General features: G+C 39.7%; 6 protein-coding genes and 2 long non-coding RNA genes across 11 annotated transcripts in view; 3 read left to right on the top strand and 5 right to left on the bottom strand.

Annotated features, from left to right (window-relative positions):
* The first annotated feature begins 4,145 nt into the window (after positions 1 to 4,145).
* On the top strand, positions 4,146 to 25,522 carry LOC123985504 (solute carrier organic anion transporter family member 1C1-like). The gene is made up of 14 exons (XM_046073061.1): positions 4,146 to 4,173; positions 6,176 to 6,319; positions 10,416 to 10,548; positions 11,052 to 11,173; positions 11,252 to 11,398; positions 13,109 to 13,207; positions 14,379 to 14,627; positions 15,416 to 15,580; positions 16,403 to 16,598; positions 17,472 to 17,637; positions 19,158 to 19,330; positions 21,511 to 21,575; positions 21,750 to 21,867; positions 23,078 to 25,522. The coding sequence occupies exons 1-14, from the start codon at positions 4,152 to 4,154 to the stop codon at positions 23,313 to 23,315; spliced, it is 2,037 nt and encodes a 678-aa protein (XP_045929017.1). The 5' UTR covers positions 4,146 to 4,151; the 3' UTR covers positions 23,316 to 25,522.
* LOC123985505 lies at positions 16,978 to 17,817 on the bottom strand. The gene is made up of 2 exons (XR_006828689.1): positions 17,732 to 17,817; positions 16,978 to 17,617 (listed from the first exon to the last, which is right to left on the bottom strand). It is a non-coding gene; the product is annotated as an uncharacterized LOC123985505 (long non-coding RNA).
* Positions 25,523 to 25,576: 54 nt separating the features above from the next.
* Positions 25,577 to 32,697, bottom strand: bcap29 (B cell receptor associated protein 29). Its single transcript, XM_046073059.1, has 8 exons — positions 32,566 to 32,697; positions 29,320 to 29,437; positions 28,977 to 29,077; positions 28,705 to 28,852; positions 28,426 to 28,561; positions 27,869 to 27,971; positions 27,577 to 27,677; positions 25,577 to 26,910 (listed from the first exon to the last, which is right to left on the bottom strand). Exons 2-8 carry the CDS (start codon positions 29,409 to 29,411, stop codon positions 26,875 to 26,877), a joined length of 717 nt encoding a protein of 238 aa, XP_045929015.1. The 5' UTR covers positions 29,412 to 29,437; positions 32,566 to 32,697; the 3' UTR covers positions 25,577 to 26,874.
* A 985-nt stretch (positions 32,698 to 33,682) lies between these two features.
* dus4l (dihydrouridine synthase 4-like (S. cerevisiae)) lies at positions 33,683 to 36,417 on the bottom strand. Of its 4 annotated transcripts, none has more exons than XM_046073056.1 (7): positions 36,151 to 36,417; positions 35,646 to 35,843; positions 35,279 to 35,400; positions 35,018 to 35,135; positions 34,602 to 34,724; positions 34,142 to 34,368; positions 33,683 to 34,031 (listed from the first exon to the last, which is right to left on the bottom strand). In XM_046073056.1, the coding sequence occupies exons 2-7, from the start codon at positions 35,735 to 35,737 to the stop codon at positions 33,766 to 33,768; spliced, it is 948 nt and encodes a 315-aa protein (XP_045929012.1). In that variant the 5' UTR covers positions 35,738 to 35,843; positions 36,151 to 36,417; the 3' UTR covers positions 33,683 to 33,765. The 4 variants fall into 4 exon arrangements, with proteins under 4 accessions (XP_045929012.1, XP_045929013.1, XP_045929014.1 ...); XM_046073057.1 differs by having other exon boundaries at positions 35,646 to 35,794; XM_046073058.1 differs by lacking the exon at positions 36,151 to 36,417 and having other exon boundaries at positions 35,279 to 35,338; positions 35,646 to 35,987.
* Positions 36,418 to 37,357: 940 nt separating this feature from the next.
* Positions 37,358 to 41,400, bottom strand: rflnb (refilin B). The gene is made up of 3 exons (XM_046073060.1): positions 40,795 to 41,400; positions 40,188 to 40,282; positions 37,358 to 39,897 (listed from the first exon to the last, which is right to left on the bottom strand). Exons 1-3 carry the CDS (start codon positions 40,990 to 40,992, stop codon positions 39,579 to 39,581), a joined length of 612 nt encoding a protein of 203 aa, XP_045929016.1. The 5' UTR covers positions 40,993 to 41,400; the 3' UTR covers positions 37,358 to 39,578.
* A 236-nt stretch (positions 41,401 to 41,636) lies between these two features.
* vps53 (VPS53 subunit of GARP complex) lies at positions 41,637 to 74,481 on the bottom strand. The gene is made up of 22 exons (XM_046074338.1): positions 74,325 to 74,481; positions 73,735 to 73,815; positions 72,647 to 72,696; positions 72,487 to 72,553; positions 66,853 to 66,939; positions 66,472 to 66,587; positions 64,700 to 64,819; positions 61,081 to 61,159; positions 60,810 to 60,953; positions 60,564 to 60,706; positions 59,818 to 59,959; positions 58,948 to 59,043; positions 53,829 to 53,923; positions 52,581 to 52,823; positions 49,475 to 49,622; positions 49,031 to 49,113; positions 48,854 to 48,932; positions 48,557 to 48,705; positions 48,391 to 48,460; positions 48,039 to 48,176; positions 43,775 to 43,879; positions 41,637 to 42,541 (listed from the first exon to the last, which is right to left on the bottom strand). Exons 1-22 carry the CDS (start codon positions 74,409 to 74,411, stop codon positions 42,371 to 42,373), a joined length of 2,493 nt encoding a protein of 830 aa, XP_045930294.1. The 5' UTR covers positions 74,412 to 74,481; the 3' UTR covers positions 41,637 to 42,370.
* On the top strand, positions 73,959 to 79,239 carry LOC123986205. Its single transcript, XR_006828817.1, has 3 exons — positions 73,959 to 74,060; positions 75,265 to 75,357; positions 77,966 to 79,239. It is a non-coding gene; the product is annotated as an uncharacterized LOC123986205 (long non-coding RNA).
* A 17,230-nt stretch (positions 79,240 to 96,469) lies between these two features.
* The window catches only part of LOC123986100 (tenascin-R-like), a 113,256-nt gene continuing 85,314 nt past the window's right edge, over positions 96,470 to 124,411 (top strand). The window contains exons 1-6 of the mRNA XM_046074182.1: positions 96,470 to 96,506; positions 115,274 to 115,394; positions 116,983 to 117,199; positions 118,035 to 118,135; positions 119,028 to 119,190; positions 121,187 to 121,663. Coding sequence (XP_045930138.1) covers positions 115,311 to 115,394; positions 116,983 to 117,199; positions 118,035 to 118,135; positions 119,028 to 119,190; positions 121,187 to 121,663 — 1,042 coding nt within the window. The 5' untranslated portion in view covers positions 96,470 to 96,506; positions 115,274 to 115,310. The remainder of the gene's footprint in view (positions 96,507 to 115,273; positions 115,395 to 116,982; positions 117,200 to 118,034; positions 118,136 to 119,027; positions 119,191 to 121,186; positions 121,664 to 124,411) is intronic.

The raw sequence follows: 124,411 nt of genomic DNA, 5'->3' as shown, positions 1-124,411 counted from the left end.
CGCATTCCTTGTGTCAAGCCACTCTTGAACAAGACACAGCGTCAGAAGCGTCTCGCAAAGACAAAAAGGACTGGACTGCTGCTGAGTGGTCCAAAGTTATGTTCTCTGATGAAAGTAAATTTTGCATTTCCTTTGGAAATCAAGGTCGCAGAGTCTGGAGGAAGAGAGGAGAGGCACAGAATCCACATTGCTTGAAGTCCAGTGTAGTTTCCACAGTCAGTGATGGTTTGGGGTGCCATGTCATCTGCTGGTGTGGGTCCACTGTGTTTTCTGAGGTCCAAAGTCAACGCAGCCATCTACCAGGACGTTTTAGAGCACTTCATGCTTCCTGCTGTTGACCAACTTTATGAAGATGCAGATTTCATTTTCCAACAGGACTTGGCACCTGCACACAGTGCCAAAGCTACCAGTACCTGGTTTAAGGACCATGGTATCCCTGTTCTTAATTGGCCAGCAAACTCGCCTGACCTTAACCCTATAGAAAATCTTTGGGGTATTGTGAAGAGGACGATGCAATACGCCAGACCCAACAATGCAGAAGAGCTGAAGGCCACTATCAGAGCAACCTGGGCTCTCATAACACCTGAGCAGTGCCACAGACTGATCGACTCCATGCTACGCCGCATTGCTGCAGTAATTCAGGCAAAAGGAGCCCCAACTAAGTATTGAGTGCTGTACATGCTCATACTTTTCATGTTCATACTTTTCAGTTGGCCAACATTTCTAAAAATCTACTTTTATATAGGTAATAAGTAATATTCCAATTTTCGGAGATACTGAATTTGAGATTTTCATTAGTTGTCAGTGTTAATTATCACAATTAAATGAAATAAACATTTGAAATATATCAGTCTGTGTGTAATGAATGAATATAATATCCAAGTTTCACATTTTGAATGGAATTACTGTAATAAATTAACTTTTTGATGATATTCTATTTATATGACCAGCACCTGTATATTTAGTAGCTGTTCTGGAGCTGTGGATCAAATCACATAATCTTCATCAGCAGAACTTCATGAAATCTGTTGGGTCATTGCAATGTCTCAAATAATTTTCCTGATATATACTGCTGGAAAATCTTTAAATCTATGTTTAGAGCTTCTTTGTAACTAAGCTACAGCAACAGTTGATACTGCATAGATGGTGCATGTGGGACTGTAAAGCATATTCACCTAAAAAACTCAATTAAGGTCAACATTTTCTAAAACAACCATTTTGAAGTGGATCTTTACAATTAATACACGATGTCTCTGCAGGTGTTTTTAAACAGCCTTTGTGTCATGTACTGTATAACTGTGAAAATTGAAGATAATAAAAAACAAGTTTGATTTCCTTGTGTTCTTGAAGAGTAAAAGGCGTGTAGAGATAAAGACTCTCAAGTCGAGCACACTTAGGCTTTATTGTTCAATAATGTTACTCCTGTGTCCTCTTGTTGCCATAGTGAAAATGTCACAATGGTTATCAGCGTTTCATTCTGAAGAAAAATAAGGCAGAACTTGATGTGAATAGACTACTTCAGACTTCTTTCTCTTCTTTCTCTTCTCTCTGCCACCTCAAACAACCTTTTAATAAGTCCAATTGCCTGAATGCTTGTCTTCTGCCAACAACATAAGAGTTAGTAAAGCCCTAAATGAGATCTGACACTCTTGTTTTCTTTTTTCCCACATGAAAGTGATGTGAGACAATGGTGTTTGAGCAGCTTATCATAATACAGACTTTTATTTATTCTCAGAATTGTTTGGTTCCCTGACTGGCTGGGTGGGACATGGCTCAGCCCGTTTCGACTTTAATCCTGTACTCAATGTTATTCTCTGCTCCTTGTTAATTCTACCAATGAGATTAGAACTTTAGTGCTGCAAATATCCCAGTGTTTTTTTTTCTTATTTCTCATTCATTTCTTACTTCAAATAACATTCATTTCTTACTTCAAATAACATCTCAGAACACTCAAAACATGTTCTAATGATCTTATGTATCATTTAATAAATTCATTTCTATACTTTTGGACATCACTCTTACAAATAATAGAAAACTGTTTGTTTGTTTGTGTGTGTCTGTGTGTGTGTGTGTTTGTGTGTGTGTGTGTGTGTGTGTGTGTGTGTGTGTGTGTAGTAGACTCCTGTGTTAGTCTAAGCACATTAGGCTGGTGACACCAGCGAGCTAAAATCAAAAGCAGGTCGCAGGTCAGGAGATGGCTTTGTTTAAATTTTCAAATAGTCTTAGTGTGAAACTCATTTCAGTTCAGCTCAGTTCAGCATGCTTTATTGGCATGAATGTTTTATCTTTATAATGTTGCCAAAGCAGTTTGCCACAAAATCAAAAAAGTTTACATTTAAATATGACATAACAAGATTAATCCAATGAAAACCCTTTAATTTAGCAGTAATACATTACAAAAATAACAAACACAGACCAACATAAACTTAAACCTGCCATGCGTGAACATTAAGTGCAATAGAGTCATTCACTGTCCCCCAGGTTGTGATACAGGGACACATACTTGGCGGCAAGGTTTGCTGTATGTCCCTCCTCTCTCTTTAGGGATCAGTCTCCGCTGGATGCCTGTCAACCTCGTAGTGATGACAACACAAAATTGTTGCTTACATTCAAGACAGACAATTCAGTAATATAATAATATTGCATTAAAATTAAAAGAGGTTTGTTTATCTTATGTCTATCACTGGAGGCACATTGGCAACAAAGGAGCGAGCAGTTAAATGAAGTGGATAAGAGAGTCTTTGAGGAGGAGTGAGAGAAATAAAGAAGCACAAGGAAAAGACAGAGAGGTTGCTCTCACCTGTGCACACAGAACACATAAGCCTGTACAGGCTGAAGTAAAAAAAATCCTATTACGATTCTTGTTATACATGAGTAGCCTTTAATGTAGCCTACTTTTTAAGTAAATATTGAAGTAGTAATTTTTCATTTACAATGTTAATTTTTCAGGGTTCCCCAGAAACTTGCCCATTTTATACTTTTTTAAAAATAAAAAGGAGTTGTTCTTCAGCCTACAAACTATTCATGCAGCTATGGTGTAATTGGTCTCTACAGTTTGTTAGCCTTACAAGTTCAATAGGGGCAAAAAAAACATAAACATAATTGATTTATTTGGATTGGCATGTCCCAACTCTTATGATGTTATGCCAGGATTGTTATGGTAGCCCTTGTGTGTCTCTGTGTGTGTTGTTAGAGCACCTTGTTGCAAACAGTAAATAAGCATGTTGATAAATATTTCTTTAGACTCAAATACCTTTATGCTTATACAGATTACCTTTTCCGACATTGTTAGAAATTAAATACCTAAATAAAAAAATGGAAGCTTGGAGTAAAATGATTGGACAGCACACTCTGCAGATTTAATTTTCTTTCTTTCATCGGACCAGTGAAATGGTCACAAAAGACATAGAATAAATACCTTTTGGTGATTTGCTCCTATAGGCAAGCAAAGGGAAACATGTGACTCTAAATTAGATTAGACTATTCAATCACTCCTGGGCCCCGTTCTTTGTACGTGGATAACTGAGTTATCCAGATTAAAATGTAGACTATTTTTGAAGTGACGTCTAGATTTCTGGGGTCTTTGAAGCTGTTGTTGCTGAAGTTGTCAGATCAACAAGTCCTTACACCCTAACCTGCAAAGGTGCTGGCTTATTGACAGATACCACATACACAATTTCATTTTCATAACAAAGAGTCACCTTTACTTATACATGATAAAATACAACACCAAATAAAAGTTTTATAAACTAATAAAGAAGCAAACCAAATATAGTCTTAGATACAGTGAGTAAAAAGAAAACATAAACTCAACTAAAATATTCTGAATGTTAAAAGACCAGTTGACCAGAACTTATGGCATTGTACTTGACATTAAAATCTTAATTTGAACACTAAAATGTAAAAAATGATTTACTGCATAACTAACTTTGCTGAAGAGTGTAATTAAAGCTGCTCATTAAGAGATTTTAGAAAGTATGAATTTTCATGGCAGGCTTATGGTTATCACTTAAAAGTCTCTTGCATTTTCACTGGGGAGAACCCCACAACTTGCAACTCGTAATCTCACCACATTCACTTGTAATATCTAGCTATTTAACAGTGTGGAAACATTTTAGATCACAATGGAGAACAACGCAGAAACACATAAAATGAGACTTATGAATGACTTGAATTAATCAATTGCCCTAGTGCATGCTGGGAGGCTTCCCAACACACGTACCTCATGCAACTGAAATCATATGATCAGCACTCAGCCAATCAGATGAATGCTGATCATGGTTTCAACTCTTCACTCATTTTACCTTTATTTTAAAATAAGAGTGCACTGTTACCTTGTTTTATACAGTCTGTGACTGTTACCCAGGATAACTTCATCAAGATTTAACAAATCAAGCCTCAAACTGCTTTAAAAAAAACCCCAAAACAAATTAGCTGGATCGGGAAAAAAAATTGATTTCATTTCTGACATATTTTACAGGAAACTGGGTTTAACACACAGACATACAGCGACTAGTATACTTCAGTCTAATCAGTTCCTTGACCTGACTGCTCAGTACAGTAGTTTCTTTCACAGAGGTAAACAACATTTCAAGTAGAAAGTTTATTTAATGATACATTGGGTTTCTTTGGCTCAGTAAATACTACGTACCAAAACATTAACATCCCAATACAACATAGTCATAAATTATTCAGCAGATATAGACGGGAAATTAACTATTTTATTTCCTTATGTAATCCAGAGGGGTCCACTGTATTTTATTCTTGAATCCAAAATGATTTATATATTTACAAGATCACCACCTCAAGGCAATAACTTTCTTTATTCCACAAAATCTGAAGGAAGCATGGGAACTGTGGCTGGCTCTGGCATTGTGCCCAGCAATCACAAAGTACTTATTATTGTTGCGTCCTGTTGGTACTTGAATTGTTTGCAATGCTTTAGATAATTGTGAACTGCTCTAAGAATCTTTGTCTACTGTGTACGTTTATGGTCCCAGTTCGGGAACCACTGATCTATGCAACAGAATGAGCAGATCACTGTAATTTAAAGTACAACTGAAAACAATTGACTGACAATGATTGCATTATGTTTGTTCAAGTACGTCACAAGAGCCAAATGTTGATCTTAATAAGCTAATGGCCTTAAAAATATTAAGTTAAGTTTGAAAGAATTTAAGTTGTGGGGCAAAAAGCAATACTTTGGAACACTTCCACTCAAATATATCTCAATTATTTACTGTTTCACCTGTGTTGGATGTGGTGTGGAGAGTAACTGTGGCGGCTGTATCCATCTTATCATGTTACAAGTCAACCCATTTTGTCATTTTATTTGTTTTTTGTCTAATTTCATTTTATATGAGGAATTGACATTTCTGAAACAAAATAGCCATGCTCTTGACTACTTTGATGATAATAAGATTTGTCTGGGATTTTGGACCTCTGCCATCAATGAATCTGTTATATGTAATAAATTGCCTTTAGTGAGAATTGTTGATCTGAGCTCAGTCACTGTTAGAGGTGGGTCGCCACTCTTCTCATTATAGCACAAATGAAAATAATCAAGATGAAAACATTATCCATGGTGATTCTCTGCAGGTTTGAACTGCCTTTCACTTTTCCTATTTTCTTTCATGCATGGTTTAGACTTTATTATAAAGAACTTCTTCCAGCTCTGTGCTAGTCCTTCTTACATGATTTACTTTCTCTCTTTTATCCATAAAAGCATCCATTTGTCTAGCTGGCTCTCTATTTGTCTCTCATTCCTATGTAAGACAATTATTCCCTAATTGTTGTTGACAGTTCGAGCTATCTGACATACACTTTGTGTTAATTTTCTGCCCTCTCCTCCCACGCTCCTCCCATTCTATCCCCCTTCACTCATCTAAACAATATTATTCCTGTGATGTTGGCACTGTTGTTAATTAGTGAACATCGGACCCGTGAAAGTAGGTTAATGAGGGGAGTTCATGCATCGTAGCATAGTGATATCACACGGGTGCTTCTTTTTTTGTCCATTCTCGGAGGAGTTCATCACACAATTAAGTAGATTACTATTGGTGGTAATTAGGTTAAAGCACTGTATTTGCTTATTTTCATGGTCCTGCGCATATTCATGTAAAATCACTTTCTTTGTTTCTTTCTTTCCCCTTTTTTTATCTCATTCTCTTTTCCCAGATGTTTCTGGCGGCTTTGTCCTTTGCCTATTTTGCGAAAGCTCTGTCGGGGAGCTACATGAAGAGCACAATAACTCAGATGGAGAGGCGCTTTGACATCCCCAGTTACCTAATAGGTGTCATTGACGGGAGCTTCGAGATAGGTGAGTAGGCTTGCCAGTCACTGCTGTTATTTTGTTGTTCTGTTAGCAGCCTCCTTGTCCTGGACTCCACTCCCTTCTCTTTTTCTGTCTTTGGGACGGAAATATGAATGGGTCACTGAGGTATTCAAGCTGCAGATAAAGGATTCATCAGGTTTCCAGTGTGTGCGTGTGTGGTGAGTCATGATGTCGAGCAGGGACATAACACGCTCCAAGCTTTATTTTTGCTGTGGACAGCTGGACTCTACAATTTGCAAGATTTCGTTATGCAATAACTTATACTGCTAATTTAACCCCGCCCCTGATGGGAATCAGCTGGCATTTACCAGCTTTTAATTGACATGTGAGGCAGCTGAAAGCAAGCAATACCAAAATAATTATCTCCGCCAGTAAGCTTGAAGTCGTGCTTTCTGTCGTGTGTGTGTGTGTGTGTGAATCTGTCCCCACTTAATCTCACATACTACTGGACCCAACAGTCTAATACTTTTTGTGCACATGTATGACTTTATGATTTATGACCTGGTTGCTGTGATTCACAGTTCTCTTAACTCTCTTAACCGGCCAACAGGCATGTATGCTAAGTTACATACAAGCGTAATTTAAGTTACATTTTATATGTAAATTAAGTGACTTTGCATACATGTGATACATTATGTAAGTTAAATTATGTACGCAAATCAATATAAGCCAATGTTGACACATCAATTCACCCCACCCTTGTCCCCGCATGGATTTTGTTGCTCCTTATCCTATGTCACTTGACATTTTTTCATGTACGATATTCGCACTTAAAATGATACGCATAGAGACTACATGATGTGAAATGACACTCGAAATCACAATTACAATTTGATCCATTTGGTCCGATAACATTTGAAAAGTCTAGAAGAGCCGCGTGATTAAATCATTTTATCTCCATTCAAGTTACGGGAGAGCTAAACCAGAAGTTATTCAGCTCGGTGGCTCTGATGCGCTTACTGACTGAATGAACTGCCATCATGGTAGACGCAGATGGAGTTAAAGGACATGCTAGTGTGCTTGATCCTGTGGGGCCACACAATGCGGAAGCTCTGCAGAAGATCCTGGTATTTTATACACGGAAGTTAAACTTTGTTGGCTTCATGTGCCACTGAGCAATTTTCATTGGAATGAACGGAGCCCTGTCTCAGTATATAGATCTCTTTATACATCCATGAGTAGTGTGCTATGTTTTGCACTCAAAAACAAAGAAAGTGAAAAACATGCGGATGAAGTCTGTACAGATCAGCTATCAACTATCACCAACCCAGTTGTAGGGAAGGGTGAATCCGACCTAAAATCTGTCCAACTATCACCTATTATGGTTTCAAATTGACAATCAGCCTATTTGGACTTATGACAGATTCTACATCTGTATCCGTGTATATGTTTGCTCTTGAGTATCAAGAAATTGCTGCTCGGAAAGATGTGATGTGATTTTGACACAGTGTCAAACAATCCCTGTCCATCTGGTAATTGGCTGATCCTTCAAGAACCCTCTAACAGGACAGAATTATGAAACAACTGATTTTAGGGGGAAACTCTAATGTAGGTTCCAGGTATTGACATTGTCGAACAATTTGTTGAATAAAAAAAGATGTTTTCAGGTACTACGTGTCCTGTTGGGTTGTACTATCAAGTACAGTATGTTGAAATACCGGATTCACAACGCGCGTAGTCTGATGTCACAAAGATTAAAAGCTGGATTTAAGTTATTCGAACAAAAAACAATATTTCATTTGTGAAAATATAGAGCTTGTTGTTAGAGTTGGCTTCCAATACTCGCATTCTTACCGCAACTAATGTACATACTGTATGTAACCTGTGGTTCCTCACACAGAACAATTATTGATGGCATTCGCCAAAATGTGTTCCTAGGTTGTTCCCTGACAAGTTTCTGGGCCTGTTCTGTAAGGCGAGTGTCTCTTGTAGGTTATAAATCATACATAGCTTGCAAAGCAGGATGAAACTCAAAGAGACAGGATTCACACAAGATAAAAGTCATCATCCACTATCAGTCAAGCTACTTCTGGTCTTTTGCTGTCAGGGAGGCAGTTTGAGCCAATGGTGACACATGTCAATAGTGAAGAATAATTAACATTTTAACCTTTTTCAATTCATGTCAACCTTCAAGAACATTATGGCCGAGTGTGCTGATGCTCTGATGGAGCTGGGGTGTATCTGCTGGAGGGAAAGGTGAGGATGTAACCTCCAGTCAGAGCTGAATACCCTGGATCTCTCTCCCTCCATTTCTCCATCTCTCCGTCTCCTGTGAAAGCTGTTTCTCTCATGTGGCCTAGGCAACAAGCTTTTTCTATAGGGCCGTTGCCAGGGTAACGTAGAGGCAGAGCAGGGCAGCGTGAAGAGGAAAGAAAAAAGAAAAGGAAAGTGCAAGAAACAAGAGGGTAGAACGGAGCAGAGGGAAGACAAAGAGAGAGAAGAGAAGGGGGAAGCAGAGGAATAAAGAAGAGAAAGGAGAGTAGAGAGTGCTATTGATGGATGGTGATTTACGGTGATCACATCAGCCTTACGAGCTTAGCTGATTGTCCCCAGCTGATGTATACGTGCATGTCCTTGTACGGGAGCTGCATGAATCATTGCATGTATCCACTGTTAATGTATATCAAAAACAAAAAAGTTTAAACAATTAACGACACATATAGAATTATCTAAATGTAGGGCTGTAACGGTTCTGAAACGGAGACACAAAAGTCCACAGTCTTGTGTCGCAATTCCAAGGGACAGAACCGTGGTAGTGGTGTATAGCGTATTAAGTCTATGTGTGAAACACTGTATTTAAAGTAAGGACAAGCCGTAGGTTTATATTTTGTAAATATTACTCCATAAACCTATTTTATTGTCTCCCAACCGCATGTGTCAAGTGACTATTTTGGTCCAGTCACGAGTGAGTGATCATGCCTGCAAGTTAGACTACCTTAATTCACCCAAGATGGAAAAAAATAATAATGATGAAGATAATAATAATAAAGATAATAATAATAATGACCCCCCCCCCCCAAAAAAAAAAAAAAAAACCCAAAACAAAACAACAAAAAAAAAAACCCATGGAAACTGAAATGTGATTCAAAAGTTGAGGTCTGAACTGAATTGTGGACTCATTACACCCCAATCAAAAACAGAACAGAGTAAATTAAGTTTTAATGGAAACAAGGATCTCCTGTTTCACTATGGGAAAATACACAAAACCGCTGTGCTTACTTGTAGAATACTATGTAAGATACAAGCATTTCTAAGAATTTCTTATAACTACACATAAAGGATACATACATACATACATAAGTTCATAATTACTTTTGATTGATTTGATTTCTCAAAGTCTCTCTCTCTCTCTCTCTCTCTCTCTCTCACACACACACACACACACACACACACACACACACACACACACACACAGATAAAGGATTGTTAGAGGGTTTGATGTCATCCCGTCAAATTAACCTTTACAATTAAAAAAGGTCAGGCAGCATGGCAGAAGCTTATCTTTCTAGGCCAGTTTTCCACCTTGTTTACAATTTCCCTGCCACTAATCATAGACAAAATGCACTAATATGTGACAGCAGAGAAATTACCATGTTCCCATCCAGCAGTGTTTAATGTTTATGCCACCTAACGTGTTTTGCTGCTACATCCTGTAGATATTAAAAAAATTTTGGAAAATAATGCCTCACGTGTGAGAATACAACCTCATCTGCTTCCAAGCTTCGGATGAACACAACAGTCTAGCATTCATCTTTTCACATGAATCGAATGCAGAAGTCATCTTATATGGGCAGATCAAAATGTTTGGGTATACTAATTGATGATATGCATCTATATACGGTATATAATGCATATTATAATGGCTAAGGCATATAGGGAAAGTAACAGTTTTGGATTATTTTATTATTTATTATTTTATTTTTAGCTTTTCTATTGCTGAGCCTATCTGATTTGCCGATATTGTCACATAAAAGCTGCATAAAACATTCCTTCTCAAACTCCTATTCTTTCTCCATCCTGTGGGAGTGTACAGTAGCATTCATTCTCTCTCGGTTATTTCTGGCTGCCTCCATCCTCCCAGGTAACCTGTTGGTGATAGCTTTCGTCAGCTACTTTGGGGCTAAGCTCCATCGGCCAAAGATCATTGCAGGCGGTTGTGTACTGATGTCCATTGGCACCTTCATCATTGCTCTGCCTCATTTCATCATTGGACGGTAAGTACAAAGGACAGGAACTGTGTAGTTGAGCTCTTGGTTCCATGTGCATCTCAGTCCTTTACAAGCTGTGCCAAATTACATCCACAAGAAGAACATACACACTATCACTAACCAATTAGATTACGTCTCAGTGACACAACATAAACATCCAATACATATGATGCAAAACAACAATAGTTCATGGGGATTTGTATCAATACAATAGGAAAACCATTTTTCCATAATATCTACAGTATATAGTTTGTATAAGGTACCACCATTATTTATGACATATTACTGTATAGCACTGTTGGGTCAGCCTATGCCAGGTCAAACATGTTGCTGTTATAATGAGTCTTGACCATAGGTCTTGAACTAACTGAAGATTCCACAGGATGGCTTCACTTTTTCCAACAGGACCTTCCTTAATTACTTAAAAAAAAAAACAGATTGTATCCTGTAACCAAGTAAAATGATTATTTAATCTGTGTGCCCTGTTTTGTGTTGTGTGTGATGTACAGCTATGAATATGAAACGTCTGTGCGGTGGCTAGTGAACTCAACCCTTAACCCCTCTCCTTGTCCGATGGGCTCACCGGCAGACCTGACCAAGGACGGTAAACTGCCTGACGGACCAGCCACAAGTGAGCATTTACTGTCGCAAGCACAAACACTAGTATAGACAAGTAAAGAAATCTGACCACGTTCATCTTTAACTCCAGGTTGTGAAGGTGAGTCCAACCTGTCGATGTGGATCTATGTGCTCCTGGGAAATGTCTTGCGGGGCATTGGAGAGACGCCTGTTCAGCCACTTGGGATCTCTTATATAGATGATTTTGCTACTGAGGAGAACGCTGCGCTATATGTTGGTAAGAAAAACATCAGCCAGTGGTAGAGATGCACTTAAAACTCAAACACACTTTGATGTCAATGATATTCCATGCAAATCATCTGCAAAATGATATTTCTAAAATGTGCAACTAGACTCCTGCATCAGCGCATCAGTTCTACTCTTCTCAACCTCATCCAATGTGTCCAAATTCTTCAGAATAAGGTTTCTTATCACTGACCTGCCATGCCTGCCTGGGGTACATTTTTGCATATACATACTTTGTGACTAATAGTATTAGATTGGGGCACATAACTTCCTCAAGGCATCTTCTCTGCATGCTTCTCTGCTCATTCCTACCATAAGTGTACAATTTACAACACTGTATAACTTTAATAAGATCAAAATATTAGTACAAGTACAAGTTATTTTTTTTTTTTACAGTTTATATTATTTCTATAAGAAGTTATTACTCCTAATATGGAAGTTCAAATTGCACACCTGTTTCAGATGTACAAACACAGTAATCAAACACTTCCTCTTATAACACCTCTAACTCCTAATCTCTAAAATGCACTTCCTGTTCTCTTCTTCTTCTGTCCCCTTACAATTATCTTGTATTGATTGCACTTTTTTTGTTAACTCTTACTTCCTTCCCTAGGTATTTACCCCATTGATGTGATATGAACTATGAGCTCTTACTAGTATTTATTGCTGCTCTTACTAGTATGTATTGTCAGTTGTAGATCTGCATTTGATGCTCTATTGATGCTTGTATGTTGTTCCTCAAATGTAAGTTGCTTTGGATAAAAGTGTCTGCCAAATGAGTAAATGTAAATGTATGTTGCCATTTGTAGTTCTAAAAAAAAGTTTTGTCTGGTTTGGTAAAAGCTGCGCCTGCCATTTGGGCTGTCAATCCCCATGTGGCACTGAGCCACGGCCAGCAGGCAGCTCAGCCGGTCCCCAGCTCTCATTGCTGGTCAGTTGGCACCACGGGCACATTGCTAAAACACCCTAGTTAAAATTTATTTTAATTTATGCCAGACTAAGGAAATGTGTTTTATTATTGACACATGAACTGTTTTATTAGTAAGAGACAAAGGTCACAATACTACAAAAGTAAGTAAGACTTCATATTCCATTTATCATTTACCAACTTAATAATTTCTCCACCTCATTATGCCAGGAAACAAATGCTCAAAGCAAGGTTATTGCTGCCATTCATGGACTAATAAGCTTTAAAAAGGCAGAATAATGTCTGGAGAGCTTGGCAGTCTACAGAACTGGCCGCAATGGTGCTCTTTGGTAGTGAACATCCAAGTCTTTAATGTACTCTGCAGTCAAAACTGTAGAAAAGATGATAATTTCATGGATGCATGTGGCATGATTACTGCCTGAAACAATCATTCAAACACGGCTGCAGCCCACACATGAAACAGCAGCCTCCTTCAGAACACATTACAGTATCTCACAGTAATACCATGCTTGCTCAAAGCGCTGCATGCTCAACAGGGGTGTTTCGCTTAAATATGAGCAATAGCAGATTATGAGTATTGCTGAAAAAGAACATGCTTACTCAGTAGTCTTAAACAAATGAGGGTTTAAAACAGGTTTAACCTTTTTTATACAGTAGATGGGTTTAACCAATATGTATGCGCGAATAAGAATTGTGTCTCCGTTGTTAAAACAGATAGCTAATATCCTGAACAGTTTGTGTGTGGTCTCTTTGGGTGTGTTTATCATATCCTAGGCTGTGTGCAGACCATTTCAGTGGTTGGCCCTGTATTTGGCTACCTATTGGGCTCCCTTTGTGCCAAGATCTACGTGGACATTGGATTTGTAAAAATGGGTGAGTATATTTCTGCGTATTTTAAGAACAGACCATTATGTAAACAGGCAGGCTGTCTAGACACATTTGATGTCACTAACCCTCCTTGGAAAACATTTGTTTATTCTTACATCATTGTACATAATATTGAAGCCTACCCATCTTGTTGCATAAAGCAGAGGTTTTGTTTGTTCTGTCAGTTTGTAGCATATTTACCTATTTACTTATTATTATTATTATTACTTGTTCTGGTTCAATCTTTAATTTTACAATGTGTTCAGAATGTCGTAATAAATTATTATGCTACTGGTGTAGCAGTAAAGCAACCAATGGCATGGCAGTTGGCAATAGATATTTATTTATTGGTGACCCTTTGGCGACTCTCCATGGTCTCTGACCTATAAGTAGGTCAGAGATATCAGATTTGACTGCGTGTGGCTCACAGGCAGTATATGTACAGACTTGGAACAGGTGTACAGGATTAGTATCAATTAGCTAATGAACAATGCATGGTGAGGGAGAGGAAGGACAAAGCCCTGTGATAGGCTACAATCAAATAGAGTGCAGCAAAGGGAGACGAACAATAAAAAGGTAGAAGAAGAATGAACTGAAGAGAGAAAAAATACAGGGAAGGCAAGAAAGGTAACCAGCAAAAAAAACATTGGAGAGAAACCTAAATGAGGGTAACAACTGACCTATAAAAAACATAAGGTGCTGCTCTGCTTCAAAAAGAGAATATTAATATGTAATTAATATTCTGTTTTGATAATTTCATTTTAAACCAATGAAAACAAGTCATGTCAGAAGACCAGTTTAAAAAAAACTAAGAAAATAGGTTCTTTTAAAATAGCTAACCCAAGCCATAAAGTCAGGCATAAAACACGAGTGTCTTCACTTACTGACCGCTCAAATGAAACAGCCGAGTACCTATCTCAAACCTCCATGACCTGGCTTTTCGTTTGGGAAATTGTAGCGATGAAAAGGCAGACTAAGAGTAATTAGGGCTCTTCTGATGACCCCTGTTGTGCCTTAATGGCCCTCAGCTTTCATCTGGCTATCCAGTAAAGATAGTAGGCTATAAAAAGTATTTAAAAACTGCACAGTTGTGTTTAACCATAAGCCACAAAATGTGCACCCTATTTTAATCAACCTGAGCACTGATTACGTCTCACTGTCTGTACCCCTAACACAGAAACTATCACCATCACCCCAGCAGATGCCCGCTGGGTGGGGGCCTGGTGGCTGGGCTACCTCATAGCTGGGGTCATCACCCTGCTCTCTGCCATCCCATTCTGGTTTCTGCCCCGCTCCCTACCCATAACGGGACCCCAGGGCCCAGAAAAGTGCACACCAGAGCAGACAAGTTTCATTAAACACTCTTCTCTTCTGAAGCACAAGTATTCTGCAGACGATAATACTAGTTTCATAGAGATGGCCAAAGGTAAGGATGGACTTTCAAAGTAATTTTCATACTTGCCAGAGCTGGAAAAAGATGTTATTTGGAGGGCTATCTGAAGTTCAGATTTTATGAATGGTTGCTGTAGTTGTTGGTGTTAATAAATATTTATGGATTGAATACTTCATAAGTGTAAAGCCCCTATATGTGTAATCAAATGGCTGAAAACAACCACCATTTTTCACCAGGACTGTCATTTTTTTCTACAAATAAAAATGTAAATAATTATAATAAAATTATTCACAATATTGCTGTAACTACATAGTGGCTTTAAAATTGAGATTGTGACAGGTCAGACTGTGGAAACTGCAGTCTTCTGACACTGGACACATGAACCAACCTAAATTTGCCCTGTGGAGTTTTTCAGCACACAAACAAAAGTTATGTTTGCATTTAGTGTTTCTCCCCAAAGCCATCATTTTAAAAATATTTGAAATTGTTTAAATCCATGTTTGCTTGCTAGAAGTCTTCTTCACTTTCTCTGTTGGCGCATGACTGCTACCAACTGTCAATCAGCTGAATAGTGTGGAACCAACGACAGGATGCGAGTTGATACTAACAAAATGGGGACCCACATGTAAAAACATTGCTTTATAGTGCACCTAGTGGCATAACACTCCACAGGCTACCTTTAGTTTTAAAATCACTACAAAACTGTACCTGGGATAGTGTTGTAGGGGGAGGGGGGAGGAGTCAGTAGTCACTATCACATAGAGATATTTAACATTCTCAGACAGGTGTGTTTTTATATAAGATTTTTGATCCCTCTACAGACTTTATTCCAACCCTGCGAACTCTGCTGGGAAACCCTGTATATCTGATCTACCTGTGCGTGACAATCATCCAGCTGAACTCTCTCATTGGCATGGTCACTTACAAGCCCAAGTACATTGAGCAGCACTTCAGGCAGTCTGCCTCAAAGGCCAACTTCCTGATGGGTATGGAACATGCGCCATGAATACTGCTCTGTGTCACATAAATGATGTGTATTACAACCTGGAAAGCAGAAAACAGACCCAGGGAGGGCTTTTGTACATTGTTCAAGTGTGTACACAACACGCTGTAAAGATTACAAAATGAACATGTTTATATGGTTATATGTCCAAATTCATGGGTTTCCTCTTTATAAACCATCTCAGAGGATCTAAAGGTCAGCATTTTCCCCCCAGTTAATTTATGGTGTTTTGCATTTCATGAATGAAGCAGAGTGGAAGGAGAACTGGGTTAGTTATGTTCTAACTCAGCCTACTAACCTCCACAGCTGCAGAGATGGGAGCTCTGTGAATATGAAAAAAAGCTTTGCATATGAAATGGAATATGTAACGAAGGAACGAACATAAGATGAAAGGATCTACGTACATGTGGTCTCATCTAGGGAGATGCATGCGGCACTGACCAGACTGGCTGCATATGAAAAAGAATGCATTAGTAGTGACCAGAGCTAATAGCATGGGTGTAGATAAAAGATCATGTCTTCATATTTATGTTAATGTGATTTATGTGAAGGTATAAGAGAAGAGACAAAAAAATAAAAAGCAGGGCTCTATTGATCAAGGCAAGTCTTTTCTCATTTCCTCTGAATGTGTCTCTGTAGTTTACTTGCATGTGATATTATCAAGTGTCAGACGGATGATAGTCAAGCTTTTATGCAATATTAAATTGTATAGTTTGTCTTTCTTCAAATCCAGATATAGCCTTTAAAGCAACATCTAATTTCAGTTAGTATTGATCCTGTGTTATGCTGTTTCTCTGAACCTCAGGTATGATCAATATCCCAGCTGTAGCACTGGGGATGTTTTCTGGAGGTCTACTGATGAAGAGGCTGAAGCTGAACATCATGGGGGCTGCCAGGTTTGCCTTTGGCACATCTCTGATCGGTTACTTCCTGTCACTTTTCTTCTTTGCAATGAGCTGCGAGAACGCTAAGGTAGCCGGTGTAACACTTTCATACAACAGGTAAGTCATAGACGATCCCATCATTATTCTAAATTCAGCACAACACAGTGCAATTATTGATCTGACAGACAAGTCATTACTTCTAGGGTCGGTACATTCCAGTACATCTGGGTGGGAATAATAACAAAATGCTACTCAACTTTCTGATTGTTAATATTTCATATCATGAATCATGTGTGCAAAAAGTTAAAGTGTGAGAATATGGACTAGGATCTTGGCAGAATTTGCACCAAATGGGCAAAGGTTTCTACAGGAGAACTGATAACAGAACAAGCAGGAACATGTAGACTGCTGTTATCACATGCTTAAACCCAGCCAGGAATACGATTACAGACCAACAAAGCAATCATCCCGTGTGTGCCCAGTGCACTGCTGAGTCTTAATTATTATTTTTATTTATTTATTTTTATTAAACCTTTATTTAACCAGGCAAGACTCTTAAGAACAACTTCTTATTTAGGAGGACGGCTTGGCAAGAGTTGAGTAGCCTCTTGAGGGTAGGGGGGAGTGGATACAGGTTTAGACAGACAACATTTAGTAGACAGACAACATTTAGTTAAAACTCAGGTTCAGCAGCAGACACAACCGAAGTGACACTGCTGACAAAACAGATTAAAAGCAGCGCCGATAGGTGCACACACAATTAAAACCCAGCAAGGAATACATTATAACATTATTTTCTCTCAAAGGTAATTTTTTCCCCCATAGTTTCTTCTGGTAATGTTGCTTCAACCCACAGCATTTATTTTACTAATGCATTACAACTATAGGAAGCATTTAAACGTAAACTTATGTGTGCGATGACAAATTGAATATCCAGTGTAATGGCATAATAAGTAATTGCGTCTCATTTATGCTTTCTCATCATTCTAGCATGGATACGATATCATATGATAAGCACTCAGTGTTCACAGCCTGCAACTCCGACTGTTTTTGTTCAGCGGGTGACTGGGACCCAGTCTGTGGAGAGAACGGCATCACATACGTTTCTCCCTGTCTTGCTGGCTGCACCGGCTCTACTGGCTCAGGAAAAAACACAGTAAGTTGACAAGTTGCTCAAACATAAAAAAAAAATATGTATAGTGTAAGACAGTCCATAATAGCTAAGTTTTACCTTCTTTCCCACACCTTACCTAAGATGTTGCTTGTTGCTAAGTGTAGCATGTTGATTGGTCAGGAATGTGACATAATCACGCAGGAAGAACATAACGCGATCTCGCGAGAGTTTTGACGTTGTTGACTTGTGGCTCATCGCACGGACATCGCTAGCCTGATGTTCTGTGCCCGAGTTTAGCCACACCCCAGCATAACTGCCTTCTCTGGAGTAAACAGCTGTATCTCTGTACTCACCTGCTGAAGTTCAGTAAAGTTCATTAACGGAGATTCCTTGTCGTGTGAAGTGATTTCCACCCACGCACATCCAGAAGAAGTAGGCTGAGTTAGTCTAGCTCACTTCGAGGTCAGAACACGACAATAGTATTAAATGTCACAGTAGTACGCAGGAACCGTCTCCACTAGCCTGTAGCACAGCTTTGTCAGGTTCACATCAGTCAAATACGCCTTGATGAGATGTTAATGTTATTGTGCAGTCATATCAAAAGGAAACAGTGGCCATTTATTCGGCTTGTGCATTTATTTATCTTCCACAGAATACAATTGATGTTGTGATATTTGCCGTCAAAATAAACACGTTGTCATAATTTAATTCACCTTTCTGAGTTACTTAACTTTCTAATTACTAAGATCGTTTTTTAGGCTTTTATTTTTTAATTCATTATTAAAGATAGCAATGATTCTGGGGATCCACAGCCACATTTTTTCTTTAAACTGAATTGATGAAAACGATAACAATACTGATGTAATGGTAGCAACTTCAACTTTGGCCTAACTGTTAACAGGAACACTTGCTACTGAACATAGACTGTTTATGCTGCTCCCTGATAAAAGAAAAATGTTTCTGCTGATACCTGTTCAGAAAAAACAACAACAAGGAAACAGATTTATATATGTTAACCTGTTGCTTAGAATGTGCCTGTTATGATCGTGGCTCTGGACACTAACAAGCTAGATGAAAAGGTAATGCCCTGGCAATGGCAAATAGCTTTGGTTTTATATTTGATTTGATTACATTAATGTTTAAGTTGAGACTTACAAGAAATATTTTATTACTACTGTGTAAAGGGAATACTGCTGGTTAAAAGCACCTTATTTGTGTTGCCAGTGTTTGCAAACCACATGTTATTGCATTTTTGTGTATGTAGCAGTACATTTAAATTAAAAGTGGCAGTACACTACTTTAGAATTCATTTTTCAATTTTGCGCATAACTGTGCGATCAATTGCAGAAAATCATATGATTAATCACAATTAAAAATTTTAATCCTTGCTCAACACTAATCCTTAATCTTATTACACTTTTCAGTATGTGCACCTCTCTGACAGGAACAAAGATGCTCCAGCATCCTTGAATATACAGTACACTTTATGTATTGCTGTGTTGATATGTGTTTATGTCCTGCTGTACATGGTCACATATGTGTGGCTTCATGTGTCTCTCCAGGTCTTCTATAACTGTAGCTGTGTTGGTGTGGCTGGTAACTTTACAGCCAATACAGGTCAGTGCCTTCACAAGGACGACTGTGACAGAATGTTCCCGTACTTCCTGGCTCTCTCTGTCATCACTTCCTTTATCATCTCCCTTGGGGGGACACCAGGCTACATGTTTCTAATCAGGTCAGATTTAAATTTAAAAAATATAATGAAAAATGACTTTGAAGTAACTACGTTGTGCATATAATGTTATGATTCTTCCAAGATTCTTTCCCTCAATATATTAAATCATTTTACATTTGATATACTAATGCACCTTAAATTTGGGTGTAGATTGTAGCCAGCAAATGATGCTAACTGGCATTCAACTTAACAGGTACTGTATTTGCAGCAGTGGTTATTGAGTCCTTCAGTGACATATTCAGATTCAATGATTTGTTACTTTGAAAAGAAAAAAACCCTAACCTAACTACATTTATTTACTTCTAAGAAATTTTTCCAGACCTTATGTCTACCTGATTTGGGAAGTGGATATTTTTATTGTGCTTTCTTCAGGATCAAAGAATTCAGAGACAATGATTTGGGCCATTTATAGCTGACTTACGTGTGTCTTTGTGTCACACAAATAAACAGTGGGTTTGTCAAACAAAATAGTCTGTTTCCAATCATATGATTTCTGTTGATATTATGTGGGATGAATATCATTTCAAAAGTGAAAAGAAAGCTCTGAAAGGTTTACATGGGTTCAAACCTTGAAAACAAACTAATAAACTGGGGAATAGTCAAACTGAAAATGTGTTGGAGAAACACTCTAAAAAATGGCTGCAGTTGAAGGAGGAAAACTCAGATATCAAAAAAATGTTTGCAGAGATTTCTTTTTCAACCTACCAAAACATTATGCAGGCCTTCAAAGCTTATTTTAAATCAATTATTTATGAGATTTCAAGCTTTCAAACACTGAGTTTCAACCTTTTGAACCTTTTTATATTCAGTTTTGAAATATGACAGGATATTCGTCCCATAATATGATGGTACTGGGTAGGGTGACATGGTTAACTGAGAATCACTTAAATCCTTGAAGGCCAATCTACTTCAATAAATAAGGTCAGGGAAAAGCTACTATTGTCTTGTTGACTTGCGCGTTTCCTAACAGTAATTGACAACCATGATATGCTCCTGAGAGCATTATCAGCTGTGAAAATAGCCATCCATTTCTAAAAACATAGGTGAGTTGAACAAAAAGTTAGAATTCATTTAGCAGCAGGTATTTTAGAAATCTCCTGTATTGCCTTGTAAGTTATAGAATATGACGCTGTGAGAAGCTGCTGCAGAATGCTAAGTTCCTCTAAACGGAATCAGCAATGTTGTGTGTGGCCCTTCTGATATAAAAGAAATGGGGTTGTGACAATCAGTGCAAGTCCCACTTATTTCTCCCAAAGAGGATTGCGAGACAATTGGTTGATATCCTGTGATTGCACTGAAAAAAGGGCCAAGTGAAAGAAAATGCCAAATTAGCATGACAGAGATGCGGCTTTTTGTGCACAGCATGTGTGACACGTTGTGTGTTGGTCAGATGGAGAAAAATCTTGGCTAGCTGGCCAGAAACTGGCTGTTCTGCATTGTTGTGATTCTAATTATGCTGTTAGTCATCAATGGAATTAATTTCTGAAAAGGAACGTTTTCAATCAGAGCAGCAATATTAGTAAATGAAAGTCTAATCTGTGTGACTTACAGTTTGGAGTAACTCTTTCTGGTTTACTAGTTCAATTAGCTGCTAATGCATTTCAAGTCCTCTTGGATTCATTGTTTCATACAGATGAATAAGTAGAGAATACAGTTCATGGCAAATAGGCTATTAGGGGGTGTTCACTCTGATGCCTCCACTGATAATACAAAGGGCCCCTGTAGAACATGCATAGATTTTTTTTCCCCTGCCAGCTGCTGCACACCAATGTTTTTTTTAATTGGCAGGTGGGCCCAGGCCCAACCAGTCTGACTCATGTACACACAACAGCTATGTTTTAAATAATGTAAATGAAAAAAATAGACATAATCTTGTTAACAAAATACAAACATTTTAGGATTTTACTATAGGTATCACACTGGAGTACATAGTATACATGTTGTCCAGCCCAAAAATCATGTGTTGTGTACAAGATTGCTTCCTCTGTATCACAGCACCCTCTGCTGGCTGACACGCCACTTAACACAGAGACACACCTTCCACAGACACGAGGTAGCACTGCTTCATTCTCCCTAAGTCTCTTTCTATAGAACCTGTATAGAACCTGACTGATCTTGAACAAGTTGTTTTGTGCTGTAGACATTTTGTAATCAGTTTCTAATAATATTTCTTCATGCAGGTGCATCAAGCCACAGCTGAAATCTTTGGCCTTGGGTTTCCATGCTCTGGCAACACGTACTCTTGGTATGTCTCTTTCAAAATATATCCCCATTTCGAGCATGTTCAAGTGGCTCATGGCTCAGATGGAAACTTTCCTGTCACTTGAACAATCTAAAACACTCCAAAATGCCAAAATGTCACTGTTTGAGCCTGTTGTGTGTAAGTTCTGGGGGATGTGGTATGTTTTTGGTCCTACAGCAGGGATCCCGGCACCCATCTACTTTGGAGCAATCATTGACACCACATGTCTAAAATGGGGTCAGAAGAGGTGTGGAGGCATAGGAGCCTGCAGAATCTACAACACCACTGCCTACAGGTAGTACTCACCTTCAGAACAAGCCAATCGGAGTTATGTGGAGCTTTCATTTTTAGTATCTGTCTACTTCTGGCTCAGACGTTGTTATATTTTATGTGGCAATGACTTTCAAGAATTTGCACATTGTGAAATTTGAGCGCTTTGAGGTTGCTATATATTTGAGACAAAGGATAAATTTAAGCCTGACCTCTTTTTATGTCTATTAAATGTGGTCCTAATTAGCATTCAAGCCAATATGAGCCATCCTCTTGTATAGTTTACAACAGTAATTTATGTTTCTTTGTTGCAAACAGTAACCAACAAATGCTTCTTATTCTGTTTTAAGAAGTATAAGAAATTGATGCTAAATTAATCTTTGTTATATCAATTAGAAATAGGCAGGGAAAAGAATTTGTACTTTCCTCTATCACCAGATTGCAGCAATGTGCTGAGAATTTATATTCCTCAGTCATAACTTGGTTCAATCTGAATTCGCAGACATGATACAATGAATTTAAAAAACATGTATGTAGCTTAAACTTCCCGAGATCATCGTCCTCAATCTCCGATGCAAATAAACGCCCATATATCTGCTTAGAAATCTCATTTTTAAAAAAAGAGTCTCCTTATAATTTCAGAGCCAGAATCATCATATTTTTAAGTTTCAAAGTAATTCAGTGACAGACGTCATTACATCCATGCATTGCAAACAAGAACTGCTAATATGACATTTTGGATACTTTACATTTTGGCAAAGTGGCACCATTAAACAATTATAGATTTTAAAAAAACAAAAATGACTCTATGGTAAGATTGTACTTGTTCACATCCTCAATGCCCCTAAATTATGTGACCTGTCTTCTGCCTCTCTGATATCTCATGTGAAACGCCATTCAAGAGGCCACCAAGTCAAATTATGCTGCTTGTAGCTTTAAAAGATGTGTTACAGTGCCAATATTTATTTTCATGTATTCTAGCAATTTAACAAACCAGTCATTATTTACTGTTTTTCTGACATGGTTCAGTAACATGTTGAACAATGTTGAATGGTGAATTGCAGCATCAATCACTCTATTTGTACACTACTACTTATTTTCCTCTCTGACCCCCAAAATGGAAGTTTGTTTTCCCATCTCGTTTGTATTTGTCGTATTATACAAGACTGAGGAGTCTTGTATAATTACCAATTTGCCAAATCAATTGTACCTTTTTTTACATCTTCATTTCTCAGGATAGCATACCTGGGTCTGACTCTGAGCCTGAGGACTATCTCGTTCATTATTTGCATCCCGGGCTTCATTCTGCTCAGCCGACAGCTGAAGGAGGAGGAAATAAATGCCATCCACGGAGCTCTGGCCAATGGCGGAACAGAGCTGGAGGCGCTCAGGAAGGAGGAGTTTGTGATTTCTAATTCTGACCAATCTCAACAAACGTCAGACAACTGCGCTTACAGGGAGACACGGCTGTGACAGATCCAGCAGAGCTCCCCCCGACCCCTTTCTCCTTCACACACCTACAGATACACCCAGTGTGTACAGAGTGATACTGTATACATGCATGCACGCATGCAAACACACACACACACACACACAAATGAGATTTGCAGGGAATCACATGTTGTATCCAATCATCTCGAAGCATAAATTCTATATTTGTACTACTGGACCTGTGAAGGCTTTACGAATTTGACATAAATTTGATATCACTGAAATATTTCTTGAATGTACATGCTGTTAATCCTTTATAAAGAAAAGTATAACAATATTTTTCTGTTTTCATGGTGGGGAAAGAGATTAGATGGGAAATGTGATTGTACAGGCTACTGCAAAAAACAGCATTATTCTTTAAAAAAAAAAAAAATTAAACACCTGTAAAGCGGCCTCTTTGGATTTTTATTTTTACATTTTTTTCTTCCTGACATCACTGTTCCTGAACAGAAGATGATAAGTGGCCTTATGAACCAGAGGCACGTCACTACATTTAAACAAAAAATGAATAAAGACCAGGAAAATTGGCCCTTCAAAGAGACAGGAAGTGAGAATTTTTTTTCTAAATGTTAAGGGTTCAGTGTGTAAGTTTTATTGGTATCTAGCGGCAAGGGTTGCAAATTACAACTGATATCTCTCTCACCGCTCACCCCTCCCTTTGCAAGCGCATAGGAGAAGCTACGGTGGCTGACACTCTGTCGGCTCTTGTGCTAAATAATACGTGTGGTCCAAATTTCTCTTATTTTCTTACTTGTAACAAACCAAACGACTGCTACTTCTTTATTTTCTTCTTCATGTGTGTTCAAAGTAGTGACGAAAACATGGCTCATTCTAAGGTAATAAAAACATAAGGGTTCATTATGTAAGGTCTTTATAAATCACTGAAAACATTATGTATAAAATATTGCATTTCTGTCAATAGATCCTCTCAAATATTACACACTGAACCTTAAAACAGAAAAGACAAACTGGTTGTTCAGTGACTTTTGAGGGCTTGGCGTTTGTTGATTTGACATATGTGCCTCATTCACTCAACAGTTACCTCTAAATCTCGTGTGTCAGCAGAGAGAAATTTTGTCACGATTTTCAACAGTTATCTGAATACTATTTCATTTTACTTTTAAATTTCAGACTTAATGTAAGTCTTAACACTAATTTTGACTAAAACTTTTTTACGTTAAGCCCTAAGTCAGGTCTGATTATATAGAAGTTTGTGTTGTGTACTTTCTCGATGTGAATTTAGTGAGACTGTACCCGTTTTTCTACCTGAGGCTGCTCTGATTTCAATTTTATTAAGGAAAAATGTGTTTTATCAATAATACCCAACATAATAGACTGTGTCATGACACTGGTAATTAGGATTACACTGAATATTATTAAGATTATCTCAATGCACCTCACCTGGTATTGTGACAGTCATTTTTGTTTGTAACAGATGGCTGAGGGGAATGCTTGCTCTTGTGTTGTGCCTTTGGAAGAGGCAGAATTTGTACTGTTGCAACACTGATAAAAGATATACTGTATGTTGTCCCAGTCTTTAGGCAAACGGTCACGCTGTCTGTGAAGTATCGCCACAGGAAATGTGCATTTACGTTATTGATGTGTATTTGTTCCATGTCTCCAGACATTGCACTGGTCAGTCTGTTATGTTTGAGGGGTTTTTTTTGTATTTCTGCACACACATGAGCTCCTGTGCCAAAACTTACGAACAGAAACATTCTATTCTCAGGTTTTTTCCTATCAATTTTATTCTAATGAACAGCTTGATCCTAAAATCAGAACCTTGAATTGAGATCTGTCAAAATGATTTCTCAAAGTAAAATAAATCAACAACTGTATCACAAGAAAGTTTAAAGAATTTATACTTTGTCCTTGTAAATGTATAGCATATTATCATTTTGTAAGACTTTAATTCTAAAATGGATATATACCATTTTGGCAACAAAGTATGTGGTGAGTGTATTGTGTTTTGAATTCAGGTTCAGTTTCAGGCACATCTGGCCAAAAGTACAGACTCAGAGGAGCAGCGAGAGGTATAGAGGAAGGAAGTCATTATCTCAGTAAGGTAACGCATTTACTTGCATTAAATAAATCAGAATGTAAATAATTTTCTTGGGATTATTTTTGTAACATTTCAAAGGATATCTTAAATGTAATACTAAAATAAAACTTTTAATATTCAATCACAATATGTGTTGGTGTTATTTATTCAAGGTGCTAATTATTCAAAACAAGGCACAGCATAAAGAATGGTATCTTTATTAAACAAAATGTACTATATCCACTTAAAGGCACTTTAAGGGACTTTTTAATGTCCGACCATAACTTGAAGGTATTTTTACAATTTTATAACCTGGAAAGTATCTGGTAAACCCAATAAGCCATTTATTTATCATAAAATAAATTGGGGAAATTTGACACATCTGATGATTACAATCTAAGCTGCTCTTTCACACTGACAAGGCTCTGTCTGGATACCGGAAATATAAGAAAAAACATACAGGCCCTTTTCATGATGAGTACAGTCCAACTCTCACACTAACCCAAAATGAATGAATACTTGAAATATACAACAATCTGGACCTCCTATGGCTCAGAAACATACACTATATATTTTAACTTCTGTTTTTGACCCAGATTGAATATTTTTCATTTTAAAGCTTAAGTAAGATCATAAGTGGTTAAATCCATTTTTCTATCCCTACAGATATTGTGTGTTATTTATATCCACAGATACATTATATCAGATTTGCATATACATTTTCTTGTTCAAAGTAAGGTGGAAAACAAAAGAAAAGCGCTGGATGGTGGAAACCTTCAACCACTATCATTCACCACTACATCCTAAGTTTAAAAAACTCATCAGCTGGAATACAAAAAAAAACCTGTTAGGAAGATTTGTCTAACTGTAACTGTACATGCAAACTGTATTTGCACAGTCATGCAAGCACAGAGTGAATTTACATACCGCTGACAAGCTCAAAGTGGGTGAAGCAGGTATTCCTGCTACATACAGCAATAAAGAAACAAACCCTTTGTATCAAAATACATTCAAAGTTGTGCACACCACAGAGAGTGCTCTAAGAGTCTTGCGCTCTACGCTGTGCACCTGGCAAAAACAAATGACGCAAAATCATTAAACACCTGTCCTTGTTGTATATTTCTTTAACATATTAAGTGCACTGTGATCCGACCTGGGTTGATTACTGACTGAATTCTCTCCAATTACCTTGCACAATTCATCTGCCTGATAGAGTGTGCACTTAAAAAAGCAATCCTCTTTGTCATACTGTGCTAGGCAGAAGCAGAAAAATGTTTAATATTACTTGCTCCATTTAAACCAGTCTGGTGCCCTAATAAAAATTCACCTGCATGCATTAAAACCATGACTGATATCACTCAAACTCTGTACCTCCTGGTTTTGTGACATGCGCTGTGATGCAAGGCGTTATGTGAAGGTAAAGCATGTGTTCCAGTGGCTTTCTAATGATGGGGCCAGGTTGCTGTGTAAACACTTCGACCTTTCAGGATTTTACGACAACTAGTCCTTCTTTTTGTTTCCACTGTCTTGAAGATTCTGGAAAGACAACAAAAATGAAAAGAAAGTGTCAGTTGCTATGTTATTTCATTGTTTCTTTATTTGAGACCCTGGAAATTAATGGGATTTGCTGTTCTTCACTAGTACTTATAACCTCTGTGTTCAGTGTCTCAACAACAAATAGGGGTGCAACAGATCAGAAACCTCGTGGTTCGGATAATACCGTGGTTTTGAGTCACAAATCGGATAATTTTTTTGGATCAGCAGGGAAAAAAAATTAGGGTTAAATTAGTTTTATTGGTCTGTAGTCTCTCAATGTCCCACCCACAGCACTATTTGATTGGTTACACATCATGAGTATTAGCCTATCAACACTGAAAGCTGCTGTGCCACAGAGGGGCAAAGAGTTTTTCACTCTACAATGGTTTAACTTTGCAATAAATCCATGGTTCACCTGCGTGTCAAATCGTGGGCTGGTGGTGGGGGATCACGAACCAACTACGATTCATTACACAACTAACAACAAAACATATTGCAATATTGTAATAGCACAATAGGCCTTTAGCTGATGATGAAATGAACAGACTTCTTAAAATGTGAATTATGGAAGAGCTGTGCCTCCAACCTGCCGGATTAGTCACTCCGAAAATGGTAAAGAATGACCCAACAAGTCATTATCCTGCTGCAATTAGGACCTAACATCACCTGGAGCTCTTGATGTTCTTTCAACAGTCTGTCGTACTCCCTTGCAAGGCCCTCCATCTGCTTCTTCATTACATCTGCCTCTAACTGGGAGTTCTTCAGGGCTGGAGAGGAAACAGGCACACATCATCAGCACAGGGCATCCTCACTGTCTTTAGCTACTAGAGGTCACAAGTTTTAAAGTCTGCAGTTCATCTAACTTTCCTGGGATGAGGATATAAAAATAGCTCTAACACGTGTATAAAAGCAACACAAACATAACAGTGGGCATGTGTAAATGTACTTGAAAGCTAACCATCTGCTGAGGTCTTCAGTTCTTCTTTCAGTTTCCTCACTTCTTTCCTCAACAGCTCCATGCCCTCTGCTGTAGCTTTTTCACCCTTCCCTTCCATTAAAGTCTGAAATAAATCAAATGACATGTACTTCAACTACATGAAATACAGCTCTTCATTAGCTATGTGTAACTCTGATGTAAAATGTTCAGAGTGTGTATTCACATCTAGAGGTGGTTGAGGTTGAGGGGAAACAAATCAAGTGTGAGGGCTTGGTAGATAAGGGTCACAAACACAAGTATTATAGATGGTGTCTGCCTTTAAAAGGTGCACTGGAATTACCTGAAGATGTGATCAACTGCCTATCCGAGTTTAAATGCAATCTTGATAAACCAGTGAGCGGATTTAAAATGATTAGCAAGAAATGCAACAAAAAAATCTGACATTAAAATTTGAACTTTTATTTGTGAGCTACATACAAATCAGTGTAATCATTTAATAGTAGAGTCTGAGGCCATTAGTTTGTCAGATTTATTAAGTGTCTTATGTTGAGTCTTGACCCAACCAACGTGGAGCCTACCTGTTTCAGCATCTCATTGTTTTCCATGTATTTCTTGGCGGCCTGGTTAGCACTGTCAGCCTGCGCCTGAAGAGCAGCCGTAATGCCAGACACTGATGCCAGTTGGTTAATCAAGGTGACCACTCGCTTCATAACCCTGCAAAGAGATAATGAAATAACAAGGGTTGGAGAAAGGCCTAATGCAAGATAGATCTAACTTATTTTCATTAATTAGTAATCTCCTGATTTCTTTTTTGATAAGTCATCCGTATATCAGCATAATAAAGAGCAAACACTTACAACCAGAGGAAGACAGCGAAGCCAGAAATGTAGAGGTTCCTCTGGGCTCTGAAAAGCTTCATGTGCAGGTGATCAAACATGTTCGGCTGCAGCTTGGCATCTGTGCCAAGTTCTTTAGCTGAATATTTTCTCACCTCACGCACAGCATCTAAAAAAAATTATGTAAACAATGAGTAATAACCAAAAGGTTACACTTTTTCTAATGCCCCCAGTCATACGGCCCTCTAGCTCACAATCTCAAGTAAGCGGGTGTGCAACTCTGTTTTACTTACCAAGGAAGAGAACAATAAGTACAATGATCATAGTGAGAAACATTTTGTTCCAGAACCTCGCCAGACAGCTCCAGATCCTCAATTGGAAAATACTCTGCCACCTGCAACCACACACACAGACACACACATAATCGCATTCATTTAAAAACAATCAGTGTGTAACAGAGTGTCAGTAACTCACTCATTACATAACATACAATCACCAAACAAGATCCCCAAAATTTACAGTGTATTTGTCACAGCAACGCACAGCCTTTGCTCTGTTGTTCTTGTATTGATTATACAACCATGTTGTGGCAGTACAAACCTGACACACACATGATTCTAAGCAACTGTTACTTACCTCCTGGCTGAGATGAAGGGTAAACAGAGAATGACAAGAATGCCGATCTCCACATAGAGAAAGAGGGCTACAGCAGTCCATTGGAGCGTCATCTCAAGTGAGGGCCTCTGAAGATAACCTGACAAAGGTAGAAATGAAAGCTTGCAGAATAACAGGTAAAACTGGCCAGCCTCTCTGACATACAAAGAAAACAAAAACCATAAGGAACATAAAGCTCATCAATATAGTCGGAAGGTTTAGCTAAAGTGTATGAAAAATATTTAGCCTCTGCTAAGATAAAAATGATTAAGTTAACGTTACTTAAACCATTCGGCCACTCCTTTCACAGTTCACATGCCTTAACGAAAGATTGCAAAGGTTAGCTCAGCAAAGGTTAAAAGTTAACGTTAACTTGGTCAAAATCGCGTTATTGTAACCTAATTAGTTACAGAGCCACCACAAGCAATAACGTTATGTGACATCCTGTCTATAATGACAACAAATAACTTAGAAGAGGGATTCATGCTTATAAGTAGTGTTGTTACGTCTGACACGGAAGCTCCGATGCGTGCTTCAAACATGTGAAGTCCTTTCAACAAACCACTGCTTCAGAGCTTGTGTCATTGCATCACTAGTGATGTTAAAATGACGTCTGAAGCAAACACACTGGTTCACTCAGGTAGTGAAAAAAATGACTGCTTTGACAGGCCACTCTGGGTTTGACAGATATGAATCTTGGAGGGCGTTATTTTCATAAAACTGAAGCCAAACCATGGAGAAACCGTAGTATTTGTTGTTGTGTGCGAGAGACTATTCTTCAAAGCTGGTTTTTAAGTTGTTTTTTAAGAAATCGAATGTCACCAAAGACTGTGGAGAAAATTCGATTCTTGAATAAAAACTCAACACTTATTCATTAAGGACTGAATGCAACCAAGAACTTTGATACAACAATGTCATCCAGAATTTTGATACAGTATCTCACAAAAGTGAGAATACCCCTCATATTTTTGTAAATATTTGATTATATCTTTTCATATGACCACACTGAAGAAATGACACTTTGCTATAATGTGAAGTAGTGAGAGTACAGCTTGTATAACAGTGTAAATTTGCTGTCCCCTCAAAATAACACTTCACACAGCCATTAATGTCTAAACTGCTGGCAACAAAACGGAGTACACCCCTCAGTGAAAATTTCCAAATTGGGCCCAATTAGCTCCAATTTTCCCTCCCCAGTGTCATGTGACTCATTAGTGTTACAAGGTCTCAGGTGTGAATGGGTGTGAATGGGTGCAGGTGTGTTAAATTTGGTGTTATCGCTCTCACACTCCCTCATACTGGTCACTGGGAGTTCAACATGGAACCTCATGGTAAAGAAGTCTTTGAGAATCTGGAAAAACAAATTGTTACTCTACATCAAGATGGCCTAGCCTATAAGAAGATTGCCAAGACCCTGAAAGTGGTGGCCAAGAACATACAGCGGTTCAACAGGATCCGTTCCACTCAGAACAGGCCTCGTCATGGTCGACCAAAGAAGTTGAGTGCATGTGCTCAGCGTCATATCCAGAGCTTGTCTTTGGAAAATAGATGTAAGGGCTGCCAGCATTTCTGCAGAGGTTAAAGGGGTGGGGGGTCAGCCTGTCAGTGTTCAGACCATATGCTGCACACTGCATCAAATTGGTCTGCATGGCTGTCAACCCAGAAGGAAGCATCTTCTAAAGATGATGAGTGGCGGGAACCAGGTGAGGAGTACAAAGACAAGTTTGTCGTGCCTACAGTCAAGCATGGTGGTGGGAGTGTCATGGCCTGGGGCTGCATGAGTGCTGCCGGCACTGGGGAGCTACAGTTCATTGAGGGAACCATGAATGCCAAAATGTACTGTGACATACTGTTGCAGAGTGGATCCCCTCCCTTCGAAGACTGGGCCGCAGGGCAGTATTCTAACATGATAACGACCCCAAATACACCAAGATGACCACTACCTTGCTTAAGAAGCTGGGGGTAAAGGCGATGGACTGACCAAGCATGGCTTCAGACCTAAACCCTATTGAGCATCTGTGGGGCATCCTCAAACGGAAGCTGGAGGACCACATGGTCTCTACCTTCCACCAGCTATGTGATTTCGTCATGGAGGAGTGGAAGAGCACTCCGGTGGCAACCTGTGAAGCTCTGTTGAATTCAATGCTTAAGAGGGTTAAGGCAGTACTGGAAAATAATGGTGGCCACAAAAAATATTGACACTTTGGGCCCACTGGACATTTTCACTTAGGGATGTACTCACTTTTGTTGCCAGCGGTTTAGACATTAATGGCTGTGTGATGTATTATTGAGGAGACAGCAAATTTACGCTGTCATACAAGCTGTACACTCACTACTTTACATTGTAGCAGTGTCATTTCTTCAGTGTTGTCACATGAAAATATGTGAGGGGTGTACTCACTTGTGATATACTGTAAGTACATTCACTATGGAATACTTTTGTACCTTCACTTGAGTAGAATTTTGACGACCTATGATAAATATAATATTTCTACCTTTCTGAAGTGAAGGAAAATTGTACTATATTTAAAGCCAATCGTTCATCAAACATGCAGGTAGATGGTGAAGTGGCAGAGTTGCAGTCCCTTGAGTGAAAGCATCAGGGTTCCATTCCTGCTGCTAATTGCTTTGCTTCACCTATTTCTCCTAGTGAATTTTAGGGCCAAAATATGAGAGACAGGTGGTAGATTCAACACTAAAATTAACGCTGAAATCGCAATGTTGTGCATCTCATGCTGTAAAAGAGCAACCAATCAGTGCAATATATTTTCTTCTGAGTTTGGCATTAACATATTTGCAGAATAGCATTTTGTGGTTGTCAGCTTTGTTGCATTAACGTTATGCATTTTCTGAATAAAGCTTCGAGGACTAAAACCAATTTCGACACAACTGTATCGGAAAGCAATAACGTTAATGCTTCGGGACCTTCATTTCGCCATCAACACTTACAAGAGGCCAATATCCATAACACATACTTATGCTTTTAAACATTTCGCTTTTTTCATCGTCTGTCCGCGTTCAAAATCATAAATACAATGCTCCGATGACACAACTGAACAAACGTTAACGTAACGTTACCTTAAAGCTAACGTTTTCCTAACGTGAGCGATTTTGAAATGGCTAACGTTAAGCTAAGGTTAACTAGTTACTGTAAACGTAATAAAAACAGCAACGTCACGAAGTATCTAAGCTCGTGTCACAATTCAGGGATAAAGACTCAAAACTTACCAACAAACTGCCTAAATACTGCCTGAAAGAGACTTTAGTTAACTTGTGAAATCAACCAGAGCAAAGTTTGCCAGTCTGCCTCTCTCTTCCTGTTGCAACGTTGTTGGTTCCAGCAGCTCGTGTAAAGCTTCCGGTCTTACCTGTCAAAATTAAACTAATTCCAAGATTATGTTGATGTTTAATATAAGTTCATTTCATCGTTTTTCGTTAGTATGTTGTATCAAACGTTAATATGCCATTTCTATTCATATGGAAATACATGGTTGTTTGTAAACTGGTCTAGTAGTAACAATGTAAGTTCTTCGGTATTAACTAGAACAAATTTCGACTTTACTTTGCAGGCACAATGGCAGTGCTTCCGGTCTATTTATTCGAAGCTCTTTGTTATAGGTTATTGTTAAAATTATTGTGATATGTTTGGGTGTGCAACTACTACACTATGTATACAATAGTATGATCGAAATGATTTAGATCTCTGTGTGTGTGCAGCTACAGTCCCATGTTTTTTATTTTACCTTTATTTATTCAGGGAGCCTCACTGAGAGATACTTCTCATTTGCAGGTAGGCCCTGATCACAATCACACCGTTACATATTCACACCTGGAAGCTGCCCAGTTCAACCGCAGCCTGGTCTGCTGGCCACTGAGCAGCTCCACTGTAGCGGTTGGGGTTATGGGCCTTGCTCAAGGGCACCTCAGTGGTGGTAAATGAAGGACAGCAAAGAAGCAAAAAAATATATAAATACTAACTAGCTCAATCCTCAGTATACTTACTGTTTAAGACAATAATTCAGAGAAAGGATACTCAGAGAGTGCAGACTTCTGACCATCCAGCATTATTAGTGAAAGTGAAACTTATTTTGTGTATCCACCCTGTGATTGGTATCCACTCCAAAATTCTATGAGTTGGCCTATGATACACCCATACACCAAGGTTCATGAAAATCAGGCCAGTACTTTCTGTAATTCTACTGACAGACAAATAAACCAAAAACACAACCTCTTTGGTTGAGGTAACCAAATATATGTATTATAATAGTCTAAATTGTTCCACAATTGTTTTTTGTCAAGGCTTTACTGGAGAGGATATAGCAATAAAGAAGACATACATCAGCAATACAATTAGAGTTTGGTAGTTTTATTTGGCATAAAAATTTAATTTTAAAAAGCTAAAATCAAATGTATCACATTTCAATATGCTTATGTTCCTAGATCATGCACTGACCCATATGTGTTCTGGAGGTAATCTATTACAGCTGAGGTACTAGATAGAGAATTGAACACTTTTCTCTCAGGCTGGGAGCTAACCCTCTCCAGCATGTAGATAAGATGGTGGTGGAAGCAGGTGAATGGAGTGCCCTGTTCTACAGAGATGTCCACCCAGTCCCATATACACTCCAAAGGAGTATCCTCGTAGCCGGTGAACATGGCCGGGTTAGCAAGCAAACCCCGTGCAGCCATCACACCTAATAAGCAAATCCAAACAAACAAGAAATTTACAAATTTAAAAGGAATACTGCCATTCATGCATAAGTCATACATGTGTACTTGTTCAATTTCATGAAAACAAACGTACCATCAACACCAGTAAGCCGGTGAGTGGACTCCACATCTCGGAGGTACTTTATGTCTCCATTGGCAATAACAGGGACGGATACACTGTCTTTGATTGTCTTTATGGCGTCATAATGGACTGGCTGATGCCGTTCTTCTGATGTTCGGCCGTGGACTGTTATCCATGATACACCGGCTGATTCAGCCTTCTGGCACAGATCCACTGTTCGCCTCAGGTCCTTGTGAATTCTGTGGGTGAAGCAAATTTCTTTATTATTGTTACATATTGCCAATACTATTATTTTTATTGCATGAGTGCTCTCTGGTGGACAAACTCTTTTGGCATTTCTGTCCTGCAATGTGTTATTTATTAGCCGACATTAGCACAAGTACTGACTGATATATCTGCAATAAGCTAATGTTGGCCTCACAGATTATCGGTCTAGCTCTAGTAAAATGTCCGACTGGTTCAGATTTTGTACCTTATCTTGATAGATGCTGTATAGTTTGGATTGTCCACTTGGTTTCTGACGTGTCTGACCATGTCTTTCACAAGTTCAGGCTTGTTGATGAGGCATGCACCATACCCAGCTGACATAGCCCATCTGAAAACACAACAACAAAACTAATCAAATAACCTAGATAAAAAAAAATCTTAAAGATTTGCAAGCATGGTCAGGGGACACAGGGTTTAATAGATTTTTGTCTAATGATCCATCACTTATGTATATTCAAAATAACAATGAAAACAGAAACATATGATTTTTCATTATAAATTAATTAAAGTCAAACAAACTGTGGGCTTTAGACTATAAAAAAATCAAGATGCTGAAATAACAAAGCAATAAAAAGTGACCTGAGGCCAACATGTATCAGGGCCTACTGTCAGTAGTTGCACCTTTGGGGACAGCCACAGTTAAGGTCAACTCCATCTGAGAAAGGTGCTACCACACAAGCCGCATCAGCCAGAGTCTGGGCATCATGGGAAGCAAACTGCACTATCAGGGGCCGGTCACCTGAGGAGGAGAAGGACAAATAAACAATGGTAATCAAAACTTGTAACCCTTTTGTGTAAAGATGTTGTGCATTAGAAGTGGTGGTGCAGCAAGACATACTGGGATTACACTGTTACAGTTCATATTGCAATGTTGCTACTCACACTCATTGGTGGTGAATTCACTGTCTCTGGCTTTGACAGATCGCATGAAGTCAGCAGCAACTATCATTGGGGTGAAGCAGATATCACAGTTGTATTTCCTCACCAGGGACCTGAATGCAAGCCTATAGGGGAAATACTATGAGCACAGTGTGCAACAGACACACAATACAGGTAGTTGTACCTACAGTACGTCTCATGTTTCAGGCAAAAGATAAGTGCACTTAATTAAAACACTTCATGCTTAACCGTAACGTTATATGTATATAACCTAGTGCTTTCCCATTGAATTTCATGCACTTCAGTACTGTCAAATAATTAAAGTAATAGCTACCAATATAATTATAGAAATGGCATAGATTCCGCTTACTTTGAATATCGAACCATCGGGGCACATATTTTCAGGACTCTTCCATTTTCAAACATGTCCATGATACTGGTGTTACCGTTAGAAGTCTTCATTCTTCGCAAGTAGCACTGCTAGCTAACGTTAGTTAGCACAACAAGCCAACGAGCTTTCTGTCCAAGAGTAGAGTTTCGTTTAAGGATATCTTCCGGCGTCTGACATCTATTTCATTGTTTCAAAGACGAGAAAAAAACGACATATACATAGACAGGTATGGCTGTGTTTACTTCGGAACAAAATGAACAACAACGTCGCACCAGTCCACCATGCGGGAAGTAAATGTGGGCGTGTATTTCAGACCTTTGAACCCATACGTCATACAACGCAATACGTGTTTATTAAATTTTTGATTTCTAATAAAAAATCATAAACATCCATCCACTAATGTAATTAGTTTAGGCTGTACAAGGCAATGAAATTTGTTAATAAAATTAATGAAAAACGCAGAAAATTGTGTTTACGTCATTACCATGCACTGAATGCTGCCTTCAGGTTCTGTGGGGAAAATGTATTTCTCGAGCTTTTAAATCACTAAAGAAAATGCTACTGTCACAACCTGGCTCAGTGAATGTAACAAAGATGGTAGTCCACGCAAGGTACTTCCTTAAATCAAACTCATTTGTTTTAATTAATTTATTAATATTATAATATTATTTTATTATATTTTTATTAAACTAAAATAAACAGAAGTGCAAAACAAGGCACCACAGCATAGATGTAGCCTAAACTGCAGGGAACGGAGAAAGAGAGTTGAATACATGGGCCAGCTTTTATGGCCCACGGGCCCAGGTGAGCGCAATCAGCTGACGACCCTTCAGAGTCAGCCAATTGCTTGCTTATGTTGGCCAGGACAACCTCCAAGAAATGGGGAGGGGCATCACACTACTGCGTTCAGTTTGTGGCATTGGACTTGATGGAAAAGGGCTCATTACACACATGTAGGGTCATAAACAATTTCAGTGTCCTCAAAAAGGGCATTGCTCGTTTGATTTCAACAGTAGGCCTACATGTATACAGCGACCAAATTACATATATTTTCAGACATTTATCCTACAGGTATGACAATAACTATAAAATATGAAGGCAACATGTAAATAAAATACATGGGTAAAAGATACCAGAGATACCAGTGCAAAGTTAATTAATCGTCAATATTAAGCTGCCATATGTTAGGATGTTGGGAAAATCATCTCCAACATTGCAACTGCACAGGGCTGCAATACCAAAAGGACAAGCAAAGGACAAGCTATAGTACTATCCCTCTCTGGCCACAAGAGGGCACTGAAGCAGCACAAATCTAAAACTATCTGTCCTCGCGAGGAGTCTTTAAAAGGAACAATTCACCCAAAACCAACGTATATATTATTTTCTTACCTTAACAGATCGAAAGCACATCCATTTATCCAGATTCTGCTGAGGTCTGGATATATTAGATGCACAGTAGGTCACAAACACACTCAGTGACATTTTATTTATAGCATCAAAAATATCTTTTCTGAAGTGGAATGTAAGCATTAATTTGTCATTTACAAACCACATGAAGGGCTTCTATTTTGTGCAGATGTACCTGCCTTTCCCTGGGGTGATGGAGGGTGTGTTGAAATACCAAATACTTACCTTTGTTTGCCGTCTACTTTTGAAAAGGACACACTACCTCCTGATAAAATACAAAATTGTTGAACTAATGAACACTTTATTTCAAATTGGCACTGAATAGGTGACTAATATCAAAAGGAAGCATCAACAGATACATCAATAAGGCACAAATGGTAATTACAAAAATATCCCTTTCCATGACTGTAGAGAGAACCGTTATTCAGGCGATAAAATCTCAGAACCTAAAAGTTGTTGTCAACTGATTAATTGGGCCAATTATCAGACATTTTGAGACAGTGACCGACTGATGCCTGCGGTCATGAGGCCGATTACACAAAAAAGTCTGCAGGAAGCTGTCAGTGTGGTTGCTATGGAGTCTATGCTGTGGACCGATGTTAGCGCTCCCCCTGGTGTCAATTTCACCATTCAACCAGACATCAGTGAGTACTGTGAAACAGCGGGAAACCTGCAAATGCTGGATGTAATGTTACCTGAGGGAAAACGCTAAGACTTAAAAATCCCTAGCTTTCAAAGCTCATTATTTTAGTGGTCACTCTTAATAATGTATAAGTTTATCGTCTGTATAATTAGATTGGCTCTGGCCTTTTAGTTAGAAAATGTGAATAACTTCCAACAGCTAAACTTCCTTACAGGGCTCCAAAAACCATTGTATATTAGCTTTGGGAAGGTGGTGAAAATGTTAGTTTCGACTCCTGTACTATAACTCATGCACCCACCATAGTCTTCTCTAAATGTTAACACATTTCTCTCATCCGAAATGAAAGCAAATCTAATCTAAAACCATCATATATATATATATATATATATATATATATATATTTTTTTTTATTACATTACAATGGATAGAATAATGTAGTTGAATGATGTTGCTTCTGACATACAGTACCCCGCTCTCCCTTAAATTCCAGTCATGTTCTGAAATCTACAGTAGCCCCATGTACTTCCCTAGGTCATAATTTAATAAAAATTCCATATAAGACAGTATGTCACTGGCTAAAATAACTATGTATATTAGACTGTAACGTTCATGGAATTATAGGTGACTTTTCTTTGTTTTATTTTTAACCCAAATACTTACCATGTATTTTTAAAGTGTTAAATAAATTTCAGTATAGTAAAAGTACATACATTTTATGTCTAAATTGTTGTCATTTCATTTTTGTATTTTATCAGATGCAAAAAAAATAAAATAATAACCACCCCAAAACATTATGATGTCAACATTACTTTGCCATTGGCAGTGGTGCTCTCGAAATGTCGGCATTGGCCATTGAAAATCCATATCGTTCAACCACTACGTTTAAAAAACTTCAACAGAATAAATACAATTTCAATCCAAGTCAAGCCAAAAGAAAGTGATAGCAGTGGAATACAGCTTCTTATTTTCACTAGTTAGCCAGTGAGTGATATCAAATCTCTCCACTTCTCAGTAAACTCCACACTCATGATCCATCTATACTACCTACTTTATCAGATTGTTGAAGCTTACAGATCACAATGAACAGAAAATAAATCGCAGCCATAACACTGGCCAGAGAGAAGGCTTAGGGAAGAGCTTGTGCTAATGTTGTGCAGAAACACAGAACACCCTGTGAAGAAACAAAACATGTGTTAAGTATTTTCACCACATCCTTTGTACAGTGTGGACAAGTAAGTGATTTCTTAGCATGCATCCAAACTCCAGCACCACATTTAATTGCCTTTCCTCTCCCTTGCACACTAGTCACTTTGAACCATATTATATATTAGCAGTTCTAAAAGCACTCATCTTTATCATTATAAACAATGAAGCAGACCTCGACATTCAAAGTTTAAACCAATCGCGCTGAATACTTGACTAACTTGATGTGACATGAGAAGAGTGACTTTGCTGGGGGCAAATAACTATTCTACTCGTCTCGGTCCATATGAGTCAATCCTACAGTCAATAAAAACAAATCAAATATGAGCATGTCTCTGGAAACCAACCAGCTGGAAAGTGAAGCATTTAATGGCATATCCATTCCAACTGATTTAACATCTTTAAACATATCAAGACATAGACTGAATGGATATTTCATCCGCTTTGTCCATGTCTAGTCTCCCTGATATCTGTAACATCGCAGCACAGATGCTTCCTGTCCACAGCTTGGGAAGGGCACTTAAAAGGATAACAGGCTATAGAACTGTAAAAAGACAACACAGCAGGTCAATGGCCCCCAGCCTTGGGGGGAGCTACAGTATAAGGGCCATGGGAATCACCACCCTTGCATATCCCTAGCCACCTGCCCCCCCGCCCCCTCACTGAGGTAGCTTTCTGTGGCCAGCCGCCTCCAACTCCACACTGGAGAGGAAACGTCTGGATAGTCGGTGGCAGTCGTAGCTCAGCTCTGTGGTGTAGATGGCACTGGTTTTCTTAGGGTAGACGATGGTGGTGGTCTTGAAGAGCTGCGGCCGATGGCGAGGCTGGAACTCCAGCTGTGTCTTGTAGTGGCGCCAGGTGCTGTGGGGCACGGCCATGATGGTCTGCCTGCAGTGTTCAAGGCCCTGGCCCCATGGCTGCAGGGCCACGCCCTGGATGAAGTGGCGGTCTGAGTCGTAGTGCACGGATGAGGTGTATCTGTGGAGGAGGTAAAGTGTAGTGGTTATATTTGGAGCAAAACTGTGGAGTGAAACTATAGTTTGCATCCCAACTGCACCAATGACACTACAACCCAAAGTCTGTCCAAGTCCGCTGTTCTCTTGTTTGCTTATGTACACACTTTGTAGTTGTTGGCCATCTTAGTATACATTAAAATAAAAATACCACAGCCTGCAAATCCTCATGGTGTGTGATTTAGAAAAAAAAGCATATTCTCACTCCTCCAGCAGGTCTAATGCTGCACAGAGGTCACATCAAAGCCAACCCACCTTATTTCCTTTGGTGGTAATGGATCAAGTGCTATGCCTTCCCCAAAGGACAATGGGTGTAGCTGCTGGATAGATCTGGTGCGTAAAACAGGAACCTGCAATATAAAAATCAGCCCCACAGTCAACACAAGGAGCCAATACTTTTAAGTTCTCATAGGGCCAGTCGAGTGCTGAAGTGACCCACTTTCTTCAGCTAGCCAGAACATGCAACAATTTCTAGCAGCAAAATAACATATTTTTTACTAATTGCTTATGCTTTTTATGCTTGCTTAGGCGGGCTTATTGGCAGTCAGCAAAACATTAGGCATGGATCCTGATTGGCAGAAACAATTCCAGAGCGAACTGGCAAAAGTGGCAACATCTAACGTTATTCCAATGCAAATCAACCTGGAATTTGCAGGACAAACTACCCTATAACACTAATTTATGCATCCGTGGAAGCTACCAGTCTTTAATGCGTGCTAAATTCATAGTAACGTTAGTATGCCAAGTCTTTCAAATTGCAAGTTATGGAATGCGTAAGGGGTTGAAACGACTAAATGTCAGCTGCAATTTGTGGTCGTCTGTCTTGCTCCAAAGACTTAATTTATTTCTTAGGGTTACCTACCAGGGAGCCTCTTCCCTCGTCTTCAGACACCGGGCTCACGCCCCCAGCTTTCTCCGCACACACAGGCAGCAGCCAGGCGCTGGGGCTCGGGCTCGGGGGTAGCCCAGAGTCCGGGCTGTCAAGTCCTCTATCAGCCCTGCAGCTCATCTCCAGTGGATCTCCTTCACATGCATTTGGCAAGTTCAACCTGCCAACCATTTCTGGTTAAAAGTTGCAAGACTCCAGAGAGTACAACGCAGGTTACGAAAGAGAAATATTTCCAAATTGCACTTCCGTAAGAGTTTTTGTTGTTGTTGTTGCAAAGTCCCACGGTGTTACAGCTAAACTTGTTCCGGACAGGATGCAACGTCTGCCCGGTGGAAATATCATCAACCAGGCAGTAACGTTAATTCAGATCCCACCAACCAAAAAAACCAAAACACTTAAAAATAAAACCCGTCCTTTACTTTGACATTCAAAAATATCAAAGCATGACCCAACTCCAAGATGAATGTGTATAAAGACATAAGGAAGTTTGACCACTTTTTGTCTGAGCAGGGAAAAGGATGTGAGGACGTAGCTACCCGCGGCCCGACTTCAAACTTCTTTCCCCTCAGGGAGGCCTTCAGATCCACAAACAGGCGAAAGGAAACGCCTTTTGGAGCATTTACAGCCTCCTGATTGGATGGAGAACAAGTGGCAACCAGAGACGGAGCTGGTCATGGGAACTTGTCCAGCCCCTCATTCAAAATTGGACCCTGGTTAAAAAAAAAAAAAAAACAACAAAAAACCCAGGTTGATATTTTTTCCTGGTATTGTGCAAATTGAAGCAGTATACGCCCGTTTGATGAAGCACAAGGGAAAACTGTGGCAATGTTTTAATAGTGTTCAACAATTTCCCGTGTAGCATACAATACACACATTAACATCTTGTACCTGAAGGCAGGAATGTGTACACTAATTTACATTTAATCTAAGGTTACAAGGACTTGCTAATGTGAGAGGCACTGGCATCAAAGTCAGTGATCATAACCAGAGCGCTGACTTCAAACAAGTAGTCGTTTTTTTGTTTTCTTCCAGAGACTGTGATGTGCTGTTTTTCAAGTTAAAATCCTTTAAGTTTAACTGGTTCTAACTTCCAAGTCAACCCAGAGGAGTTTTAAATGCCAAGGCAAAGCAGTTTAGGGAAACCATGGCTATCCTTCAAATAAAGTTTTGTTCTAATATGAATTTAAATGATCATGCTGCCTGCAATGATCCTGTATTAGACATGTCCCAGAGAGACAGCCAGAGGGCTTTTTGAGCAGAATTTACAGCACTACATTTAGTCTTCTGAGTGCAATAATGTACTAATGTTACAAAGATCAAACATTAGTGTCATGGGGGAAAAAGTGGGAAATTACAGAAGTAGATGATGTGTAACAACAGCAAGTAGCAGCTGAGGAAGTTTCTTCATAATCCAGCATGGTCAGCTTGGGTTCATTCATACTACTGTCAGAAAATGTAGTCTTTGAGATGAATAACTGCAACAGAGGTGAAGACCATCCCATCATTCAGTTCTTTTAATTCTCAGGATGCAATTTCAGTGTGTGTCTGTTCACAGTCTCTTCTTGATGAGTTTCTCTAGTTTACGGATGCGGGAGGACTCCTGCTCAGGGGTGGGTGTACTGAAGGACAGAGAGTGGCCGCCGTCACCCCCGGAGGGTGGAGTGGGTAGCCTCTGCCTGAAGAGCTCCAGCATGCTGCTCTGTTCACTGCGCTTCAGACCCTACACAAACACACAAAGTAAACACACACAGTGGAAATCACAGAGTATTAAAAAATCTCTCTTAAACACAGAACAAGAGGAAAATACAAAAATAAAAGTGTGTTGGTTCACTATAACAGGTGAGCTGTTTTAGAATTACGGGGAAAACATTAAAACAGACTTTTATGTTTACCCATAATACAAACAAGGTTTCAAACAGAAGCTAAATGAGAGAAATGCAGAGTTACATGTTAAAGCAATAGTTTGACATTTTGGGGAAAAAAAACATAAAACACCTAAATGTTCAGTATGAGGCTGGAACTAGCAGCTGGTTAGCTTAGCTTAGCATAAATACTGGAAAAGGTGTGAAACCATAGACAGTATATTACTGGCCAAAGCTATCCCGCTGGTTTGAATGGAGAGCAGTGAAGCCAGTTTTGGACCTATAAAATACTACTACATGGCTACTTCCTGTTGGCACCAGTGTCTACTGCGCATGATGGTGCAACATAACCGTGGTTTAATGACGTAGAGCAACGGCAGAAACACCATAATTCTGGTAGCTGCACAAACAAAAAGTTTCTTGCCTCAGTTTGTCTGACTCAGACCGTCACTGTTTAATCAGCCCACCACCAAGGCTCACCTGCCAAACACCAATGTAGTGTCACTGATAGCCGAATAGTTGTTTTAGATTCTCTGAGAATTTATAGTCTAAGCAATATGGTTACATCTCTCATGTGCGAAGGGATGTCACAGGTTTTTTACGTAATTTTTGGGCCTACATGGGACCATCCATGCAGGCTTTGGTCGGCTTCACTGTTTCAACTGTGGCTTACCCCCTTGTGTGAAACAGAAGACCTGACTCCATTCAAAAGGTAATAAAATCTGCCTACCAGCACCTTCACTAATGTCACTAATACATATAATCACATCATATGCCTTGTTTAATCAATGGAAAAACAACGACAACTTGTGGTTTTACAGGAGGGTATATGCAGATATTAGTGAGCTTTAGGTGTGCTGGTAGGCTGATTTACCTACCACCAAACAGTGCCAGGCTAGTTGTTTCCCCCGAGAAGCTAAACTAAGCTAACCTAATCTAAACTAAGCTAAGCTAACCAGCTGCTTCAGCTTATCCAGCTCCATATGGTATAGTATTGAGTGGTATCGATCTTCCCATCTTTCAACAGGAACACAAGCTTCCCAAAATTTAAACTATTCCTTTAAATTATTAGCAGAGTCAAACCAACTGACCTTCATGTCCAGAATCTTCTGGAAGGTCTCAGGGTTGCCATCAGCCAGGAGCTTGATGTAGTTATCAACAAACACCACTGCTGGTTCATGTGGGGCCATCACCACCTGTGGAAAAGTAGAGTTTAATGTTGGTTTCGCCCCTCCCTCCTTTCCTGTGGACATGGGACAGCCCAAGAGATCTTTAAATGATCCCACATGGGGCAGCTATGGTCCAAATGAGGGAAAGGGGGGCTACAACTGACAAAACCAAGTAGCTGTAGCTGCAAACAAACTCGAGACTATGGTTCTATATTTAGGAGCCCACTCCTTATTCTTTTTTCCTTTTACACACCAATTACTCCATGCATGAGTGGGCAAGAATTAGTTTCAATGGTAATTATTTTTGGGGTATAATGAGTCTGGGCAAAAATCAGCATTAGTCAAGAGCAGGCTGAAAAAGTTTAATGGGGCACAAGTCTTGGAATCTTTTTTTTTTTTTCCTCAACAATAGAGCCTGGGTGGAAAACGTGGATCGGATAGCATTTCTTGCAGCCGCTACAAAGCAGGCAGAGCAACACATGGCTGACAGACCCCCACCTCCCGTCTCATGCATACACATGCACACAGGGATGATCCCAAATGTTTCTCCTTTCCTTCACTTCAAAAAACGACCCAATATGTCCTTTTCAAGCTTTAATCCTCTCTTTTTACTCAAGGTATAATATATGAGAAGGTGCACTGCACAGGGAGGTAGAGGAATCAGAAGCAGGAGAGAAAGAGAGGGAAGAGCAGGCATGAAAGGCCCAGGATCGTGTGGAATTCTTTGCTTTCTTACTAGCCCTGCTGACTGAGTGATTTACTTAGCAACTGTCCTGGAGCCAGGCCAAGGGAAAGGTCTGTAGGGACCTTGTAAAAAAAGGGAAAGGGGAGAGGGAGTTTAAGAATGAAAACAGGCATAAAAAGGGAGAGCGAGAGAAAGAGATTAGGTGGGGTGGGGGGTGGTTCAGGCTGGACAAGCATGGGGAAGGGGGGGTTGCCTTTTAAATACTCCCCAGAAGAGAACTTTGGAGGTGGGAGATGGAGCTGTAGCTATGGTGGGCTTGGCTGGAAAGAGCATGGAAAACAGCCACGTCTCACAGGCACTGAAACCAGCCAGGAGAGGCCGTCTCAGACAGACAGAAAGGATCCGATGTACTTTGAACATAACTGCACACTGGCTCACAAAACAGACAACCCAAATGTAGTCATCTTTATCCTTCAAAGCAGATACTTTGACAGCTACACAAAGGTTTGAGGGCTGGGATCTTAAGCGATTACTCTTTTCTGCGAACTGAAGCGCCAGTTAATATTGCACCAGCTTAAAGGTGCACTACTGTATATTCCTATATTGACAATGGCTCAAATAATGTAATGTGAAAGGGGTCACTAGTAGTAGTGTTGAACCCACAGATTATCACCCGACATGACAGTTCCCAGACCGTTTTAGCATGTTTCAGCTCATTGTCTTGGTTTACGACACAGAACTTCTTTGTTTATGTTCAGCATTACCACTCTCTTCAGCGTGGTTTTGAACAAATAAGATCTCATGAACAGGATAGTTTTGATTAATGGGAGTTCATTAAATTAACTCTACCACTGTTACACACAATAAAAAGTGTGCAGCTTTGTACATGGCAAACAGTTCAATGCCAAAACCTAACCTTTATTTGGTGAATAATAATTACTGTTTTGCTCAATTGTACATCATGAAAGAAAACAGCCAGCTCTTTCATTAGATCATTTTCAGTTTTAAGAACAGCTAATTAAAGATTAATGTAACACATTAATGTGTGTTCAATGTAACCCTCTAGACTATCTATACATGTTCTCCAGGGTATACATCTTGCAAAAACAATACTGTTACAGTTCGGAGGACTTATCCTTTGCTCAGTTATTTGATATCTGTTTAAATCTCAGAGTAAGCTTTGAAATCTTAAAGTGCTCATTTAATTGTCCCAATGAACTGCAGTTTCTCGGTGGAGGTAGGACAGATTTAATGTCATGTCACAGCATCAAGGAGTGTAATTTAAAACTATTGTTGAGGCTACACAGGGGAATTCTTGTATTGACCTTTTTTTTTTTCTCCGTCTTTCAGAAACTTCAGTCTCAGCGAAGGGTAGAAGCAATAACCTATGAGGAACCTTGCTGTTGCACAAAGTCGATAGCTAAAATACTAGCCATAGTACAAAAATGTATATTTACTCATATGAGCTTTTCTAGTTCACAGAGGAAATATTTGTATGGCTCTTTCAAAATAGTTTTCTTTAGAGGGATGCAATCCTGGAAATATATCTTTTTATGTCTTCTTGCTACCAGGGACGAAAGGTCATGTTTGATTATTTCTTATGTATATTATCTTGTGCAGCATTGTTACTCTTCTAAAATGTGTAAGGCCTGTATTATTTGTCTATAATTATAATTACTAAAACAAATAGTCTTCTATAGGATATTTGTTATCAGGGTTTTTCTTTTGAAATGTCTTGTAGTATCAGATTTCTAGCCTCCACAATGATTATTTTATCCTCTGCTGTCACAGAAATGCATGTGAATCACTCAAAGGCCTTCATGCAGAGTCAGCTACGTCTGTGAGAGTTCTTCATATATATATATATAAAAAACATTCCAGCTGAAGGGGCCCGCTGGCAGTCAATTTCAGAAAACAGCAGACAGTAGTGAATGCATTCTATAATTCCATAATGTGAAAGCCCCTTTAATGTGTGGCAGATGAGTGGAAATTCATGTATATACATTCAGAGCATTTTTCCAGGAACAAAGATGGGCCTTACCCAGGCCATATGGAACAGCATGCATCCCAGTAGAAAACAGTCAGACGAGGCAATCAAATATGAAATGATGAGAGGGCTTGCTAGCCAGTCAATGTCTGAGATAAAACAAAGTTAGTGTGCCTAGAGGCACCACTAAGACTGGTTCTAATATAATACCATAAATTCTGCCATTGATCCACCACAAAGGCAAGGCTGTCGAAGCACGATTAGAGCAGGTCACACAGTTATAAATATCAGGACAGTCCAACCACGATCGCTTCAGGAAGGAAAGAAGGCCTCCCGGGAGTCAAAGGGAAATCAAGGGACAGGCAGGCGTGCACTCTCATTTCACATTTCTGTACACTCCAGGGACAGTTAATTAGGGTGGGGTTAATCTATGGCAGTCACATACCAGTGTCCTCCAGGGTTTCATAAGGTAATTCTGAGGAAAGGCCTACTGGCTGCATCCTGTTTGCTCTCCTCACTGAAAACAACATCCACCATGTTATGCTGCATGTATTTTGTGAGTAGACGCATGGCTGCATGCATTTACTTATTTACTCACACACCTTTCCACTGGCTCAACCCACATGCTGTGTTTAACAATATGTGCATGTGTGTGTCTTGTGTGGCCCGTCTCTCGCTCATTAAACCAGCAGTGCATGAGCTCCAATTCTATTCCCTCCCTTCCTCATGTGAGGTGGGTTATTTCATGAAAACATGCTCATAAAGTCCTATTGTGAGTGGGGTTAAAGACACAATTAAAGGGTTATTCTGCCCCAAAATAAGCTCTAAGTAGATAATCTGTTTGAGCGACTCAAAACAAACATAACAGTGGCTCGCCAGTCAAACCACAAACACTTGAGGATAAATGTTTGTTCAGTCTATTGTTGCTGCTAACGATGGAACCTCAATCAGTGGAAAAAGCTGCAGGTTGTGCCAGACTATTCTAGGTCAAGCGTCAACACCAAAGCTAATGTTTAACTGGATATGTCAGAGTTTCAACATTAAATCTGTACAATGGCAAACAAGAGATAAAGAAAACTCATTCAGACCGCACTTACACAAAAGGGTCTATCTAGAGTTCTGAGCCTTTAAAAGGTCAGAAACTAAAGCTTTTGGTTGTAAAAATGACCAGCATGAATTTAGCCACCCAAGTTAAATGTCATAAAATCTCAAGTGTCCATAAAGATTAAGCGGCCCTCTGAATGTGTTTAAGTTTTAACTATGTTGTATTTAGAGTTGAACTCAGGTTCCCATTAAAATGCATCAGTTAAAGCTCATTCAGAGTTTACATGTGAAAGGTAAACTCTGTAAATTTATCTCTGCTAGGCTCAGGAGCAAGGTTGAGTGTTTTCCAATATTCATCTAAGGAAGGTTAGGCTCTGCGCTTTTCCGCACAAATTTGCACCTGAAAGCTGCACAGCCAAAAGAATCCAAATAGGACTGCTGTAGTGGAGTCTAGTTTGCACCCTCCTCACCTTAAGGATCATCTCTGCACGGGTCATGCCTTTCACCACTATCTTGGTGTAGCTGGCAGGTGCCTTGCGGAGCACCTGGGAGCCTATGGAGGGCAGATCCAGCAAGACCGTCTTCAGGGAGTGAGTGTCAAGGAGGAGCTGGTGGAGTAGGATACACAAGACAAAACTCAGCCATAGAAGAACAGTTAGCGATTCAAGGAGAAACATGTATACATGCACACATAATGGGTACTAACATGACCTTTCTCATGTAATTATCATGTCTTGGCGCACAGACATGTACGGCTTAATATGTGTTTAAGATGGTGACTCAAATTAAGTTTTAGAACAGATTGGTATAAATTTAACTTACTTGTTCTGCTCCCACCATGCTGATAGGCTTACATCTGAACAGATGGTTGATAAATTTGGGAATAAAAGAACTAAGGAAAGAAAGAAGTGGGAAATATTTAGGAATCTTTAACTATGGCTTATGGATAGAACAATGATGTGAGAATGAATGTGTGTGTGTATTGTACTTTGTGAACTTGATGCAGAATTGTGTGAAGTATTTGCGCGTGGAGGCCAGATTGTCTCTCATGATCGGCACATTTTGCTTAATGTGCATGATGATTGATGTCACGTAAGGACTCTGGTCACCCACGTGCTCCACACTCTGCCATGGCATCTGAGAGAGAGAGAGAGAGAGAGAGAGAGAGAGAGAGAGAGAGAGAGAGAGAGAGAGAGAGAGAGAGAGAGAGAGAGAGAGAGAAAACATCATGTTCAATATATATCTTATGCGCTATATGAACTGAATGTGTGAGTGTGCGTCCAACCTTGCTCATAGCACTGAGAGCAGGGTCACAGGCAGCATCGAGGTCTTGAACCAGTAGCTGGATGCTGTTTGAGATCACCCTGAGAAAACACGAAAGTAAACAGCTGACACCATTAAAACACACTCTTAGAGGAGGTGGACTTTTATATAAAAGAAGAATTCTGCAGTTGTCACTTACGTGCTAAATGTATCCATCTCCCCAGTCAAATTAATTCTCTCCACCAGGATTTTATCTACTTTCTCCTTTAGTTTCTCTTCCAACTGGAACACATACAAACAAAAAAGTGAATACACACACATAAAACATACACAAAGCTTAATTACTTAACAAGCATCCTTTGAAATGTGTGTTGGTTTATTTAAAAAAATACTGACTTTAAATTGCTGTATGTGTGTTGCAAACAAACTGAATGGATGAAACCTTTCAGGCTGTGTGGTAATCATAACTGCCACGGTGAGTTTGTTAAAAACACTGATGAAACGCAGGTCAGATATTCTGTAACTGCTACATGACAAGCTTAGGTTCTGCTCCCTAGCGTTACATTGTCACTGCAGATACACCTCTAGCTCAATTTAAGGCATTCATTCATATATACAGATATGTGCAATTGTATGTGCATGCCTGTTGTGTGGTAGCCAGGCAGTACTCTGCAGTGCTAAGGATGCTGCAGATCAGGCAGAGCTCGTCCACGGTGAACTTTGCTGCTTCTGAGCCTTCTTTCTCCTTCAGCAGACTGCTGATGGTTAAACCCCCACTGTTACTGCTGGATCTGGGTAGAGATAGATGTAACCAGAGAGAGTGAGAGATAAAAAGCAGTAAAACAGAGAAAGAGAAAAAATAGTCTTCTAATCGCTAAGATTTAACTGCTGTACAGTGTTTGTACTTGTTTTCAGACATCTATCAGTTTTTGAGTGCTCATCTTTTGTGTTTTAAATTTTGTGGATGCGACTTCAATTTGTTTACATTTGGATCATAAATTACTGTGTGCAGTTACATTATAGGGTGAATTACACGGATTAGGGGTTGAGAACCCCAAGATGCTCCTAAAGACTGGCTGATGTGGACCCCCATTGCTACCGAGCTTTAAGAGAAACTCTTTTTGTGGTGCAAATCTTTTTAAACCACAGGTGAAGAAGGCCATTTTTAGTAACTGAGACACAACAGGCATAACTAAAAGCAGACGCAAGTGTCAGGACGCTGCGCCAATGAGCCTTCTACGGCGACCCAGTCATTAATAAACGTCATAACAGAGACATGTGGGTAAAACCACAACATAGTTCGAGCTCCTTTCGAGGGCCCCTTTCAAAAAACCTCGCACACCCCACTCTGCGACCGTGTCTGCATGTGTCTGTTAGTGTACGCACTTGCAAAGCGCATGAGTGCATCTTTGTACAGTGTTTGTATACGGCTCAGAATATGGTATACATTACTCAGTGGGCGCAAGTGTGTAATTAGCATGCATGCAAATCTGAGATGGAAACAGAGCATGCCTCTGTGTGTATGTGTGTACACCACAGCCAGAGATGAGTTCTAATGTGGCCAATGAGCCAGAGATGTTTTTGCTGGTAGCATATTAGGCTTTGCCACAACATAACCAGCTCCAGATCCCTCATAGCATGCCATCTCAATCTATCAAACACAGCGAGTGCTGAAGACATTAACCCAACAGCCCCATCACCATGCCGATAGAATGAACAAATATGGGCATGGCATGCTTGTTTGTGAAAAGTTAATCCCAAATAAAGCCGTGTTTGTGTTGCTGCCCAGAAAATGTAACGATTCTCATGGATGGAAATTGTTGAAATACTAGATTTTAAGTGAATGCTAGTGAGCTAGTGAGTATGTGGGATTGACTCAAAATATACAGTAACAATGTTCATTGTAATAAACGTGCAACGATGTGGCTTAGTCATGTGTTCTACTTAGTAGGATCAAATTATTGGCTTTGGCCGTTTCATGTAATTTGCTTACTATAAGAAACAGTATAATAATGCCAGACTTATGCTTTCCTAGCTTCTTCTGTTACATTAATATCTAGATAAGCCTCCAGGTCACAGATTAGAGGGAAGATCAATTTTCTACTTTTCCAGAGAAAAAATGTAGGGATGCACCGAAATGAAAATTCTTGGCCAAAGCCGAAACCGAATATAATGAAAGTTTGCTGAATGCCGAACAAGGTTTTTCACATTTTTTCAATTTATTTAGCCTATTGCATAAATTAAATATTAGACACCTTATTTTGAAAACCGGATGTTGTCACATAGGGCTAGGCAATAAAACAATAATGATAATTATCGCAATATAATTTTCCTCAGCACAATACAATAAATGTTCAATATATCGTCAATCAATATTTGCTTTAATTCATTTGAATCACAAACAAAAAAGCACCTAATTTTTCTATTAAAATATTTATTTTGTTGAAAAAAAGAGGCCTGAAAAAAGTTTAACTAATCATTTTTGTTGAAAAAGATTATATAGTATAGATAGATAATAGTTTTAAATGTTCTAACTCAGACTTTTGAAGGGATCCACTGTTTGGCATCAAGTGTTTGTCACATTCTGACCATAAAGAAAAGTTTAACCACATAATTAACCATCTGGTTTCTTCAATTTTCACTCAGGAGCAAAAATCAGCCTTTAAACTAGAAAGAAATAATGATTTGACATATATCGTGATAATTATCGATATCGAATGATATGAAATGTTTTTATCGTGATAACATTTTTGGCCATATCGCCCAGCCCTATTGTCACATGTGTATCCTCGTTCTAAATTCATCAAGTCCGACCCAAATTGATAAATAATGTTGTATGTGGTTCTCGTATTGTGTAACATGAAGATTTCATAGCCTCTACTGCAACACTTGTCTTGTCTAAAGAGATAAAATGACAGGATAAAGTCGCTAACCTGCCTGTCAGCTCACACTGGTCCATTTCAGTAGATTTACCATAAAGGCTTGAATACGTGTGCACTCCTAGCTTAAATCGCCTTCTCAGAAACGAGTGACAAGAAACACTCAAAGCGAGTCAGACCGTTTCTTGCCTTTCCTAAGAAGTCAGCCACAGATGGAGTGGATGTGCTAGGAGAGAATTCAACAGAACAGTGTCTGCAAACAGTGATTTTTGCGTCTTTCTCGGACACTTTAAAACGCCTCCACACTGCCGACATGTCAATGTAATTGTTCGGTGAAATTTATTCGGTCTTTTGACTTATTAGGCTGAACAACGAAAAGTGCTTTTTTCCAGCTATTTTTGGCCGATTAATTTCAGTGGCCGAACAGTCAGTGCATACCTAGAAAATTGTAATGACTTATGTATTTCGAGAGTGAAGTTGAGGGTTTTCCCTGCCATTTCACATCGGTCTTACAGCCAGCATCTACTGGCCATTTCAGGATGTATTAAGCCACTTCCACACTGGCCTCAGCAACTGCCATAGAATACAGTGTTGACGCCAATATGGAAGTGGCTTAACATTGAAGATATTTGATTTGACAGTGTCAATAAAAAGTAGTTATCACTTTGTAACAACTTCATGCTAGTGCTTACCTTTTATTTCTATACTGAATCTCTTTTTTGTTTTAATTCTACTATGGGACAAAGTTTACTCACTGCAAACTAAAGGTAACCCTAGCTCCATGTTAAGAATATAATTTCACCAATATGAGAATCCATAACTCCAATCTATGAATTTTTGTTTAAATGACCAAACATGAACAAGTCTTACTTAGGCAGGTTGCCAGAGAGGATCTTCCAAGCGTACTCCCTCAGAAATTTCTGGAAGATTGTTGAGAGGGCGATCATTGGTTCTCCAGTGCTCAGTTGTGAGCACTGCACCATGCACTTCTTATAATAGACAAAGAGGTCAGCACAGCTGGGCAGCACTGCTCCGCCCTCCTCTGTGCCCGCCTTGGGTGGGCCTTGTGCTCGGAAGTCAGCCACAAACCGGTCAATCAGTTCGCCCAGGTTCCTGCAGATGTCCGAAAATGTACAGCCAAACACACACAGGTTCATACACACACATGAATCAAATAAAAACATTTAAAACGGTAAAAACATATGATGTGTTCCTAACCCCAATAAATAAATAAAAGGATGAAATAACAGGCAGACAGACAGCCAGATGAATAAATAGGAGAAAATATTCCAAGCATATCAAAATCTTCAGTATTACAGTCAACAGGTCCACAGTCGGTTGGTGCGGCCCAATCCTACAGAATCTAGGAACTAAAGCCAAGGACAAAACAAGCAGGCCACTGTTCTCTCCTGCTATGTCCCACTGGGGACTAGCTGATCTGGCAGTTGCCCGTTTAAGGCCTTTGGACAGAACTGAAATGAGGTTGTAGCTGCAGAATAGGTCAATCCTGTTCCCTTGGACAGACAAACAGGATTTAACGCTCCAGAGAGGTAAGAGCCAGAGGCTGCATGCAAGCAAAGCAGTCCCACCATGACTGGGATTGGGGAGAGACTGATGGGGGAAAAGTGAAGGATGGTGGGAGAAGAAAGACGACGTGGAGATAAAATATAGGGCAGGAAGAAAACAGTAAGGAAAACAGGAGAGAAATAAAAAATAAAAAAATTAAATAAGAGTAAGAGATCGAGATGAAAACATACACAGAAAGAGACATGAAAAGGGGTACCAAAAAGAAAAAAATAAAGAGGTGGGAATGAATACAGGCAGATCTGCTGTGGCAGCACTTATTCAACCTCCCTCTCTTTTTCTCTCAGCGTCTGTGGTCATGCAGCTAATGGGAAACATTTCTGCCACAGTGGAGACAGAGGCATGTACAGGAACAAGAGATGGAAAGACAGGAAAAGGCAATGGAGTAGTAGGGAGGTGGGGGGTCTGATTGATGAGTGGGCAATGGAAAAACAATGGATCTGCCAGCTTTACACACAACCTGCTCCTGATTCTAGGTCTGTGTACCACGACCCAATTTGGCCCCGTCTGCTTGTGTGAGTGTGTGTTGCTCACTTGTCTTGGGATTCTATGTAGACGTATAGATGAGGTTCGAAACACTTGGAGACAATGCCGTGGAAAGGGTTGTCCGGAGCTTTTGGCTTCCTGGGCTAAAAGAGTGCACGAAAAAATGGAGGATTTAGTGAAATAACAAGTTTTAGATGTAGCTCCGGAGTCCCAATCAGTGAGTTTATGTTTTGCCTCTAACTCAGCAAGCAAATGTCAATGTCAAAATGCAGAACACAGAAATTGCATTCAAGGATAAAGCGGTGTGGGAGGTTCTATATATATGTTAGAAACAAAAGCAATTGATTTTCAGTGCATTAAAGTCAGCTACCACTTTATTAGCTACACCTAGCTATAAGTGAAGTCCAGTACAACATTCCTGCAAGAAATTCTATGTTCATGAAGGTTATACTGTTGAGTTTTTGTTGAAACTGCTTTAAAGAGGAACTTTCCAGTCATTTTGGAAGCTGTAGTTTGAGATAATGTTGAATTGTGTTGTGTTTTACTGAGGTATTTCTATCCTCATTTTAAGGCTGTTATATTAAAGTGGAGTTGTTTTATCTAATAAACTGCCACATGTTTGGTATCTAGTGAAGAAAAAGGATTGTATCTACATAAAATGTTTTGATTACCCCAAATGAATGGTCTTACTATTCATTATCCAAGCAATAGATAGATAATGCTCTGTTCTTGGTCAATATATCGCTTAGCTAAGACATCCTTCAGCCAAGACAACAAGGACATTAGATAAGATTCATGTGGTAGTGCATGGGAGAATACAGTCCCCTCCAAAAGTATTGGAACGGTAAGGCAAATTCCTTTGTTTTTGTTGTTCACTGAAGACATTTGGGTTTAAAGATCAAAAGATGAGTATGAGACAGGAGTTCAGAACTTCAGCTTTTATTTCATGGTATTCACATCTAGATGTGTTAAACAACTTAGGACATTTCACCGTTTGTATTAGACCACAGAATTCTTAGGTGAGCAAAAGTAATGGAACAAATAATCTAAAAGTAAATAACATTTAATATTTGGAGGCATAACCCTTGCTTGCAATAAATGCCTCAAGCCTGCGACCCAACGACGTCAAACTATTACAATCTTCATTTGTGATGCTATTCCAGGCTTTTACCGCAGCTTCTTTCAGTTCTTGTTTTTTTTGGGGTGTTTCTCCCTTCAGTCTCCTCTTAAGGAGGTGAAATGCATGCATTCAGTTAAGGTCAGCTGATTGACTTGGCCAGTCTAAATCATCTACATCATCAATAAATATTAATGAGCCTGTTCCAGAAGCAGCCATGCACACCCAAGCCATGACATTACCTCCACGCTCCATGCTTCACAGATGAGCTTGTATGCTTCGGATCATAAGCACTTCCTTTCTTTCTCCACACTTTGGCCTTTCCATCACTTTGGTAGAGATTAACCCTTAAGAGTTCCAGGCGACATTTTGTGCCATTACGTTTTTTTATTTAAGCCATTTTGGCTGTGTTGAATGTATATAGCTCAAATTTTCCGGAGGATATTCTTTTTAAAGAAATTTTTGAATTGTCGTCTCAGTTACTTAAATTAGCTTAAAATGGCTAAGCGACGCAAAAACGGACACATTCGTCCCTTAGGACAAAAAATGCCCCATTGAAAATGTCTTTTTTGATCCCGTGTGCGTGTATGCGCACACGTGTGTCCGTGTGTGTATGCGCACACGTGTGTCCAACGTCATCTTCAAATTCTTTGCTCTCTTTGAAGGCCGCACTCTGCATTATGAACTAATCCAGGAATGAAAGAGAAACAAAACAAAATTGGGACATTGTTTTTGTTCTCATTCAGGTTTATGCAGGTGCACTGCAGCCATGGTTATACACTCACCGGCCTGTTTATTAGATACAGCTTGCTAGTACCGGGTTGGAGACCCTTTTGCCTGCAGAACTGCCTTAGGCCTAGTCCACACGTACAACGGTATTTTTATAACCGAAGTTTTTCCTCTGTCTACATGAAAATGCAAGAACACGCTATCAAGTGCTGCCAACAGCATGCCAAACCACCAGGCGGCAATATGACCCTAACCGTAAAGCCTTGTTGGCCAATCAGATCCTAATATTGTAAACAAAGCAGGCAGTGGCGCACAATCTGACATCAAACACAGCAGATAACGGTGCAAGCACTCTTACATTGCAAGGCGAAAACTGGTTTTACTGTCTACATGACAACACTGCAAACAGCAAATCTTCACCCTGGCAGGGGTTTTCAAAAGTGACCTGATACTACGTTTCCATGTGTACGGCACGAACGGCCAAACCAAACGCATAGAAAAAGTCACGTTTTTGAAAATACCCGTGTTCGTATAGACAGGGCCTTAATTCTTGGTGGCATATTTTCAACAAGCTGTTGGACACATTCCTAAGAGACTTTGGCATGATAGCATCATGTAGTATTAGTAGTTGCTGCAGATTTGTCGGCTGCACATTCATGATGTTAATCTCCCCTTCCACCACATCCCAAAGGTGCTCTATCAGATTGAGATATGGTGACTGTGAAGTCATTGTCATGTTCAAGAAACCAGTTTGAGATGATTTGAGCTTTGTGACATGGTGCATTATCCTGCTGGAAGTAGCCATCAGAAGATGGGTACACTGTGGTCATAAAGGGATGGACAACAACAATACTCAGGTAGGCTGTCGCATTTATACAATGCTCATTGGGGCTCAAAGTGTGTCAAGAAAATTTCCCCCACACATTACACCTCCACCACCAGCCTGAACCGTTGATCCAAGGCAGGATGGATCAATGCTTTCATGTTGTTTACGCCAAATTCTGACCCTACCATCTGAATGGTGCAGCTGAAATCGAGACTCATCAGACCAGGCAACGTTTTTCCAATCTTCTATTGACCAGCTTTAGTGAGCCTGTGAGAATTGTAGCCTCAGTTTCCTGTTCTTAGCTGACAGGAGTGGCACCCGGTGTGGTCTTCTGCTGTTGTAGGCCATCAGCTTCAGGATTCAAAGTGTTGTGCATCAGAGATGGTATTCTGCATACCTTGCGAGTGACGAGTGGTTATTTGAGTTTCTGTTGCCTTTCTGTCATCTCGAAAAAGTGTGCCCATTCTCCTCTGACATCAACAAGGCATTTCTCGTCCACACAACTGGATATTTTCTCTTTTCAGACCATTCTCTGTAAACCCTAGAGATGGTTGTGTAAATCCCAGCAGATCAGCATTTTCTGAAATACTCAGACCAGCCCGTCTGGCACCAACAGCCATTCTGATGTTTGAACTCCAGCAAGTTGTCTTGACCACGTCTACATGCCTAAATGCATCAAGTTGCAGCCATGTGATTGGCTGACCAGCTATTTGTGTTGATAAACAATTGATCAAGTCTACCTAATAGTGTAAATATGAGCAGTAGTGCCGGAGTAGTCATTTTGGAGATGGCAAGACAGCACAGGATCTGGAAATGATCATATATCATTATAAACTAAAATTATGAACTTTAATCTGCCACGCAGAAAAAATAACAATGCATCAAAACCAATGTTGCTGCCAATCAGTGACCCATCTCAGGCCCTGATAATAATAATAAATATTCCTTGAATTGTATTTTGTGGAAATTATTTTAGTTCTTTTTGAGTTATGTAAACATATTGGCATTTAAAGGGTTAAAATTCCCCAAACATAATTAATGTTTGATATGTATATTTCAGGCTGAAGTAGCTTTGAAAGACTGAGTGTTTAAAGTGGAAAAAAAAATGAATGTATGATATTTTTACAGCAGTTTTTGGGAAGGAGCCATTTTTTGTCACGAGGGACAAATGTGTCAGTTTTTCTTCAAATGTGACACTGCAAAAAAAAAACAAAAAAACAATGCATCAAAATCAATGTTGCTGCCAATCAGTGACCCATCCCAGCCCCTGATAATAATAATAATAATAATCATAATCAAACACTACTTGATTTGTATTTTATATAAATTATTTTGTTTTTTCCCTAAAAAACACAGTGGAGTTATGTAAATATAATGGCATTTAAAGGGTTAAAATCCCCATATATATATATATATATATATATATATATATATATATATATATATATATATATATATATATATATATAGGAACGAGCAATTTTTTGTCACGCGGGACATTACGTTTGTTTTTTTAAGGAACTCTTAAGGGTTAATCTTGGTCTCATCAGTCCATAAGATTGAACTTTTGCGGCTCATCTCTGTACTTCTTTGCAAATTTCAATCTGGCCTTCCGATTCTTACTGCTGATGAGTGGTTTGGCCTCTATATTTCTGCTCTCTGAGTCTTCTTCTGGATTGTGATAATACCCTTCACCCCTGCACTGTGGAGGTCGTTGGTGATGTCACTTACTGATGTTTTGCGGGTTTTCTTCACAGCTCTCACAATATTTCTGTCATCAACTACTGTTGTTTTCCTTGGCTGACCTGTTCGACGTCTGTTTCTCAGTACACCAGTAGTTTCTTTCTTTTTCAGGACATTCCAAATTGTTGTGCTTGCTATGCCCAATGTTTGTCCAATGGCTCTGGTCGATTTTCTTTCTTTTCTCAGCTTGACAATGGCTTGCTTTTCTCTAAATATCTTTAACAGGAAATATAGTTTTTATAGGTTTGAACCAAGGATGAAAACTTAGACTAGTCATGGAGAGCTATTTAATGTTTGGACAATCAACCTAAAAGGCAACACCTGGGGAACAAGAAGTCAGTCACAATTTCCAATAGTTTTGCTCACTTGAAAAATGGGTGGATTCAAACAAATGGTGGTATGTCCTGAGTTGTTTAACACATCTAGATGTGAATACCACGAAATGAGAGCTGAAATTCTGAACTCTTGTCTCATACTACATACATGTCTTCAGTGAACAACAAAAACAAAAGGAATTTGCCTTACCGTTCCAATACTTTTGGAGGGGACTGTATATTTAAAAGAGGCTGCCACACTTCTGATCCACTTACCACTGCATTGCTATGAGCAAATGAGCCAGTCATATTCCTTTTTACAGAAGCACTTGAGATGTATTTGGCCTAAAGGAAGCTCCACATCAAAGGAACCAACATCTAACAGTCCCTCTTCATGTTGCAGAACAGGTCAGATGGGCTCATTCCAGGTCAACTTACCTTAGCCAGATCCTCTGTTTCTGTGCCCACATCCTCACCTGGCTCATCTTCCAGGAAGGGGTTAGTGGGTTCTAGAGGGCTCTCTGGCCTCTTTTGCTATAAAAACACAGATAGAGAATGCCACTAAGGTATTCCACGCTAACAATATTGACACTCAACAGTTTCTGTGACTGTTATAAACTATTTAAAATAAAGTCCAGGTTGCACCTCTTTCTTAAATGTTTATGTAGACCATTTCATGGGAGGCTTTGATGAAACTGTACCTCCAATTATAAAATTCCACTCAACCAAATCTCTGATTGAATTACAGAACCCAACAGGCATGGGCGCAAACTGACTGGAAGACAAGAAAAGGGCCTCTGTCTAGCCTAAATATGATCATTTCTGAACAAGCATGGCCTAGTTGTGCCCCAACAAAATAATAATCACAATCTGTCCGTTCTCTGTGTATCGCCTCCACATGCCAACATGACCTACATTAAAAGGTTTCCTCAGGCTGTGACACCAAGATTACTCTTTGTGTGTGAGTGTACACAGTGAACACAGCACGCTACAAAACAGCAGTTTCATGTCAGTGTGATTGTGATACAAACACAAGCAACATCGAGGAAATATTTTGCCTTAATGGCTTACACTAAAACAATACTGAAAGTATTTAAGCATGTGATAAGGTCTCCTTGGAAAATAGTGTTCACATATATGCAATATTTTACAAGAATACTGTGACTGAATGACATCTCAAGAAAGGTATTAGTGAAGGGCAGCAGTGCAATTACAATCTCAGATTTAATGATTGAATAATTTGAACCAGCTGGAGTCAGTTGTCAATAGACCAGTGTGCATTTGTGTGCCTGTGTGTGCGTTTCTCACTCCAGGTACGTCAGTCAGGGTGCATCCTGTGAAGCGTTTGGCCAGAAGACCCTCAAAGTTTGTGGTCCTTTGAATAGCAAACAGAAGCAGCTTCACCTCAATCTCCTTGGCCCGTGTTCGCATCACTTTAGCCAGCTCCACCCTTACAAACACAAACAAAAAAATGGAAACTGTATCAGTATGAGAATACTGCTGTACATATTTCCTTTTAGCAAAAAACATGTCTCGTCAGATTTTTTTTTTCGTTCTTGCCAGATGTTTTTTTTATTGTGAGTTACAGCATAACACACAAACAGTGATCACCGTTTCTTCCCTCATGTAGCTGAGGGGAACAGACTGAGAAGTGTGGACACTAGGTCACTGCTCATGTAGGCCACCTACGTCAACTGCACCAAGTCACAGACTCACACCAGGCACGCTACACCAGTGTGGTTTACTTCAGAATGCAGAAAGATGCCACAACCAATTTCTCAATTTATGTCTTTTTAATTTAATTGCATTTAATCCCGTTTTCTTTTTCTATTCTTCTCTTTTCTTGGGAACACACACAGCATAAAATATTACGTTAGGTAAAGCCACATACCATAAAATTCATACTCTAAGAACATTTACAACGCATGTTCCTAGATGTGTTTTTATATTATACTGTCTGTTGTGTGTGTGTGTGTGTGTGTGTGTGTGTGTGTGTGTGTGTGTGTGTGTGTGTGTGTGTGTGTGTGTGTGTGTGTGTGTGTTTGTGTGTTTACTTGGTGATGTGGCAGAACTCCACAGCAATACGCTCAGTCATGCACCACTCCTCGGGAAACATGCGTCCATACTTCTCCTCATAGTCTACCAGCTGCCTTTTGATCCATGCGTAGCGGCGATCGATCTTGTCTAGCCATGCAACCTGAGCGGGGGGGGGGTTCTTTATTAATAACTAAATACCATGTTTTTAAATTATGCAATTAGGTATTTACTTGAATTAGAATGGAATTAAAATTCTTACTCACATCTTGGTTTTCCTGGAATAACACCAAGTACTCTGAGAGATGCTGCCTAATGAACTTTTTGATGATCTCCTGTTTGATGCGCGGGTCAAGCACATTGGCCACCAGGCAGGCATCTCTCAGCACATTACTGGGACCACCTGGTCTCTGGATGGATTGTGATTGTGAGGGGGAAAAAAAAAAAAAACATAAGAACATTTTTTTTTTCTAAATATAGATAAATGGAATGGAAATGGAAAACTAAGCAATTTGGATAAATCTTCTTTATGTTTACCTTGGAGCCCTGAGTAGGGAAGGCTTCTTCAAAATCTGCCAGGATCTGAGTCCCCAACTCACTCTGCGCTGCCTTTACTCTAGATAGGACAAAAACCAATGACACAAAGTTATTCATGGTTTTCTCAATCAAATGCCACATTGGAAAGCCTCCAATATACAACACACTTTAGCCTTCAGCGCTTTAATAATAATATAATCTTTATTTGTAGAGCATGTTTCAAAAACATGTTACAAAGTGATTTAACAAGTGTAAAGACAACAATACCCAAAAGACAATAATACAAAAAAAAAGCATTTTAAAGCAATCATTTTTCTATGACAAGTTACCTACTATAAACTTAATAGTGCAAAATCTTTCACAAACTCCAACAATGGTTTTCAAACAGAAACAAAGACTTAACTGTTACCATTACCTGTTCACAGTCTATTATTCCCTAACATTTGGTAGGTGTTTTTCAATCCCAGTATTAGTAAAAAGTGTCTTTCTGTGCATGCATTGCTTTATATGAATACACTGGTTTCTGGTCAGCAAAGCCAGGGACACGTGACAGGGAAGCGTTTATACAATGAAGTTGGCTTAAGATAATCTGAGTCTGTGAAGTCCTCTGAGAGTCTGTGTTCGCCCAAAGGTGAGTAAACCAAGGACAGCACCCACAGCCACGACAATTGTCCAGAATAAACAGGACAGGGTGGAGAGATAGTATCACTGATGGATGCCAACTGAACTAGTCATTTCAAGTGCCTGCTGCCGGCTAAAAACCAAACTATTCACCGCGGTCTGCTCAGCTACAGAGTATGAGACTCTAATCGCACACGCTGCTCTACAGCTCCTGTTCCAGCTGTGACTCACACTCTTCATAAGTTGATGTGAGTAAGTTTTATTAAATCATCTGGAGTCTGGAGCTGTATTATCTGACTGAGGCGAAGCTGACACCAGCAGGTCTGGTGATAACAAAGAAGCTTATCAAAAAATGATCAAAGTTGACCCTGTTTAAAAGGTGACAACTCTATTTAGTCACGCTTCAAAGTACTGTAAGGACCAAAGGCTAATTTTTCTCACTGACTTAAAGAAGGCAGGAATATAAAATATGCATTTAACCTGTAACCCTTTCACATCAGTTAAAACTAAACTTTTTAAAATTTTATTTATAGAAGTAGAAATATCCTCTGCAGGTTTTATTACTAAAATATGTGTGATCTACAATCAGTGGCTCACGATGCGTTCATGTGCTCCTTGGATGGTCCCATTTCCCAAGTTGCAAAATCGTTCTTCCGACTTCAGTGAGTGTTCATGTGCACTTAAGTCGGAATGTGGAATCAACATTGATGCTTCCTTAAAGATGTGTTGGATTAGCATTATCAGAGCATATAAAAACACGCAGACATCTGGTTCACTGTACATGGACAGCAAAACTAACCTTTATAACCATATTACAAATTACATTTTTGCAAAACAGTTATGCAATATATGATTTTGCACCAATCAAAGTTCTGTATTCTTCTTTATGTCCCATGTACACTTTATTTCTCTTTTTGTAATAAAGATTTAAGGAGGAAAAAAAATCTGATTATTCCGACACCACATGTTTTTTTTTTTTCTGAACAGGTATCAGCAGAAACATTTTGCTTTTATCAGGGAGCAGCATAAACAGTCTATGTTCCTGTGAAACTGTTGCGGTTGTGCTCAACTCACGCACTGCCGAAGTTTAATTGTCTTGAACTTTTTGTAAGTGACGCGCAGCACAAATCATTTGGTAGAGAGACTGATCCTCGCTGTTTGTGAGTTTCCAGAATCTATTACAGTTTACTAAATAGTTATCAGGACATCAACAGGAGGGAATTTGCATGGCAGAGCATCCCCGCAAAACTAGATGAAGGCCTATTTGGTGAAGTTATGTAGCCTATAATTATAACTTAAGTTAAATAGGCTACAGCTGTGTAGAGCACAGAAGCCATTGCCATGGTTACTCTCAATTGAGCGCCTGCCGTTTACTCGTGGATCGCTGTCTTATTTCTCCCACACACTGCATCCAGAGCAGTCTGCCGAAGCCTCCCTCCACTGTTTGTTTGGGTGGGTGATTTGCAGGCTGATCAAAATCCCACCCCTCCCGTGAGGGAGAGCCAGTCAGCAACGGACTTTCAAAATAATAATCATTAAAAAAAAAACTGCGTTAACAAGGAGTAAAATAATTGTCGGCATTAATTAATTAATGCGTTAACGTGATAATGACATGCCCAGCCGTAGTTTTTTTTAATTAAAGTGTTTATAGCTTACTGATATAAAACAGGGCAATGATTCTGTTTGTCAGAATGTGGCAAAGTCTTCTAATAATCTTGCTATTACAAACTTTACAAAAATGTATTGTATAGGTAACAATGACAAGAGAAGATTTTAGCTCAATGCTGCAAACATCTCTTTGCTACTTTTCCCACTGGCTGTAATTTTGCAGACTCCTTATTTGATCCTTCATCCTGCCTCTCGATCCACTGTTGCCTCTGTTGGTCTGAAATATTGCTTGTGCAATAGTCTCTTGTCTGCTTCTGCTTAGTATAGTATGGTGGTGGCTGATTACCTTGCCCACATTTCTCACAGAGTGATTTTGATACTTTCTTTTAACCATTTGCGTCCAGCTGTCTGCCGTGTCTTAATATCTTCCCATTCACCATTTCTCTCCTATCATCTGTTTCTCCAGCAGTAACTTCTTCCACGCAGCTGTTATTTGGTATGAACACTGCCTGCCACACCTCAGTCAAAACAGAACACAAGGTCATCCTTTTTTATTTTTTTTGTTTTGTTTTTTCAGGATCAGCACTACTTTGAACCTGAACATCAGTGTGGCCAAAGGTGTCCCAAATTGATTCTGGCATTCTTGGAAAATAATAGTAAAAATGGAAATTCAATCAGTCAGAGCTATAGGAAACAACAGCGTAACAATACACTTCAGTGTTCATTGTGTGTGTTTGTGTCTGTACATTTCTGAGTGAGTTCTTTTGTATTTGAACAAAAGACTACATCCAGATATTGGCATGACCAACTCCAGAGCAAACAAATATTCCTAAATGTACCATTAAAGATAAGCACGTTACGCAGTTAGATTCAAAGACATGTTGCAAGCATCAGCAACCTCAAGGGCATAATGTAATAAATGCATCTTCCACAAGCACACCCTCCCAATCTCTCACAATGGAAGAATTGCTGGCATCATACAACACTATTCAGTGGGTTTCCTTCCTGTGTGTTCCTGGATGTGTGGGATTGTGCGTGTATGTGTGTCAATGTCTGCATAAACAGGATGGAATACGCAAAATACCTCCAGCCAAATACTGTAACCACTGTTGAGCAGTTCAGCTGACGAACTGCGGAATATTTCAGCTGTAAGTAGAGATCAAGCTGTGAACTATCTAGTGGAGCTGTTCTTACCACTGTGCAGCTCACCAAACACTGAGCTTGAGCATGGAGCTACACCCCTAAGCATTCAAGAGTTGCTGCAATGCAGCTTATACGCTCCAGGAAAGTGTACTTAAGGAAAATATGTAAAGAAATAACCTTATGTAAGCACACACACTCATTCAGCAGTGATGTGTGTGCTTACGTAAGGTGTGTGTGTGTTAGTTACCTCTCAGAAAGCTGTCTGATCTGGGGTATGCCCATGTACTTGTGGAAATGTTCAAGCACATTGACCACTCCCTGCAGCAGGTTGGCCACCTCACCATACTGCCTCTTTCTGGTCATAGCTCTGAAACACAACACACATGTGAACAAGTTATATTATTATTTAAAAATACATATATTTTTATATTCTCTATGAAGACTATAAAGACAAAAAGTAGTTAAGCCACACACATCTGTAAACATGTTTATTCATATCATCCAAGCATCAATAAAGCTGTATTTCTCACACAAGTGTAATGTAACTAATTCCTAGCATGCTATAGGTGAGAAAACCACCCACGCCCCTTAAAAAAAGGTAAAGATAAAGAATACACTATAAATATTAAGCCACTTTTGAGGACTGCACAGTATGTTTTGTTCCCATCTTTCTGAAACTGGGTGAGAGTCTACAGGATTTTCTTATTGTTTTGCAGTTAAATCAGATGCTGCATCAGTATACACCAGTCAGCCAACATTATGACCACTGACAGGGTGAAGTGAATAACACTGATTATCTCACTGACTGGGATATATAGTGAACATTTTGTCCCCAAACTTCATGTGTTACAAGTCAAAAAAAATGGGCCAGCATAAGGACTTGAGCAACTCTGACGAGGGCCAAATTGTGATGGCTGGACGACTGAGTCCGACCATCTCCAAAACGGTCTGCAGTGGTCAGTACCTATCAAAAGTTGTCCAAGGAAAGAAAAGCTGTGGCGACAGGGTCATTGATGCACGTGGGGAACGAAGGCTGGACCGTGTGGTCTGATGCAACAAACGAGCTACTGAAGTTGTTGTGTGCTGCATAGCCGCAGACCAGTCAGGGTGCCCATACTGACCCCTGTCTAAAGCAGAAAGGGCCAACAGTGAACACGTGAGCATTAGAACTGGACCACGGAGTAATGGAAGAAGTTGGCCTGGTCTGATGAATCACGTTTTCTTCACGTGGCTGGCCAGGTGCGTGTGCGTCGCTTACCTGGGGAACACATGGCACCACCAGGCACAATGGGAAAAAGGCAGGCCCGCAGAGACAGTGTGACGCTTTGGGCATATGGATGTTTCCTTGACATGTGACACCAACCTAAGCATTGTTGTAGATCATGTACACCCTTTCATGGAAACTGTAGTTCCTGATGGCAGTGGCCTCTTTCCACAGGATAATGCACCCTGTCACAAAGCAAGAATGTTTACGGAATGGTTTCATTTACTCAACAACAAGTTCAAGGTGTTGACTTGGCCTCCAAATTCCCCAAATCTCAATCCAATCGAGCATCTCTGGGGTGTGCTGGACAAACAAGTCCGATCCATGGAGGCCCCACCTCGCAACATACAGGACTTAAAGGATCTGTTGCCAACGCCTTGGTGCCAGATATCACAGTACACCTTCAGAGGTCTAGTGGAGTCCATGCCTCGATGGGTCATGGCTGCTTTGGCGGCAAAAGGGGGGCCTAGACAGTATTAGGCAGGTGGTCATAATGTTATGGCTGATAGGTGTAAATGAGCTTTTACCCTCCAGGTTATTTGATCTTTACTGATAACAGATTGAACTAAAATAAACTATCATTTAGCTAAATGATTTGTGGGTTACACAAGGTTTGATACAAGACACTAATCACTAATCCTTTGTCATGTCTCACAACTTCAGTCTCCAAACAATTACAAATGCTTTACTTTGATCAAAAAAACTTAAGGGTTGATTGTGTGCTTTGTTCTGATCTGAAATGTGACTGTACCCACTCTAAAGAGTCAACACCCCCTGCCAACATATGCAGGTGATTGAGGGTGGTGATGGACGTAGTGAGGTGGCGCTTGGCATGGTCCAACTGCTTTATGTCCCTTGTAATCTCCTTGACCTGGAGGAACAAGACAGACAGGTTAGTTAAACAACAAAGGAAATAGCATGGAAGAAAGGAGGAGGTAAAGGTACAGAGCTGGGAAAGGAAGAAGCAAGAAAGGGTGAACGAATCCATGAGTTGTTCACTGGATGGGGTGGAAAAAGAAAAATTGACCAAGATGGATGACACACCCACTGGTTTGAAAAGCAATTGCTTCTACATGTCTCCTCAAGGAGGGTCTGCTTGCCAGTGTGTGTGTGTGTGTGTGTGTGTGTGCACGCACCATTTGTTCAGACTTCTCTGCCTTGTCCTTGATGTCTTTGATTTTGCCAAAGAGCTGCTGGATGGCTATCTGTGCCTCTTCCAAAGCCTGCCCAAAAACAAACAGGGCAATATGAAACATACAGAGAAGACACATTTTCAACTACTGTGTAAGAACCCACTGATGTGAGTGAGTGTGTCAATGTCTGACTGTGTATGGTTTTTGGGAGTGGGCAACACTACAAATCAGTGGCCTGAACAGGCATAAAAATTTGGGCACAAACTTTTTATTTTCTTTTTTTAGTAAGTATGGTGCTTCCACATGAGAATCAAAAACTGGCATGGCCATTTTCAAAGGTGTCACCTGACCTGGAAATATCTGAATGAAAATTGGTTCTATGGTCACCCCTTTACAGATATGTCCACTTTATGCTAATCCCATGCAGTTTTTTTGCTTAGAGTATAAAAGTGTTATTTTTGACTATCCTAAAAATAGTGTTTTTAAATATTTATGCAAACTGGGATCCCTAAACAGAATCGGAATTGCATAAATTGGGTATGACTGGAAAGCTGAGGCTCTTGTGTATTCAATGGATTGTATTATAAATGTGTGGGCAAGTCCCATTAATAGCCATTTTTTCTAGTGAGACCATTTTTTGAAACTTTGACCTCACTGTATAAAATGACCTAATGTGACGTCTAGGACAATCTCAGCCTCAAGAAACTTTACAACCATAAACTAGAGACCTGGGGTATTCAGAAGATGTATAAATCCTACGTATATTGACAATAAGGGGGTTTCTGAGCAGAAATGCTTGCCATCCAATTGCTGAAAAATGAGTGGTCAAAAATGGTTAAATTTTACACATCTGTGTAACGAATGGTATCAACCCAAAAAACTGCTAAAACAACTTATGAGACATAACTGGGCGTGAGAATGGCCATAATAGACTTCTGTCATAATGTGCTGAGCCATTATACAGTCTAAACTGTCAAATTTTTAATTTTCAGTTTTTCACTTATGGTAAAATGTATTCATTTCTTATTCTACTTTCATTGTAAAATCTATCACCTCATACATAAAATATCAACTTCCCTTTAGATTTCTTAAGAAAAAAAAAAAAAAAACTACATACACTTCTAATAACATTGTGTTGTGAGAAGCAGGGCAGTGCATGAAATAACTGTCAGCTGTGGTGTGCCAGTCTGGGTCAAATTTCCAGGGAAATTGTTTGTTTTTTTTGTGTATCTGTGCTCACCACTGGCTTGGGTTCATGTGAAAAATTACCCTGCTAAGCCCCGTTCCCAGTTCTAAAATGGGGGCAACGTCAAACTGATTAATGGGCCATCTAATTGACAAGCTATGCAGATATCTGACAATGATAGGTCTTAGGTTGACGCTTGAGTCATGAGGCTAATCTCTGCATAAAGGCTGTCACTATAAAGGCAAAAGAGATTATTAGCAGTTTTAACAGCCTATAAAGCCAGACCGGATAAGATAACATTAGACAGTTACAAGTATAAGATGGTTAACGTGCTATTCTATTATTTCCCCATCATCTGACAGGGCAGCTGTTCTTTGATGCTCCTAAACAGAGATTGTCCCCAGACATCTGATGCCACAGTAATTGGCCCGATGCTGTGGCGGCACTGTGACACAACTTTGACTCTCCTCAGTCTCTCTCTCTCTCTCTCTCACACTCACACACACACACACACACACACACACACACACACACACACACACACACACACACACACACCTAACAGCCGGCACCAGCTGCGCAAGGAATTTACCACTTTTACAAGCACCTCTAAGAAACAGCGAGTGAGCAAACACACAAAAACTATGCAGACGCATACACACACAAACATAAATACTGCTGAGGATTCATTTTCCTTCCTGAGTATAGTAAAAGAGCAGCGTTTGGTGACAGTGTAACGTAAAAGATGGCACCATTGCATGAATCCTTCTTTCTCTTGGTTGTTTGATTAGATAAATGAATTGGAAAAATTAAGGCAGGTTAAGTGATTACTCTTGGATCTGAGATTGGGGAGGAAGGGAGCGCCACTGAATCTTCTGAAGAGGTTCCCTGAAGGAGTTCTTGAGCAAACAAAGTGCATGCAAAAGAGGCCAGAACCTCCAAGCCTGCAATTGTCGCTCATGCAGGCTCAGCTGAGTCAATCTGGCTCGCTTTCTAGCGCTCATTTCCTGTATTTAGCCTTGAGGAAAGCAGAAAGAGACCACTGCCCAGAAGGCGCCTCCATGCCCGAGATGTTATCTACTCACACACAAATACGGGCATGCAAACCAGTGTATCCCTAAAACGCAATAAACAGCACATGTTCCATGGCACACATGGCAGTATTATAGAGTTTAAAAACGGAGTGGGGAACTTATTTTTTTAAAACTTGAACTAGCTTGGGATGCACTTCACTCCTCCCTCTGACAGACATCAGTGTAGCTTTCTAAAGTTGAGGGTATATAAAATGGTACATGTGAGTTTAGTCCCAAATACAATAAATCAGATCAACCAAACAGCGTTAGTTTAACAGTTGGAACGTTGCCTGAGCACAACGCTTCACATTAACATTTTTTAATGGAGGCAATTTTGAGACAGTGTTTCACCCAACAGAGAAAAGAATAGCTAAGAAAATGCTTTGTATAGAATCACCCCTTGTACTAAAAAAATGTTCTGTCACAGCTAAGCCTGACAGAAAAAAACAAAGCACCGTTCCTAATGCATTCGGTTATAAACAGCAATACGCGACTATGCTGCTACTGAGCTTTTCCTTGATTGTTTAATTTCCCCTTCATATTCAGTCCTGGAAAACAACATTGTGGCACAGTTTTTGCAGACAATGTAATAATCAGATTTAAAATGCTACACGGAAAAAGTCACTCAACGTAATAATCTGCAGTGACCCAGATTTTCTTTAAAGAAATACAAATACAGAAAACAGAGTTATAAATGCTGCAAAACTCTACATTCAGAGACAGAAGAGAGAAAGCAGTGTAAGACAGAGCTCTGAGAAGATGAAAGCATGGTTACTTTAACAAACTGTGCACATGTGAACAGTTAACACTGAATATTTACATTAATGATGATTCTATAGGAGGACCACCCGACACTGTATTTTTCTAACGCAGCCCTCTCAATACTGCAGTGGACATATAAAGAGTACACATGCACACAATACACACACGACAGGCTGCAAACCATGCAAGCAGCAAGTACAGCCTCACAATTAGGGTGTGTGAGTGTGTGTGTGTGTTTGTATGCCTATGCACAGCAGGTCTCCAGTTAATGAGATCCTCCAACTTCCATAAATAGACTCCAACCAAAATGCATTCACTTCCTTCATTTTCAATACAAAAAAAAAAGATAATAAATGCAAAACAACCCTTCATTTGCACTATGATATTGAGCTCAGCTGACAGTGGAGCAGGTGTGTATGCGGCATACACATCGTCATGACAACGGGCAGGACAGAACATCGTATCATTCTGTGTGTGGTAGGAAACTCTCAGCTGGCAGACACAGACATGTTTTGTGTGTGTGTTTTGTGCAACACAGCCAGACTGGTCAGGAGACTCCCACAATTGGCCATTATCTTCAGCAATTTAGGAAATAGCACGTGTAATGTTGCGACCACATGAAATCATGCAGGTTATAAGGATTAGCTTGGATTTGCCAGAAATGAGCCACATATGCGCACTGTCAAAATCTCTGGTTAATGACAGAGTCCGTGTCATTATAATTGAGTCTGTCTCTCTGCCACTGGACACCATGTTATTCAGCGATCGCACCGTCGCCAATTTGGCTTGTGGGGCTGTGTTGTGTGTATGCATCTGTCTTAATGTGATGGAATAGCCATTTCTGTGTTATATTCACTCACCGGAACCGCCTGTGCAAAAACTACTTGGACTTTGGGCTGGGCGAAAAATGTTATCACGATAAAAAGTGTCATATCTTTCGATATCGATAATTATCACGATAAATATCAAATCGTTATTTCTTTTGAGTTTTAAGGCTGATTTTTGCTCCTGAGTGAAAGCTGAAGAAACCTGATGGTTACTTGTGGTTTAAACTCTTCTTTATGGTCAACACTTGAGGCCAAACAGTGAATCTGTGTCAACAAATATGCACGAGTAAAATTAAGTAAGCTTTTTTCAACAACAAACAAAATAAATATCTACATAAAAAATTAAGTCCTAATTCGTTTATGATTCAAGTGAATAAAATCAAACATTTATTGAATATTTATTGAACATTTGTCATATTGTTATTGAAAAAAAATTATATTGCGATAATTATTGTTATTGTCCAGCCCTATTTGGACTCATGGCAAATTAAGGTTTTTAACAATAAAGAAATTGTGATTTTTTTGTTGACACGTAACACACCCACCGACACACTAAATACCAGGGTCTACTAGCTACCACGGTCTGACCACTAAGACACTCACATTTCCATACTCTCAGTCCTGCAGCATATTACTGTCTGACAGGACTCCCTACAGAAAAGACACAAGGGAAATCTTTCCCCAGACGTCTTCCACTTTCTTGCCTCTCCTATCTTGCACTCCCCATCCTTCTCTCTAAATGTTACCATCTTGGGTTTCAGCCTGGGGATTGCTTTCACCTCAGTGAGTGAGTTCAGTCAACAGCAGAAATGACTAAACTGCTGATCTTGTTAGTCTTATTCTATTGCTGTCTGTATTTTTCAGTCGCCATCCTGAAACGAACACCTCTCCATCTTTCCGTCTGCAGAAATGATTTTCCCTCTGGAAATGATGGAATGGCACTGTGGGGTTGGAAAAACAAACTAAAATTATTGTGTGTGACTGTTTAATGTTATTGGTCTGGAGGGGATTAGGAGCCTTTCCGCTACCAAACGGTAGCTAACTGGAAAGGACGGGGCCACCAGGCCAGACAACGACGCACATCTAATCATGTCAGCTGGTGAGAACATACAAGGCTCACCCATAAGGTGTCACTTTAAGTCACAACTCCATGACAGAGCATGGACTTGGATTAAATCAGCAGGGGCCGTTTTTTCCCATCATGCTCCCGCAAGAAACGGCAAACACTCAAAAGCCTGGGTTTAAAAGAAACTGAAGTATTTACATACGGGAATCTATTTCCCAGACATGTTTTCCGTAAAGAGGGGCGGTTTGAGCAGTGGGAATGGTTCTGAGTCATCTTGTCCTTTTCCATGGAAGCAATGTGAAGACAGGAAAGAGCAAGCGAGCGGGAAGAACATGTTTTTCTGGGTCGAGAGAAACCTACAGCACCATTCTAACTTCAGGAGAAGGATGCTGTTTTTAACACCACGGGTGATGAACAGTGGTGGTTGTCAATCTCCCCAATGTCCCCCATTGCATGGTCTACATACTGTGTTTGTACAATTGATTTTACCTTCAATTTCAGACCAACACATATATCAATCAGCCTTTTCGAACAACTTATGCTCTACCACCTTCACCACATTATTGAAGGGCTTCTGAAATTTAATGAAGAATTTAACTAAAATAAAAGCAATGTAATCTCCCCCTGCCATCTTGCCAGAAAGATGATCAAATTAATTGTAGAACAATTTGAAGTCAATCAGTTTTGTCTGAGCATTACACTACGACTAGCAGCTCAACTCACCTGTCTGCCGTCCTGGCCCACATTGGTCTGGCCTCTCACCACTGTCCTGATGTTGTCATCCAGGCGCCTATCAAAGTCATCACAAAAACAGCACTTGGTCACGTTGAGGGTAAAATACATTAACAAGTAATGTCTCATTAAGTCATTGACATGAACTCACCGAATCTTCAGACGAATCTTGTTTACCACGTCATCAATATTAGCCAAAGACTGAGGGGAAATACAAAGACAGGGAATCAAGGACAACGGGAAGAAACCTTTTTACTAGATACCTCCAAAAATCATAATGGTTGACTTGAAACTGAAAGATTCTGTGTTGTCACTTGCAACTGTCTGAGAGGTCAACAAAGCACATACTGTTTGTACAGTGGAGAAGGAATGGATTACTTAATTATACACATAACTCTTTTCTATGAGTAATATTCCTTCATCATATCATTCTGGTACCTAAACCTGCTGTCCCTTCCTATATTTTACACACAACATAACGTCGCCTCCGAACAAAAAAATGTACTTTATGAGATTTAATGCATTTGTGCTTAAACACTTCTCTCTAAATAATACATATATATTCTATTACATCTACATGTCAAATGCAGGGCTGGTTCAACCCCCAACCTGTTGAATTATTTTGCACAAAACCTGATTAGGTGAATATGCATGCACACTGCTAGGAGCCCTTCTACAGTATATAAGCACAAACTGTAGGGCTACAGTGACCCCTCATGGAGATATATAGATATGTTCATGGATGTATACTATCTACATTAAAACAAAGTGCAAGTACATACATGTAAATGTGCATTTACATATACAATCACAGACATCTGGATGCATTGGAAGCATTAACTATTATTAGCATTAAGCATTTATAAACCAAAGATCAACAGGCCAAGACATTTTGACATGGAACAGTAGGAAAAGCACAGGTGTAAATAATAAAATTAGCCGATTTTCATTTAGCTGCTTCAGTTTCTCAGAGTCCTGGTATTGTGCTCATTGCTAACTGGGGCACCTGAGCAGAACGGGGTCATTATTTATTATTATTTACAGTAATACCTGGGCCTATATCTACTGTGACAAATCAGCATGTGTTCGTTGAAAATGGCCTGTTATTTTCTTATGTAAACCGACAAAAACTCTCAATCTACTTGAGTCATATTTTAATTATCGTATTGGACCACACCTAAAAGGACACCAGCATGCATGTCACCAGTGTCAAGATGTTGCTGTGTCGCTTCACTGTACCTGCTCGGTGGGGAACAGAGTGTTGATGTATTCCACAGCATTGAAGTCTGCTCTGTCAAGTGGGTCTTGACTGGGGAAAACCTGGTTCACAACAGACAAACGACGTTAAATCAAACAGTCATGGCTGACTGGCGTTACACTGAATATTTGATGACGTAAAGGGGTGACTTCAACATGCAAACTGGTGATGCCTTGTACCGTTATTTAATGACTTCCTGAAATAACTTACTCACAACCTCCACATACATATTGTTAAATGAATCGTGTGTAATTTCAGATGCTTTTATACATGTCGACAATCACCCAAGGGTCAAAGGCAAAGACAGGTTCGTAAACTAACGCCACGCATTAGTTCCAGCTAACGTAAACGTTTACCCTAAGACTTGAACTATCTGACAAACTTTTCTGTAAGCTAAATACAGTTAATATAGCGGGGGGAAAACTTGTTTTATAGCTAGAAGTCGTAATGCAGCCCTGTCACATCCAGTGTACCCACAAGAAGGGTTAGACTGCTAACAGCTGGCCGTGTGTTAGCAACACCCGCTGCTATGTTTTTAAGAACTACAAAAGTACCGAGGTCAAACGGCTACCTGTTCAATGGCATGTTGCACCTCTGGGGTTAGATGCAAAACAGCCTCCAAATCCTCAGCAAATTCAAATTCTTCCTCCTCCATCATCGTCAAAACAAAACCGGAGACCTGTCCGGCATTACACTTCCTGGTGAAAAGACTTGTGGGATACCCGATGACGTTAGAGAACACGGTGCTTTCAGGGCAGTCGGGAAGTTAGAGACAAAACATGAGAAATGAACAAAGAGGTTAGCAGTGTTGGGTCAGGTAATTTAATTACAAAATAAATGTAACTGCAATCCATTACAGTTACTGTAGGAGTTTACGTCTGAATGGTCTTTATGTTAAATAATATTCATTTTGTTGCTTTGCATGTTTTACATGTGCACGATGTCTTCCTTTTCCATTTCCAGTCACAGCTGTTTAGTAAAGTTTGATGCTTTTCTGATGCATTTGATGGGTTCTCATGTTTGAATTTGCAGCATCACCAGTCTGCCAGTTAAATTCCCTCTCAAGCTGTCTTTTGAAAATGGTTAACAGTGGAAAACCTTTATTAGAAATTTAGAAAAGTAATGAAATGTAACAAGTTAAATTACTTTGAAGAAGTAAATTAAATACTTACACTGCTATTACATTACATATACAAACAGGGTAACATGTTATCAGTAACCTATTACATTTCCAAACTAACCTTCCCAACACTGGAGATAAGATTGCCCACATACATCTCTCACTTCTTCTTTCTCCCACATCCCTTTCCTGTCTGACATTAGGTGCAAATTTAATCACAGAGAAAGATCCTTTCTACCTCTTTAAAGTGCCTTTGATTGACCCTACAAACTAACAAATAAATCCATGCATCTTCATCTCAGCTTTCTTATTTTACAACTCAACTGAAATAACTAAGATGAAGGTATCTCTGTTGTTGTTTGTGGATGATTCCTTCCCTCTGGCTTCACAGGATCATGATCTCCAACACGCAAGAGACAGCAGGAACTCATGAGGAGCGTGTGGACACATCACCCTGCTTATTCTCCTGAATGCATTCATGGCTGTATGTATTTAAACAAACTTTCATAATAATTATACATAAATTATATCCAATGTAGATAGAAAACATGCACTTTTCCCTTTTTATTCCAACTCCATCCCAAAAAGCCCTGCGTGAGCTGAGGTGTGACCTGAGATCTTCTCTCAGAATATTTTAATATGTTTTTACACAGCCGTGGCTCACAACCTCTTCCCAGATTGTTTGTCTTCCACAAGCCTTCAAATCTCCTCATATAGCTCCTCTCTGATTTAATATATCATGGGTTTCTCTGTCCTGACCTGTAGGCTAACATGATTCCACTGACAGGGTGCCTGCTCAACTGGGCCCCTACTATAGTGACATATTGCTGTCATCTGTGCACGCATCGCCATTTAAGGAGCAGCACTGCCCCCTGCTGTTACAAAAATAAGCCACACACACACACACACACACACACACACACACTCCCATAAGCCACAGCTTGTGAGCATTATACTGTTTCGTTTCATTCCAAAGAGAGGCAAACCCATAAGAGAGCTTTTAGTACAGCATTTAAAGTACTACGTAGAATAAGCGAAGAAGTGTGGCAGATAGAGAGAGGAGAGGAAAGGAGGAGAGTAGTGGAGTGGTGAAAAGCAGAAGATGATAGAAGAGTGAGGAGAGTGGAAGACACAGTATCAAAGAATGAAGGGGGAAAAGAGGACAGAAAAGAGAGCAGGAGACAGAAATGGTGGTATCAGGTTTAACCGGATGTTATTTATAGGTATGGAAATCAATAGGGTATCAGAGAAGGTGAAAAAGGAGGAGAACAAGACGTGACTCATAGGATAAAGTTGCAAAGGCTTATGATGAAACATTCACAGGCAAACAAATGTTGTGTGGCATGTTTAAAGGAATGTACTGAAACGTAAAGGAGGGCGAGAGTGGAACACAGTGGAGGTGAAAGAAAAGCAATGAGAGAAAGAGGATGGTGGTGCTAGTGTATTGTGTTGTTGACAGAGCAGCGGTCACATGGCCGGTATAAATTTCTCTCACAGAGGAAACACATCATGTTGCACAACTCTCCAGGGGTCACAACTAACACTGCAAACAAGCATAATGTTTTATTTGAAAATGTGTGTCATGGTTTAGTTAAGATGATAGTGTGTATGATAGGCTTAATGCTACAAAAGCATAATCCAGCGGTGTAGACATCTGCTTACTTGTAAAATTATAATAATAATATAACCATGAGAAATACTACATTACATGTAACGGTATCAAAGGAATAGTTTGGGATTTCTGCTTTCTTGCAGAAAATTAGGTGAGAGGATCTATACCACTCACACATCTATACATTCAATATAAATCTGAAGCCAGCAGCCATTTTGCATAGCTGAGCATAAAGCGAGGAACCAGGACAGCTTTTTTCTGCAGTTTCCAGTCTTCATTCTACGCTAACTGGCTGCTGGATCCAGCCATATTTTTCCCGTAAGGACATGGTATCTTCTCATGTAACTCTCTGCAAGAGAGCAAATAAGCATATTTACCAAAATGTTGAACTAGCCCTTTAATGTGAAGGTACGCATCCTCACGAAGGTGCTTATTTTTCACTGACAGGCTCTGATTGATGTTCACTGTCTGACAGCATTGTGGAAAGGATCCCTACAGAGACAGACCTGTTTGTTAAACCAGAAACAGAAGTCTCGTTCAAGGAGAAGTCATCTTTCTCTTTAACAAAAAGGTTTGTTTCTGTGGGCATCCTTTCCATAATGTTGTCAGACACTTAAACACAGAATAACAATCTGAGCCTGTCAGTGGCAAAAACAAGTGGACACACTTTTGACGGTTGCAATTGCCTGCAAGGATTATGTTGCAGCTCGTTTTGCAGCTGCCGGCTAAAGCAATCTACTGGACCAATTACAAAACATAGAAAATGGCCCTCTTGAGTTGTATGTGTATTTATATTCTATATTATTAGATTCTATAATATCGATTCATCAATCCATAGGGAGCATTTTATTGTTGTAGCTGGTGGAGCTAATTTTAACTACTTTATATACTGTCACGTTGTTAAATCCAGTGGTACCCAAACTAGAGGTCTGGCCCCCCTCCAAAGGATCACATGGTAAATCTAAGGGGTCATTTGTCACAATCTTCACAGAATTAACTTTTAATAATTTTCTTTTTTTTTGTGGCATATTACCTTTCTGGGCCTGGAACATTGATTTAAATGAAACATCTTTGGTGGAAATTCTAACATTTGAATCATGAAGCAAGGGGCTCTAATGCTCCTTATTTGTAAGGGTCCAATAGGTAGAGGTAATCCATTGGTTTTATATTTAACAATGCATTGTATTTTACAAGCGTATCATTTCTTTATATAGTTTATGTAAAATCTTTATCTGCAAACTAACAAGTAACTATAGCTGTCAGATAAATGTAGTGGAGTCAAAAGCACAATGTCTCTCTTTAAACTGTAGTGGAAAAAGCTGATTGGACAGAATAAGTAGATAACCACAGTCATGATAGCACTTAATTAGCCAGACGGTCTCTGATAGCTTATGGAAAGCCATTTGCTGCTAATGCCCGAGCTGACTATGCTGCTGTTGTCACTAATGGCTTTTTTCCCCTTTTTCTGTTGGCTTGGCAGAGTTCAAGAAACAAGAGAGTTCAGGTCAAGCAAAAGCAAGTGGTTCAGCAAGGCAAAGCATACTTGAGTCTATGGAGAGGAAAAGAAAGGCAGATGAGATTAGTGCATGTCAGGATGAAGTCATCACAAGGTCCTGGGCTTGTTTGTGGCGATGGACACGATTTCTTTCAGCGGTCATGAAGAGGTCAAGAGTTAGAGCACTTATGTGAACAGTTGTTTCAAAGTCCTTAGAATGAGACCCTTACTAAACTTGCAAGTTTGAGCTACAAATCTAATTTCATGAATATGAATTTGTGTTTTAACTACTCTACAAGCATGGCAGCACACCCACACAGTTCATTTAACATACCAATATGTTAAATTAAATCTGTATGTGTACATTTTTACCTGAGTGTCCATGTGGTAAAAATGTCCAACAGTCAAACAAACTCTTAGTGGGACACTGACTTGAGAGCGTCTGTTTGTCACCACTCATCACCATCTCTAAGGCTATGCTGAAAGCCTTCCACCCAAAATCAGCTTTGAGCCTAATTTGCGGAAAAGCACTGAAGATTTGGTGGATGCAGCAGTCAAGGCTTGGAGTGTGGTCCAGGGGTTTAACTACTCCTAGAAGAAAAGGAAGCAACGATGTAAGCAGAAACCAAATTCCCCTCAACATCCAGTCCAAGATGTTCTGCTTGACGAGATTTCCAAAGATTGTCACATCAGTGTCTTGTGTATTGAAGGATTTGTTTAATTTTCAACATAGTAAAAGCATGCTGACTATATGTAGAATTAAGGTGGGGAAACACTGCATATAATGACCAAAACCTGTTTACAAGAATAAGTCACTGTATATTAGTGCAATATTTATAACTACATATATTTAGCTATTATCCTATCCTAACCCTCAAAGTTAGGGTAGGATAAAACAAACCCCAACATCTTGCTGAAGTCAACCTCAGCCATGGTATGTTTTTGTGATCTGTCCAAACCTTGTCAGACTCCCAATCTAGAAATCCCACAAGCTCTCCGAATGCGGTAACACAGAAGTGTAGAGCATGTGGATTCACCCAGGCACGCAGCATCTACTCTATAAGGATGTCTTAAGGAAGCAACCTCAATCAGCAGCAAATGCCAAAGTTTTAGGAATAAATTTTGTTCAATTTATTAGACTTCACCAAAACGCTTGAGAACAAATTGGCTACAACCTTTGACTGGCTTAGGATTTGTACCCCTGTGGCAAGGAGGCAACATTTCATGAGTAAAAAACATTTTTTGCATCTATTCATGTTCTGTGCTATCACTTGCCTCTAGGAACAACCTGGTGAGGGACATGAAACCCACCATTTGCATAGACCTGTATGAGCACTACAAAGTAATAAACATGCATCTTGGATCTCATGTCTATTGTCTGCAATTCATCCAAATAGGTTTTTGGACCAGCTGCTTCTAGCCCTCAGGATCGAAACAGCTTGTCTGGCCTCTTAAAGATGATCGCAGTGCATGAAGAAGTGGAAAACAGCATGAAAAAAAAAACAATCTGCAACCAATCTACTACCAGTGTCACTGTAGGTGAAGAGCTACTATAGCAGATAAAAACTCACAAGGCAGAGATTCAAGTCTGGCAGAATAGATGCTTTGCACTCCAACAAGTCTTCAAGCAGCCTCTACACAGCTTTTTGATAAGGCTTGAAAACTGATCTTGCCATGCAAGCTCTTTCTTTTCCCATTTGGCCTCCACCACTCATCTACAAATGTTTGAAATTTTATATTACTCCCAAACTGCGGTCCATGCTATCATTAAAGAAGCAGTTCATTTGATTAAGGGTTAGGTGAGGTAAAGTTTGGGGGAAAATAAAAGTTGTCTCTCTCTTGTATACGTGCCATGAAGCACAATATATAGTGGATATAATAGATAATTAAAGATGAATTTTCCTTATTACTTTTATTATGAAAATCGAGTAGTGAACATTTGATATCCTGACAGCCCTGGGATGCACCATGCCATTAGTCCTTTGTGGTACAGTACCCACATGCTGCTGTTTGTGACACTAAGCATAATAGGAGCATACGGTTTTAACCCTCCTTTTATCAGTTAAAATTAACATGCAGATTTAAGTGTCAAGGTTAAATTTAATATGAAGATTTGACAAGCACCACAATCATCTTATTTTGCCAAGATTATCTGTCATGGTGGATTAAGAGCCTTATTTGTCTCAAAGCCCAAGGAAAAACACGAAAGGAAAACAGAATGATGGTTAATTTTAACTCTTAAATGAATTCAACAACAAGATTTCCATGTTGTAATTGTTTGTCACAGTGGCAGGCAAATTCCAAATGATTGCATTAATTTATTTACAGATATGGTGTGCAGAAGGATGACTTCCTCTGTGATACAAATTATTTAATCACTTATGTAAATTGTAGGTTTAACAGGAACATGGGGATGTCAGTGTGGATTTAAAGACAACACATTTTTACGAGTTGAATAAACAGTGTGACATGTAGCTGTTGTTCACAAAGCGATTCCTGCAGGAAATGTAGCGCCCTCTTTGCACCATGCTAACAACAGCATGGGAATTAATAGAAGCGGTAAGCCATCTTTCTTGCTAGGGGCTTGGTTAGCATGCTAGCTTTGAGGGCTATAGCCCCTAATCCTGCAATTATTCTATAAAATACTTATATTTCTATTGTACATAATAAGTCCTACATCAAAATAGATAGATAGATAGAGACTTTATTGTCATTGCACATAAAATACAACGAGATACAGTAGAACCATTGAACTTAGCAGCTTCTATAAATAAATGAATAAATATGCCATAAAAGGATTGCATAAAATAATAAAATGAAGCAATAAAACATATATAACAAAGAATGCAACATCAAAGGAGACCTATTATGCTTTTCCGTATTTTATGACTTATTTACAATGTTGGATGTACATGTTAAACATGATCAAAGCTTCAAATAATGAGGTTAAAGTATTTAAAAGAAATCCCTGTGTGCTCCGCACAGCTGCGCTCAGTGTTCTGCTCAGCGGCAACAAAAGCCTGGTAACATGCTTCAGGTCTTGGTCAATCAGAAGACAGTGGGCTTTGAGAGGAGGGGCCTTGAAGACAGGAGCAAGGAGGCTTTTATAGCTTGTTTCAGTCAGAGGCTGAAATGACAACACGTCATTACCGATATTTCAGACAGACATGACAAAGCGTAATTATTTGACACTAAAGGTACCCTTCAGCATCTGTATGAAACGCCACAGTTTGCGACGCCGCAGCAACACAAAAGGGACTAACCCTACAGCTGTAGGGTTAGCTGGTCGACATGCATAAAGTCACTCACTTAGGTTTCGGCACAAACATTTCTGATGGTTATGGTAAGGGTAGGGGGCTTCGGGGGACTGTCAACACCTTTAACACGAACGTAGCTAGCTAGCTAGTGCTAATCTTTGTACATCTTTATATCTAACAAAACATCTGTGTGTGTGTGTGTGTGTGTGTGTGTGTGTGTGTGTGTGTGTGTCAATGTGCGTATATTCTTAATCAGAGTCAGCTGGTGCTTATAGTGGGCCAATAATCACTGCTACAGGCACGTCTACATTTGACTCTTCAGTGTGCTGGGACATTTTCTTACACACCAGCACTTCTTTTTTCTGCCCTCTCCTCTGGCGGAGACCGAGTGGGGAAGAGCTGTGTGCCAATACACACACCAACTTGTGAATGGGCAGTACTGGCACCACTTCAAGCACTGGTCACAGTGCTGACAAATGAATGCTGGTAACCCCGGAGTGCAGACTTCCTGGGCCCAGAGACAGGGCACTCACACAGGGTAAAAATACTAAAATTAAGAAAGTCCTTAAAGGGGATGGTTGTAACTAGCTGTATTAGCATAGTGGTTTGAAATTAGCGGGGGGGAAGTGCATCACATCACTAAATTTTAATTTAATACAAGTCCTACAATTTCTACAATAATACAGATACTAAACAAAATATAGTCTTGGTCAAAAAATTTCCTTTCTTACCTTAAATTTAGTTTTTTCTCTATGTATTCTGAATGTGCCTTTTTCCAGCCTTGATAACCATCATGTGGGATCAGGGAGGAAGAAGGTAAATACTGAAATGATCGCATGACTCCTATCTTATCTCCCATTGGTGGAATTGGTGTTGTTATAACCACACCCGGTTTCCCCTACAGCTGATTTGACACATTGTAGCCGAAAACCATGCAAAACTTGTATGCACTTGTATAGCATATGTGCTACATGAGAGTCCAAATGTCTTTCTATAAGCAATAGAGTAAAATATATAAAATAGAAAATCCACTGAATCCTAAAGACCCAAATGAACACCTTGCTCTTATGGGTCTGTGTGCACTAATAAGTGTGTGTCCATGTATAGTGAGTGCATTTGCTTTTACACACATGCATGTGTCTTCACACACATGCTTGTGTATGTATATGGTGCATGTGAGTGTGCTTGGGTGTGTGTGTGTAGTGACAGATGGTCCATTTAATAACCTTGGTAGCATGGTCGCCTGTGGAGTTGGCATGCCCAAGATGCGGAGAGTGACCTTGTTTTTTATGACCACACGGAGAGCAACCAGTCGCAACTGGGAGTGTGTATTGTATGCGTATGGTGTGTGTATAGCATCCCCACTAACTGAAGGTTCAATACCTTTCCTTACTTTCTCAAAAGTGTACGAATCAAACAAATGAAATATAGTGTGCCAGTTAGTAAGCTCTAGAGGTGCTGGTAGGTGGATATTGTTACCTTTGGACAGAGCCAGGAGCTGTTTCTGTCTGTTTTTAGTCTTTAAGCCAAAATCTAGCCATCTCCTAGCTTCATATTTATTGTGCAGAGTGATGTCAATCTTTTCATCTAACTCTTGGCAAGAAACCAGATAAGCATGTTTTCCAAAAATGTAAAATAATTCCTTTAAGATTTATCATCTGTCTTACACAAATGTACTGTTCTGTTCTGTACTTCTCTCATTGTGTCATTACAATAAAGAGAAATTGAATCCGTCAATCCCACAAAAAAACTTAAGAAAAACAAAAAATCAAATGTCCAATTTTAATTACACTATGTCTCAATTTATATGAGAGACAATAAAGACAAGCTAGAGAACAAATTGTTCAGGGATCTAAATCAGCACTTGGGAGGACATGTCACCCAGAATTTGCTGTTTTAACACCAAAAAAGGGTCTCTCCACAACCTGGATACAATTGAGGGGGAATTAAATCCTTTTCCTGTAATGAAGCATGGTAAAAAATAAAATAAGCATCAGTATTAAAAGTGAATCATGACCATGTATCACATTCAGGATAGACAAGAATCTCCTTCTTCTAACATAAAAAAAACAATTTCCTTTTCATTAAAATAAATCCTCAGGATTTACTTTCTCCTCACTCTCACTCCTCCATCTGTCTGTGTTTGTTTGCAAATTTACATTTCTCACTTTTCGTTTGTTTCATTTTTCCTCTTTTTGTCTGTCCTTCAGTTTTTTTGTTAGTTGCCCCTTTTTCTGGTTCATACAACTGAGCTGGCAAGTGCTATGACAAACCAGAGAATTACCGGGATTGCTTGCGTGTGTGCATGCGAATGACCGTGAAGGGGTGTGTGACATGACAGAGTGTGGGGTGCGTGAGTGTGTCTGTGTGAGTATCTGTGTACCTTTTGTGGCAGGATGTGTAGGACTAATCAAAGCACCCTGTAGTGGCCATAATAGTGGCAGATCACAAGACATTACAGCACTATTTCCATCTCAATCTCTCTCTCTTCCTCTCTGAATCTTGATTTCAATGTCTGTCAGAGAAATCGACAGGGTAATTACATGCATGAATCTGTTGCTCTCTTTCACTCTGTCTCCCATGGTGTTTCTTTCTGTTCTACTGTTTTTTTAATGTTCCAACTGTTTTCCCAACCATGCCTCTCTCTCTGGGTATTTTTGAGTTAGAGGGAGGCTTTGTGCCAAAGTTCCTTTCATGGAATTGAGGCGGGGAATGTGAAAAATACAGAGATGATGTGGAGGGAAAGAGAGCATGAGACAATAAATCATGTGGAGGGAGAGAGGCCACAAAAAGGAGAGTACAAGAAAGAATTAAAAGATGGAGATTGAAAGAAAACAGAAAATGCATGATGAGGATTTGCATATGAACATTCAATATTCTTCACATTATGAGAGTGACTTCATCTAATTTCCAGCTCAATGGAATTGCACTTGAATGCGGCTTAGAGCTCTATCTTTCCTAATTCAACCTAGTCTATGTGTTCATTGTAATCAGTGGATTCCAGATTTAGTACTCTTGTTTCTTGCTTTGAGAGGCATGTTCAAAATTAGCTGGACTTGAAGCTAAAGAACAATAATAGGCTTTATGTTTATAGAGTCCCAGAGGAGCCACTTTAAAGGTTTAAATGCATACTGTCCATTTCAATTTTGTTTTTGTACATAATTATTATATATTGTACATAAGCCTTGTTTAAAATACAATGGATGATTCAGGGTCATGTCTCTCTCATCTTCTCTCCTCTTCTCAGGCGTGATCAGTACCTGTTAAGACTGTGATTACCCCTAAATATTGATGAGTACATTACAGCTGTGTAATTAGTTCACTGGACTCATTCATTTCCATTGCCAGATAAATGTGCCCTCAAGCTGTTGCATTGACACACAGGCGCATGCACACACAGGCAAACACACACTTCATCAGACTGGATTTCTGGGATCTGAAAGAAAATCCACTTCTGGAATTAACAGCAAATGAGCTGATTGGGAGTTCTGGCAAGTTTAAACCACTTATAATGTGTGTGTTTCAAACATTTAACAATTGAACAGTGCCCAACACTCTGACTCGTCCTGGTCAATCCACTGCCACTTACTCTTTACCATAATCGAATTCCACTGGATTCTGGTTTAATCTGTCAAAACATGCATACAGAAGCCCTAACATGAAGCAGTAAACTCACTGTTGGTTTATGAAGCACTGAATTGTTTAGGGGTTCTGATCTTCTGCTACATTATGAACCATCCAGACCACTCACGTCATCTGGGACAGCTCTGATGTCTGTCCTCAGAGTCAAAACTAAACATGGAGAAGCAGCGTTGAGTTTTTAAGCACTGTATATCTGCTGAAACTCTCGGTGTCCAGTCCATCATCAACACTTTTTTTGCCTCTTTCTCTTTCTAACCTTTTCTCATTTTTCCAATGGAGAGATTACCTTCAAAATAATGCAAAGCAAACAAAGAAAGACGCTATTGTTTTGTTGTGTGCTGCCCTGTGTTGTTGCAGCTTGTAATTTCCGCTAGTTGGTGTTAATCGTTCCTTCATGAAATGTGTTAATGCCCACTGTTAATCAGGGCTTCTACTGAATGTGTCTTTTGCGAACAACAGGCCGCTAAATGTCAACTGTTACCGGATTATCTGCTGCCTGGAAACCCGTGATAATGATATATGTGTTTGTTTGTGTGCCTCTGAAGCCGTGCATGCGTGCGTGATTGCATGCATGCATGTGGTGATTAAGACAGGCTATTTCTATTTTCCTGGTTCCCTAAACGATTTCTTTTTGAGAGCAAACCCTTTATTCTGACACTTTTATTAAATCAGAGGGAGACAGAGAGAAATCGCAACTGAGGAAGAAAGAGAGGGTGAAAGGAAGAAGGATACCAGAGCTAAAGAAAAAGGGGAAAGACACATAAAGTCAGAGAGGGAGGGTTTTAGAGGGGTGTATAATCCCTGTGCTGTTGTGTGTTGTGGTTCCTGTCTGCAGGGTGGTAGAATTTGTACGCTCCATAAAAGCTTGTGCTCCGCTATCCCAACTCACACAGTAGCAGTCTTCGCCATAACTGCTTTATTCATCGTTCTGTCAACTTGGCAACAAAACCAAGAGAAATGCAAGAAATGAGAAGCAACGACACAAAATGATTAAACACTGAGCAGCTGGTCAACCATAACAATTGTCTGTATCAAAACATGTAGCACATACCACAATACCCATCCTGGAACAATGCATGCATACTAATAATCAGTGGGTCTCATTAAGTCAGGTAATTAGAACAGAGTTAATTGAGTCATTCTGACAGGTATTAAGGTCACCTTAATTTCCTCTTCCTTCTGCCTTCAATTTTAACCTCCCCATAATCTTTTTTCTCTTTCTTCTGAACCCTATTTTTTTCAGCCTCCTCTTATGTTTCCTCTCCATCACTCCTCATCTTCCTCTTTTTCCAATCAACCCAGTCAAAGTCTGTTGCACCAACTCCGTCATTTTTTTTGACTTTGTGCCCTTTCTCCCGTTGTTGTAACACTGCTTGTAGAGGCAGCACAGATAAGAGTGACCTCGGTACAGGTGTTGTCTCTTCTTGTTCAGGTTTCTCTAGAAGCCCTTCCTATCATCTAAAATAAAGTTAGCCCACACCTGCTGTTTCATATAGCGTTGCCTCATATGCACACATACGCACATACTGGATGTACCATACTTTACAGACAGGTGAGCAAGTCAAGACACAATAGTTGGGATGTGCTAATGTGGGGATTGAGATAACTGTAGTCTGTAACACCATCTGTTGTATTATTGTGTCCACCTGGTTTATTAATCAGTGTGTGATGTATGATTACGTTGAAGGTAATTTTATTCATCTAGTAAAACATATTTGTACATATTTAGAATACAGTATATGTCATGGTTTTGTATTCCCCGTTTTATGTTGAACAAGTCCTTCCTCACGTGTCTTGTGTAACTTTATTTGACTACTTTTGTGTTCTTCATCAGCGTCGCCAGGTCATTTTTCCAGGGCTTCAGCTCCGAACGTTTTGACTGTAACCCCGAATGTAAGTCAGCAACATCAGAAATATTTTCAGTTAATATGCAATAATCCTCATGAAGCATACTGTCTCGCAGGTCTTCAAAGAACAGAGGCTACTCACAATAATATTGTTATATTTTGTTTGAAGTACACCTAACGTGCATATTTCTCACAGCAGAGCTTGTTGGCGACTACTGAATTTTTCCCAAGAAAAGTTCTAATCAAAGTTCAGTTTATTTGCTTCACAAACGGTTAACAGTCCGCCACAAAGTAGCAAAAGAATAACATGACACACCTGACCGCCACAGAGAGAACTGTCGCTCTGTGTCCTGCTGCCTCTGTCCCCGAGACACTTTGCTCTGTTTGGACCATCACTCTGCTCCAGGATGTTTCTCTCTGAAGCAGCTGTGAGCTGGACTTTATCAGAGGTGCTGAAGATAATATTTGTGTTTTCAGTTTTCGGTTTTACACCTCTGATGAAGAGCAGTGCGCTCATCTCATCGATAGAGTCCCAGACAGGCTCTGTGTCCGTCAGACGATCTAAAGGGGGTAGTCCATAACCATATCAGCAGAGCAGTAAGGCAGTAGGGCAGGTAGATTTTGTTAAGACTTCATTCTCATTAGATTGCCATTTTATTCTCGTAATATTACGACTTTTCTTTAAAATATTATTTTGCAAATGTCAGAGAACACAGATATGTAGGAGAGATTTTGAAAATGCAGAAAGTTTTGAACATGAGCAGAAAACCTGCTGAAACACAGGAGCTATAAGCAAATTAAAATGTATTTATTTATTACTGACGTGAATATGTGACACATGCACAGTTAAAGATGTTACTTCAGTCATGCCTACATGTGTGTTTGGGGTGAAATTAAATGAGAAAAGTTCATATACAGGAGAAACACATCTGATCCAATACAGAATGCCTGAGAGCCTCACTGCATTATATTACACTATATTTTTATATTCTGAATTATCACCAGAATTTCGTGTTTCCTTTTATATAAATTAAGACATTTCCTCAATAAATTGGTGCCTGCCTCACCACACTGTAAGCCTTTTGTTAGTTCTGTCATTAAATCTTTGATCTGCACTTGCTCTGCTTCTGGTGTCTGCATTTGGGTTCTATCCCTAGTGTTCCTGCTACCATGCGAGCACACTTGTGATAATACAAACTTGCCAGACGCAGTATCTGATGACATGTAAGACCTGACTGTTTACCCTCATGCACATCAAGGGTATTTAGAGTACAGACAGGCTGATCTGAATATGGCATGCAGGGAAGTGTTGGCCTAGCCTCGGCTGAGGCGCCATCCACACTACTCCATTTTAGTTTACAAACGAAGAATACGATCTCCGTCCACACTAGCGTTTTAGCTGCGTTTTAGAGTTGATCTCCATCTATACTAAAATGACTGAAAACACTTATCTAGTGGCTGTTCAGGTACACAGGTGTAAACATGAAGCAGATGGTCTCTTCCGTATAGTTACAGAAGATTTGGGGCTGTTTCTGAATGTAACAAGGGATTGTGGCGGGAGAAAACACACTGGGAGTTGTTACAAAACGCCCTCCGGAGTTTTGAAACACAAAACAGGGTCTGCAGTGTTTCCAAATCTAAGTTGTAGGTTTATGAATTGAGTCCAATCGTCAGCCTGCTTCCCAACCAGCTATCTTCCTGCATGCTAGTCTCCAGCCTGCATTCCTGCCTGCTAGCCGCCAGTCTCATTTCTATCTTGCTTTCTACTTGTCCTGAGCCAGCTAGCCCACAGCCTGCCATTCCTGAATCCTCCAAGACTTCTATGAACTGTTTGAGGAGACACACAAAAATCCAGCAGTCACCTTTCAAGGTTACGCGCCTGACAATTTTCACGGGGTCCAAGATGGCATGGTGTCCACGGGTCCCGACATTTGTGGTTGTCTCAGCTGCCCAGTGCCACGAAATCTCAGTTGTTAGCCTCCAGGTTATCTATCTATTTGTCTGGTCATCCATCTTACCATCCTCCAGACTTGCTCCACTCATCTGTCCAGCCCCCAGGCCGTCGGCCTGTTATCATTAGCTCCATTCTTCAGCTTCTCGGACACTTGTCACGCTATAAGCCTTTTGTCTGTATTTATTTTGTCATTAATATTTGATCTACACTTGCTCTGACTCTAGTGTCTGCATTTGGATCCTACAGGCAATCAAGGTATCAAAGTGATTATCACGTTATCATTATCCAACACAAGGTTGTACAACAAAATGAAAGTTTGCAGTCCCTTCATGCTACACACGGGAAACTTATTATATAATTAAATGTATATTACAATATGGTAACATAAAAAACATAAAATAAAGCAATACAAGTGTTCCTGCTCCTAACCTAGCACACTTTTTATCATAAACAATACACTATATTTCACTAACATGCTGACATTAACTGATTACTTTATTTTTTTTCAAGCAGCAAAGGGTCCATGCTTGTCTTCAATAAGATTAGAAATTTTGATTTCACAGCCCTTGTCTACTGCAGAGGCATTTTCAGGAAATATTTTCAAAACTTAGAAACCATACCAAGTTTTAAATGCATTATTTTGCAATTGCCAATTTACTTATTATGATTGATTTACTGTTCATCCTGCCGACATATCGAATACAGGTTGACCGCGCACTAAGCTCATACCTGACATCAATGTGTTTCTTGTACATCTTGACTCATTTCCATCAGGAGGCATCCCCACTGCCTGCCATTTTTTGATCATCAGCTGATAGGTTAGAGTCATACTTGTTGCCTCATTTGCCCTCTACAGTCTATGAAAAGGGTTTCCCCACCCTTGAAACCTGCACCATGCTGGTCCAGCAAAATGGAGTGCAGCCTGTGGAAAATGGCTTCTATATATATACAGAGTAACTAAAGATCAAATGATGAACAGCTGTGCAGGCAGATGGCGGATCACAAGACAACAGGAAATCAAAAGAGGACTCACTATAGGCTATATATATATATATATATATATCTATCTATCTATCTATCTATATATCTATATATAGATATATAGATATATAGATATAGATAGATATAGATAGATAGATAGAGGTATAGCATGACTGGTGAGCATCTTATGCATCAATCAGTCAATCAAACTTTATTTATACAGCACCTATTGAACTAATCAAATGAAATTCAAAGTGCTTTACAAGTGATTGACAAAATGTAGGATGTTAAAAATGGATTTAGAGAGTAACACCAAAACAACCTGAGAGCAAAAAAAGAAAATATGACTTGTGATTTTTATTCACTGAAAAAAATCATAATAATGAAATTGTTGGTTGTGTGTAATTTGTCTTTAGAAGAAAATAGTGATGTTGTGTCTTGAAAAGCTTTGAACCACTCCTTTTTTAAATAAGGAAAATAACATCACTAACTTCAATTCCATATTTATATATTTCCACATTTATTTATGTTGACTGTATGTTTGTCTACATGTAGCACCTTATCACCACAGCAAATTCCTTGTAAAACACTACTTGGCAATAAAGCTCCTTCTGATTCTGTTCTGATCACATTTTTCATTTTTTCATTTTCACCATTCCATTCACACATTCCAGGACATATCTATGAAATCTGCTTTCTTGTTGCATTCAACAAATCAGTCAGCTGGTGGATGTTGAACTTTAAATGTCATTGTTGAATCTGTCAATCTGTCTTTCAGGCCAAGTGCTGCACAACCCACCTTGTCCCCAATCACCACCGTGATAAGGTGTTATTATTCCAAGAAGGAGTTTCCATCACTGTCTGTAGTCTCTTCACTGTCCCAATTCTAATCTAGTGTTTTCTTTCCCCACAAAGTTTGTGGGGATGGATTTTAGTAAGATGTTGTAATAGAATTTAATCACCGTCATACAATCATAGTTAATATAGTTCATCTTAAATTGATCTCTCCTTAGTGAAATGTCTTGTTCAAATCTAAGATGTAGGTTTATGAAGTAAGCCCAATCAAGTGTCGCTAATTGTACCTTTTCTTAAAAACTCTTGAAATTTTACAGAATATTAACAATTGACTTTGCTCACAGCTGTCTTTAAAATGCTTCACAATTAGGTTTGGATATCGTTAAGGTTTTATATGATTCTGGGGCCAAATCAATTTTTTTTAAAAATGTTTCCGGTCCTTAATGGTGCCTGAACAGTGGTGAAATTTGACAACATTAAAGAAAGCCATTTTTTAATCACATTTTTTTCAATTTTAAAATTCTTTAAATTGAACACTATATTAACTGCTTAAAGTGTACTTAAATATAAATACAAAACACAGCCACCTAACCCAACAACAATAATTTAACAGTAAATAACAGTTACAGTACTAACAGAAAAATCTATTTTGACTTTGTATTCTTACAAATCAGCTTCAAACTTCATGAATTCTTTTGCAGAAACATGACCATACTTGCCTTCTCTGGCAAAACACGACACCACTCCTGACTTACTGTATGTCCTGTACAGGAGAAAACCGTCTCAGATGGTATTGATGAGGCCTGTATACACAGGTATGCGTTTAAAGTGCAGACAGTATGGGGATATTGTCCCGCTGCAAGAATAGCAATAAACATTACATTAGACCACTAACCTGCACAAAGGCTGCTGTCTTCGTTGTGAAAATCAAGGGTGTCCACATTACTAGGAGGTAGCGAGGTTCATAAGGTTCGACGTGTTCCCCCTTTACTTTTAGATAGGTAGGTAGATTTGTTTTGTCACAGTATTACAGGTTATATAGTGAAATTGAGTTTGTAACTCCTTTTTGCTAGCAGACAATATACAGCAGGGTGAACAGACTGTGGCTGGATGGGTACTGTCCTTTAGTATCCTTTGGACTCTGCGTAGGCACCTCGCCTCACCAATATCACTGATGCTTGGGAGATGGGTACCAATGATACCTACTGAGCAGTTTTAATCAACCGCTGCAGAGCCCTCCGGTCCTGGGCCGTGCACATCCCAGGTCAGTTTGTGATGTTTTCAGTCAAGATGCTTTCTATTGCTCCTCTGTAAAAGCTGACAAGAACTTGGTACGGGAATTTGGCCTTCTTAAGCTTCCTGTGCACAGGATAAGCGGTTGATGATGGATGGATATATGGACATTTAAGTGGTACCGAAATATGTTATTATAATTTGGGTTCTAATTTGTTCTGGTAGATGTAGGAAGCGGTTCAAAATTGGGACTGGGTTTTGGTAACCAACTTTATTCACAATGGCTGTTGGTGTTTCCTCCACTTTCTTCCCAAAGCAGAAATTAGTTACTAAAATGTTTTAAAAGAGATGTCATCTGAATATATGTCAGTCTGACTATAAACCTGTACTGTAAAGATTTTGGAAAGCAATCTGGTAATGTCAGGAAAATTAGCTTAATTTCAAAAGGCCATGATTCTTCTTCTGGCACAGGCCGATGTTACACATTCAAATGAGCCCAGTAATAAAATGTGATCTCAATGCAGACAGAAACAGAGTTCTTATAAGCTGTATGGTGCTGATGTTTACTTTGAACAACAGTGTTGTTTATCTGATCCATAAAGATGACAAAAAAAAGAGTAATGTTGGCACTTTTACGACCCAGGCTGTTATTTTGTGTGTGTGTGTGTGTGTGTGTGTGTGTGTTTGTGTGTGTGTGTGTGTGTGTGTGTGTGTTTGTGTATTTCCTGTGCTGTGTGCGCTGAGAAAGTAGTTCTATGGCACTTTCTAGGCCAGAGATGCACCAAGTGATCTCAGTAAGTGCTACATAAATGGAGTGCATAGTTTCTCTCTCTCTCTCTCTCTCTCTCTCTCTCTCTCTCTCTCTCTCTCTCTCTCTCTCTCTCTCTCTCTCACTCACACACAAATACACACACACACACACACACACACACACACACGCGCGAAAGAATTCACTAGTGGCTCTGAGCCATCCTGACTAAATACCAACTATCTATCATCTGAGATATTTCATACTTCCTCAATTCAATAAGCCAATATGATTTATGTAGTGGCTCCAGCAGATTTGGTCTACACTTATCTTGAGGTTTAGAAATATAGACAGTAATATACATTAAGGTCCTTGTGTTTTTTAAGTGCACAATAATATATATTTTTATAAAAATCTCTTTTCTCTTCCCAGTTTGAAACCATGTCAAGTTTTCACTGAATCTGCTTGAAGTTTTAGGTTTGACAGATTCAATCGCATTATATGTAATTACATTGTGTTCATAAACAGTTCTAAGCCGGCCAAGATGCGAGCTTCCTGCGAAGTGGCAAGCTTTAACCCTTCCACGGATAAATGTGTTTAGCTTATTGCTAGTTCACCTGGATGTTTAGTGTGCAGAATAACAGATGAAGGGAGAAAGTTTCTCTGTGCTCACCTTAAATCTGAGTTTAAGATGAGCTACTTTGAAAGCAATCCATGGTAGAAGTGTGATGTGAAACTTGAAACATCCGGTGTGCAGACACTTTGAATAGACGTCACATAAATATGCATTCACCTATATGCCTTTGCTACTCAAAATAAACATAATACTGCATGCACTAATCTTGCCATACTGTGGTCTACTGAGTGCTTTGATTGTATTAAAGCCTTTGCTTACAAGACTGGACAAAAAACATCACTGAGAGCTTTGAAACAAGTCAGCAAGCAGAAGACACCAAAACCCTTCATTCTACCGCTTCACACCAGAATGAATTCAAAGACTTCACCAGATCACTATGCCAGAAATATCGTTCTCCCATTCTTGTTTTTATAGGAACAGCACTCTTCCATCATCAATCCATTCTCCACAATTTTCTTTATAAAACTTACTGTTATTGTTTGGTCGGGGCCGGGGGGGTGGGGGGGCACAAATGATTTATTAGACATTCTCATTTCTGTTGTCTTAAGTTTTTATTTATGCTCAGATATTTTGTGGAAGCAGCATTTTTTCCGCGGGTGCTGGGCCAGCGAATAAACTGCGTGAATGTAATATGATTTGCATTCAGAAGTGTTCCTGTGTGTTGCTCTCACAACTACAAAGCCGTCTGAGGAAGGAAACAGAACCATCTGTAACGTTCTCCCCTCAGTGGGACAGCATACAATTGTTATACAAAAAGCCTGCGTATATTTGTTTGTGCGCTTGGTGATGCAAATCATTTTGAGATATTGTGATGTTTGTGAGTGAATCACTATAGAATATGGGTTTGTAAATCTGATCCATGTCTCTGCGTCTCCATATTGATGTGTCTTAAGTAGTTTCTGAATGCATGTACCTGTAAGGCTAGCAAAAGTCTTAGTCTGCAGAGGAAACACTATAGGCCTTCTATAGGCCCAAAAAACTTCAAAATACTGTTACAGTATGGACTGATACAGTTGATTCCACTAATCTTGTGAAAATGCTTAAGCCAATTTTTCTATTTATTTTTAAGCACATATGGCTAGAATTCTTTAATTTCCCTGCAACATGGTCTAACAAAAGACTGTACTCACAAATAAAAATGGTGTTTGCATTCGTTCAAATGATTAATAGGACTAATATTTATATTTACCTGGCAAAGACCTCTAGCTGCAGTGTGAATTATGAGTGTTGTCTGTCATGGACAACGGGGGACATTGTTATTAGAGCCATAAAACCTTGAGAAGGTCGGGTTGGAAGATAGGGTCCATAAAGCCTGTGACTTGGACACGGAGGCAGATATTAATTTCCCATTTTCTGACAGTTGTTAACATTGGTTTCTTTTAACCATGATTGTTTTCTAACTTTAGAGCTATGGTTCAGGTCAACTACTATATAGGTATCGCTCATCGTGAAGACCCCACCGGCAATCACCTATTTCTGCAAGTCCTCTCAGCACTACCGAGCATTTTAATATCTTTCAGCTCATTTTGTTGAAAGCTCACAAATTTATTGTGTCACCGCTCTTATCAGCATCTTTTCCAGTTAACAGAAGGCAGCTGTTTTCCACCTGTCCCATCTCCAAACAGCAGACAGACAAAGTTAGTGACTAACTGGTAAACATATCAGCTAAAAAGCCCACTGCCTTTCCCAGTAGTTGGTGGAGACCAAACATAGAGCTAAAAGGAGAATGAAAACTGGACTTTTTCAGGTGGCCAGAACCACATCTTCATTGTGAATGCTGATGTAGCTCTGCGTCTGCTGGATGTGTAAATAAGGAACTGTCTGTTAACATTCACATACAGTATCAACTGTATGAGGTGATAATATGTCAATGTTGGGTTCAAAGCTCTCTGCTGCCCCAAAGTGACCAATAAAATCAGCTAACACAGGTTTAACCATGCAGTTTTTTAACCATACCCATGATATTTTTTTTAACCCTAAAGCCTCGAATATACTTCAGAGCAGACGCTTACACGGACAGCTGCGGACACCACGGACACAGACTACTTCTGTTTATACTACTTTCTGGAGTCAGCTTGGCGTACTCGTTCCACACATGCGCAGTAGATCGGTTGGTTGCCCTGGTAGCGTAGTCACATTTTTTACAGGTCCGCCCTAACAACAACCCTAGCAGACCCTCATGTACTCGCGGACGTGGAAAGTAAAATCCTTGCTTAACCAAGTATTTTTTTTGTGCCCTAAACCTAACCAAATAGATGTCACTAACTAACAGAATATGTTGTCCCGCTGATGGTGGTGTCATTTTAGAAAAGCAAAGGTACACAACACGTTTTGTCGGTTTGTTTTCTAATGCAGTTCACTGCTGCTGTCTTATGGGTTGATTTGAGAGCTCAAGTCAAGCTGTCCTCATACTACAAATAAAGTATGACATTTACAATAAAGACAGTCATGTACATTTAAAAAATAATAATACTTAAATGTGCACGCAGTCTGAGTTTGCATGTTGATTTCCCTCATGAAGATGAGCAGAGATGAGTATCTCTCCCTCTTACTATGTTTGAAGAACTGACAGTGGAGCCAACTTCCTTTTGTTTATTTAATCAGCCTTCTTTGCTGGAGGAAACCCAAGTGAAAATGACACCATTTTCAGAGATTTTGCAATTCCTCCGAGCTGAAAACAACCCGGCCAGCAAAGCATGTCATTTTATCTCTCAGAGGGTGAGCGAGACACCCTCAAGAGCAAACAGAGCTTAGTTTTGTGTTTGCATGTGTGTATACGCGTGCCTCGGGAGGTGTGCTGCAACAAAAAAACCCTTAGCAGCACGCCAGACGAGGAAAGCAAATGAGTGCTTTTTCCTTTTTCCCTGTTGATGGAAGGAGCCTTGATATGTTCCTGTTTTTTCACAGCAGGCAAAAGTGTACGTACTTATGCCTCTGTGCACTCTTGATTGTATGTGTGTGCTTTTGTTTGTGTGTGTGTGTGGCTGCACGTGTGTTCTTTACGTTTTCCTGCAGTGCCCCATTATTTCTCTATGGTTATAAGAGAGGCAATGGAGGCAGTGCTTACAAATTGAATACAAATACTGACTTACACTGATAATTTCCAGTCTTGATGTTTTAGCTTTTACACAAACTATAAGAGACAGAGAAGACCTACAAAAGGCTTAAGTGTATGTTTCTACGTGTGGTACACAACTCAGTTTGTGTTATGTAGTGTGTGGGAGTTGTAAACACCTCTGCCATGTTAGAGGTACTACAGCATCTCTGTCTTTATCACCAATCAATTTGCATTTAAAATTCTTTCCAGGGAATGCTGTATTCTTAAGTCGAAGAGAAAGCAGTTCAAATGTGTAAAAGGTGTAATGTTAATTTAATCTCTCTCCTCTCCTGGACAGGTGCAGAGTCAGAGAGAGACTGGCAATAAGAGAAAAGGTACTGTGAACACACACAAGCACAGACAGACGCCTACGTGTAGAGATGCATTAATGAACATCCATATTTTTCCCTCTGGCTATAGTGTAACGTTCAATTTAATGGTCTAATGTTCCTTAATGACTGCTTTCTGTGCGTGGGCTTATTGTGCATCTATCAACCTGAAGCACATCTAATCAGACAATTAGCCCTCATCTTGGGCTAATTTCCATGTATGTATTCATCAGCACAACTGACTGTCTAATAGGAACACAACTGGATTGTCACTTCTGTATCACATGGTAGGCACATGCACACACACCCCTTTATCTATCTGGACAAACAGATTAAAGCCTCGCATCAAACCAGGACAAGTATAGCTGGAAATATGAGTATATGAGACTATAGACCAACTGATGCTGTACAGTTAAACCCAGCTCTGTACCGATCAGCGGCAATCAAGGCTTAACATAACTGTCCGACCTGCAACCTCTACCCTCCTCTGTGTCTCTGCAGAGCGCTCCACATACAGACACGCACGCGCACACACGGTTCGAAGTCAGCCAGCTGATCCGTGGACATTACCGACATTGGCAACAACTACGCCCATTAGTGTGAGTAGGCCTACATGGTGCAATAAAAACTTCACTAGTAAAAAGCCAATACTTTACCAACACACCTGTTTAATAAGCATAAACACGCAAAACGCGATGTCTCTCATCTACTGCAGCTGTGTTTTGGTTTAACACAAGACAGAGCTAGTTCAGCTAATAGCTTATTGTTACAAACAAGCTAAAGTGAAAGCTGTCTGTCTTCAGTAACTGTTTAGCTTTGTTTGCCACATACATTAAAATATGGCACATTATAAACTCAGCTGGCAGCTGAGACAGACCAGCACTCCTCTCTACCAGCAGCGGCAGAGGAAGGAGGACAGGAGGGACTGATTTGTTCATTCTTTCTAAACTTCACTCAGTATGTTGTTGTAGGAATATGATTTACTGACATTTTAGATTTGTGTCTAGTGAGATATTAGTGACTTTGCTGTTGTAAATCCTGTTGCTGCTCTAGAAAAAATTCTTTTTTTAAATAATATATTAAATTATTATTATTATTAGGAATAATAAGAACTGAACCAATAAGGATTACCAATACAATGTGTCAATAAAATCCTAATGATCCCAACTCCTGAGAAAATGTCTGGCCCATCTCTGTGTCCTGGTTTTAAAATCCGGCCCAATTGAATTTGTAACTGAATAGCCCTGGTCCACAGTAATCATAGTAGCATATCTTCCTTGCGACAAAATGTACATTAAACTGAATGCAGCATTGTAGACAATATTTTGTCCCTGTAATCCATGTTTCCATTGCATGGATAGCCTTTGGATATTGCTGGAAAGTCCCCCTCCTTAAAGGTTAAATTATTATCAAATTTAATAATGCATTGCATTTAAACAGCGCTTTTCATACACAAAAAGCGATACCAACTTATAACAAATAACAACTGTACAACAACAATCAAGCCAGACCAAGGGCATCTAAGTTTTTGCTGGCATAAAGATGGCAGTGGCACATTTCAAGTCTTTCTTGGTAGATGGGGCAGCTGAGATTAAGTTTATGTTTTGGTAGTTGCTTTTCCACCAAATTAAGATATCAGCAGCTGCTCATACCCTTATCAGAATCTCATGGTCTAAGAGCTGTTTGTCTTGTTGAGTTGGCAGAGGTGCAAACACAGAGCTAAAAGTCTCCTAAACCACTGGCCTCTTTCCCCTTTGATATACATTTTCATGTAGTATATCGTACGTAGTGACCAATGTAATGCCTTTTAAGCCATGTATTGCTATATATACATATATTGTTATGCAAAATGAAATACTCCATTCAATGCAATTAAGACTTGGTTAGATTCAAGGATGAAGCTTCTTGTAGAATGAATTGCTGCCTCAGCAATGATGTGTATGTATTGATATGTATGTATATGTATCTGCACTCACTGATCTGGGAATATGCAACAATCATCTGCCTAATTAAACATGGGTTAAATGTCTAGGGTGTCTTCATCACTTAATTACATTTTCTGACAAAATAGGTACATGACCTACTCTTATTTACACACCGAGCTGATAAAATATTCCACAAAGATTTCAATTTTGAACAGTGATTATCAGGAGTGTAGCAGGTGTCCTGTGGACACGTACCAAAACCTTTAACAGCATTTTCTCTGGATAATGAAAACGCTTTTAGTTGTACAAACAGGATTATGATTCTCATCCTTGCTTTCCACACAGGCTTTGCAGTAGTGGCATTATTGTGTGCATATTAATTACCTAGAGTTAATTTAAATGCAACATTTCATTTGCTGTAAGTAAAAAAAAAAACCCAAAACAAACGCACTTTTTATACTACTGTAAGTTACACGTTACAATTGTTGTGATCTGATTGCTCTACCTTATTTGCTGTTGCATTACAACCACAACAACAACTGCTTTACATGTTAAATTATTAGATGTGAGTCCATTACCTGAAGGTTTGAGCTGGTTAGACTCGGTAACATTGCAATGCTGTGTGTGTGCGCACAGCTCAGTTTTGCTGGAGGCTCAGATATTTCTCATGTCAGTGGTTTGATCTTAAATATATGAGGTTAACACAGAGCACATCATAGTGTAGTGGCGGCTTGTCTGCAGATATATTCCTAGATTTTTTTTCCACAGAAGAGAATATAGAAAGTGAATGAACAACGAAAGCTGTTTGGGGATATAACATCTTCATCGTCTTAATGGAATACTTGGAGAGAGCCACTTGCAGCAGACAGAGAAAAGAGAATTGCTGATGGAAGGAGTTACATGTAGAGAGAAAGTGAGATGGTGACTGTCAGTTTTTTTGGCACTGGTGTTGTTTTACTGCTAACCTTCCCACTGATTAAACTGTTATTACTGTGAGAGTCATTAAACATGATAAGGCGAACACCCACAGTACTAGCCATGATTTGGAATCTACAAAAGTACTAAATATCATGTGGTCAAGCATGCTGAAGGATATTTATCCCAGAGTGAGCCGGTTTATTCTGACTGAGATGTTTTGATTGAGCTTAGCTTCTGGTTATTAGCAGAATGAAAGCCTCTGTGTCAACATACAGCAGCTATTTAAACAGGTGGAAGGGATCAGAAGACAAATGACTGGATGATGGGCACAGTAGCATAAAAAGGTAAACCTCCCATCACAAGGGAAACTAGACATCCACAAATGAGCGAGTGAGTGACCAAGAAAGATAAAGAAAGGCAGGGCAAAGAGGGAGGCAGCATAAACAGAGCGGAGACAGGAGGTGAGAGTGACAGCAGTGGAAGCCTTTGATCTCAGGTTTCTAATCAATGGGGATTATGGTCTGCGTGCCAGTGTCAGTCCTAATTATGGCAGCAGCACCAGGAGACAGTGGTGCAGCCAGAAGAGGGGTAGACAAACGGCTTCTTCTTCTAACGAGAGGTGCTTTGCACAGCCCTGTCTAGATGCATCTGATCAGACATCTGAACTGTTTAACAGGACTCAAAAATTCCACGTGCAGATGGATGGATTGATGGATTTAGAAAACAGGCAAAAAGTGTGAATACAACCCTGATGTGTAAATCTTCGACACGCCCAAATATAGTCTGTAGAGACAGTCCTGTCACACATAGTCAACCAAAGTGCTACATTGTGACTCTGATATGCCAGCAGTGTGGGAGCGCGTCACCACTGTAGGGAGTAAACAATGAAAATGCACGACACAGGAAATCGCAGGAAACATAACGTTACAGAAGACTATAAACTGCAATGCGAGGACAGACAGACCCTGGAGAACTACTTGAAAATCTGTGAATGTGAATTCTTTCAACTTTTACTGACAGCAGACAGATTTCTTTGGAATATCTGGGGAGTTAAGATGTCAAAATCTTCGCTGACGTTTGCCTGAGACAGCTTTTGGAATATGATAGATTATGCATCTTGTCCTCACTGTTTTTCTCCTCTTTTGTCATTACTCATAACATTGTAGGGCACAGAACACACTGTTCACTTTTTTGCATTGTGGCGCTAGGCAATATGAGCAGATTAATTCCCAAATCATTTGATGAATTTACGTGAATGATATTATACTTGCAATATATAAAAATGTTTATTTGTTATTGGTCATCTTATTGATATCACCAGGCAACTATGAAATCCTGCACATCATGATGGGTATTGCTTTGAATCAAGATATAGTCACAAAATGGGATGTAGAACAAAACACATGGCTGGATGATGACTGGGTGTTGTAGGTTTTAGGAAAAGTTTTCAAAAGTTCCTGGAAAATTAGAATATTTAGGTTGGACGGGGAGTCCTGATATTGGTATCTGTACATTGTTAGCTATGGGTGATACATATGAACTTCATATAAAATCACCCATTCATATAAAATCTTTTGGAAATGTACCATTTCTTTTGAGACCATAGTGCCACCTAGAGTGTAATTCCACTATACCAAGTTTACCAACATTAAGGAGGTTTTGAGTATGGTAACCTGGGGAAACATGGCAACATGCATCTACTTTTTCCACAAATTTTCCTCCTGAACTAGTTTAACTGTGAGGGTATAACCAACACTTGGAAACAAGAACTGTGCCTTAAATGATGCTTTTTTTTTATTTATAGCTGTTCCCTTACTGGTTAGATTTCTATTTCTACTTTGGCTCAGTTAAGACCATGCTGCTGAAAACAGTCAGAGCAGTCTGTCACTGTGCCAGGCTTTCTGCTAATGAACTGGACCTTTGTATCTCTTCCTCACCAGGCTATTTCTGGAACTGATAGCATCACAATCTGATGTCCTCGTACAGAGATGTAGCCGAGATAACCCATTCAAGCTGCCCTTACCTCTGTCTGTACTGCAAGCTTTGCCAATTTGACCCTGTGTAGGCGCAATCAATACTGGATGTCTTATCAGTCTGAACTCACCTCTTCAAAACCCGAACTTGCCTTTAAAATATGGTAGTGATGCCTGAGTGGTGTTCTTGACCGTGATTATGTTCAGGTGCAATACATAATGTCTCTAATGTTGTGTTATAGCTTTTAAATAAACTATAGTTACTGATTCATGTGTGTTTTCTAAGTAGTATTCTTATATAAAATTGCCAAATAGGTCCCTTGATACTACAAGAGGCAGCTTAATTACCATAAAGCTAACCAAAAACAGTTTTGTTTCTTTTTTATTTGTTTATTTGTTTCCTTTCTTTCCTTCCATTAGAAATTATAGAATAGTTAGTAATGTATAAGGTTACATAATCCAAAGATAAATTGACAATGTTAACATGAAGAAAGGAACTTATATCTATTGCGTTCCTTATGGATTAGTCAAATTAAACAATGTAATGGCGCAGCTTACAAGAGCATTTCTGTGTATACAGTTTGCATAGTTCTTATACAGTGGGAGAGAAAATGCAAAACCAAAACGGACATAAAAACAAGTTGCAAAGAAGAACATTATTTCTAAATTGCAAAGCCACAGGGCAGTCTGGACAACAAAAAACAGATGCAGACCAGCAGTTCAAGAAATTGCTGGACACAAAGTACGTTTTTAAAGAGTTTGGCTCGATATCATCAGACAGGTTGTTCAAAGAGTCTTCTGGGTCTCTGATGTAGAAAGCTTGATAATCCGTAGTCATCTGTCTAGACTGTGAAATGACCAGAGCTGCCTCAAGATTTCAAGCTGTGCTCAGACTCATCAAGGCTTAAAAGCTCAAATGCAACTAGGAGCAAGTCCAAGACGCGTCTTAAAGGTATTGAATAAAATTTCTATTGGGGTTCTTCTTTGCTCTTTGCAGTGGTAGCTAATAAAGTCTGGTAAGGACTAGTTTTCTGTATGAGCAAGCTATTGACAGAATTAGGTTAAATCCACCTTGGCGTGATCAGATCACAGTTTGATGTTATCTCAATTTTACCTTTTTATATTCATATTTACAAGTGGCGTTCAGATTTGCACCCTTTAATATGCCCGATCAAACATGTTTTAATGTGGTATATAAAGGAAAAATCTAAAGTATTCATAAAAGGCTAAAATAGCACAGGACTCGTAAGGGTTAAAGACTGATGAATTCTTGTGGAAATTTAGTAAATCCAACTGCTTCTTTAAACAATAATGAAACCTTATCTACAGATTTGTGCCTGAAGATGGTCAATAGTGGCCTCCCGCCTACCCTCATTAAATGATTGTCAAGGGACTTATCTTACATTCCATGACTGAAGCTCTTCCTATCCCTTCAGTGATTAGAGTCTGGCAAATCTCTCTTCAGCTTGATCAATGATGAAAGACTCACCAATCTGTCCCAACAGTTTGTAGCTTGATCAATAATAAAAATCTTAGGAGTCCAATCATAGCTTGATCAATAATTTACGTTTTACTATTGTGACTCAACCTGACCCCCGTCAATAATGGAGGCCCAACCAATCTAACTCTTCTGGGAAAGGCCGGTTGTTTTTGTTTTTTTTGTGACAAAACAATACCGGAGCAAAAAACGTACTATGTAGGTGTTCCTTCGCTGCTCACTGTGGACTCTTACCTATTAAAGCTTGTGTTGATTTATACATTTAATCACAATTCATCTTACATCAGTTCTTGCTCCTTCACTTTCCGCTAATGGAGTACACTCCCCTACAAAAGATTTTCATTAGAAAGGTGCTGAAAGATAAGGGAAGCAGAGTAGATGAAGATCGTATTAGCTAATAGCATATTTCACAAAGTTCACCCAAAAACAAAAACCTCCACAAAAGTCATTGACACGCCTGTTTCAGCATGTGTGAAACATGAGTATTACTTATCACTACAATTTGTTATTTATTGTATGTTTCACCAGTCCAAAGAGAGCACTACATTTAGAAACAGGTTTCACCAACACAAGCTGATGCTTATAATAATGCTTGTCAATAAAACATAATGCTGTGCAGGCTTTAAAATAACCACTTATTGTGGTTCTCTGCCATTGAACTGTTTACTTGGTAATTGAATACAATCCCTACTGAGCGCCGGGAGCACTCTTTCCCTCGCTGTCATGACGTGGAACAGACAGCAGCAACGTGTCAATCCCTTTGATCCTCCGTAGTTGCTTTATCATCTCCGCACAGCTTATGGTATTGGATTGTTGCTGCGTTTTGTGTGTTATTTCAGCCCACCTTTAAATCACAGAAGAGTGAAAGACACCTAGCACAGGTGGAAAGAGGCAGCTCTTTTTTTTTCTCTCCACCTATTTGCTGTATATGAAAGGTGCAGGAGAATGCGTTGTCATTTGTGTCGCACAAGAAACAGAAGCCTTTGAAAGGGTAACATGAAAGGAGAGAAGTGGCTTGCTAGAAAGGGAGAAAGACCAATAGACAACAACAGCTCCTGAGATGACAGACAGGAGTTTTTTTTGAAGTTTTTTGTCCTTTTTCTTTTTGTTTTAGGTCATGCCTGAGCAAAAAGATAGGGGAAGAGGAAGAGAATGGAGGCGGAGGACAACAATTGTATGTCATACAGGCACTGAATGGGGTTGTTTGATGTGTTTTATGCAAGTACCATAAAGAGGAGAGACACATTGGAAAATAGCACTGCTTTCTAAAAAAAGCTTGTGCATGTTTCGTGCTTAATACACAGAAATACTGAAGAATAACACAAAAAGTATGCAGTTGTAGAATTCAGACAGAAAAGCCAGAACAAACATGTTGTTTGCATTCTGCATTTCGTTGTTATTGCTTGCTTTTCGTGCCTGAAGTGTGCAGCAACTTTTGGTTTAGTTTACTTGCACTTTCTACTTTTTTTTTTTTTTTTTCTCCGTCCATTCCAAAATAACCAGGAGGCTGCTCTGAAATGGAAAATGAGTTTGTTAAAAGCCATGTATTGTTCCAGTACAGAATAGAAGAGCAGTGGCTATTCAGCTGCAGCAGACAGTGAGAGAGAAAAATCCATTCATTTCCTTCTAAATCATAGCTGAGTGAACTTAAAAGGACTTGAGCATTTACCTCCAGTGTCTAAATTTTTAACTGTCCTCTCACGCTCTTTCAACCATCCGTCCATCTCTCCTGCTCTCCGTCTCCTGTGCCCTTCTAGATCTCCATTTGCCCATTTTCTGTCTGACCCCTCTACTTTTTTATCTCGTTTGTTCTCTCCCTCTTTTGACTCAGTGCTTTTCCTCTTCACTTGTCTGTCTGTCTATCTGAATGCTTCTTTTGTTCTGTCTGTCTGTCTCTTTTGTTTAAAATATGTAATGGGACCATAGTCTGATGGTCAAATAAAAACGAGAGTCCAAGTAGCCTTGAGACCAACTTAGAGCAATCATTATTTTTTCCCTTTTGTGAGTTTTAAGTGATCTACGGCAGAAACCTTAAAAATACAATCAGGAAAATCATCAGTAGTGTACTCTTTTACGGAGTACTACACAGACAGTAAATTGCAATCTGGCACTGTGCATATGCAAACAAATGCTGGTGACACTAACTACATAATTGAAAATGACTAACTTCCTTTAATTGGTTGCACTTGTCATCTAGCATTTGTCATCTTTCACAGACTGGGGCCGCAGAGGATAGACATGTCAGATGCTCACCTTAATTTTTTATCTTTTAAAATAAAACTCTTGGCAGGGTTTCCCTTAGCCACGTGGCCCACCTCTGCTGTCTTGGCCACTGCCTTAAGTGACTCTCTGGCCATGTTAAATATAACATGTTTTTAAAAGTTTTGGCAGGAAAATAGAATTCATTGTCACAGAGATTTATCAGTCTGTGGCTACATAGACAATAATTGTTAGTAGCATGAATTCATCATCATTTTGTTAGGTTTTCTTTTAGGATATCTGCTGGAAATAAAAGATAAAAATGGTCAGTGTTACCTAGTAGTAGAGATCAGTAATGAAAAAATGCACTGCAACAATATATCAATTAGCCAACCACATCAATTAAAGTTTTTGTATTTTATAAATATAAATTGCATGTTTCTTCGAAGAAAGCTTTAATTAAACAGTTTGCATCAACTATTTTTTACACCAACTGAGGGTATCAGTCAATTTACAGCAATCAGCAGACCCTTCGTAGCAATAATAGTAATGTTAGCGTTTTACTTTCTGATCATTGCCCACAATAAAAAACATCAAATTAAAATATTGGTTATACACTTCTGTACGTATATGAGGCTACATACAGAGTACCACCTTTAGACAAAGTATTCTTCCACAGAGTCTCTAATGGAAGGATTTTTACTTTACTCTATTTTAAATTATTTATATTCCAATTCCGTCTGTAACTGGGAATTAGCCATTAATTAGCAGAAACAGTGGTAAAAGTAGTCCTGCAATCTTAGTAATAGCTTAAAAGACCAAATGCTTTCGGAAGATCAAATACTGCCTAGCACTTCTTTACTGCATGTTATCTCAGTGCTTCCTGTGAACATTTGTTTACATCTTCCCTGATAAATCGGCCACAGTGTGCAGCATGGAGCAGGCAGTCATCAGTGGCCTGAGGTTGTATTATTAGCTGTAGAAAGGAATCCATTTCTCTCGGTCGCGTCTTTGCTCTGAAACAGCCCTGAGACAGAGGAAAAGACTTGTGTAGCCCTCTGGTTGCAGGAGCAGCCAACGAACAGAGCCCAATGGTCCTGAAAGACAAGGCAATTTGGCCAGAGTGATGGAAATAATGAGAAAAGCATCGTAATGTTGCCAGAGTCCAATTTACAAGGTGGAGGGAGAGAGAGACTGAAAGAGCTAAAAGAGAAGCAGTGACAGAGAAGGAATAAAGGGAAGCAAGAGACAGGAGAGAGAGAGAGAGAGAGAGAGAGAGAGAGCGATCACCCACGCAAGAAGGCCTGGTATTAGTTTTGTGTTCATGTTGAGGTGGCTGCACATTAACCTGTGCAAATGGAGGTTATGGCTTTACTTCCATAGGGCGAGCAAGGAGAGGAAAACAGGGCTGCTGCCAGAGAAAGAGAGAGAGGGAAAGCAGGGAGAAAATTCAGTCTTTCCATCTATACAGTATGCGGCTTTCAGCCTGAGAATCAGCCATAGATATGTCATTATACAGCACATCTCTGGAAGAACAGATTTACCGTGCAAAGTGCAAAAATGACTTTTAGGGATAAAGAAAATCTTCAGAGAAAGTGAGAAAATGAAAACCCTGTCGAAGAGATAAAAGGAGATGGTGAAAATGACACCTGGAGATAATGAAAAATGAGAGCAGCAAATAAGAGACGACAGACCAGCAGAGAGCAAAGGTGATTTTCTGAAAGAAGTGGATAAAAATCCTGAGGAGAAAGTGTGAGTAAGGCACAAAAAAAAAAAGTCCACTTCTCCACTCTTCTCTCTCCTGACTCCACGTTATGACACAGCAGTGTGACGCTGCAGAGCATTGACAAGATTTCAGCAGATGGATGTTTCCTGCCCCCGGGTACCAGTCCAGGACTGAGACCGACATCCAGCCTACTGTCCTTCGTGCTGACTGCTCATGATCACAGTGTCTCTCTGAGGGACTGTGTGTCTCAGCAGCTGGGGAGGCACTGGAGATTACCATCGCAGCTGGATTACAGAGGGCGATTGCTTCATAAACGTTTTCACTGTCCTCCTCCTCATCTCGTAAAGGGGGTAGTTACGGTGAGCTGCTCCCAAGGCTGACTTATCTGCTCTCACTGAGCCCCCGAGGGCTGGCAGAGAGGGAAGAGACCACATACACAGACTGAGACATATGTCTACAGGGCAGACAGCAAGCACTTAGTTGGGAGGCAACAGTCTAAAAAGCCCCGTGGCCATGGAAAGAGAGCGACACAACACACACACACACACACAGTATGAGAGTTAATGAAGCTTTCCAGCGCATATCCCTTCCATAATCCAACGGGGATGTTAATCTCCTGTGGGTCCCTAACTGCTAAAACACAGATACACACACCTATACACACATTATTCAGAGAGCGACTGTGATCATGAGTGTGTGGGAAGGGAGGCATTCAGTGGCTGCCTCTTGTTTCATGATGCAGCTGTTTGGATGAGAGAGGCTTGTTTAGCGGTTTGCTCTTTTTCTTCAGCTTTCTTGAACTGTACTCATTAACTCATTATTAAATCCCTGTAATTATTTTACACTCGCTCCTTTCTGTAATTATAGTGTGTAATTGGGTGGTGATTGTGCAGTGGATAAGCCACATGGCTTTGGTGTGAGAGACCAGGGTTCAACTCCCCACTGTGACACATCCACCAATGTGTCCCTGAGCAAGACACTTAACCCCTAGTTGCTCCAGAGGTGTGTGAACAATTGTAATTTTTGTAGCATACTACTTCTTTCTGTGCAACCTAGGAAAACAAAACGTTTTCCTAGGTTGCTTGTGTTGCTTTTGAATTTCTTTGCATTAAATATGGTATGTATGCGGAAAACTTGCATATATACTGAAATAAAAGATGCTCTGCTGGGTGTAAATGCAGTCTGTGCAGCGTGTTGTGAGAGAAAGCCCACGGGTATGGAAACGTCATGACCCATTGTGAATTTTGCCATCCACTCGGCTTCACTGAAGAGCTGCAAGCACAATACACTCCCACAAGTCATGGCTCCTTTCACTCATCTGTGGTGAGGGAACCATTATGGATGAGGGAGGGAGTAGCGCTCACAGCAGCTGTTAATACTGTTGGCGATAATAAAAAGCGGTCATGTTTTTGTTGCTTCCTACCAAGGAGCCATGAAAGACAACTATTCACACCTCCAATGAAAACTAAGTACGAGCACGAAGCCCTGTTTAATTCTGTTGACACTAATATGGCCCACTGCTTCTCAGAACAGATATAAATGTGAGCCTCCACTGAAAGCTATGATGTTTTGCATGCTAACATGCTATCACTCCCTAGCCAGGCAGTTATATTAATGTGATAAAACACATCCAAACCAACAAATTGTAAACCTCTGTGCTCTTTTTCCCCCTAATCTATATAGAAAACGCTACTTCTAAAAAGTACCTCACTTTGTAACCAAATCCAAATGCGTCTTCCATGCCACAGACCTCCATTGTTTTCTAAAACCTATGAAAACACATCAGTGAGCCACATTGTTGCACTGGGTGACACGTTCTTTTCATTATGATGAACATGGGAACTGTAAATACTTGCTAGAGCAATAAATGTATCCCTACAAATGTCATATTTACGCCTGATTACAAAGTAACATTTGCTAAAAACCACAGTGCCTAGTTTTACAAACAAAGAGAAAATAAAAGTTTGTTTGGTTTGTTTTTGGATTTGGTGGGAGCCAATGTGTTTGGGGCTTGGAGCCACAGACAAAATAGGGCAATCAGAATGTTCTGAGAGGTGGAGTGTCACATTGTTGTCAGCCTTTAAGAAAACTCTAGATTATTGCATTTTCATTTTACAAAACATTTCAACATTAAATATAATATTCGATTGACATTAACCCACAATGATGTAATCCACCTTTATTCTTTGTTAAAAAAAGCTGCCTCCTATCACCCACACTTTATGACGTGACAGTCACAACACAATCACATTGCATATAGATAGAAATGAACAATTTTCTGCTTGAGGGACTTACATTGTGAGGTAAACTTGCCCGTTAATTCAAACCGCCAGCTCCTCTAAACAGTGAATAATGCGACTGCAGCTGCATATATTTTGTATGCAGATGGGGTCAAGAGGTTCAGTTACTGCTCGACTAAAGATTTAAATCAGCAAAATGTGTGATATAAGCAGACCTGCTACTGTTGCCACTGTGCAGACTCTTACAGTGGATGAAGTGATAAACAAAACTCATGCGGTCAGTGGCAGCTTTGTCTTTAAAAAACCAAGTTGTGAACGAGACCAGCAAGGAAGGAGAGACACGAGTAAGGAAGTAGGAGCACTGTGAATTATCTCTGGATGTTTCAGGAAACATGACAGTGACGTCCAGTGTCTGCTCAGAACAAAGATGGTGATGCAGGAGAATGAATGCGTGGCTGCAAAGCCAGAATCAGTGATAACATTATACAGAAATGTGAGCCCCAAAATTCCTAATGAGCATCCTCAGCATCTGGTTAAATTTATGCCTCAAATGATGTGTTTTATCATGAGAAAAAAATGTGTTCCAATGATCCACTACAATACATAATAAAGTGTTTACAGAGTGTATATCAAGGTCAAATAGGCCAATATATAATCCACAAAAAAGGATAAGTAAGCCTCTAAATCAGGATCTGTTTATAAGCATGAGCAGTCTTGATAAAGCCAGAAAGCTGCATAAAACCCCTTTGCAGTGTGAGCTTTTGACCTGATGTTTGCAACCACAAATCCCAGTAATCCCTAAAGTGAAATTTGCATTCCACTGCCTGATTGTTACCGACACCCTTCCTATTCTGCCTCTCCTGACACTTCAGTGCAGTAAAAGCTCATGGTGAGAGTTACCAAAATGCCAGGTCCATAAGAAAATTATGCTTCACTGGTGCTTCATAGAAACAGCTCTGTAAGTCACTACAGAGTTTTCTAGAATATCTTTTTAGCCTGGATAGAGGCTGCGCCGATGAAGCTGGGCAAAGGAATATCTTCATTTTTCAGCTCATGGATATCCTCCCTGAATTCAGTGATGCTTCTTCACTCTCGCACTAGATCTAAAAGGTGATAGGTGACCGATTACACAACTGACACAGGCAACCTGGGATCACAATGTCTTGGAGGGATTCCACCCCGGGAAAAATCTACAGTATTTTGGCATGCTGGCTAGCTACTTTGGCTAAAAACAAACAAAGGCTAGCTAGCAGCAGATTCTGTTGGCGGTACGAGTCCAGGTATAAGGAATCCTTTCTATTGTTCTGTATTTCTAAAGTTAAGTTGACCATGATAAACAGCAGCAGCATCCATATAAATGCTGCGTGCTTGTGTGTCAGATACAATCCACAGAGCATCATGTTTTTGTGTGTATGCACGCATGACTGTTCATTTGTACCTTTGGGATTTGTGAAAGATGAGATGTTTTGGGATTAGTCTGTACATGTGTTTGACTCCAGGGGCATTATTATTATTTTTCAAATATTATTATATATTTGGAGATGCTGAGTAACTACATTTAAATAAGGGATACCTTTAGAAATTCTACACTAAAATGTATTTACACTATTTTAGCAAATCATTGCAAGAATGTACATACTGTATATGTTTTTATTGTTTTAAATGTTTTTACCTTCTTTATTACATCCTCTTTACTATATAAACAAGATGGTCATTTGTCGTTTAGCACTTGCTATCCCAACGTCCAGCAGCACATGTGTATCCACTGCTCCTGATAAATAGATGATTTTTTAAGGCATCCAAGATTAGATTAGGATCTCAGTTTAATTTCACCGTGCATTTTGAAAGTAAATTCTCTTTTCATATCGACTTGCTTGCCCGTAAATCACATTGTGGATAAAAGAAAAAAGATATTGTGAAAGATTCAAGACAAAAACAAAATCAAAAGCTCACCTCACAGACAAATGTAATCTAAGAAAGATGGAAAAAGTTACGGACGACATCAAAGTGATTTTTTTTTTACATCAAACTTTTAAGCATGCTGGTTTTTGTGATTCATTTTACAGTTGGGCTATTTTGCAGCGTGGCCTCCATTGTATAAGCTGAATATTTTACCTTTTCCTTTGCATAAAATGCCCTGATGGTTATTTATTGTAATTGGAATAGGCAGTTACATTTCAGCCCCACGGGGGGTGAACTCATTCAATATCTCTCAAGAAAATCACCAGCTAATGCATAAAGTGACTGCATTGTTTCACAGCATTCTCAGGCAGAGTCATTAAATAAATTAAATATATTTTTCTTCTTTCACATAATATTTAGCTGTGAATAAGCAGATGTTGACACACATACACAATCAGTTTCCCATGCAGCTAGATTACTTCACAAAGTTTTTTTAGTACTTTTAGAAAGCATTTTTAGATTGAGAGGCTGCTTGCTGACAAATCTAATTACCATAAAGGCAGGTGGACTGTTATTAAAATAAAAAACCTGCACTTGATACCTGACACAGTGTCTTTAGGCTAGTGTACACGAGCTCATGAGTGTTTCCCTACACATCTTTGCGGATATGACTGTGTATGCAAGAGTGCTGTAGACTCGAAGGTGTGCGTATCGGTGCACTTGATTTTTGTGTTGGTTCATGTGTCAGTGTGTGTGCATTCTCTCTCCTGAAAATAAAGTGAGTAAATTAAGCCAGTTTTTAGTGCCTGAAGCATGTTGATTCTCTTCACTCTGAATGAGTGGGTCTCTCCTTAATTGTGCCTCCATGAAAAACCTCCTCTTGTTGTGTGTGGAAATGCTTGTGGCCATCAGCCTGTACCATGACGTATTGACTAAAGTATAATCCTGTGACTTTGAACCTCTTTCAAACTTTTATCACTGCCAGTGTAAAACTATGTATAGGGTTGTGTTAATGTATGGGTCTATATTTGGTAGATGTTTTAAAGTGGAATGCCTTACAGCCAGACATGTTCCATGCACACACAAGACCTTTATCTCTTTCGTCTGCACTGAGATAAAAAGGTTGCACAACACTTTTATCTCATGATACATAAATTTTTAACTCTTTATCTTTGTCGTAGAAAAGAAAAGAATATCAAGAACCATGTATAAAATAGAGCCTACCTGATATATTGGCCTATATTAAAAGCTGCTTTTAGGTTATATCACATGCACAGACAATGCACAATAATCAGCATCACTGCAAATGTGTCAGTGTCCATGTTGGGTCTACGTTTAATATATGTAGAATCAATGTTGCCAACACATAGTTTGTCCACCAGAGAGCACTGACAAATTTACTTTTTTACCTAAAATTACCGGATCAATACAGATCTTGTTCAGATTTCTTTAGTTACCAAGTTGGTAATATTTTATGGGTCATACCTCAGAAAAACTTTTCTCCTCGAATGAACATAATGGAATACAGCACTCATAATTGTACACATCTAGTTAATTTATTATACTGCTAGCGTAACCTAAAGAGTCGCTGAGTCACAGCTGGTCACCTGAACATGAATGAAATGGGAATTTGTTTTACAGATACAGGTCAACCAGTAAAAAGTTTAAAGGTTCAGTGTTTAAAGTTTTAGCAGTATCTAGTGCTGAAGGTTGTGAATTGCAACCAGCGGCTCACAGTGCATTCACGTGCTGCTCAGATGGTCCCATTTCCCGAGTTGTGAAGTCATTCTTCCGACTTAAGGGTGTGAATATTTGCTTTAAAATCGGAATGTCGAATCAACATGGACACTACTGCAAAGATGTGTTGGATTAGCATTATAGAGCATATAAACAACACGTAGACATCTAGTACAAATGACATGTTTACAAAATATGTATATGCAATATGTGATTTTGCACAAATGAACGTTCTGTATACTTCTATATGTCTATATGTACACTTTATTTCTCTTTTTGCAATAAAGATTTAAAGAGGAAATGCATCAGTCACCGCTCACCCATCCCTTTCCAAGTGCAGGAGAAGCTACGCTCAAAATGCTCTGTTGGTTCTTAATACGCGTGGGCTTCCATTCTTCTTTTCTTACTTCTAAACCAGTCGACTACTACTACTACTACTACTACTACTATTACTACTAGTACTGCTACAACTATTGTTACTTGTTGTTCTTCTTTGTACGTATTCAGCGCAGTGATGAAACGCACTCTGTAGAGCAGTTTGTCTGTTTGGGCTACTGTAGAAACATGGCGACGTCCATGTAAGAGGACCCGCGGCGTATGTAGATAGAAATGGCTCATTCTAAGGTAATGAAAACATAACGGTTCATTGTGTATGCTCTTTATACACCACTGAAAACATGGTTATGTATGATGATGACGATATTGCATTTCTGTCAAGATTACACACTGAACCTTTAAAATGAGTTTTTCTTTCTAGAATGTCTCTTTTTTCCTCTTAAGTTGAACTAAAACACATTTTTCCAGGTTCCGTTTTTAGCAAAAAAAAACAAATGTCAACTGATGTATTGCCAATGGATTTTATTGGCCTAAAATATTCAGTATTGGTCAGACTTGAGTATGAAACACAATATCATGACCACGATTTATCTTGAGAGCTGTTTTCTGTCTTTCATGTTACAGGAAGTGAGCGAAACATCCACGTAGTGCCTATTTGTCATCATCATGTCTTTTAGGCATGCATGCGAGCAGTCTACTGAAGCTAGCCGAAGGGACATGGCTTTAGCTAATGGCTGTGAACAAGATGGTTCCAGTTGGCTTTTCTCACTCCTTCATCATCTGCATGCTTCTCATTTTGTTTGGTGAATTCACCGGTTAAACGGCTCGTGTCGTTTCAGACAGCAGCTGCACGCTTGAGGGGAGGTTTCAAAGTAGAACATTTTCCATCCCTTCAGCGTAGAGCAGGCGGCATTGGGAGTCAATTCCTGCAAGGCCAAAGCCATTTTTAAAAGCATTAGCGGCACTGCCTGAAGCGAGGCATGCTGTAGATTGTAACATATGACCGTCTATATTTCCCCTATGGGTCTTTTATGATGTACTGTACGTGTCAACATTCTTTATATGAGTGTTTCTGTTTACCATACACATGTTATTCGACTTTTTGTCTTGATATGAAGTGTGTGCTGAAGTGTCAAAGATCTTGAACGTGAAGTGCAACTGTATGAGACATCTTCAGTATGTGAGCAGGAAGTCTGGAATAACGAGTATTCATTGATTTTAAAAACCACAACATTTCATTTTCCCTCAATAAGACAAACTTAAAAGGAACCATGACTCACACACATTGGGATTCTCTCCGCTTCTCATTTATGTGCAAATACACTGATGTTTCAATGTTTCCACCCTAAAGGATCAAAAAAAACAAAAAACAGAGCCAGTTAGACATGATAAGAAGACTTCCATCTTAGCTCTCACAAAAGGCGCCAGCTGAGAGCAATAGCCGTCTTCACCAACATGAGATGCATTGTTGTGATAAAAGAGGCTCTTGAATATAAACTACACAAGGCTCATCTGTGAGACTTTTTTCTCCTTATGTGTGGTCTTCTGCCCACAAATACATAGGCATCAACATGCTAAAACCCAAGGGAAAAGTTCGTAAAATTATTCCCAGGACACATGAATGCACACATAAGCCACTGATATAAGTGCTTTTCAGCTTGGTATAACCAGCTGTCCCCATACTTCTGTGATGAAACATGATGTTTGATTGTGTCAAAACTCAATACATTCAAATAGCCACATTAAAAGCTAACTTCCACTCTGAACCGTCTTGTCTGTACGCCAGTCTGCTTGAAGGATCACATCATCCACATCAGTTTTTCCTCTGTGCAGCTTTTATTTCAGTGCGTCCCTGTTCTCTCTTCTCTGCTCAATAGAGAGAGGATTACAGCGGCATCACTCAAACTATGTCTCTACTGAAATCCATCTATCAACTCTGTCCCTGAGCAATATATCTGTATTCCTCCCAAGTGGGGAGATCAAATATTTCGTATTGCGCAGTGAAATACATCCAGAGGTTTTTAGCCAGTTCTACATTTTTTTCCCCTTCTAAAGCCAATTATTTTACATCAGATCAAAGGCATTTATTTAACATTTACAGAGGATAAGCTGATGGTAGTGGGACTCTTGAACAGATGTGTTTCCATGTTGGCACACAAACAACTACACTCAGCTACAGCATGTACTATGAAAACACATTTTCATGCAACACAAACACAATCATTGACTGCTTTGAATTCCTGAAACTTCATTTATACCAACTCCTTCTCTCTCTTTTTCTCTTCTCCCACCTTTCTACTTCTTCTCACTCCTCCACAGGTGTGAGTGGACAGGAGTGGTGAGGTTTCTTCCCAGCATGCCACCAGTACAGCAGCATTACAGGGCCACTGTGCCCACAACAGGCTGGATCCTGTCTTTGGCGGTGTTTCTTGCTCTTCAGGTAAAATTTGTTCCGACAGATAGCCCCTTTTTTATCCCTTTTTTTTGCAGAGTAGAGCTGCGAAGATTTTTTTTATTTTTCCATATTCATTATTTATTTCCAATCTATTATTTTTGGCAGCCATGTTAATCTCTTGACTCTGGGCACAAATCCACTCAAATTCTATGCAGGCAAGTTTTAGTATCAATCAAAGTGTTTTTAGATTTACCTGCATTATTTTTATGTTTGCTTTTAATGTTTTAAATTGTTGTTTTCCTGAACATTTGTTGTACATACTAGACTTTCTTAAAGTTATTAAGAGACCAAGTGGTAAAATTGAACATACATTAAGCCCCGGCCGCCTCTTGAGATACCGTTGCTACATCTGTCAAGCTTTCCATACCCGCATATACAAACATGCAGCCAGCAGTGATAATGGTGCCATTTATCACTCAAAATACTCAGTAAACAATAGGTTCTGCTGGCAGACAGATGTAGACAAAAGCAGTCTCTTTAGACAAAAGCACTCTTTTCAAACAAGTGATCGTCAATTTGGTCGGCTAAAATGACGACTGTGGCTGCGACATTTTATCAGCTGTAGCTAGCTAGCTAATTAATGTAACATTAGCGGCATAAGTTGGCTGAAAATGCTGTCTCTTAGGCTAGCTGTCAAGATGAGGACTAAACGATGTGTTTGGTAAATGTAACCTTACGGTAGATTGAGTAATGTTGGCTGGGGTTGCTAGAGTGTAAACCTCCCCAAATGCAATAAAAAGTAATACAGAGCTGCTAACGGTGCGCTAATATCCAGGACCTGCTTCCACATAGTGAAGAAATACTACATGTAGATGTGTTATTCGTCAACACTAAAGGATGGAACTAATGCTACCACTGTAGGTAGAAAGCTACATGCTAATATTTGGTACCTATATTTGAGAAGATAAACACATTAAAAGACAAAAAAAGACAAACTCTTTAAATGCAGGGAATCATTTTTACTACAGCCCCAAGCACATCTCTTCAACATGTGGAGAAATCCTTATCTAGGCAGACCTGCTGTGCCTGATTACGGTTGCTACGCTATGACTGGACAATTGCTGTTCAGGGATGGTCAATTGTGCACAGGTAGTGCTAGTAATCATATACTAATCACTAAGAATGTTCTCAGTGAAACATTTTCAGCAAGATGTCATAAATACAGTACTTAGTTGATTCCATGGTGTCAGCTTGTGGCTATATTTTCTGCTGATCCTTCTTTACCCCTTGAAATTTGACTCTCTTTATCTAATGTTAGAAATGATCTGCACTTTCTGCCAGACAAAAGAAACACAGAAACCACAATCTGAAAATACTCCAAATGTCACCACATTTTTTTGCAAATGACCTTTATTTTGAATGTGAAAATAGTTTTGTCTGCGTTGCAGCCGTTGAGAAAATCCTTCATGTACAGTATATTAGCGTCATCTAGTTTTGTGTCCCCCTGGCTTCTTTTCTTAGTCTTCACTTCATCATTCTGTAAACACAAGATATAAAGGACAAAAACAACAGGGAACCCCTGAGTCCAAACTACGTGCAGTGTTTTTTAAAATCATGTTGTCTCTCTCTCCAGGGTGCTGCTCATGCTGCTCCATCAGGAGACAACAAGCTGGTTCGCACCACCAGAGTGAGGAGACAGACCCCAGGGGGGGATCAGCCCCCTTCCACTTCCTCAGCCAACCAGACCCTGCGGGACCAACCCGTGGTTTTTAACCATGTCTACAACATCAATGTACCCTTGGAGTCTCTGTGCTCTGTCGACCTGGATGCCTCTGCACCATCTGACCCAGGTGATGGTGAGGTCCTCTGATCGATCGAGTGTTTGTGTTTAAACTCACTGTAGCTGTTACGTCCCCGGCTTGTCTAGGGGTGTGGGACGAACAAAAGATAAATAAAACGGGTGTAAAAACCAAGGAAGGACTCAAAACACATGTCAAGTTAATATATATATATATTCTTAAATGAAAAATAACAAAAGGCGTTTAATCAACGAAAGACGATTTCTGCCCACACGAGAGATGATGCAAGTTATATCAAGTAACTAAATAACATAGGTTGCAACATAATAGGCCACACGGTCTCCACGGCTCCACCGCGCTGGGGAAGCACACATGGAGGTTGCCCGCCGCTCACCACACCGGCTTCCACTGATCGGGAATGCCAAGCTGGCGACCGCCTCCACGGGGTCACCGACCTCGCGGCGCGAGAAGTTGCCAGCGGCACCCCGCCGTTCACATCCTACGAGTCACACAGTAAATTGCACAATAACCACACAGTAAGCCACACAGATGGTTGCGAGTCCAAGGAAGGGTGGGTGAGTGAGTGAGTGAGTGAGTGAGAGATGAGTGAGAAGTGAGAAACGAGAACAAGAGTACTCCACTGGCTCTGCTTATGTGGCCCACTAATTACCGCTGATCAGCCATAGCTGCGAATTCAGCCCAGCGTCACACTAAGGGTACAGGTACACACCTGCAAGAGAGACGGACACACCCACAGCAACACAAACACAGCCCACAGACCACGTGGGTCATAACAGTAGCCATCTTAGCTGGTGGCACCTTCTCTTCACATTGAGACACACAATCATGTGTCATGTTTTTAAGACCCTCTCTCTCTGATGCAAAGGTTCTCGTGCTGAGCTGGGGTCAAGACCTTCTGTGGAGGGTCCAATGGACCCAACTGGACCAACAGAATACACTGAGCAGACACTGGATGCTGACAGCCAGGTTGGTGTTTTTTTTAGCAATATTTTTTTTTTCTTTAATTAGTAGTAAATCCTAGAGAGAAAGTTTTTTTGAGTGATTTAGACAGACTGTTTCATGTGGCATCAGAAAGGACAGCATCTGTTACATCACACTTACTCATTTACATACTGATATATATGGGGATGTGTTGTTTTATACAGAGTAAATTAAAGTGATAACCAAAACAAAAGTACTCTGTCCTTTGAGTGCCAAACTTTCACACACTGTTAAAGATGGCTTTAGAAAGGCTCCAGTTTCATCCTTCACAGAGAATGAAAGCTGTGCTAGTACATAGTGAATTCAAGTCAGGAACAATTGTTTCTGTTCTGATCAATTTTCAAGATGGTAAAAGTGACAGTTTTGAAAAAATTCATGAAATATTGCCAAACCGGCAGTGCAACATGATTTCCTCTTGTGTCTTTCGTCACAAGGCGAAATATATATATAAAACATACATGACAAACTCACAACAGTCCTCCATTGTCCACCCACATGTTGTCATATTTTAGCCCAGATTTAGTATTTAGTACACCACTTCTCTCTCACTTCTCACAAGTGAACCTGTTGAGCTTATGTTGCACACATTAGAGTGCCTGCCTTTTGCTCATGCTGTTAGGGAGAGGTGGATAATGTGGGGTGAGGGGTACATGGTTTTACACCATGAAAACTGACTACAGCCTCAGTACTCCCTGAGGAAAAAAAAACTATAAACCTTTTTTCTGACACAGGGCTACAGGGGTATGTTTGATACTTGAAAGATGGATTTGGGGTGAAGTATCACCCATAATTGTGGAGTTAATTGCTCTAATAGTCTCCTAATTAATACCTTTAGGTGGCATTATGCGCTTCTTAACCAAACTGTCCCTTTCTTCAGGTAACATTCACTCACCGCATTAACATCCCAAAAGCTGCATGTGGTTGTCCGGCAACAGCCACAATCCAGCAGCTCGCCACCAGGGTGGAGATGTTGGAGAGGGAAGTTTCCCTGCTCAGAGCTCAGTGTGGATCTGGATGCTGTGGGGAGAGCTCAGCCATGGGTGAGTGCTGTTTAACAATGACAACAAAGTATATCGACAAAGCTAGTGGAAGTTACCTACAGTATATACGCAAAACAAACAACAACTTTTGAAACCAAAGATATGAAGACCTGCAAGGAAAACATTCAAATGAGCCTGTCTCCTATCATATATGGCAAAAGAAAAAACACTGTTTATACAACGAATGAAGAGGAGACAGACTTCAACAGAATATTGATGCTGGAGGGCAGCTTTTTTTTTCCTGCTGCACAGTCTCTGTCTAAAAGGTGTGGAGAAACCTTTGCTACTGGTAAGAATTGTGTTCACTATTCGGGAGATGCTGCCATTATAATATGAGAGGGCTAGAAGGACTAGAATGGATAGAGTTATAGGATATATTATGGTTAAAGGATCTGCTCTATTGACACCATGACCTCATTCAAATGTTTTCCGAAAACGTTCCATCTCCACGGTGAGAATATGATTATCTCCAGCAGTCACGATCTGAATCTGAATGAGGAAGGACAGTGGCTGGATGGAAATACAGTCATTGGAAAATGAAGACGGGGTTTTTGGATTAATGAGCAGCAGATCGCGATCCACCCGGCCCAAACAACCGGACAAGGCGCCACGGCCGGTGCGGTGATTGCTCAGAGGAGAGGAAAGATAGCCAGGACAGGAGCCATGGATTGGACTTAATTCTGCTCCTAAAGAGCCGGTCTGGACAAAATGGGACTCATATTGACCAAGCAACGGAATTCAGAGACTGTTGTGCCCACATCGTTACAGAGACCTGTCCCATCAACATCCCGATTCAAGCACTTGGCAGATGGTCCATGTTCCGAGCTGTCAGCAGAAGACTCCGGCAAGATGAGAGGAAGTGCCATCGATGATGCTTGATGGACTCTGTTTCCCAGGTGTCAGACTGTTTATTGTGAAGATGAAACTTACATACTATCATCTGGTTGCTGCTGTTTACATTCATCAGAGACAAATTCAAAATCTGTAGAATGTTCGGGGTGTATACGTGTATGTATAAATGTATATAAATAACTCTACTCACTATTTTATATTACCATATTTAATTTACCATTTATATTTTAACATAGGCCTACACTTGATTATATGTTGTGTGTGTGTGTGTGTAGCATGAAGGAACTACAAATTTCATTTCGTCATGCAGCCTTGTGCTATAAACAACTTTGTACCTTAAAATGCATGAAATGAGACAGCTTTTCATTTATGTCATGACAACTGTTTCTCCCATCAAGGCTGTTAAGGCATGTGAACTAAGGTTGAAGGTTTTCGCATGATTTTAAAATGATTAAATCTTAAGAAAAGATCAATCTTTTCTTGGGATTCCCAGGATTACTAGCAATTTTTATAAAAATTGATCTGCGTACAATTAATCATAACATTACTTTTATTCTGTTCGTATCTGTTAGATTATGTGCTAATATGTTTATTAGCACAGTAATTATCATTCTTCTGCTGCTCTTATGAGATGGAGGTCTGTATGTCTGATTACACCACTTTCGGGGCCATATGTTGCTTTGTTCGTTTCATCTAAAAGAACATTTTGCCACGCAGCTGAACTCTAAACTGGAGATAAGAATTTTATCCAGTTAGATATATTTATCTAATTTTAAGTCGCACTGCCAACACAACAGCTGTTGGCGTGATAGTGTTGAAGAGTTTTGGAGAAGTGTGTTTCAGTGCATACGAAGCACATGCAGACAGACGCACAAGCACACAAATGCAAAAAATCTGGGATTTTTCAGGGAAACAGAACCAGATTACAAATCCCATAAACAATTCCTGGCATTCAGTCGTAAGGAGAACATGAAGTTTTGAATGTGTTAATTTCTAAGCTGATATTAAAATAAAAGAACAAGTTATATTACCCCAAAACTAAACTATCCCTTTAGGTTTGATTGTATGGGAACCTTTTCATCTTTGACTCACACGTCATTTTGTGACACAATTCTGTATATAATATATATACCCTTTTTCCCAGGTCGTCTGGACTTTGTCCCAGGCTGCAGTGGCCACGGCAGCTTCAGCTTTGACCTGTGTGGCTGCATCTGTGAGGAAGGCTGGACCGGCAAAAACTGCTCCGAGCCTCGCTGCCAGGATGACTGCTCCGGCCAGGGGGTGTGCGTGGAAGGGGAGTGCGTGTGTGACCGTGACTTTGGTGGTGAGAACTGTTCAGAGCCCCGGTGCCCTTCAGACTGCTCGGGCCGCGGGTTGTGTATCGACGGGGAGTGTGTGTGCGAGGAGTCCTTCACTGGCGAGGACTGCATGGTTGGCAGGTGTCTCAACGACTGCTCGGACCAGGGGCTGTGCATCAATGGGACGTGCCAGTGCCGGCCTGGGTATGTGGGGGAGGACTGTTCGCTGGTCTACTGTGCCAACAACTGTAGCAAGAAGGGAGTCTGCAAGGATGGATTCTGCGCCTGCCAGGATGGCTTTGCTGGAGATGATTGCAACTCTGGTAGGCTATTATTTTTTATCCTTTACGTCCGTTTGATCCTCTTGACTGTTGTCAAGTACAAAAAGTAGTTTGTCTGACATTTGTGGTTCAATTCCTAGATGCAGAAACCCTGGGCAAGGAAAATTTTCTCCCTTAACACTTGCTGTCAGTGTGACCAAGATCAAGTAACACAGAGCAGAAATCCAGCTTAACCAGATTTCAGAATGGCTCTGCGACCCTAAGAGAGAATCCTTGGGCAGGAATGAAAGTTAAAATGAAAGCCACAACATTAGATGGAGTGCCTCCATTACTGAGAGTGATTCACTGGACTGTAGGCAAATATTCTGCTCATGAATTTCTGGCACTATCCCTGAGGTTTATTTGGGTGCAAACATTTAATGCATGCTTCAGATTACAGACCAGTGAGTATCTTTAGAAAAGGAGTTTTGATGTTTCTTTATCTGGTTTACACAGTATGGGAGTAATTCTAAAAAAACAAAAACAAAAAAACACTTGATAAATAATGTAGAAAACTACTTACTGGTAATAAAGTTATGAATAATAATATTGGGAACTTTTATTTAGCACTCGTTTTGGGGACACCACCTGATTTCCGTCCGCCCAAGGTCTTAGGACACCTTGGATATGGTTTTAATAATTACACAATTATTCACTAGCGATCAGTTAGTTAATAATTGCTAATCATTTTGAATCAGTCAGTCTCATATCAAAGTCGTGAATCCTCCGTCCAGTGACCTGGATTTAAACAGTACACACACACAGTTCGTGTGATTAAGGTGAATTTATTAACTAACTAAAGTGAATGCAAAGTGAGGTTAAATATATCAAAGACATAAAAACAATGATGATTAAACAACCAGAAGGCAATCAATGAGTAATGAGAGTTTAAGGTGAATTTAGTTGGTCTATTGTGGGAAAGAATCTGATTCTAAGGGAGCAAGATGACTAATGAACGCAAGTTATATGATAATGACTCAATTAAATGTGGCTAGGAATTGAGGCTAAAGGACTAAGGATTAAAGGCTAAAGGATTAAAAGCTAATAATGGACATCAGCTGACCACAGAATGCAGGGTTTTTGTTTACCTTACTGCGTGTTGTCAGCCAGTATGCTGGTCGAGTGGCCCCACGCTAGCTGCCAGATTCCTGGCTTTTTGCTAGGGATTATTCCGGGGGTCCGTCCACTTCGGCTGGTGGTGGGGAAAAAAACACTTGTAGTGATAGGGCGGGGGCTGGCCTCCGACTCGTTGTCGTTGGGAGGAATGAGGTTAACGTTAATTTGACGGAAATAAAGCTTAAAAGAGACAAAACTTGGTTGTTCCTGACTTCAAGGTTGCATGACTTAAACGGTCTGATAACTTTAACAAACAAAACAAAAGAAAAGGTAACTTCAACAAAGGTTCTTGTGAATATAGCTAAGTAAGTTGCTGGAAGACAAAGAAAACTTCACAGACAATGTCGGGCCGAAGTCTTAAGGCGCTGCCGTTACTTGGACACAGGAGCTCGCTCTGTAAGCGTGCCGAAAGCAGAGAAGCGAGAGCAGCGCATGGCGCTGTTTTTTTGTTTCCTGGGGTGTGTCTCCAGGGAGAGGGCATGGTTACCTCTGATTTCTGTGTCTTAATTTAATATGTTCCTAAAGTCTACAAGGACATGGCATCAGATTACAAACAATAAAACACATGGTAATGTAAATTAGGCACAAGGAGAGGCAGTTAACAATGGCATGCAATACTTCTTTTGTCCTCTGGGGAGGACAATGGTTCCATGCGAGGACCTGGAAATCCTCTGGCTTAACTTAATCCTTCTCAATCTTGGGTCAGGAGTGAAAGTTGGTTATGTAACACATGACAATATTTCTGTACCATATAATTTATAAAGAAAGTATATATAGGTGCTTGAACAACATTAATTTACAACAAAAATTAAATGCTGGAATTTCGGTGAGCATTGCTGAAGATTAAAGAGCACTGCAAAATTAACTTATTTATGGATTTTTATTTTCAACGCAGTTTCTAACAAGAACATGGTAATAGAACTACTCAAATTGAAGTGGCAGGCCACTAAGTAACTTAAAGATTATTTAATTCAAACAAGGTAATAAGGCAAGTTTATAAGGAGACCACATTCTTGTTCACACAAAGGAATTTGGGACCGTCCTTCCTGGCGTGTGGCTTTCCTCACCAGTTTCACAACTGGGTGTGAATAGTCAGAGGGTTCTTTGATGTTTCGAGGTAATCTGAAAGGGGAACGTCGTTACCATGGTTACCCTGCCCTTTTGGTCTTGGGAGTGTTTAGAGTTTCCTGACCTCGGTCCGAAGAGGTCCAGATAACCTAGTTCAGGATGAGGTTAGTTTCTGGACAAGGTTAATATAGCCATTTTAACAGTCAAGCATAGAGTCTGTTATCTCAACTTCACCGGACGTGGTAGATTTTATGGTCGAAACAGCACTTGGGGGGGTAGAGCAAACCTTTCACCCCCTCCTTTGGGGTACTTAAGCTGTCTGTTGAGGGTTCATATCTCAACCCTCCCTCTTGTCTCTCAGGGAGAGACAAAGAGAGATTCTGGATTCTTCCTTTTTGGTATAAAATTAAACCAACACTGGCTGGTTCACGACAATAATAACAGCAAACCGTAAGATATATTCCCTTAAACTACTCTTAAGAAAATCTAGCTTTGGATGCGCTTGCACTGTTACTGTAGATCTAACATATACAAGCAGGGCTGCAACTGTTCATTATTTTGTCTTTT

Source organism: Micropterus dolomieu, linkage group LG17, assembly GCF_021292245.1.
Source record: "Micropterus dolomieu isolate WLL.071019.BEF.003 ecotype Adirondacks linkage group LG17, ASM2129224v1, whole genome shotgun sequence".
NCBI classification, from domain to species: Eukaryota; Metazoa; Chordata; class Actinopteri; order Centrarchiformes; family Centrarchidae; genus Micropterus; species Micropterus dolomieu.
The sequence above is the reverse complement of the archived record's forward strand: the minus strand, read 5'-3'. Positions and strand labels throughout refer to the sequence as shown.

Bases quoted from the DNA above. Each gene is read 5' to 3' on its own strand.
- rflnb (XM_046073060.1), bottom strand. From the start codon at position 40,992: ATGGTTGGCAGGTTGAACTTGCCAAATGCATGTGAAGGAGATCCACTG. The intron at 40,283-40,794 runs GTAGGTAACCCT...TTTATATTGCAG, and splicing joins ACGAGGGAAGAGGCTCCCTG to GTTCCTGTTTTACGCACCAG. The intron at 39,898-40,187 runs GTGGGTTGGCTT...CCTCCTCCACAG, and splicing joins TTACCACCAAAGGAAATAAG to ATACACCTCATCCGTGCACT.
- bcap29 (XM_046073059.1), bottom strand. From the start codon at position 29,411: ATGACGCTCCAATGGACTGCTGTAGCCCTCTTTCTCTATGTGGAGATC. The intron at 28,853-28,976 runs GTAAGTAAAACA...AATTTTTTTTAG, and splicing joins ACTTATTGTTCTCTTCCTTG to ATGCTGTGCGTGAGGTGAGA. The intron at 27,678-27,868 runs GTTAGCTTTCAA...TTTCCTCTCCAG, and splicing joins ACTGAAGACCTCAGCAGATG to CCCTGAAGAACTCCCAGTTA.
- dus4l (XM_046073056.1), bottom strand. From the start codon at position 35,737: ATGAAGACTTCTAACGGTAACACCAGTATCATGGACATGTTTGAAAAT. The intron at 34,725-35,017 runs GTGCAACTACTG...TTGTGTTTTCAG, and splicing joins AACTGTGGCTGTCCCCAAAG to ATGGGCTATGTCAGCTGGGT. The intron at 34,369-34,601 runs GTACAAAATCTG...CTTCACCCACAG, and splicing joins ACAGCATCTATCAAGATAAG to AATTCACAAGGACCTGAGGC.
- vps53 (XM_046074338.1), bottom strand. From the start codon at position 74,411: ATGATGGAGGAGGAAGAATTTGAATTTGCTGAGGATTTGGAGGCTGTT. The intron at 66,940-72,486 runs GTGAGTTGAGCT...GTTTTTGGGCAG, and splicing joins TGGGCCAGGACGGCAGACAG to GCTTTGGAAGAGGCACAGAT. The intron at 61,160-64,699 runs GTAACTAACACA...TGTCCTATCTAG, and splicing joins ATCAGACAGCTTTCTGAGAG to AGTAAAGGCAGCGCAGAGTG.
- LOC123985504 (XM_046073061.1), top strand. From the start codon at position 4,152: ATGAGACTTATGAATGACTTGA. The intron at 15,581-16,402 runs GTATGGAACATG...TCTGAACCTCAG, and splicing joins AAAGGCCAACTTCCTGATGG to GTATGATCAATATCCCAGCT. The intron at 19,331-21,510 runs GTCAGATTTAAA...TTCTTCATGCAG, and splicing joins GGCTACATGTTTCTAATCAG to GTGCATCAAGCCACAGCTGA.